The 144,179-nt window shown below is 40.5% G+C and overlaps 1 protein-coding gene and 1 pseudogene across 1 annotated transcript; both read left to right on the plus strand.

Annotated features, from left to right (window-relative positions):
- The first annotated feature begins 3,798 nt into the window (after positions 1 to 3,798).
- On the plus strand, positions 3,799 to 81,740 carry LOC124612885 (cancer-related nucleoside-triphosphatase homolog). The gene is made up of 5 exons (XM_047141334.1): positions 3,799 to 4,108; positions 26,434 to 26,596; positions 49,537 to 49,639; positions 77,557 to 77,751; positions 81,617 to 81,740. Exons 1-5 carry the CDS (start codon positions 4,054 to 4,056, stop codon positions 81,692 to 81,694), a joined length of 594 nt encoding a protein of 197 aa, XP_046997290.1. The 5' UTR covers positions 3,799 to 4,053; the 3' UTR covers positions 81,695 to 81,740.
- A 43,947-nt stretch (positions 81,741 to 125,687) lies between these two features.
- LOC124614503 lies at positions 125,688 to 125,858 on the plus strand (annotated as a pseudogene).
- Positions 125,859 to 144,179: the final 18,321 nt, after the last annotated feature.

Below are 144,179 nucleotides of genomic sequence, written 5' to 3' on the forward strand. Positions count from 1 at the left end.
GTATGCGTGTTTGGCGCCGTGCAGGTGAGCGCCACAATCAGGACTGCATACGACCGAGGCACACAGGGCCAACACCCGGCATCATGGTGTGGGAAGCGATCTCCTACACTGGCCGTACACCACTGGTGATCGTCGAGGGGACACTGAATAGTGCACGGTACATCCAAACCGTCATCAAACCCATCGTTCTACCATTCCTAGACCGGCAAGGGAACTTGCTGTTCCAACAGGACAATGCACGTCCGCATGTATCCCGTGCCACCCAACGTGCTCTAGAAGGTGTAAGTCAACTACCCTGGCCAGCAAGATCTCCAGATCTGTCCCCCATTGAGCATGTTTGGGACTGGATGAAGCGTCGTCTCACGTGGTCTGCACGTCCAGCACGAACGCTGCTCCAACTGAGGCGCCAGGTGGAAATGGCATGGCAAGCCGTTCCACAGGACTACATCCAGCATCTCTACGATCGTCTCCATGGGAGAATAGCAGCCTGCATTGCTGCGAAAGGTGGATATACACTGTACTAGTGCCGACATTGTGCATGTTCTGTTGCCTGTGTCTATGTGCCTGTGGTTCTGTCAGTGTGATCATGTGATGTATCTGACCCCAGGAATGTGTCAATAAAGTTTGCCCTTCCTGGGACAATGAATTCACGGTGTTCTTATTTCAATTTCCAGGAGTGTACTTTTCGCGTGAAACAGTAGTATATATGTCGTCAAATTGAGTTTCGTCGTTTTATTAACATGCAGCTCTGGTTTTTCCTGGAGTAGCAAGAGCAGCAATTGGTTCCTGTAGATCTCCAGTACTCTTATACTTTGTTATTTTCTTCATGAGTCTGTCAGTTTTGAAAGCTGCCGCTACTTGTTCGATGACTTCTGACGACAGTATAAGAGGACTGCCTTCTTCCTCAAAATAGCATTATACACTACATACAAGCATGTGAGATTGGTTCTTTAAGGTAGCGCCCCGGCCTACGTTCCTATATCTTAAGGAACAGACCATATCACATATGCTTTAGATCAACAGTATAACACTTTACAGTGCACTCTCAACACAAACTGAATCAGCAACTCACCATCTGCAACAAATGGTTTGCAACAACTGAGAAATTATGGTACCATGTGAGACCTTGAGTTGTAAGGGTGGCAATGTAGCATCACACTCCCTAGTCAGCTTTCAGGAATTCCAAACCTTCAACTTGGCCTCCCCACTCATTCTTCCCCAGGTGCCTACCTAAGAACACTAACCTTTTGTTACACGAAAAGACACATATAGACAAACTGAAAACAGATCCAGACCTGATCATACTCCTCACAGACAATGGTTCCACCACTATTGTGATGAGTTGCAGTGTACCTCATGGAAGGCTTCCAGAAACAATCTGCCTCCTCCACCTACAAGCTCTGCCAGAATGATCCCATCCTAGAAGTCCAACATTATGTCCAATTCCTACTGAAATTTATCACATGAGTTCATCTCTCTCTTCATCCCACGAACACCCTGCACACCCACCTTGAACATGCTCCCCAAAATCCACAAACCCAACAATTCTGGATACTCCATTGTAGCTGGCTACTGTCCTCTCACTGAAAGAAAGTCGACCAACACCTCCAACCAGTTACCTGAAACCTAGAATCCCACATCACTTCCTTCACAAACTTTCCATCATCCCCAGCCCTATACTTGCTGGATCCCTGCCCTTCACTGTTGATACCACTTCCTTATACACTAAGATCCCTCATGCCCATGACCTTGGCAGTATTGAACACTACATCTCCTAGTTTTCTCCAGACTCCAAATCAGCCACCTCATTCATTATACATCTTACCAACTATATCCTGAATTACATCTACTTGTCCATTGAAGGGAAGGTTTACAAACAAATCACTACCACAGCCATGTGCACCCTCCTGGCACCCTCCTACACCAACCAGTTTAAGGGCCATCTAGAGGAAACCTTCCTAGCCTCTCAAAACTCCAAACCCCTAGTCTAGTTCAGGTTCAGTGATGATATCTTCATGATGTGGACTCCGGGCCAAGACACCCCATCCACATTCCTTCACAACCTCAAAGCCTATTTTTCCGTCCACTTCGCCTTGTTCTCCTCTACACAATGTACTACTTTCCTGCATATTGACCTCCACCTCTCTGATGGCTCCATCACACATCTGTACTCATTAAACCTACTAACCACCAACGGTACCTGCATTTAGACAACTTTCATCCCTTCCACACCATAAAATCCCTCCCATACAGTCTAGCCACCAGTGGGTGACATAAGTTTAGTGAGAAGAACTCCCTTGCCCAGTATGCTAAAGGCCACATGAAGACCTTCACAGACAGGCAAAAATCTAGTCCACAAATAGATTTCCCAAGCCATATCCTCACACAACACCATCTTCAACCACTTTCAAGAATCATTTACAGAGCTGCCCACCTCATCACCCAATATAATGCAGGACTGGATCAGCTGAACGATATCCTTCACCAGGGTTTTAATTATCTCTCATCCTGCCCTGAAATGAGAGACATCCTACCCAAGACATTTCCCACTCCTCCTAAAATGGTGTTCCATCATCCACCCAACCTACACAACATCCTAGTCCATCCCTATGCCACTCCCATATCCAACCTCTTGCCACAGGGATCATACCTCTGCAGCAGACCAAAGTGCAAAACCTACCCAATCCATCCACACAGCACCTCCTACTCCAGTCCTGTCTCAGGCTTCTCCTACCCTGACAGAGGCTGGGCCATCTGTGAAAGCAGCCATGTCATACACCAGCTCTCCTGCAAACGCTGCATGGCCTTTTATGTTGGTGCGACTACCAACCAGCTGTCCACGAGGATGAAGGGCTATCTCCAACCTGTTGTCAAGAACAAAGTTGAACACGCAATGGCACAACTTACAGCTGAGCACAACATGCTCAGTTTCAGTGGCTGCTTCACAACCCAACCCATCTAGATCCTTTCCTCTACCGTCAACTTTTCTAAACTGTGCAGTTTCCCCTTCCTACGTTTTGTCACCCCCTCTCAGTTCATGTTCCCGTGTAGAACTCAGCAGGTGCCAATTCCCACCAGCCGCTACAATTGTGCCAGCCCATAAACCACAATCATCCATTCTTAGATGGAAAACCGGCCGCCTCCCTCCGAGCCACTAGCTACACACCCACAGTCCCTCTCCCTGCATCCCTCCTTCCTTTCCCTCCACACATCACTAGCCCCACTGCAACCCTTCCACCTGCCTCAAAGTAGCACTGGCACTGATAGTCTAGCTGGCACCGTGTAGGAGGATTGGCGTGCGTACGTGTGTGTGTGTGTGTGTGTGTGTGTGTGTGTGTGTGTGTGTGTGTGCTTTACTCTAGCTCATCAAAGGATAACTCAGAAAGATAGCAAGTTTTCTTCCTTTTGTGTGTTGCTACCGACAACACGGCATTTCTTCTTTTCGGTGAGTGGTGGCCCTTAATCCTAAAGCATTTACATTCTACAAGAACTTTCCTACAACATTCATATAGATTCATTCATAGCAATAACATAGTTTAATGTTTATGAATGAAAATAGCGTATTTATTTGGTAAAGAAGCCCATAAGAATCACCTGTCTCACTTATTTTTAGCCTTTGTCAAGCCAATAAATAGCTCAATATATAAATTGGTGGATGTTTCCAACTACTAGTTTGTTGGCACAAGTTTTTGTGGCGACCATTTGGTGCCAGTTCCAAATAAATATGGAAGTTGTATAAGACGTCGTCTGCTGAAGCAGACGATCAATACTACCGCTGCTTTGCATGATAGCTCTAACTTAGCCACCCATCTCAGAGTTTTGTAGAACATAAACTTCGTAATTCATCCCATACGGAGAAATGTTTCACTCAAATTTATAGATTAGTTGATTTCATAGACAATAAAGAAGTGGATTCTGAGGTTAACTGAAGCTGCCATGTTCAGTTTGTCCACAGACAACTAGTTGTTCTGAAAGTGCTGCGAATACTGGTAGTATTTGTTGTGAAACTGGCCTTTACAAATTATAGAAGTCGTGTTGTACGTAAATCAAAAGATGACATCGTTTGTCGGCGACGAAATAAAACACGTGTTACTAACCGGACGTCCAGGTACCGGTACCTATTTTGAAATAAAAGTTAGCGTATGTTGCAGAACGGTAACTTTAAATATTTTGTGCGATCACTTGAATTAATGGCCCATGATTCGATGTTAATTAAATTTTGTATGCATGCAGGAACAAAGAATTTCATTCTAGGTGGAGAGATCGCTGTACGTAATTGTAACAGGTAGCTTAAAATTATTATTTATGTTGGCCAAAGTTACTTACTGATATGACCCACAGTACTCTTGAGATATTGGTAAAGACCGTATTGACGAGTTCCTTATCCATTTATGCCAAACATCTTATCAAAATACAAATCGCCCTGTATTTAATAAAATAAAAAAAAGAGAGATCCCTCATTGTACGTACTATTGCGCGTAAAATAATGGCCACTTCAGGACTGTATGATTGAAACATGTCATTTATGTGCAGGTATATTTTATTTTACAGTGCCCCAGAGCATCCTATTAAGTAACTGTACCATACTAATAAAACGAAAAATTGTGCTGTAAAACGTGTGCCCAAACCACAGCAATAGCACAAGTGAGCGGGAAAAATCGTCAGTCAACTACACAACAGAAACACGTGTGGCACACAAAAACAAACCTGTTATAGCGCAGATCCATCCAAACACTACAATGATGACATGGCGTACTAATTTAGACTTGTGGCTAATTTCGGCCATAGAGCACACAATGTAAAAGAAAAGAAAAAAACCACTGGGGGTGCCAAAACTGTGGTGAAACATGTTTAGGTGTTAAAGCAAACAATAATTATTTAGCCTTCGCTCCCTGATATACATAGGCCCTAGCAAGCTGATAATTTGTCTGGAAAAAACCTGCAATGTTCAGGGAAATTGCATTTCCTTCAAAAAGTTGATTCTTGAATTTTTGAAGCAATGTCTGTAGAGGCTCTGGAAATTGTTAAAAAAACAATTGGTTGTGGAGTCATGCAGTGTGGTGCGTTGAATTGTTGTTCAGTCATAGCCACTTCCTGCACATTTACTGAACGTGAGGCTTGATTTTTATTTGTGTTTCTCGAACTGCCAGATGCTTGAGTGCAAGTGCAGCACGCAGATTAGAAATTGTCACTTTTTGATCAGCATTTGGTTTTAATGTGATAGTGTGTCCACTCACCCTCCCCTCTCAATTTTATTTGTGGTGACACACTGAGCTGTGCGATAGCCTGAGATCTAGGTAGGCTTTAATGTGGTGGTTTGATTGATTTGAGTTAGTAATTCTAACACATTTGAATGCAAAATAAAGATTTGCATGTAGCATAGCCCGAGGGCTGTGTTTACTTGATATTCAACACACTTTTAATTGCAAATTAAAGAAACTGCAAGGTAAATTCAGAAACAGCTTTAAGAGATAAAGGGAAAACCTCTCATAGGTGTTATAATGTATATGACATACATTTGCTAAATATAAACTATGAAAAATGTAGGGGGAGGGGACAATAAGTTGGTAATGGTAACTTTTTTTCTGAATTGAGTATTCAGCCATTGAACTACAACCTCATCACACTCATCCCCCTAGTAGTTCCTGAACAAACGACATTTTTCTGAAAGAGAGGAAGAGGGAAGAAAAGGGACAGGTGGGAAATTATGGCTTTCAGCCACACAGGGAACTGTAGCATTGCAATGGAAAAATTTGAGGTGCCAGGCCAGGATTTGAACCCAGATGTTCTGCTTCTCTAGAATGGTTGCCGTAACCTTCTTGGCCACCTGGACTTGAGCCTCAACTTATGCACGCTGCATGCCAGCATCTGCACGCTGGATGCCAGCATCCCTCATCCTGCACCACCTGCTCACAGATTCTCGAGTCCCATGATGATTCGAATGATATTTGTGCATCCAAACCAAAACATATGTCATAAATCTATTGTGGAGAAGTCCAACAGAACAGAAAACCCTCAGTACATTAATATAATTGAGTGTGATGGCTCTATTAAATACGTTTCAATGCAGATGCACAAATATTTGCTGATAATATTTGTTCCTTATCAGGCTCATATATTAAGAGACTCAGCAAGCTTAATATAAAGTTATTTGTTTACTATTCTGTAAAATGCTACACCAGGCGTAGATTGTTTACTGGTCTATAAAATATTTCACCAGCATAATGCAGCCACACTGTGTTTGCTATTCTTAGGCTGAGCATGAGTTGGCTGCTGTTCATAAGCAGCTGGAAATTGCCATGGTTACTGTTGAGTGATTGTAAGTTTTGCGAATGGGTGTGTTGGGAGGATACCAAGAGTTGTGTGCCAGAGGTATCAAATATACCTCAAGTACTATCCTCTCCTGTGGAAGCTGCCATCCACTTGACTGTTAGTGGCGTGTCAGTGTTGAGTCTAGGCATCTCGTACAGGGTGATAAGGACCAAGGACTCAGTGTGCTATACCAGTCCCTTTAACAAACAAGTTCAAAGTGCTGTCTTTCACTCAAACTGAAACCAAGCCACTGGGACTCATTTCATATTTTTTAGGAAACTTGCTTTGTCTCATGTCAAGAGGAGATAAATACGAAAGGGTAGTGATCTATTAATCATTGACAGTTCAGACATATGGTGAATAACGGTACCCCTTAGGAAAACGGCAGCAAAGAATGGGTAGAAACATCAGGTACACTTCATTTGTATGCCTGGAGGCTCCACTTAACATGTTGAAAAGGCTGCTCTGGCAGCCACTGAGGGAGCATAGTGCAACCAGTACAGTTGTGGTGCACAATGGAACAAATGATGCTTGTTGTCTTGGTCCCAAGATGATACTTGGATCATTCTAGTGACTGGCAGAGAGAATTGAGAATACCAGCCTTGCTAACAGAGTTTTAGCAAAGCTCACGATTTGTGACATTGCCCCAGGACACATTCTGGTCCCCGGATTCTTAATCAGGCAGAAGGCTTGGACCAGAGACTCGTAGAGTTCTGTGACAAGCTAGGCTATGACTTCCGAGAATTGCGCCATAGGGTTGACAACTCTAGATTTCCCCTAAATAAATCAGGTGTGCAGTACACATCAGAGGCAGCTACCTAAGTAGCTGACTGCGAGTCAGCTACTTAGCTACTTGCCTTTTAGGCCATGATGCACAAATTTTAATGCTAAAAAGCTTTTGTACTCAAACAAATGTCACATATAATTACAAACTGTATAGGAAAGTTCATCCAACAGCAACAGAGAGTTTTTCAAACCTCATCAAGGAAGAAGAGTGGCAGGATGTTTATAGTAGATGACAAATATAATGCTGTCATGAACACATTCCTCATGCTCTTTGAGAGTTGCTTTCCATTAGAATATTCGAAATGGGATACTACCAGCAAAAGTCAGCCCAGGTGGCTGACTAGTGGAATAAGGATCTCATGTAGAACAAAACGGGGATTATATCGAAATGTTAGAAGTAGTCACAATCAAGCTACAGTTACCCCTTTACAAACAGTACTGTAAGGTGCTCAAAAATGTTATTAGGAGGGCAAAGAGTATGTGGTATGCAAATAGAGTAGCTAATTCACAGGATAAAATTAAAACCATATGGTCAGTTGTGAATGAAGAGTCTGGTCAGCAGCACAAGGTCAATGATATAAAGTCAGTTCGTGGTAAAAATATTTCTGTTGCTGATCAATCAGATATATGTACAGTATTTAACAATTATTTTCTGAGCATTGCTGGTGAATTAAATAAAAATTTAGTTTCTACAGGGAATCAAATAACACTCTTGCAAATGCCTTTCCAAGATTGATGTCTGAAATACTCCTCTGTGATACAGACAAGGGGGAGATTGAGTCAATAATTAAATCCCTACAGACTGAGGACTCTCATGGATAGGATGGAGTGCCTAGCAGAATATTAAAGTACTGTGCTGCACATGTTTGCCCTGTCTTTAGCCACATTTGTAATTTTTCCTTCAGAAATGGTTAGATTCCTGAATGATAAAAGTATTCAGCAGTAAAGCTGCTTTATAAAAAGGGAGAAAGGGATCATATAGACAATTTTAGACCTTTTGCAGTGAACACATGGTGTGTCGTGGGGCGATCACTCTGTTTTTAAAATAATTGAAAAGCCACAATCGCTTCAATTGTTTATTAGATGACCGGTTTTAGCACTCTGAAGGTGCCATCATCAGATCTGTGAAGGTATAACATAACAGGTTTGAGGAAGGAGTTACATGCGTTAACTATATACATTACAATTATTACAGAACCACATGACTGAAACGTGGATTAACCTTTATAAATCCATACGGACATTATGGCATATGAGGCATTCATAAAATCATTGTCACAATCAATAAAAAATAATAAAAAACTGCTCTCATGGTCATTCTTTCCATAAGATATAAAACTGAAGTCACCAGATGAAACTACCACTGCTTGCTTAACACCCGTCGGCATCATCACTGCCCTATTCTGCATAGGCTTACCTGCTGTGATTCTAGCGGTTCACAACCAGCCACCAGATAGCGCTGTCCAAGCAGCACATATACAGTCCCATGGTATAACCACTCATTACTACTAAAACACAAGTTTAATATAACTGCTTGTTACATACCCATGCAAAGCCCACATTTGCGCATGCATTTCCTGTACATACTACAATCACTATAAAGTACGTCAGTTACAAAGTAAAAGCATCTGAGGCACAGACATTATCCATTAGCACCTTACAAAACTACATATTATAATTTACCTTTATTCATATAAGGACGTCAGGAATATGCACATAGAAAGCTGTTCGTAACATGACTTAGGTACAATGTGACGAGCGATAAAAACCTGTATGCTGGGTGTTACATGTCTAGGCACTATGGTCTTAGGTATTGTAAATTGTATTACAATGCCTCATGTGCCATGATGTCCATATGGTTTTATAAATGTTAATCCACGTTTCAGGTATGTGGTCCTGTAATAATTTTAATGTATATAGTTAACTCGTGCAAGCCCTCCCTCAAACCTGTTATGTTATACCTTCACAGATCTGATGATGCCACCTTAAGTGTGCTAAAACCGGTCATCTAATAAACAATTGAAGCGATTGTGGCTTTTCAATTATTTTAAATTTTAGACCTATTTCTATGCCAACAGTGTTTGCTAAAGTTATTGAAAAGGCTGTGCATGTTAGGATAGTTGATCATTTTATATCACGTGATTTGCTATCAAATGTACAGTTCGGCTTCAGAAGTTATTTAACAACTGAAAATTCTATATTCTCTCTTTTCTCTGTGCTGGATATATAACGCCCGTAAAGGATGTTGTGTGCAGCATTGGCTCAGTTTCAAATAGTGCAGTTGAAGACGTAAGTTCATGGCTTGTAGAAAGTAAACTAATGCTAAATGACAGTAAGACTCAATTTTTACTGTTTCTAACACACAATTCAACAAAACCTGACTTTTTAATTCCACAGAATGGGCATATGATTAGTGAAACTGAACAGTTCAAAGTTCTAGGTGTGCAGATAGATAGTAAGCTGTTGTGGAAAGCCCACATTCAGGATCTTGTTCAAAGACTTAATGCTGTCATTTTTACTGTTCGAACGGTATCTGAAGTGAATGATCGTTCGACATGAAAATTAGTCTACTTTGCTTATTTTCATTTGCTTATGTCGTATGGTATTATATAAGCAGTGTAAGTTCATGAACCTCTTGTCGGCCCCTGTTCATGAGCCTGGGTACTTTGACATTGGCCTCTCAAAAGAAAAAAAAAAAAATCATAGATCCATCAAACAAAAAACGTGCCCAGTAACTGGAAGAAAGCACATTTCACACATGTAGCAGAAGTGATCCACAAAACTACCATCCAACATCCTTGACATCCATTTGTTAAGCAATTCAGCACTCCTTCTATTCTGTTGAGGAGTTCCTTGAAAAATTAAGCTGATTCTTGTTGTACTTGTTGATTGCATTTACTTAAATTTATGGCTTGACTTTTTTCAGGTTCATAAACATTTCATTTTTATCTGTTATTACTTTTATGTTGTAATTTCATGTACTGACACATTCCATAACCTTGGAGATTTGCTCTTCAATTTGGTCCTACAGAACTTGACGTGTAAATAAATAAAAATAAATAGAGGAAGTAAGGCTTGAGTTTTAAAGAATAGTTGCCCATGCTCTTGATAGATATGTACCCAGCAGGAATGTTCATAATGGAAGAGATCCTCCATGATATACAGGCACTGTAAACAAATTTCTAAAGAAACAGACTACTTCACAATTGGTATAATCAAAGCACAGGGCTATAGACAGAAAGGGGCTTAATGAAACACTTTTGGCAGTCAAGAGAACAATGTGTGAAGCCTTCAATGAATACCATAGCAGAATATAGTCAAATTATTTTACAAAACCCAAAGAAATTCTGATCATATGTGAAGATTGTTAGTGGCATCAAAGTTAGTGACCAGTCACTCACGGATGAGACTGGAACTGAAGTTGATAGTTGCAAAGCAAAAGCAGAAATGTGTAACTACACTCCTGGAAATGGAAAAAAGAACACATTGACACCGGTGTGTCAGACCCACCATACTTGCTCTGGACACTGCGAGAGGGCTGTACAAGCAATGATCACACGCACGGCACAGCGGACACACCAGGAACCGCGGTGTTGGCCGTCGAATGGCGCTAGCTGTGCAGCATTTGTGCACCGCCGCCGTCAGTGTCAGCCAGTTTGCCGTGGCATACGGAGCTCCATCGTAGTCTTTAACACTGGTAGCATGCCGCGACAGCGTGGACGTGAACCGTATGTGCAGTTGACGGACTTTGAGCGAGGGCGTATAGTGGGCATGCGGGAGGCCAGGTGGACGTACCGCCAAATTGCTCAACACGTGGGGCGTGAGGTCTCCACAGTACATCGATGTTGTCTCGCCAGTGGTCGGCGGAAGGTGCACGTGCCCGTCGACCTGGGACCGGACCGCAGCGATGCACGGATGCATGCCAAGACCGTAGGATCCTACGCAGTGCCGTAGGGGACCGCACCGCCACTTCCCAGCAAATTAGGGATACTGTTGCTCCTGGGGTATCGGCGAGGACCATTCGCAACCGTCTCCATGAAGCTGGGCCACGGTCCCGCACACCGTTAGGCCGTCTTCCGCTCACGCCCCAACATCGTGCAGCCCGCCTCCAGTGGTGTCGGGACAGGCGTGAATGGAGGGACGAATGGAGACGTGTCGTCTTCAGCGATGAGAGTTGCTTCTGCCTTGGTGCCAATGATGGTCGTATGCGTGTTTGGCGCCGTGCAGGTGAGCGCCACAATCAGGACTGCATACGACCGAGGCACACAGGGCCAACACCCGGCATCATGGTGTGGGAAGCGATCTCCTACACTGGCCGTACACCACTGGTGATCGTCGAGGGGACACTGAATAGTGCACGGTACATCCAAACCGTCATCAAACCCATCGTTCTACCATTCCTAGACCGGCAAGGGAACTTGCTGTTCCAACAGGACAATGCACGTCCGCATGTATCCCGTGCCACCCAACGTGCTCTAGAAGGTGTAAGTCAACTACCCTGGCCAGCAAGGTCTCCAGATCTGTCCCCCATTGAGCATGTTTGGGACTGGATGAAGCGTCGTCTCACGTGGTCTGCACGTCCAGCACGAACGCTGCTCCAACTGAGGCGCCAGGTGGAAATGGCATGGCAAGCCGTTCCACAGGACTACATCCAGCATCTCTACGATCGTCTCCATGGGAGAATAGCAGCCTGCATTGCTGCGAAAGGTGGATATACACTGTACTAGTGCCGACATTGTGCATGCTCTGTTGCCTGTGTCTATGTGCCTGTGGTTCTGTCAGTGTGATCATGTGATGTATCTGACCCCAGGAATGTGTCAATAAAGTTTGCCCTTCCTGGGACAATGAATTCACGGTGTTCTTATTTCAATTTCCAGGAGTGTATGTTTTCAAATCTTTCTTTACAAAAGGAAACCCAAGAGTATTGCCCCAAATTAATTCTTGTACCATGGAAAAGGTGAGTGAAATTGTCACTGTCATGGGCATTGAGAAGTAGCTGAAATCATCAAAACTGAATGAAGTCCCAGAGCCCAATGGAATCCCGATCACATTTTATACCCAGTTTGCAGCTGAGCTAGCCCCTCTGTTAACTATGATCTATCATAGATCCATCAAACAAAAAACTTGCCTAGTAACTGGAAGAAAGCACATGTCACACCTGTAGGAGAAGTGATCCACAAAACTACCATCCAACATCCTTGACACCCATTTGTTAAGCAATTCAGGGTTGGGGTGCTAGATTAGTTACTGTTAGGTTCAAATAACACATAAGTGTTATAGATATGCTTCAGAAACTCAATTAGGAACCTCTGGAGAGAAGACAACATTTTTTAAAGGAATATTGTTGAAAAAATTTAGAGAACCAGCACTTGAAGCTGACTCCAGAACAATTCTACTGCCTCCAACCTTCATTGCGCATAAGGACCACAAAGATAAGATAGAAGAAATGAGGGCTCATATGGAGGCATACAGACAGTTCTTTTCCCTCATTCTATCTGTGACTGGAACAGGAAAGGAAATGACTAGTAGTGGTAAGGGGTACCATCTGCCATGTGCTATACTGTGGATTACAGAGTATCTATGTAGATGTAGATCTAGGTCTAGATCTTAGAATGTATTCTGAGCTCATATATAATGTGGTATCTTGACCAGAATGACCTTCTCCATGCCAGCCAGCATGGATTTCGAGAGCATAGATTATGTGAAACCCAACTCACTCTTATCTCACATGACATTCCGAAAGCAGTGGCTCAAGTCAGATAGATGCAGCATTTCTCAGTTTCCAAAAAGCATTTGACTCAGTACCACACCTATGCTTATTATCAAAAGTACAGTTGTTTAGAGTGTCAAACAAAATATGTGACTGCATTGAGGATTTCTTGGTAGGGAGGATGTAGCATGTTATCTTGGATGGAGAGTCATTGATAGATGTAGAAATAACTTTGTGTGTGCCCCAGGGAAGTGTGTTGGGTCGCTTGAATAGTAACCTGAGACTTTTCATGTATGATGCAGTTATCTGCAATGAAGTCCAGACTTCGTGACGCTGTACAAATATTCAGTCAGACTTTAAGATTTCGAAGTGGTGCAGTGATTGACAGCTTGCTTTAAATGTTCAAAAATGTAAAATTATGCACTTTGCGAAGTGAAAAAAAAGGTATCCTATGAATATAATACATAAATTCGTACAAATACTTGAGGTGTAACACTTAGTAGGGACATGAAGTGGAACGATTACATAGGCTCAGTCATGAGTTAAGAATATTACTACAGTGTGTGGGACCACTACCAAACGGGATTACCAGAGGATATTGAACATATACAGTGAAGGGCAGCACAAATGGTCACAGATTTGTTTGACCTGTGGGAGTGTGTCACCGAGATGTTGAAATAACTGAGCTTACAGACTCTAGAAGACAGAAGTAAACTATCCTGAGAAAGCTTGCTTACAAAGTTTCAAGAACCAGCTTTAAATGATGATTGTATGACAACCTCCTGCATATTGCTCCAATAAGGGTCTTGAAGATAAGATTAGATTAATTACAGCACACACAGAAGCATTTACACTTTCATATGTGACTAGAATGGGAGAAAGCTCCAATTACTGGTACAGTGGGACATACTCTCTGCCACGCACTTCACAGTGGTTCACAGACTATAGATGTATATATCTTTTGAAACTGTCTGGGAATCAAGAATTTGCGAGTAGTGTTGCAGTGGATGAGGAATACTACAATGCAGCATGCGGTAAGTGAAGAATTTGAGTTGGACCGAAGGTATGTCCGAGTGGCCGATGTGGTTAAAGCAACCATTCTAGGGAAGCGAACCATCTGGTTCAACTTCCGGTCCAGTGTGAATTTTCAGCTTTCACCACTGCAATACAGCTGTGCGGCTGGAAGTCATGATTTCTCACCTACACCTTCCTCTTCTTCCCCCTTTTTTAAGTGTCGTCTGATATGTCCAACAGAACAGACAACATTCAGTTATATAAATACAAGCTACTTTGTTCCCTTTGTCACATTGTCCTGCTACATGTGAACAGTGGTGATGGTGCAGCAGATGCCTATTTCAAAACATGGTGCATCATTGTTGTCTATTAATATTACATACAGCAATAGTGGACCTAAGCATGTAACTGTGAGCATTCATCCATTTGCCACTTAAATATGTGTAAGGATGCTGTGCACTGATTTATTTGCTGTAGTGTTACTGTGCTTGATACTACTAACCATTTAAAAAAAAGAAGAAGATGAAGTCACTGTGATGTTTCTTATTGTGTGATTTTCATATTCATCCAAGTAGTTCCACTGCTCTCAACTCGGATTCAGTCATTCTCTTTTGAACAGACTTTTGTAGGGTAAAATTTTTGATACATACCCGTCTTCATGTTACTATTCAATGAATGACCAAAACTATATTTCATACTTTATGTTATGTTGCTAATGAATCACAGACAGTGTGAGCTCCAACACGAACTAAGTTTGTCCACAAATAAATAAGCAAGCATAAAGCACAGAACAATTCTTTTGGGAAGTCCATATTACATTTAATGTAGTAGATTGAAGAGTAAGTATCTTATTTGAAGTAAGCTAAAGCTTCCTTGATTATGTTAATTAAATATATTTTATTCCTATGTCTAGCTTAATATAAGCGTAACATAATGATTCTAGAGAATAACTATTGTTTGCTGTGCAAGGAAATTTAAACACTCAATGGTTGGAGGGCTCTGTGACCAAGACCACAGTCTACAATAATCAGCTTCGGAGTTTATCAAAAGTGAATATTAATTACCAACAGATGAGAAAGTAGTACTAACTCAATCCCTGCCTCCAGATGTTGCTGAGAAGTTTAGGAGAGAAGCATGTTGTGTGTTGACTGGGGCATGTTAGGCCAAAAGAAAAATTACATCAGTTCAGAGTTCTGCTTTGCATTCACTTAGGATGGATCATGATTTTGCTGTCTTCTCTGGGGACAAATGCATTACTGCGTTTGTGCTGGACAAGCAGGATGATATTTAAAATATTCAGTGTTCACGTCTGACTCAGTGTGTCATATATCGGTGCCGACCCAACAAAAAGGGTTGAGAGGAAGACTAAAAAGCTACTGAAGAAGTGTTCCTTGTTGTGAGAGATTATAAACCATCATAACTCCTATTGTGCTGTCCCTCTTAGATTATATAGTCTTCTGAAGATCCAAAAGGGAGGGATTCCATTGAGGCCTATTGTCAGTAACACTGGTGCTCTGCCTGATATACTATGTAGCAAAACACCTTGCTATTCTGTTGGGCCCACTAGTAGATTGGTGTGTATATCACATTAGGAACTCAGCAGACTTCTCATGTCAATTAGAGAGATTTCATTTGAATGATTCTGATATTTTCATTTTTTTTATGTTGTCTATCTCTTCACTCATGTTCCTCTGTTTAATGCATTACAGTTGATTAAAGTTGCGATTAACTTCAATTAACTAACCTATTTCAGGATGTGTTGGCTTCAATTTATTTTCTATTTGATGACCAGTTCTGTGAATAGACAGATGAAGTTGTTATGGTGACCCTCCTGTCACCTATTGTTGCTAATCTGCTCTTGGAAGATTTCAAGGAATGTTTCCTGGAGTCTGCAGCATTGAATGCTGCACGATTTTTTTTTAATATGTCGGTGATACTTTTGTTGTTCGTCCCTACGGCAATGAAAATGTGAACACTTTTTAGAACATCTGAATTCAGTCCACCCTAGTATTTGCTTTGCTGTAGAGGTGGAGAAGGGTAGCTGCCTTTCCTTCCTCAATGTATTTGTCAGGAAGAAGACTGATGTCATCTCAGGCCCTGGATAAGATTACATAAATACTTGTTCCATAGATCATGAGTATGATATTTCATAATGGTGTAAGATGTGTCAGTTCAACAAATTTTTCTTTACATGCCATGACTCAACTGTGCTTTTTTTATACTAGTAATTTAAATCCAAAAAATCATTTGCTGAGTAGAAGGAGTTGTCATTCAGAAATTCTTTTAATTTGTTTTTAAATGCTGGTTGGCTAGCTGTCAGACATTTGTTGCTATTTGGTAAGTGACCAAAGTCTTTTGTGGCAGCATAATTCACCCCTATCTGTGCCAAAGTAGATTTAACCTAAAATAGTGAAGATCAGCCTTTCTCCTAGTGTTGTAACTATGTACATTGCTATTGCTTTTGAACTGTTCCTTATATACACATGTGCAGGATGATCTTGGGTGGGCTTCAGTTATTATTCTGATTACACACTTTTCTGCAATGAATAGTTTTTCTCTTAATGATGGCGTAAGAAAGCAGTGAATGAAAACAGGCGTAGTAAGCTAATTACTTATATGCTTATCATCCAGATTTGCAGTAACACTAATAGCATAAGTAGCCGAACTCAAACATTCCAGTAGGTCATCATCTTATAGACATCTGTTATTCCTTCATGAGGTTTGTTGTAAATAATCTACTACAGTTCAAAAGTAATACAAAAAGGGGTGCACAATGCTGCAACAAAAATGTTGGATCACTTACCCAGTGATGTAAAATGTCTGACTGGCAGCAAAGGAACATTTGATAACAAACTGAGAAAGTTTCTCCTTGACAACGCCTTCTGTTTTGTAGAAGAGTTTCTGTAGAAATGTTCAGAGTATAATCATATGTACAAAATAAGTTGCTACATGAATGTAAAATGACTTTTTCCACATCATTACAATATGTCATGCAAAATGATCCATGGAATATGTAACTAACTATCTGTGTTTTTTCCTATTCAATGTTTCATCAATGCACACACACAAAAATTTGGAATATTCTGCCTTAGCAATAGACTTCTGCTCAAACTCTATATTTATTAATGTTGCTGTGCCATTTACTCTACAGAACTGTGTATTCTGTGTTTTTATTAAATTTTATTTAGAAGTAGTCCACGATTTACACAATCAAAAGCCTTTGAAAGATCACAAAAAATCCCAATTGGTGCTTTCAGTTATTCAGAACATTTAATATTTGATCAGTGAAAGCGTTATAGCATTTTCTGTTTAAAAGCCATTCTGAAAACCAAACTAACATTTTCTTAGTAATTTATTTTTACAAATAGGTGAAGCTTCTGTTAACAACATTACCTTTCTAAGAATTATGGATAAAGCTATCAGAAGTGAGATTGGGCAATAGTTGTTGCATCAGACCTACTCCCTTTATATGCAATGGTATAACAGCAGCATATTCAGGGGAGACTTGTCAGATGAGTTGTGAAAAGTTTGGTTATTGGTGACTGCATGGATGTATTTTAAAACCTAGGAGCTTAAACATGGAAAATAGGGTAATACGCAAGACAAACATTTGGTAATCATGTATGAGTTAACAAGAGCAGGAAACTAAGTGCTTTTATTAACTCATACACAGTGTTTTGTCAGTGGTCTCTGTCTGGGGTATTACTCTATTTTCCATATATAGGCTCTCAGATTTTCAAATCTCATCCAGTGCTGTCACCAACAATGTCTTTCCTTCTCATCCCTTCTGGTAAGTCTCCCCTGACCTGGATTTGTTGTCAACGTCTCTCCATTTCCTAAACCTCGCCAGTTCTTCTCTTTCATACCTCTTCTTTCCCCTCCAACCCATCTCCCAGAAAAAGGTGCAAATAGCTCCAAAAGCTTGCACATTTCAATACCTTTATATGTGTTTTCCCCTGCTGTCATTTGGCAAGTAGATTTTTTGATCTGTCCAGTTACATTATATTTTCAAAAAATGATTATTTTGTTGATGTATAAGCTAGATATTTCCGAGACAAAGGCATATAACAGGAATTATTTGTGGTGTGGACTCAAGAATGTTCTGCAGAGGCCTTTCCAAGGAACTGGTGATACCAACTACTGCTTGTTCTTTAACAAAATGTGTCATGATTAATATAATCATTGATTTCAAACCTACAGCTCAACTCATGGAATCAGCACTAGAAATAACAACTGGAATAATTTTCATAACTACCTAAACTCATTCACTTTACCACTAAAATGTGTCCATTATTCAGGAACACACATTTTCAGTAACTTACCAGCTACCAAAAGGAAGGTTAACTACTAATAAGATCGAGTTTGAGAGCGCCTAAAGGATTTATTGCATTACAAATAACATGAATTTATGTATAATCTGACTGGTGTACAGAACAGTTGCAGGAATGTGCAGTGGTGTAATGTATACAAAATTTTAATGAGGCTTGTCTAGTCAATTCATATTATCCTACAGGGGCTCAGGAATATCCGATGTTTTTATTTATATATTCATTCATTCATTCATCCATCCTGGAATCATATTAAAACTATTTAGGATTTGTCAATGTAATACAATGAAAGTGAATAGCTCAAAAATATACATACAGAATAAAATAAGTATGCTTTTATGAGGAGAGGACAGGTGGTCGGTCATGGCCTCGTAGAAGAAATTATCCCACCATTTGACTGAAATGACGTACAAAAACCATGGAAAACCTAAATCAGGATGGTCTGACAGAGTACAGATGCCATCCTCCTAGGTATTAGGCCAGTTTCTTAACAACTATACTGTCTCATTTAGTTGGTCCCCTTTGTACACTCTTCTTTCATTTACACACAATTAGCTCCAGGTACTGCTCTTCATTGCTGCACAAAGGACAGCTGCTGGTGACTCCTTGAACATGAACATGCTGCTATACCCCCTGCACTAATTCCAGTTTGATTTGAAAACTAATGACATGCCTGTAAACATGCAACTGTGCCCCATGAATGTCTTCATGTCCACCTAAAAAACTGAGTCAACATCCCCTCATGATGAGTGAGATGTTGAACTCAGGAGAATGACAAGACATTACTGTCATGCAAAATAGATGTTGGAATATGATTTTCTTGTATAAGCATTACATTATGATTATGTGTAGTAATATGCCTGTGCATTGTTATCCCTGTTCATTATTAACTGCAATTATTGATTCCTCTTAGCAATCTTTAATTGCATAATATGTGTTACTTATGAAGAATGTTGAAACTGCCTTTTTCAACAAATGTGTTTTAGTAATCTTTACCACTCCTTGGGCAATTTATTATACAATTTTACTCCCTGATAGGAAATGCTGTTTTGAGTGTTTTGTTTGTTAATCATTGGCAAATGTTAGTACAAATTGGCTCTTGCCCCATTATTATGTATTAGTAAAATATGTAATAATATTTTCCATAATTTGCACAACAGAGTGATAGATGTACTCAATTTGTGGAATAAGGATTCCCAGTTTTGTAAACATAAGATTTTTTGCACATACAATGAGTGCAACTGCTACTTCTAGTTGTTATTTTTATGGCTGTTTTCTGCATTTTAAAAACTGTGTCCATGTGTTGTGCCTTTGATCCCCTGAACATAATTCTATATCTAAGAACTGAGTGTGTGTAGGAATAGTATGTCACCCCAAGACATTGACTGTTACAAAATTATGATAGAACCCCAAGAGCGAAACTCACTGCTGAGGTTCTTTTTACCAACAGCTTTGTATGTTCACTCCATGTTAATTAACAATCAATATTAATCTTGAAAAACTTTGTGTCTATAAATTTATCATCTGTCCGTAATGTAACAAAATTGTTTATTCTTAATGCTGAAATGCCTATTGTTTTTTTCATTGTGTTCAGTTTTAAACATACTTGTGGGTTTCATTTGGCTTCTCTAATAGGAGTTCTGGTGTTATATCAGCAACTATGACGGTGCTATCATCAGCAATCACAACTTTTTCTCTGTTTCTTATATGGTACTAAAAGTAATTAATATATATTAAGAACCAAACTGGACTGTGTTTTTCTTGTTGGAGAGTTGTTTTACCACTTGTACCCTGTTTTCCACGTAAGACTGAAACCATATATTTGTTATTCCTCCTACACCTGCTGATGTAGGTGTCTAGCATGTTTACTAGTATTTTATGGTCAGCAGTGTCAAAAGCCATGGACAAGTCTAAGAACATGTCTATAACATAGTCATCCTTGTCAAGAGCTTCAAGTACCATTCTTGTGTACTCTGTAATGGCTAATGATAGACTCCTCCCACTTCAGACACCAAATTGTGCTTTGTTAAAAAGGCTGTATTTATTCATGCAACTCATTATTCTGTCTTTCATTATTGATTTAGTTATTTCTGAGAATGCGGACAGTGGTGAAACTGGGCTGTAGTGTTCTATACTCTCCACATTACCTTTGTTTAGTAAGAGCACAGCTTGTGTGTGCTTTAGGTATTCTGGAAAAATGAGTTATGGCTCTTATGCTGTCTATGCATGCCTTCAGAACAGACTGGAGCCCCACTGTGCCTGCTGACATCTTATTCTTTAATTTCTGTATAGTCTTCCTGACTTGAAGCTCTGTTACGGGCAAACATCATTATGCTTGCTTTGTAAGTAGTCGTAGGTGTTACATGTGTTTTAGGAACATTTTGTGACAACTTCTCCACAGTATCAGAGAAATAATCATTTATAAAATTTGCTGATTCTTGTGGATTTTCTTTAATTTTACCCCAGTCTCTGATTTTTATGTTATAATGCATCCCTGTTTCAAGTTTTATGACATCCCAAACTACTTTGCCATTATTTTCTACATTATTTATTATTTTGTAATTGGATAATTTTTTTGCAACAAAGAGTGCACATTGTACATTTTTTATAACTATGACAGTAATCTAGGAACTGTGGATTAGTATAGTGCTTTTGTCTGTGAGGACCTGCTGCTGCTGTAACATTTACTTTGGAAAAGTCATCTCAAAAATTAATTCAAACATTGCACAGAAGTTGGAGAATGTAGCAGATACATTGTTTCCATATCCACTTCTTCCCACGTTTGCCAGTGCCTAGATAAAGTACGCATTTACCCTTACGTCCATCATCTCATAGGCCTGCAGTTTTGTGGGTTTTAGCAAGCCTGTCTTTAGCTTTATTATCTGACAGTAATTATCAGAAAGCGCAAGATCTCTTATAAATATTTTACAATTTTCCCTGTCTATATTTGTAAGGGCGTGGTCTAAGACTGATGCTGAACCTTCTGATGCCCTAATGGCTGTGTTGTTCCGTGCCAAAAGTGCTCCAAATGTTTAGGAAGTTACTGCTAATTTCACCCTCAGTACCGGTGTTAATATTCACGTCTCTACATATTATTGTTAGTTTTGGGGGCTAACACTCTTTCCAGCACTCCAGTTAAAGTTAATGTGTTGAAGAAAGTGTCCCAGTGGTATATACGCGTACACACACACACACACACACACACACACACACACACACACACACACACACATATATGCACAATGGACGGTGGGGTGGGGGGAATGATTAACTTTTTATTTATATCTAGCTTTGCTGGTCTACACTGTGATAGATCTTCCCAAGGTTTCATATGTGTGCCATCTCTAAAAATATATAAATACTTGATCCTCCACCCTTTCAGGTAGTTCTACAGTAGCAACTTGCACATTCATATGATGATAGCACTATACACTGTGTTTCATTCTCTCTACCACAGTTTTCTATAATGCATACTACCATTCTGTTGAAAGACTGTAATTCAACTTCAAGCTATTGCACTTCATTTTTAATAGACCACACATTTTGTTGAAAAATAGATAATTCTGGGCAAATTTCTGTGGCGTTTATGTACTCTGATATGTTACATTCTATCTTTTGTGTACACGTTGAAGAAACTGCTTCAGAGAGGGGAGCCTGTTGTCATAAAGACCTAGTCCTTGTACCCATGGCAACAGGTATTTGATATTGTGTGGACTGACACCCACCTGCTCTACTATCACTAATTAAATACACCACTTCCCTTTCCCAGTCCTGTTGATGTGCAGATCATGCCTAGTGTAGTCCCATCTCCTGCTAGTCCCCACCAGCACCAGTTGAATGTGTGTCAATGCCAGCACCAGCTTTGCATTGACTTGTTATACAGCACTACCAAGAGGAGACCAATTGTGCTACCAGAACAGCTTGATCATTCTTACATTAGTGCAGCCATTAAGGGAAGCTATCGCACTCAGGTCACCACCTACACTACACACGTTGTCCCGATCCGAACTGTTTCCTGTCCACTACTACCTAATCATCCTGACAGCAGTCTGTGTTGGTAACACCACTACTATGTTCTTAATTTGGTTTTTAAAACTGCTCACTAAGCTCTATGTTTCCACACTGGATCACAGTTGGAAAGAGTGAGCCAGCAAATGCTTTATACTCAAGCAATGAAAATTCCGTGTTGGAATATCAACAATATAAGGAAAAGCATTGATTGCTACTCACCGTAAAGATATGTTGAGTTGCTGACAGGCACAATGAAAAGACTGTTACACATTTAGCTTTTGGCCAAAGTATTCCTTAGAAAACACACACAAATTCATTCACACAAGCAAGCCTACCTCATGCACACATGGCAGTCATCTCAGGCAGCTTGGACCAGACTGCAACTGTCACGTGAATGAAAGCAGCAACCTGGAGGGGACAGGGAAGGTGAAGGGATAGCAGGGTAAGGGGGGGGGGGGCAGAGGCAGAGGGGGAGGGGGAGGAGTGCTGTCTGGTGGGCAGAGTTTGCAGGGACTAGATGGAGGTATGACAAAACTGCTACCATGTGCAGTGTCAAGAGGCTGAGGGGCAGGGAGATGTGGACAAGAAGGGGAGAAATGAGCAGTGAAAAAGGAGAGGAGCAGGGAAGGGGATAGATTGGTGGGTGAGTTGGCAGAGGATGGCACACAATGAAAGTGAGGTGATGTGAATAAGTAGAAAGTAGTGGGGTAGAGAGGGTGTAAACTGTTGGGGGGAGGGTGTGGTGACAGTAGGTTACTGTAGGGTGAGGCCAGGATAATTTCAGGAGCAGAGAATGTGTTGTAACGATAACTCCCATCTCACAGTTCAGAAAAACTTGTGGTGGAGGGGAGGATCCAGATGGCCCAGATTGTGAAGCAACCTTTGATATCAAGACTTTTATGTTTAGCTGCATTTTGTGCCAGGGGTGGTGTACTTTGCTCTTGGCCCGCAGATCGGTGGTGGCCATTCATCCTGGTGGGCAGCTGGTTGGTAGTCATATCAATATAAAAACCTGTGCAACGATTGCAGCAGAGTAGATGTGTAACGGCTGCTTTCATTGGTGGCCCGGCCTATGATGGGGCCTTTGAGAGGACTGGAATAGGAAGCACTGGGTGCATGGATTGGGCAGGTCTTGCTCCTGGATCCCTGCGGCAACCCCTCTGCTGTGGCTGCCCCATCTGAAAGTACAACACTTCCTGCAAGTGGAAAATTGGATTGGGCGTATTGCCCTCTTGGTATATGAGAGGACATATTTGCATTTCAGTACTGATTCATCATTTTAGAGTGAATGTTTTAATGTAAACACTAAAAACAGGGCCCAATATTGGAGGTTCTGTTTTATTATCTTCAGATCTTGAGATTGGGGACCAAAATGAGTTCTAAGGAGTTCATGGTCTATGACCATGTTATATACTCCCATAAAGGTGGATATGAAATGAAGACTAAGATCTACTACTCAATGTGAGTAAATGTGTAATATCTACGTTTCAGAGATGAAACCAATTACAGCTTGGACCTATCTTAGTCTTAGTGCTATTACATCTTATGTAAAGCAAGTGTTTAGAGAGTTGATTATTTACCTTATGTGTGATTCACTAGGCATAGAGACAACTTTAATTTATTTTTTAGAGGCTATAAGTTTTGTGTTCTGTTATCCAATTAACCTGATACACTTCATTCACAGCCAGTTGAGTGGACAAGTAATGTCTGCAATGTGGGCTATAAAATTATTTAACAATTTTAACTTGTGTTGAAAATATTGGAGTTATTTCAAATCCTTTGGTTTGGATGGTTTAAGTATGACTGCTAAATGTTGCACCAGCTTGATTCCATCTTTACTTCACCTATGTTGGAGGAATGGTTGTGCTGATTGGAAGAAGTACTCAACACTGCCTAAGATGAGCTGCTGATTATATTGAAATGCGCTATGTGTAAAATCTTGTAACTCGGTTACATTTGGTCATACAGAAAAGGTCAACACTTGATATAAACAGTATGTGTAAACTATTGAATTAAAAGCTGGCAGGAGTTTAAATATTATTATATAATAATACCCTTGGCCTGAACAACTGATTTGAACAAAGATTATTCTGTTTATAGAAAACACCAATTTTCAACCTCTGTTACTGATCCACAATGGTACACAAAACACATCAGAAACTGTTGCAGAAGCAGCAAAAAAAGCATGCCAAATTCAGAACAATGCAAAATCCCCAAGATTGGATAAGTTTCACGGAAGCTCAAAAATTAGTGTGTACGTCAATGCGAGATGCTTTTAATAGTTTCCGCAATGAAACATTGTCTCAAAATATGGTAGAAAACCCAAAGAGATTCTGGTCGTATCTAAAGTACATCAGTGGCAAAAAACAGCCAATACCGTAGCTGCGCAGTAGCGATGGAAATGTTACCGATGATGGTGCTATTAAAGCAGAGTTACTAAATACAGTTTTCTGTAATTCCTTCACGAAAGAAGACAAAGTAAATATTCCAGAATTCAACATAAAAGTAGATATTTTAGGTGTTGCGAAACAAGTCAAATCACTTAAGAAGGGCAAGTCTTCCAGTCCAGATGGTATACCAGTCAGGTTCCTTTCAGAGTATGCAGATGCAATAGCACCTTTCTTAGCAATCATATACAACCGCTCACTTGACAAAAGTTCTGTTCCTAAAGACTGGAAAGTAGCACAGGTCACACCAATATTCAAGAAAGGAAATAGGAGTAACCCATTGAATTACAGACCCACATCACTGACCTCAATTTGCGGTAGGATTTTGGAGCATACACTGTACTCGAACATTATGAATCACCTTGAAGAAAATGACTTATCGATACATAACCAACACAGATTCAGAAAATATCGTTCTTGTGCGACGCAGCTAGCTCGTTATTCCCATGAAGTAATGAGTGCTGTCGACAAGGGATCTCAGATCAATTCCATATTCCTAGGTTTCCAGAAGGCTTTTGATACTGTTCCTCACAAGCGACTATTAATCAAATTGCATGCGTATGGAATATCGTCTCAGTTGTGTGACTGGATTCATGATTTCCTCTCGGAGAGGTCGTTCGTAGTGATAGATGGTAAATCATCGAGTAGAACAGAAGTGATATCTGGCATTCCGCAAGGTAGTGTCATAGGCCCTCTGCTGTTCCTGATTTACATAAATGATCTAGGTGATAATCTGAGAAGCCCCCTTAGACAGTTTGCAGATGACGCTGTAATTTACCATCTAGTAAAATCATCAGACGAACAATTCTAATTACAAAATGATCTAGAGAGAATTTCTGTATGGTGTGAAAAGTGGCAATTGGTACTAAACAAAGGAAAGTGCGAGGTCATCCACATGGGTCCTAAAAGAAATCTGATAAATTGGCTATACGGTAAATCACACAAATATAAGGGGTGTCAATTTGACTAAATACCTAGGAATTACAATTACGAGCAACTTAAATTGGAAAGACCACATAGATAATATTGTGGGGAAGGTGAAGCAAAGACTGCGCTTTGTTGACAGAACACTTAGAAGATGCGGCAAACCCACTAAAGAGACACCCTACATTACACTTGTCCGTCCTCTGCTGGAATATTGCTATGCAGTGTGGTATCCTTACCAGGTAGGATTGATGGAGGACATCGAAAAAGTGCAAAGAAGGGCAGCTCGTTTCATGTTATTGTGCAATAGGGGTGAGAGTGTCACTGATATGGTACATGAGTTGGGGTGGCAGTCACTGAAACAAAGGTGGTTTTCACTGCAACGAGATCTATTTTCGAAATTTCAATCACCAACTTTCTCTTCCGAATGGGAAAATATTTTGTTGATACCCACCTACATAGGGATAAATGATCATAATAATAAAATAAGAGAAATCAGAGCTCGAACAGAAAGATTTAGGTGTTTCTTTTTCCCACTAGCCATTCGAGAGTGGAATGGTAGAGAAGTAGTATGAAAATGGTTCGATGAACCCTCTGCCAGGCACTTAAGTGTGAATTTCACAGTAAACATGTAGATGAAGATGTAGATGTACAAAATGTACAGATGAGCTGTTTATTATATTACTGTCACCTACATTTGGACAGTGTTCAGATCATTCAGTTCCATAAATTTTACATGCCAGTCCAGTAATGTGACTGTTCCTCCATACTCGCTCAGTGCTTGTTCTTCATACAGTGATAGTTTGTGTGATCTGTTCAGCACAGCATTTGTCCGCAGAGAATATTGACAGCAATGTCTGATGGACAGAAGGTTTCTAATTGTATTCATTTTTTGACTCAGGAATTGGTAAAACAACTTTAATCAAAAAGATATATGATTCACTGAAAGTCAAAGGTGTTGAAGCTAAAGGCTTCTTCACAGAGGAAGTATGTGAGAGTGGAAGGAGAATTGGATTTGACATTGTGGCTCTGGATGGAAGAAGAGGAGAGTTAGCAAGAGTACGGTAAGTCCTAGCTTCTGTTCCTTTATAAATGTAGCTTTTATTCGTAATTTCAGCTATATGTGTTAAAGGAACATACCAGACCACCTTCATTTTACTGGTGACTGTGAACTGTTTGTCTGTAGTGCAGATAAACTTAAAGCACAAACATTAAGACTCAATAGAACTATTAAAATATGAGACTAAAATAATACAATACACACTTAAAAGAATGTAGTCAAATTAACTATGAAGTCATATCACTAGTTAACCATGTTTTGTATTTTGGATAGTTTAAGACAATGTCTGGAGAGACATTTAAAGAAATAAACTGAAATGCATTTGCATGGGTGGTACATTAAATAGGGCCTTCAAAATTAAATATCAAATGTATCAGCGAAATAAAGTTTATAATCATTGTGTACCATCAGTTTTCATTTATGGAACTGAGACAATGGTTGTTAACATGAAAAGCATACAGAAACTTATGGTTGCTTGCAAAGCAATGGAGAGATGTATGTTGGAAATCATTTGGAGAGGCAAGATAATAGGTGCATTGGTGAGGGACTGGAAGACATAGTTTTGACTGCAATAAAAACAAAGTGAATGTAGAGGTTGCATTTAGTCTGGCAAATTTATGGTAAGTGAGCAAAGGATATTCCTTGCTAGATTCAAAGTAGTAAGAAAATACAAGATAATGGTGTGCTGGAATGTTGGTAGAAAGCAGGCATGAGCAGCAAAGAATGTGTATAGTGGAATATTTCCACTGTATGGTAAATTATATCATCTGTAAAATAATATTTTAATATATACATTTTTTCTTCTATCTATAGCACATTGTTCTTGTTGGACAGTGATGTGGTGCATCACTGCTTCTTCCACTGTCTGTGGTGGTGTTTGATTTTTGATATGTATGTAGGAGTTTCAGTTGTTCTTTGTTGGCATTTTTTATTTGAAGGTAGTCTTCGTCTTAACCTGTCTAGAAAACACATGACTAATTTCTGATTTTGAACATTTAAATGGGATTTAAATCAACACTGGTCTCACTTGTTCACTTCATTTCATGACAGTAGATGCTGACTGCAGTGGGTTTCTGCAGTTTTCTGGTCATGAACACATACAGTTTTTTAACCGAAATTGTGACTAGTGCCGTACGTCAGTAAATAACTCAAAACATTGTGCTCATGAAAGGGGCACGTAGAAGAACCATGGCTTTGCTTTAGAAGAATTGTTGACCATGCACTTGATAGATATGTACCTAATAGTACAGTTCATTATGGGAATGATGCTCCAAGTGTAGTCACTGTAAAGAAACCTCTAAAGAGACTGAGACTGCTGCATAATAGTTGTACAGCAAAACGTAGGGCTAGCAATATGGAGATACTGAATGAAATGTGTTTGGCTGTCAAGAGGGCACTGCACGAGGCTTTCGACAACTTCGGTAGCAAATATTATCGAAAGATCTCTCACAAAACCCAAAGAAATTCTGGTTATGTGTAAAGGCTGTTAGTGGTTCCACAGTAAATGACTAGACACTCATGCATGAGACAGGGCCTGAAACTGAAACTGAGGGTAGCAAAGAGGAAATAGAAACACTGTACTCAGTTTTCAAATCTGAGTGTACAAATGAAAATTCTCTCACCACTGCAAAGATGAGTGATATAGATGTTAATAACAGTGGTGTTGAAAAACAGCTAAAGTCACTAAAATCAAACAGAGTTTCATGGGCTGATGGGATCCCTGTCAGATTCTACATTGAACTTGCAGCTGAGTTAACCTGTCTTTGAATGCCCAGTAGATGGGAGGAAACGAAGGTCACACCCATATGCAAGAAGATTATGAGGAGTTATCTGCAAAACTATCATCCAGTATCCTTGACATCCATTTACTCTACTAATGTATCTACATACACATTCCACAAGCCACTGTACAGTGTGTGGTGGATGCTACCCTGTACCACTAGTAGTCTTTCCCCTCCCTGTTCCACTCACAATTAGAGCGAGGAAAAAATGGCTATCTATAGGCATCCATATGAGCTCTAATTTCTCGTATCTTATCTTTGTAGTCTTTACAATAGAAGTATGTTAGCCTCAGTAGAATGGTTCTGCGGTCAGCTTCAAGTGCAAGTTCTCTAAATTTTCTCAGGGAATCCCATTTGAATTCCCAAAGCTTCTCTGTAATACTTACTTGTTGTTTGAACCTACCAGTAACAAATCTAACTGTCCATCTTTGAACTGCTTTGATGTCTTTCTTTAATCCAATCTTTTGTGGCTCCCAAACATTTGAACAGTATGCAACAATGTGTAACACTAGTGTTCTGTTTGCGGTCTCCTTTACTGATGAACCACACCTTCCTCAAATTCCCTCAATAAACATAAGTTGACCATTCACCTTCCTTACCACAATCCTCATGTGCTCATTCTATTTCATTCATCCGCATTAATTTACATTTTTCTACATTTAGAGCTAGCTGCCATACATTACAACAACTAGAAATTTTGCCTAATTCATATCGTATCCTCGTAGTCATTCAACTTCAACACGTTTCCTTACTCCTCAGCATACAGCTACAGATTGCTGCTCACCCATTTGGCCAGATCATTTAATAGCAGTCCTATCATACCTCTGTGGGGGACTCCTTGTAATACATCTCTGATAAACAAGCAGAACATATTCAAAGGCCAACCATAATGATCTTCATTGAACAGAATGGCCTTGCCCATGCCAACCAGCATGGATTCTGAAAACACTGATCATTAAAACCAAACTCAGACTTTTCTCACTGGACATACTGAATGCCAGGCATCAAAGCAATCAGTTAGATTTCTATTTTGCCCTCTCATTTATTTTCCTTCTTCATCCTCTTACTCCTAGCTTTGATATTTTCTTCTGCTTCATTCAGTCGTTGCTTATGTGCTCTTCGTTTTAATCTTCTTCCTGTTGGTTTCCATTGGAAGAGCCTCTTTGTAGTTCTTGTGTCCTGCATCTTTAGGGCATGTCCCAGCCAGGCTTTTCTTTTACTTTTAATTAGCTGTACAATATCAGCTCCTTATATAAGATGATCCAAATCATAATTGGTCCTTGCTCTCCAGATACCATTATTATTTTGGATACCTCCATAAATTTTGCATAGTATTCTTCATTCTAACTCTCTGAGTTGTTGTTCATCAGTGCTGGCTAGCGCCCATGCTTCATATTCATATGTAAGCACTGGCCTAATATTAACCTTATATATAGTCATTTTGAGCAGTCATTTTATTATCCTAGATGTCATTACCTTTTTAAATGTAGGATAACACTTGATCTTGTAGTCCTACTGAACAGAATGGATAAAGTTATGGGGGAAGAATATAATATAAGAATTAATAAAGCAAAAACAAAAGTAATGGCATGTGACAAAAAAGATCAAGTGAAAGTCCAAGTTCATGTAGGCAATGAACTGCTTGAACAAGTTGATAAATTTACTTATCTGGGCAGTAATATTACCAGGGATGGAAGGAGCAAGGCAGAAGTGAGAAGTAGAATTACTCAAGCAAAGGCTGCCTTTAACAAGAAGAAAAACATCTGAACATCTAAGAGCATCAGCCTTGAAATCAGGAAAAGATTTTTGAAATCATATGTGTGGAGTGTGGCATGCTATGGGTGTGAAACATGGACTCTCGGGACAGAGGAAGACCAGAAGCTAAATTCTTTTGAAATGTGGTGCTATAGACGCATGCTCAAAATAAAATGTATCGACAAGGTCACAAATGAAGTGGTTCTGGAAAGAGCAGGTGAGAAGAGAAGCTTCTGGAGTTTCAAGAGCTCTTGATAAGAATTCAAAGTGGTGCAAACATTGAAACTTGCTTTAAATGTTCAAAAATATAAAATTGTGAACTCCACAAAATGAAAAAAATCTAGTGTTCTATGACTACAGTCTCAATAAGTCTCTTTTGGAATTAGTCAACTAATACAAATACCTGGATGAAACACTTTGTAGGATATGAAATGGAATGATCACATAGGCTGAGTTGTAGGTAAAGCAGGTGGCAGACTTAAGTTTATTGATAGACTACTACAGAAATGCTATCAGTCTGCAAGGGGGATTGCTTACAAATCATTCATGTGAACCATCCTAGAATATTGCTGATGTTTGTGGGACCTGCACCAGATAGGGCTAATAGTGATATTGAATGTATGCAGAGAAGGTCAACACGAATGGTCACCAGTTTGTTTGATTCATTGGAGATACTGAAGAAACTGTACTGGCAGACAGTTGAAGACAGATGCAAAGTATCCCACTAAAGATTACTTACAAAGTTCCAAGAACTGGCTCTGAATGATGGTTCTAGAAATATACTACAGTCCTCTATGTATCACTCCTGTCAGGATTGTGATTACAGGATTGGATTAATTACAACATGCACAGAGGCATTTGAACAGTCATTCTTCCCTCACTCCGTATGTGAATGTAATGAGAAGAAACCCTGATAACTGGTACAGTGGGAAGTGCCCTCTGCCATGCACTTCACTGCAGGTTGTGTAGTATGGATGTAGATGAAAATGTGTGGTATCACATTCACAACATTCAGCTAGGGCATACAGTCCAGTATTGAAGTTGTCTGCAGATTGTCCTTCCCGTTGTAATTGTTGGTTGAGCATTAATCACTTAGTTATGTTCCTTTTTGGTATAAAATGATTGCCAAAAAGGTTTTCGACTTCTCTGTGTTCTCTGCACTGTTATTGTGTTAGGCATGTCACAAATGCATCATCAACTTGCAGACCCATACAATAAATTAATCGACCTATATGGTGAGTGGTGGGCTTTAAATTCCATTCTGGTGTTTCTCAAATTTTTTGAAATTGTGTGAGCCAAAGATGTCATTCCTTTGTGTGACCAACATCAAATTATTTGATGTGCACACAATTCTGACATGTTGTAATCAATCAATGATAGTGGCAACATTCCAATAAGTCCAGCACTCTACCACTCCTTCTGAAGTAGTTGTTTTTGGCAAATTTCTGTCCAAAATATAAGTCTATAAGAGACAAGACGCCACACTGAGTCTCAGTGATGTAGTATCTTCTCATTAAACAGTTATTGTTTTAGTTCTCTAAAGACTTCCTCAATTTGGTTGGTTCGTGCCCAGGTATCATTTGTTTACACTGCTGCTTGAGAAGAGGATTATCAAACAAAAACCCACTCACTTATTTGTGATGTAAACCAGACTCAAACGTGTTCTTAAATGTTAATAATTTGTGGGTGCAATAAATCTGTATGTGACCATTAGCTTTTCAGGATCTGGTTTTATTCCTTGATCACTAATGACATTTCCAAGGAATTTTGTTTGTTCAACAATTCTAGTTTCAATGCTCCTTTATTCAGAGCTGCAAAAATACTGTTTATTAAATAATGATTATCTTCTCAATTTGAACTTGAAAACAAAGTATCATTCACATAGACAGTAATACCCAAAAAAGCTCTACCTAATACTCTGTGGGATTTCTGTTGGGTTTTAGCCCAAGAAAAACACACTTAATGTCGTAAGACTCGATATATTTTGTTCAAACAGCCACATTACAACACATCATACTGTGAACTGAAAAGCAAGATGGCAAGAGCCATTAGTTTACAGAGTTTAGTTTACAAAGAACTTGTGATAGCGGAGATACGTTATTTGTACTTGTAGATGCCACACAGCAACCTCCCCTCCCTCCCCCCCTCCCACACACACAAACACACATGCACATCCCCCCCCCCCCCTTCACACCCACCCACCCAGTGTGGTGCACAGTTTGAGCACAGTGGAAAGGGGGCGTGACCAGTGACAGAGGTGGTGTGATGGGGATGTCCATATCCGGAGGTTGTTGCAACAGGGACCACACTGGGAGGACGACTCCTGTAGGTGATGTGGGTGAATGAGGCGTTGGCCCTCGTGTGAGGGCAGCATTTGAACCATAACCCTCCCTAAGGGGGTTACTGTAGCTCGAGTTGTCCTGCAGCAGGATGAAGATGTGGTTGTTGTCAATGACGATGGTGACATCCTCCACACATTTGGGTGGGACATCGGTTTGCAGAACCACTGGAAGGGTAGGGGGGGAGGAGGTAGAGAGAGAGGGAGCGCAAGAACCCGAGGAACGGCATTGATGGTGATGCAGGCGCATGTTCAGATGAGGGCTGCAGCAGCAGCTCTGAGGGGTCATAGCTTGAGGGTGAGTCCTCAGTCTGGGAGGCTGCATAATGTCGTCGGGTGTGAAAGATGTGGGTCAAAGAGTGCAGGTCTCACACAATGGAGAGAAACAGTGATTAGCAAACCTTTAACCTGGATGTCCATCGTGTTAGCAGTGCGATTTATGACCTCATATGGGCCTGAGTATGGTGGGGTGAGTGGGGCCCAGATGGTGTCATCGTGGAGAAAAAAGAACTCGCATGACAGGAGATCGGAGGGCATGGAAGAGCATGGGGTAGTATGGCTAGGTGAGGGGTCAGGGAAATGTTTGCAAAATGCATTCGGATCTGGCTTACAAAGTCAGGAAGGGAGGTGGGATTGTCGGGGAGAGGGGGGGGGGGGGGAGGTAGCTTGTAACAGCTCCCCAGAGAGGACAGGGTTTTCACCACACACGAACTCACTCATGGTGCCCTTGATATCAGGTTTGTAAGATGACCATAGGCCGAGGAGTATCCACAGGAGGGCCTCAGTCCAAAGACTGTCATTACACTGCAGTGCTGTCTTGAAAGTGCGATGCCACCATTCTGCCAGTCTGTTTGCTTGCGGATGGTAGGCAGTCATGTGACATTTGATGATACCACACAGCTGGTAGAGTTGGGCAGAGAGTGCTGATTCAAACTGCCGGCCCTGGTCAGTGGTGACTGTAGCGGGGCATGCAAAGAGGGAAATCCAGGAAGAAACAAAAGCCTTAGCCACAGTTTTGATGGTTATGTTGGTGAGAGGTACGGCCTCTACCCACCGAGATAAACAATCGATGCATGAAAGAACATAACGGAAGCCCTCTGAGGAGGGAGGGGGGGGGGGGGGGGGGAAGGGGGCCAGTCAGGTCCAGATGCACATAGTGAAAGTGGCCAGATGGTATGTCGAATTTGTGAAGAGGTGGAACAGTGTGCCTGGTGACTTTGTTGCACTGGCAGGTGACGCAATTCCGGGCCAAGGTCTGACAATCGCACTTCATGTCTCACCACACAAATCATTCGGACACGAGGCATGTCGATGACATAATTCCGGGGTGTGCTAGACAATGTGGTGTGTGAAACATTGAATGGTGGAGGGGAGTGAGGATGAGGGATCGAAGGGTACCAGTGGAAGAGTCGCACCAGACTTCCTCGCAGACGCCCGGGGAATTTTGCTTTGGTGAAAGACAACGAAGTGGATGTGCTGTTGAGGAGTTGCTGTGTATCCTCATCCTGGTTCTGTAAGGACGAGAGGTCAGAAAGGTCGATGACCATTGAGATGGCACTAATGCGGAAAAGGAAATCTGCAACGATGTTGTCAGCGCCTTTGATATGGCAGACATCAGTAGAGAACTGAGAGATGAAATCAAAATGCTAAAAGTGATGGGGAGGAGGGCCGAGAGGGGGCTTGCATATGGCATCTGCTACTGGCTTATGGTCGGTCAGGATGTGGAAAGCTCGGCCCTCGACGTAGGGGCAGAAGTGTGAACTGCTAAAGGTTCACGGTTGAAGGCTGAGTATTTTTGTTGGGTGCGTGGAAGCTTCTTCTAAAAGAACTGAAGTAGCATGACCACATAGTTGTGGCATTGTTTGAAGAGTTCAGTATCCGAGATTGGATGAGCGAAGGTGATGGCTTGTGCGAGAGAGTGCTTCAGGGCCTGAAAGGCTGCGTGCATTGGTTCTGTCCACAGAACGGGGCATGTCCCTGAATTTGCTTGCTGCTGAGGGCTTTAGTGAGGGCGGCCTGGGTGTCAGCTGCTGCAGGCAAATGACGATGGTAGCAGTTTATCATTCCCAGGAACCGTTGGAGCTCTTTGTATGTTGTAGGGAGTGGAATGGATAAGATTGGTTGCACCTTCGATTCAGGGGGGTGTATACCGACGGCCAAGACTGTGTACCCCAAGAATTGGACAAGTCATTGGTGTAGTTGCAGTTTGTCAGTGTTAACCTCGACTCCGTTAGATGAGAGAGTGTCCTTTACTATCGCCATGTGGTGTTCGCGATCTTGCGTGAATTTGCTGAAGATCAAGATATTGTCGAGATATACAAAACAGAAATCAAACTGGAGCGAGAGAGAGTCAATAAAGCATTGACATGTCTCGGCGGCATTTTTTAACCCAAATGGCATGAAATGGTACTCGTACAACCCACAAGGAGTGATAATTGCCGTTTTCGGAATATCGTCAGGTGCAACTGGGATTTGGTGATAAGTGCATTTGTAATCCAGTACACTGAAAATTGTAGCACCTGCAAGAAGGTGAATGAAGCGGAAATGTTCGGTGCTGGATAATTCTAGCATTCAAGAGTCTGTAATCGCCACACATACGAAAGAAGCCATCCTGTTCACGGGTTACTATCGGAGGGCTGTAAAATTCCTGCCTCAATAAGTTCCTGTATTTGCTGGCGAGCCGAGCGTAACTTGGGTGGGTCAAGGCTGTGGGCCTTTTGGTGAATAGGTGTGCCCTCGGATGTGATGATATGATGAACAGTTCCATTTATGATGGTGGAAACCAAATGTTCGATGACTGCACGCAGGCAGGGTGTGGCGTTGGTTGATTTATTAGGGGCGCATGGCTTGGAAACAGTGTAGTTCTCTACTCGAGAGGGTAATGGCAATGAAATGTCACATGTTTGTTATGTTGGCAGTTTGTGAGTGCCGAGCGTGTGACAGGTGTGAATGGTGTGCGTAGAGGTTGTCTATTGTCTGTAGTTTGCGAGAGAGGTGCCCTTGGCAGTGGCAGTGCTGCTAGCACGCGTGGAGCTATGGAGCGAGCTGTGCAAGGAGGCACAAGAAGGGGGGGGAATGTTTACCAACACACTGGGTGGGCACACGTGTGGTGGCGGTGGTTGGGGTCGGAGCCCAGATGGCTGGGTTGTCGTGAGGCACATGAGCTTCAGTTTGTGAAACAGATGAGATGCGGAACAAACTTGATGCGGGTGGGGGAGGCGAGGGTAACACTGCAGTTCATACTGGAGTCACACGAGATAAGTGTGGTGTTGTTAACCTGTGTGCTGTTGTCGGTGAAGCTGTCAGGTGCGGCAGATGAAGGCTCGGGTGTCGGCACTGCCGAGCAGTGTGAATTGATGCGGGCGATAATCACGGCAAGCTCGTCCTTGCGTGTGCAATGCGATATTTCAAAATGGCATTTTCACAGCAGTGGGCACATGTCTTGACACTTTCTGCCCAGACACGATTCACAGTTGCACAAGTACTGCTCGCGACAGCCGTGCACTTATGCACTAAACAATTAACAGTGTTTACACTCAGAGCAGGTGGCGGAGCATGGTCACATGGGATGTGAGATTTAGAGGTGTGGTGAAACAGAGAACCTAGAATGACATTTGGAGACAGTTGGTTGTGAGATAAGATGTCAATTCCCGAGATCAGTTCTGTGATGTCCACTACATGAAAGATCCAGGGGAGAGAGCGCCATTAGAGAGGTGGAGTTTGAAGCTCAATGGAGCTGCAGGTCTGGAGTGTAGGTGAGTTCACGCTCACAGGAGAGGGCATATGTTTGTTAGGGGGCATGTGACCATCGATTTAGGAATGGTTGAAATGTCAGCAAGCGGTTCAGTACAGGTGGTTGAACATGGGGCTCCATAGCACATAACCCCTGCTGTAACCTCCCCCTCACTTATCGACCTTAATGACAGTGAAAAATTAAACCGCGTGTACCTAATAGAAATTTGGGAAAAGCAATCGTCACCGAAGTTAATCTGTTGGTAAAGAGGGAGGAAAGGGTTACATCTAAATGAAAGGAAAAATGCAAATGAAATTGGTGGAAATTAATTTTGAAAAAGGGTAAAGTTGATGAAGAAAGTAAATGTGCAGTCGTTGTGTTAACAACTAACTGGCGTTGATTAGATATTTGATATTTCGGGAAAACTACGGTCACCAGTCCTATGGACAACTACTAGAATAACTGAAAAAGAAAGGTTAATGCACATGTAATTAGCATTAAAAGCGTGGCAACTGAAGGTTGACACATGTTGTGTGAAAACTGAATGTTTGTCAGAAGTAATAAATTTTGCTACACTCTGACTTAATTTAGCAAAAGAATTAATAAAACCGGAAAATTGAAAGTTAATTTAGTGACTGAAATTAATAGTGAACTTTGTTTCGGAAGCACTACGAAATTAAATTAAATAGGGTTAGTCATGGGCTACCTCAACAATCATCTCAAAAGCAACTTGAATCTATGCAATTTAGAAATAAGAGATTTAACTTTGAACTTGAATTAAATGATTTTGAACAATTAACAGTAGTAAAATTTAGTACGTACCAAGCTGAGATGCAGTCACATGTAAGCTAAAATATGGTAACAAAACCCGCACTCTTAATTTGTGCTTGTGCAACCTAAATATAGTTCTGTTTGGGTAATGAAGCCAGCTATGAATACTTTAACTGAACTTTGAAATTAAAGCAATGAAATGGAATGATATTACTTTAATGCTGGCGTTTGAATTTCAATGACACTCGGGTTCATTTCGGAAAAGAAAGGGACCCTGCTTGGTAATGCAGTTGAGACAGTGAACAACAAAGAGTCATGCTAAGTTGCTGTATTTTAGTGATGCAAATGGAACAGTTTGAAAAGCTGAGGTCTGCCATATATTTCTAAACTTTACGTGCCTTCCGTCTTCCTTGTTGGTTGATTGAAGGTTTGAAGTAGTCAATCGAGGAGGTGGCGACAATGCCGCCCGTCGCTGTTGCAGAAGCTGGATGTTGGCGCGCCTTCTTCTCGACATGGTCACCAGGCGAAACGGGCTCTTGATGTGTGCCACCTAATGTTTCCCATCCACGAAAACCGTGCCAGAAACTATTGTAGCAAGTCGAGCGCAGTTACATGCTGCAAAACCCCAAAAGCGAGGCAACTCATGGGAGCGTCACTCAACACACCTGCTCCACCACCCTACTCCAGCCAGACTCTGCACTGCCCGCGCTCCACGCAGCAGAGCCAACACTACCAAAGATCATACACACTTTGGTTTTCCACACGACCTATCGATGTAATCGTTCGATAGCATAGTTTTTCCTAGGCAAGACCCAGCATAAAAATACAAAGTGAAACTTCCTGGCAGATTAAAACTGTGTGCCCGACCGAGACTCAAACTCGGGACCTCGGGTCCCGAGTTCGAGTCTCGGTCTGGCACACAGTTTTAATCTGCCAGGAAGTTTCATATCAGTGCACACTCCGCTGCAGAGTGAAAATCTCATTCTGAATACAAATAGTATTTACAAAACAAATATATATATATATATATATAAAATAGAGGGAAACATTCCACGTGGGAAAAATATATCTAAAAACAAAGATTATGTGACTTACCAAACAAAAGCGCTGGCAGGTCGATAGACACACAAACATACACACAAAATTCCAGCTTTCGCAACCAACGGTTGCTTCATCAGGAAAGAGGGAAGGAGAGGGAAAGACGAAAGGATGTGGGTTTTAAGGGAGAGGGTAAGGAGTCACATCCATCCGCACGTACACAGACATAAGCAGACATTTGTAAAGGCAAAGAGTTTGGGCAGAGATGTCAGTCGAGGCGGAAGTAAAGAGGCAAAGATGTTGTTGAAAGACAGGTGAGGTATGAGTGGCGGCAACTTGAAATTAGCGGAGGTTGAGGCCTGGCGGATAACGAGAAGTGAGGATATACTGAAGGGCAAGTTCCCATCTCCGGAGTTCTGATAGGTTGGTGTTAGTGGGAAGTATCCAGATTAACCAGACGGTGTAACACTGTGCCAAGATGTGCTGGCCGTGCACCAAGGCGTGTTTAGCCACAGGGTGATCCTCATTACCAACAAACACTGTCTGCCTGTGTCCGTTCATGCAAATGGACAGTTTGTTGCTGGTGCCACTTCCTTATACACAAATATTCCGGGCCTCGCTGTGATGGAGCACTTCCTTTCACACCGACCACCTGCCACCCTACCTAAAACCTCTTTCCTCATTACCTTAGCCAGCTTCATCCTGACTCACAACTTCTTCACTTTCGAAGGCCAGACATACCAACAATTAAAGAGAACAGCCATGGGTACCAGGATGGCCCCCTTGTATGCCAACCTATTTATGGGTCGCTTAGAGGAAGCCTTCTTGGTTACCCAGGCCTGCCAACCTAAAGTTTGGTACAGATTTATTGATGACATCTTCATAATCTGGACTCACAGTGAAGAAGAACTCCAGAATTTCCTCTCCAACCTCAACTCCTTTGGTTCCATCAGATTCACCTGGTCCTACTCCAAATCCCATGCCACTTTCCTTGACGTTCACCTCCATCTGTCCAATGGCCAGCTTCACACGTCCGTCCACATCAAACCCACCAACAAGCAACAGTACCTCCATTATGACAGCTGCCACCCATTCCACATCAAACGGTCCCTTTCCTACAGCCTAGGTCTTCATGGCAAACGAATCTGCTCCAGTCCTGAATCCCTGAACCATTACACCAACAACCTGAAAACAGCTTTCGCATCCCACAAGTACCCTCCTGACCTGGTACAGAAGCAATTAATCAGAGCCACTTCCTCAAACCCAGAACCTCCCGCAGAAGAACCACAAAAGTGCCCCACTTGTGACAGGATACTTTCCGGGACTGGATCAGACTCTGAATGTGGCTCTCCAGCAGGGATACGACTTCCTCAAATCCTGCCCTGAAATGAGATCCATCCTTCATGAAATTCTCCCCACTCCACCAAGATTGTCTTTCCACTGTCCACCTAACCTTAGTAATCTCTTGGTTCATCCCTATGAAATCCCCAAATGACCTTCCCTACCCTCTGACTCCTACCCTTGTAACTGCCCCCGGTGTAAAACCTGTCCCATGCACCCTCCCACCACCACCACTTACTCCAGTCCTGTAACCCAAAAGGTGTACACGATCAAAGGCAGATCCACGTGTGAAAGCACCCACGTGATTTCCCAGCTGACCTGCCTACACTGTGAAGCCTTCTATGTGGGAATGACCAGCAACAAACTGTCCATTCGCATGAATGGTCACAGGCAGACAGTGTTTGTTGGTAATGAGGATCACCCTGTGGCTAAACATGCTTTGGTGCACGGCCAGCACATCTTGGCACAGTGTTACACCGTCTGGGTTATCTGGATACTTCCCACTAACACCAACCTATCAGAACTCCGGAGATGGGAACTTGCCCTTCAATATATCCTCTATTCCCGTTACCCACCAGGCCTCAACCTCCGCTAATTTCAAGTTTCTGCTGCTCATACCTCACCTGTCATTCAACATCTTTGCCTCTGTACTTCCGCCTCGACTGATATCTCTGCCCAAACTCTTTGCCTTTACATACGTCTGCTTGTGTCTGTATATGTGCAGATGGATATATGTGCGTGTTTCCCGCTAAGGTAAGTCTTTCCGCTCCCGGGATTGGAATGACTCCTTACTCGCTCCCTTAAAACCCACTTCCTTTCGTCTTTCCCTCTCCTTCCCTCTTTTCTGATGAAGCAACTGTTGGTTGTGAAAGCTTGAATTTTGTGTGTGTGTTTGTGTTTGTTAGTGTCTCTATCAACATACCAACGCTTTCGTTTGATGTGTATATATTGTAAAACAATTAGAATATATAAAGACACAGAAATGTCATATCTTCAGGTAACAAAATGAGGAAAACATTTATAGTACAATAGATGGAAATAGGAGGATATGCATTTCCGGCATTACACTGCATGTCCCCATGTTGAGCCGACAACATTGCCAGTTACAATTGCAGTGGACAAGGGACATTGAGGAGGTGTGTGGATCAATGGAAACAGGATGCCTGATTGGATGAATCATATTTATTGATACGCCATGTCATTTGTGTCCACATATGCTATCATCCAGATGAATGACTGTCCGAAACACTTTCTGCACCATTGACACAGGCTGGTGGGGGTAGTATTGTAATATGCAGGACATTCATCTGAGCTTCCATGTGTCCTGTGGTAGCAACTAAAGACACCCTGACATCTATTGACCACAAGAACAACATTCTGGTTTACCTGCATCCCTCCTGCTCAATGTCTTCTCCAGTAACAATGATGGCATCTCATAGAAGGATAAGTATCCATGTCACAAGGCTGGAATCATGCTACAGTGGTTTGAGGGGCATTATGGTGAACTCATGTTGACATCGTGGTCTCCAAATTCGCCTGATCTGAAAGTAATTGACACAACTGGGACACCATCAGGCACCAGCTCTGTGCTCACACACCACTGAACCGTAATTTACTGAATAGTGTAACCTGTGTGTAGACTTTTAGACTTAACGTTCTGAAAACCAAGACCTTGTTGAATCCATGCCACATGGAATTGCTGGTGTATTGTGTTCCAAAGGTGGATAAGCATGCTACTAAACAAGTGTCCATAATTGTTTGGCTGGCCAGTGTATTTCCCGTGTTGTCAGACTAGTAATTTCATGAAACCACAATTTCATTCAGATGGCATACATTGATAACTATTTCCATTCTAGCATTCTCTTTCCTACTATTACTGTTCTAAGCATGTTACTATCATTCAGTGACACCCATTCTACCATTGTAACAGAAAACAAACCAGTTTGCCATGATTTCTTCTATGGCAGTTGCCCTATACATGGCAAAATTATTTCGAGCTGCCCCTGCTGCTTTCACACCTCTATTAAATCCAAAGTGATCAAGATGTCACATGTGATACATTTTCCATGAGACACTCTGTTTTCTAACACACAAACAACAATCCTCCTAACCTTCATACACACAACATCCAGTACATCACTGCAAGAATAATACTGGATCTTGAAATGAAATATGATAATTGAACATACATTTATTGCAACCTGCATGCCAGCACATCGAACAGGAACACTGTAAAGTTATGTGGCAACCTGCTACATTATTATTATTGTTGTTGTTGTTGTTGTTGTTGTTGTTGTGGTGGTGGTGGTGGTGGTGGTGGTGGTGGTCTTAAGTCTAGAGACTGGTTTGATGGAGCTCTCCATGCTACTCTATCCTGTGCAAGCCTCTTCATCTCCGAATAACTACTGCAACTTACATCCTTCTGAATCTGCTTAGTGTATTCATCTCTTGGTGTCTCCCTAAGATTTTTACCCTCCACGCTTCCCTCCAGTACTAAATTGGTGATCCCTTGATGCCTCAGAATGTGTCCTACCAACCAATCCCTTCTTCTTGTCAAGCTGTGCCACAAATTATTCTTCTCCCCAATTCTATCCAGTACCTCCTCTTTAGTTATGTGGTCTACCCATCTAATCTTGAGCATTCTTCTGTAGCACCACATTTCAAAAGCTTCTATTCTCTTCTTGTCTAAACAGTTTATTGTCCATGTTTCATTTCCATACATGGCTACATTCCATACAAATACTTTCAGAAGAGACTTCCTGACTTAATTATATACTCAATGTTCACAAATTTCTCTTCGTCAGAAACACTTTCCTTGCCGTAGCAAGTCTATGTTTTGCATCTTCTCTGCTCCGACCATCATCAGTTATTTGCTCTCCAAATAACAAACCTCATTTACTACTTTAAATGTCTCATTTGCTAATCTAATTCCCTCAGCATCTGCCGATTTAATTTGACTACATTCCATTATCCTTGTTTTGCTTTTATTGATGTCCATCTTATATCCTCCTTTCAAGAAACTGTCAATTCCGTTCAGCTCATCTTCCAGGTCTTTTGCTGTCTCTGACAGAATTACAATGTTGTCAGCAAACCTTAAAGTTTTTATTTCTTCTCCGTGGATTTTAATTCCTACTCCAAATTTTTCTTTTGTGTTTTCTTTACTTCTTGCTCAATATACAGATTGAATAACATCAGGGACAGGCTACAACACTGTCCCACTCCCTTCTCAACCACTGCTTCCTTTTCAAGCCCCTCAACTCTTATTATTGCCATCTGGTTTTTGCACAAATTGTAAATGGCCGCCGCGCAGGATTAGCTGAGCAGTCTAAGGCGCTGCAGTCATGGACTGTGCGGCTGAGCTCGGCAGAGGTTCGAGTCCTCCCTTGGGCATGAGTGTGTGTGTTTGTCCTCAGGATAATTTAGGTTAAGTAGTGTGTAAGCTTAGGGACTGATGACCTTAGCAGTTAAGTCCCATAAGATTTCACACACATTTGAACATTTTTGTAAATAGCCTTTCGCTCTCTGTATTTTACCCCTGCCACCTTCAGAATCTGATAGAGAGTATTCCAGTCAACATTGTCAAAAGCTTTCTCTAAGTCTACAAATGCTAGAAACATAGGTTTGCCTTTCCTTAACCTATCTTCGAAGATCAGTCAGGGTCAGTGTTGCCTCGTGTGTTCCAACATTTCTATGGAATCCAAACTGATCTTCCCCGAGGTCGGCGTTTACCAGTTTTTTCATTCGTCTGTAAAGAATTCATTTAGTACTTTGCAACCGTGACTTATTAAACTGATAGGTAATTTTCACAGCTGTCAACACCTGCTTTCTTTGGGATTGAAATTATTACATTCTTCTTGAAGTCTGCGGGTATTTTGCCTGTCTCATACATCTTGCTCACCAGATGGAGGAGTTTTTGTCATGACTGGCTTTCCCAAGGCTATCAGTAGCTCTAATGGAATGTTGTCTACTCCTGGGGCCTTGTTTTGACTTAGGTCTTTCAGTGCTCTGTCAAATTCTTCACACAGTATCATATCTACCATTTCATCTTCATCTACATCCTCTTCCATTTCCATAATATTGCCCTCAAGTACATCGCACTTGTATAGACCCTCTATATACTCCTCCCACCTTTCTGCTTTCCCTTCTTTGGTCATCATCATCATCATCATCATTTGCCCACAGTGTTAAATAACGTACTTCATTGTTTCCCATGTCTTACTCTGCTTCAGTGGTGGTTGTTTGTGCATGGTGCTAGCACAATTTATTAAAATAATTCACACTATAAACTGAGCTGTAACAGTAAATAATTTCGTGCTTGCCAATGCAAGTCCAGGAATGTGTGCTGTAGACCATACACGCAAGGTGTAGTGCCTTCAATCATTTGAGTGAGTGTCACCTGGCATCAGGCTGCCAGTTGTCAGTGGCAACTGTATGAAGAGGAAAATCTCAAGCAGAGACCATAACTGTAACTGTAACTAGTTTCGGGAAGTTTTGCTATTATTGATAAGTTAGAAAGTGAAGCAAATTATCTTTGAACTTCCTTCAGACAAATACTTTTAGTAGACATATATAATTCAGTTTTAAAAAAATAAAAGAAGAAATGGCCTTGGACTCTCCATTTTACATTTATACAGTGTTGTGTAAACCCTAGACCACGAGCAACTGTAGCACCTGAACAGCTAAAACAAAAGGTATACTTTCTCTAGAAATTACTGAATTCCTAAATATGTGCCAGTTCTTGCTGATGGCCCACTGTAGGATTCTGAGAGGTGGCCAGTTTTATTGTTGCCTCATGTGAATAACTTGGACTTTGTCTTTGCAGTGATGACCAGCTGGCAGGTAGCTAGGTTTTATCCCAAAGACTGTAGGTATCTATGTAGTGCTTGATCAACTAGCCTTCTAATACTGAGCCACAGGGCCACTAAATGCTACTGCCTTCAACCTGAATTAAATGTTTTGAATTCCTTCATGAGGTACAACACTACTGCCTCTTTTCCTGGTTTACTGAATATGTAAATCTTCCTACTTGTGTTAGTTACTGTTTGGTAATTATTGCCACACGTGTCTTGTGGTCACTGATAAAAGTTTTGATGTGGACATCTTCAAAGAGATTAGGTGTTTTTGTTACCAGTAGATCTAATATACTTACATCACGAGTGGAATTTGGGCTATCTGTTCAAAATTGTTTCCAGAAAAAGCATTTAATGTTGTTTCACTGGATGCCTTATCATGCACACTGCTGACAGAACTATTGCTATTGTACTGGATTGTTTGATGATTTAAGACTGCTCAGATAATTACATTATGATTATGAAGATATGTACTGGTGTGCTGAGGTCTTCTCTGTGTATGATTGCCCTTGATACTGAGTCTTCCCCAAGCAATCTCACTTACGGCTTCCATTACTATCTCTGTAGATTTGAGTCTCTTGTTTACTGTGACACACACCACACCTCAATTCACCATTAGCATAACCTTTCAATCTACATTTACATTTATCTCAAACATGTGGCTGCTATTAATTTTGGGTTGTATCCACATTTTTGCACCTAGAATTATGTGAGCTCCACCGCTCTGTAGGTGTGCTTCAGACTCTGGCACCTTGTCACAAATGGTTCGGCATTTGACCACTAGACTCGCCTACAAATCAAACAATGAATATCATGATCATGATACAAGAGGTAAATATGATATTGACAAAGAAGAAATAAAATGTCTCATCATGGTGCAGAGAGGAGTACATTATTCAACCATAAACGTATGCAGTAATCTCCCAGTTCATGTTAAATCAGTCATTGGGGATATGAGTAAATTCAAAAAACAGTTATACATTATCTTTTGAATAGTTCCTTCTGTTGTTTACAGAAATTTTATGACAGTGTGTAATAATTAGTGAAATGTGCTTAATTTTAAGCATTCTCATAATAACTGACTTGGTAGCACTGGTATATCAACTGTTTACAGAATGATTTCTATGTGAATCAGAGTGTAAGCTTTATAATTTGTTTGTGTAACTATTGTCTCTTGAACACTTGAATCTCCTGTATCTGTTCACATACAATTAGACTGTTAGCCTGATAACCATTTATGTGTCAGTTTGGTTATTACTGTAATAATCTGACATATTCTGCTTCTTAGTGATACATTCACATCAAGGATCCATGGAACTCAAAAATAAATAAGTAAATAATAAATTATGTAGGTAACATTTCTTTGGATCTTATACAGATACTTTGGGACCTCTTACAGCTTTCATTATCTGGACTGGACAGACATTTGACTAATACAACATACCTTGGCATATTGTACAGTGTTCTAGTTGGGTAGCAGCCTGTGATGTATAGTGTGTGAGCCAGTTTGAAGGTTCTTAAGGACTCTCATTCTTATCCCTTGTTGCTATTTCCTTAAAGAGCTGCACTTTTCACCATATATTTGAACTGCCAATGATTAACAGACCCCTACCATTTTACACGTAGTTCCCCAGTGCAGGACACAGCATGGTGCCCAACAGACAAACCGCATCACCCTTATTTAGTTTCAGTTTCTTGTATAAACTTCATGTGGGTTGTGTATGGATTCATTGCAGGGGTACAGACAGATAGTCTTGCAAAGATCTTTTGAACTCGTTTTCTGAAAATTGTCTTGGACATCTAGTGCCACAGACCACATGCAATGGAAATATTTTAGGCCTTGTAGCTACAAACAGGCCTGACCTAATTGACGGCATAAGTATAGAGACAAGGATTAATGACCGTGATATCATCATAGCAACTTTTGTTACTAAAGTTAGTAAAACACTCAAGAAGGCTAGAAGAGTATTTCTGCGAGGGAGAGGGAATAGACACTTGTTAGCATCACACTTAGACAATGAACTGACATCATTTAGTTCGAGCATGATAGACACGGAGGAATTATAGGAAAAGTTTAAATGGATTGTAAACCACACTCTGAAGAAGTATGTGCCGAGTAAGTGGATTAAGGACAGAAAAGACCCATTGTGGGTTAACAACTAAATTTGAAAAATCCTGAGGCAGCAAAGACTGTTACACCCTCAATTCAAGAGAGAATTCGCAAATGACTACAGGCTAAAGTTAATAGAAATTTGTGCTTCTGAAAAAGATCAACACACAAGGCTTGCGACAACTACTGCCATCATACCATAGCAATAGATCTTGCTGAGAACCTGAGAAATTCTGGTCCTACATAAAATTGCTAAGTGGGTCTAAGACTTCTATCCAGTCACTCATCGACCAGTCTGGTGTGCCAGTAGAAGACGGCAAAATTTTGCATTTATGAAAACGTTCATGCAGGAGAATCATACAAACAAACCATCATTTGACTATCACACAGACTCTTGTATGGAGGACATAGTAATAAGGATCCCCGTAATAAGGATCCCCGGTGTAGAGAAACAACTGAAAGAGTTGAAACCAAATAAGTCACCAGGTCCTGATGGAAACTCAGTTCAGTTTTACAAAGATTACTCTACAGCATTGGCCCCTTACTTAGCTTGCATTTATCGCAACTATCTTGTGCAGTGAAAAGTCCCAGGTGACTAGAAAAAAGTTCAGGTGACTCCTGTATGTTAGAAGGGTAAATGAACAGATCCACAAAATTGCAGACCAATGTCCTTAACACTCATTTATTGCACAATCTTTGAACATATTCCTAGTTTGAATATAATAAATTTCCTTGAGACATAAAAGCTTCTGTCCACAAATCATCACAGTTTTAGAAATCCTGTGAGCTATGGATGAAGGACAATAAGCAGATTCTATATTTCTAGATTTCCAGAAAGCATTTGACACAGTGTACAACTACAGACTGTTAACGCAGGTACAATCATATGGAATAGGTTCCCTGATATGTCAGTGGCTCGAAGACTTCTTAAGTAACATAACCCAGTATGTCCCCTTGATGGCAGGTATTCATTAGAGAAGGGTATATTCAGGATGCCCCAGGGAAATGTGATAGGACTGCTGTCATTCTCTATATACGTAAATGATTTGACAGACAGGATAGGCAGCAGATGCTCTATCCATCTGAGCCACCAAGGGCACAAAGTACAGTGCGACTGCAGGGACTTATCCCTTGCAGACTCCGCGTGAGACCCACATTCCCAACTTAATGTCCACACACTACATTCCTAGTGCCCCTGCCCATTACACTCATTACTCACCACAGACAATCTTACCGAGTCCCGTAAGAGTGGACATTAAGTTGGGAATGAGGGTCTCATGGGGAGCGTGCAAGGGATACGTCCCTGCAGTCACACTATACTCTGTGCCCTCAGTGGCTCAGATGGATAGAGCATCTGCTATGTAAGCAGGAGATCCCAGGTTTGAGTCCCAGTCAGGGCACATATTTTCAACTGTCCCCATTGATGTATATCAATGCCTGTCAGCAGTGTAGGGTCTTGATTTAATTACCATTTCATTCTAGAGCACTGCATGGTCACCGATGGTATCTGTTCTTTTGGACATGTCCGAAAGAACAGATACCATCTTCGTATCAATTGGGAATCACTGGAGGGAGTGTAAGTCTCTTTTTGAGGAGTGCTGTTGAGCAGATGTAGAGAACTGGCATTTGAGGCTGATTACTGAATGATTCTACAGCCGCAAACATACATTTTATGTAATGGCCACGAAGATAAGATTGGAGAGATTAGGGCTTGTATGGAGGCATGTAGATAGTTCTTTTTCCCTTCCTCTATTTGTTAGTGGAACAGAAGGGGGAAAAGACTAGTAGTGGAACAGACTGCCCTCAACCACATGCTGCACAGTGGGTTGCAGAGTATGTATGTATATATAGAAGTAGATTCAGATGTAGACATGACTGGCAGGTGAAATTTTGTCATTGTTTAGTTGGATAACACTCTTTCAGCACCCTTATTTTAACACAAATATAAAATAATTGAATAGCTTGGTAATTAACATAGTCCATATCAAGACAACTTGTAAATCCCTGTTTATGTAACACAAATGTGAGTGTTCCTCTCTTCCCATTCATTTAGTTATACATTTGCCAGAAAAAGGCAGGTTATATATGCATCTGCTTTTTTTTATTTATTTGAAGAGAACTGAAAATGAAACAGCTGCAGGGATGAATTTTCTTGAGTTAGCACCTAATTGATAGTGAAAGATACCAGACGCGAAACTTAAGATAAAAATGCTACACAAAATTAAACATAAAGGGTTATGTTGTTGAGGTTGGGGGAGGGTGATATATTACAAATTTCAGTAAGAGACTGCCTCAAACCTGTTAGATGTGTGGTTGTATGTAGTACCCTGTGTTCTACCTGATCTCTGCCTCTCTTTTACTTTGCCACTTGACCTGCCACCGGCATACCAGTCATTTAGTTGGGGGAATAGTGGCAGATCTTATACTTCAAATAGAGGTGGTATTAGTGGAAGAATAGAGATGGTATCAATGGAAGAGTATAGTTCATAAGGTATCTTTGGTGTTTCTTGTATGTGTTTCTCAGTAGCTCTCCCTACATACCCATTCACACCAGCTTCCACTCACTTGACAGCAGTCAATGTGTTAGTTGCTTATTTAGTTTCAGTTTCTCATATAAACTTCATGTGGGTTGTTTATGGATTCATTGCAGGGGTACAGACAGTCAGTCTTGCAAATATCTTTTGAACTCATTTTCTGAAAACTGTCGTGGACATCTAGTTCCACAGACCACATGCAATGGAAATATTTTAGGCCTTGTAGCTACAAACAGGCCTGACCTAATTGATGGCATAAGTATAGAGACAAGGATTAGTGACCACAGTGTCATCATAACAACTTTGGTTACCAATGTTAGTAAAACAGCTTACAAACAGCTACTAACACAATAGTAAAAAGTAACATTAAACCAAGAGTACCAATTTTCTTTTGATTTCTGGATCTGTTATGCCTCAAGGATCACAGTTTTTTTTTATATATATGATGTAAGCACAACAAGGGACTTTATGTTATAACAAGAGAAATGTTTGAGTTGAAATTTGTTTATTCCCTGAAGCTGCTAAGATATTCCACTTTCATCCATTTGGTACAAAAAAACTGAATGTTTTCATTCACATTTTGTCATTTTTTTCCAGCTTTTCTTTTTATCAACTTATCGTTTGTAATTTCTGTAACATTCTCTTTCTAGTCATCATCCACTATTTAAATAATACTTTTTTTTTTTTTTACAGAGGCAAGCAGATTGAGAGAAGCCATCCTGAATACTGTGTTGGCCAGTATATTGTTAATGTGAAGTCTTTTGAAGCTGTTGCATTGCCCGTATTTTGTGATGTGGTAAGCTAATGTAACAGTTGATCTGCAGTAATTAACATTCAAGATCAGTAGCCTGAAATGCAAACAATTTTCTTTATAGTAAAACAAAGCACCAAGTATGGATAAATAGCAGATTTATTGATCCCCTTCTCTTGCTCTCCTGCTCTTCCTCCTCCCCCTCCCCCCCCGCCCCCCTCCCCCTCCCCCTCCCCCCTCCCCCCTCACTCCTCCCCCCACCTTCACCTCTCATCTTCTCCCCTTTTCTCTCTTTGCCACTGAGAGTTAATATCTTCTTTTTTTGTTATATCTAAAATTAAAGCTTCTCAAAAAACATTTGCTTTCAAGCATTTTACCACTTGTTTAGGTTTCTTCCTGTTTGTCGTACATAGACTTTGTGAAGAATGACTGGCTGCACTAAAGCGTGTGTGTACATTGTAATTAGCCTGATAATGTCTTTGCTGTGCCTATGAGAGTAAACTCTAGGTGGCTGAAGTATATTCAGGGTGGTCCATTGATAGTGACCGGGCCAAATACCTCACAAAATAAGCATCAAACGAAAAAACTACAAAGAAGGAGACTCATTGAGCTGGAAGGAGGAAACCAGATGGCGCTATGGTTGTCCTGCTAGATGGCGCTGCCATAGGTCAAATGGATATCAACTGCGTTTTTTTAAAATAGGAACCCTCATTTTTTATTACATATTCATGTAGCACGTAAAGAAATATGAATGTTTTAGTTGGATCATTTTTTTGCTTTGTGATAGGTAGCACTGTAATAGTCAAAAACATATGGCTCACAATTTTAGATGAACAGTTGGTAACAGGTAGGTTTTTTAAATTAAAATACAGAACGTAGGTATGTTTGAACATTTTATTTCAGTTGTTCCAATGTGATACATGTACCTTTGTGAATTTATCATTTCTGAGAACACATGCTGTTACAGCATGATTACCTGTATATACCACATTAATGCAATAAATGCTCAAAATGATGTCCGTCAACCTCAATGCATTTGGCAATACGTGTAACGACAGTCCTCTCAACAGCGAATAGTTCACCTTCCGTAATGTTTGCACTTGCATTGACAATGCGCTAACGCATGTTGTCAGGCTTTGTCAGTGGATCACGACAGCAACTATCCTTCAACTTTCCCCATTGAAAGAAATCCGGGGGCATCAGATCCTGTGAGCGTGTGGGCCATAGTATGGTGCTTCGACGATCAATCCACTTGTCATGAAATATGCTATTCAATACCGCTTCAACTGCACGCGAGCTATGTGCCAGACATCTACCGTGTTGGAAGTACATCGCCATTCTGTCATGCAGTGAAACATCTTGTAGTGATATTGGTAGAACATTATGTGGGAAATCAGCATACATTGCACCATTTAGATTGCCATCGATAAAATGGGGGCCAATTATCTTTCCTCTCATAATGCCGCACCATACATTAACCCGCCAAGGTCGCTGATATTCCACTTGTCATAGCCATCGTGGATTTTCCGTTGCCTAATAGTGCATGTTATGCCGGTTTATGTTACCGCTGTTGGTGAATGACGCTTCGTCGCTAAATAGAATGCATGCAAAAAATCTGTCGTCATCCTGTAATTTCTGGGCAGAACTGTACACGACGCTCAAAGTTGTAGCCATGCAGTTCCTGGTGCATAGAAATATGGTACAGTTGCAATCGATGTTGATGTAGCATTCTCAACACCGACGTTTTTGAGATTCCTGATTCTCGCACAATTTGTCTGCTACCGATGTGCGGATGAGTCACGACAGCAGCTAAAACACCTACTTGGGCACCATCATTTGCTGCAGGTCATGGTTGACATTTCACATGTGGCTAAACACTTCCTGTTTCCTTAAATAACGTTACTATCCGGCGAACGGTCCATACACTAGGATGATGACGTCCAGGATACCAAGCAGCATACATAGCACACACCCGCTGGGCATTTTGATCACAATATCCATACATCAACACGATATCGACCTTTTCTGCAATTGGTAAACGGTCCATTTTAACACGGGTAATGTATCATGAGGCAAATACTATCCGCACTGGCGGAATGCTACGTGATACCACTTATACGTTTGTGACTATTACAGCGCCATCTATCACAAAGCAAAAAAAGTGGTCCAACTAAAACATTCATATTTATTTACGTACTACATGAATATGTAATAAAAAATGGGGGTTCCTATTTTAAAAAACGCAGTTGATATCCGTTTGACCTATCGGGCCAACCATAGTGCCATTTGGTTTCCCCCTTCAAGCATGATGAGGTTTGGGGTATGTGATAATGGATAACTCACAAGCATTGAATCTAACTGATGAAACAAGAAAGTTTAAAAATACGGCCTATGAAGTGGGCTAAAGGGAATACAGACATTTAAAAAATGAGATTGACAAGAAGTGCAAAATTGCAACCCAGGAGTGCTGGGATGAGAAATGTAAGGTTTCAAGTGCATGTATGACTAAAGGAAAGATAGATGTAGCCTGTAGGATTGGAAAGACCCTTGTAGCACCAAGGAGCACTTGTATGAATATCAAGGGCTCAGATGGTAAGACTGCTGAGCAAAGAAAGGAAGGCTGAAATGTAGAGAGAATATATAAGTCCCACTCATGTAGAAATCTGTACTGCTTTGTGTACCCAAGGTACACGCCGAGAAGAATTTCAATGACCTTGAGATTTCCCTATTCATGTCAGTTTTATTTCTCATACTGTGAAAGTGTGAGAAGCATTTTAAAGTCTTCACATATCTCCTTCCGATTAACTTTGTGAGCAAAGGGATAAAAAGGAACTTTTTCCCATTGTGCAGAAAAAGAAGTGATGTGTGACTAATTTCACTGGAATCTATCAAGAAGTGCCACTCTTTTCCACAGAGAGTCTCGGTAATGGATTCAATATTGTTTCTTGGAAGTAGATTTCTGAACTGAGGACGATGTTTGACACTCCCTTGTACACATTTTGATTATTTTTCAACAATTAAATATGTAGAATATTTAAGTTAAACCACAGAAGAATAACTAATAAACAATGTACCATATTTGATTACTTTGATAGATAGCGGGTAGCACTTGTAAAGGGAACCCAATTAATAATGTTGGCGAGTATTAGGTGATGAATGTAGGGGCTATGACATAAGGATATAGATAGTGTGACATATGGATATTTGGGCAGCGTGCATGGCTGGCTCAAGTGGTTGAGGTGACAATAAACTACCAACTACTGCTGATGTCAAAGAACTCACTGTCAGTGAATAAATTTCGAATGCTGTGTTTTGTTCAACAGAACTATGCTATGTTTTGTTCATGGAGATGATATCATGTAGCCTTTTGTGTTTAACACTCATAATTGGGGGGGAGACAAAAATCCTCATGCCACCTGAGAACAAGGCCATTATAAAAGTTCTCAATAACTTTGTGTGTGGACTGGTGTCATACACAATTGTTTGATCAACCTTAACAAGATTCCCCCTGAGCTTAAAGTCTGTATCTATACAATTAACATTCAAAAGTGCTGTCAGAATTGCTGGAGGTGGTGCCCCTTGTAATCCATCAACACAGTATTAGTGCACTGCAGTGTCTCCTGTGGCTGCTAGTAAGCTAGTTCACTCAACTATTGGGAAATAGCTAGATACATCGCATAATATCATCTGTTCTTGTTGTGACTGCTTTTTGAGACATTATTTTGTCTATATAAGTAAAGTAAAGGTAAAGTCCGTGGCACAAGCCTGTGAGTGGGCTATTGGGTGGCTGTAGGCATAGTATGGCCTTTCTTCACCACATCACTAGCAGGGGGATGGTGGTGGTCCAATTGTCCTGGTCTCCATTTACCCCCAGGAGAGAGCCCCTGTACTCATCTGATAGCAGGCCAAATGGACCTGTGGCTGTCATGGAGGGACTGGAATGATGAAAATTTCCCACTCCTACCAGGGATTGTACCTGAGGCCTCCAGGGCTGGAGTCTAGTTCTCTGCGTAATGTACCATCACAGCCACTTGATATATTTGCATGAAATGGTCAGGAATCTTTTTATGGTTAGTTTAGCTTATACACCCTTATGTATGCAGCAAAATTGTTACTTTTTCCTTATTTAAGAGAGTCTGGCAATTTCAGCTTTCATTAATGGCTAGGACTCATTATATTTGTCATATTGGCTGAATATTCTGCTACTGTGTGATGTGACTTCACCAATACATAATTATGATCACTATATAATTAATAATTCCATTGCAATTTTGGAAAAACTAATGGCCCATTTTGGTAACTTTTATGACCTATTATATCAACCAAACTTTCAGGTATTTCTTCTGTCAGGGATGTGGTTCAAACCACCATATGAATAATAACTAAACTAACTATTTTAAAAACTGGGAATCCTTACTGTGTTAAGAGAGTATATCTATCAATCTCTTACGCATATCAGGAAAAGTGTTAGTAAGTATTTCATTAATAGTTCTATACATAATCATGGAACAAAATTCAGTTTGAACTTATATTTGCCAAGGATAAAACAAACAAAATCTCAGAAAACAGTGTTTTCTAAAAAAAAAAAAAAAAAGTAGTAAAATTATATATTAAATTGTCCAAGGATATCAAAAAAGAATACCTAAATGCATGTTTGAAAAGGCAACTAGTACAAACTTCATAAGTAACTGAATTACACAATTAAAGATCACACAGAGAACTCAAAGTAGTGGTTAATACTGAAAGTGGACAGCTACAGCACCCTTTCACAATACATGATCACAGTGTAATGGTTCTACTAGAAAATCATGTGCCAAGATATATGCCAGTAATATCTTGCCATTCTCCTGAGCTCATTATCTCATTAATCATGAGGAGATGATGACTCAGTTTTCCAGACGGAGTGAGTAGAGGGACATTACAACTGTACAAGGGCTCAGTAACACTAACAACTAAGTAATTGTGAGTCAACATCAGTTTGTCACTACATAAATAGCAGAGTGCAAGTTAGATTTGAATATGGCTCATCCGATCAAAAGGTGTTTCTTCCTGCACTGTTGCTCTGGCCCCTTATAGAAGCATGGATCATTCATGAGGCACCTTACTTTAGGGATGACAAAACAGTGAAATAATTAAACAAAGCAATATATGGGTTGTGATTACTAAAGGAGGGAAGCATTAAGAATAATATCCCGTAGGGTAATAATGTGGTCTACAACCAAAGGATTAAAGTTTGATTATTTGTTTATTCAAATCTCTCTCAAATTTATTCCGATTGGCAGCCTCGTATAGGTTGTTACTAATCTTAAGATACCAGAAACCAAAATGATTAATTTTGAAGTGCAAGCAGAGCATTCATAGACCATAACAAATGTGAACTAATAGCACAGAGTCATGCATCAAGTCACTGAAAGTGCAACAAAACCTTAAAGTCCAGCTGGTGTGTACAAGTCTTAATACAGAAACAAATTCATTGCAGTTGAAATATTCGATCAGTTTTAGTCCAACCATGAGTGCGCCGTGGTCCCGTGGTTAGCTTGAGCAGCTGCAGGATGAGAGGTCCTCAGTTCAAGTCTTCCCTCGAGTGAAAAGTTTAATTTTTGTAAACTTAGAGAAAGCTTTTGACAATGTTGATTGGAATGCTCTCTTTCAAATTCTGAAGGTGGCAGGGGTAAAATACAGGGAGCGAAAGGCTATTTACAATTTGTACAGAAATCAGATGGCAGTTATAAGAGTCGAGGGGTAGCAGGGGTTGGGAAGGGAGTGAGGCAGGGTTGTAGCCTATCCCCGATGTTATTCAATCTGTATATTGAGCAAGCAATAAAGGAAACAAAAGAAAAGTTCGGAGTAGGTATTAAAATCCATGGAGAAGAAATAAAAACCTTGAGGATCGCCGATGACATTGTAATTCTGTCAGAGACAGCAAAGGACTTGGAAGAGCAGTTGAACGGAATGGACAGTGTCTGGAAAGGAGGGTATAAGATGAACATCAACAAAAGCAAAACAAGGATAATGGAATGTAGTCGAATTAAGTCGGGCGATGCTGAGGGAATTAGATTAGGAAATGAGACACTTAAAGTAGTAAAGGAGTTTTGCTATTTGGGGAGCAAAATAACTGATGATGGTTGAAGTAGAGAGGATATAAAATGTAGGCTGGCAGTGGCAAGGAAAGCGTTTCTGAAGAAGAAAAATTTGTTAACATCGAGTATAGATTTAAATGTCAGGAAGTCGTTTCTGAAAGTATTTGTATGGAGTGTAGCCATGTATGGAAGTGAAACGTGGACGATAAATAGTTTAGACAAGAAGAGAATAGAAGCTTTCGAAATGTGGTGCTACAGAAGAATGCTGAAGATTAGATGGGTAGATCACATAACTAATGAGGAGGTATTGAATAGAATTGGGGAGAAGAGGAGCTTGTGGCACAACTTGACTAGAAGAAGGGATCGGTCGGTAAGACATTTTCTGAGACATCGAGGGATCACCAATTTAGTATTGGAGGGCAGCGTGGAGGGTAAAAATTGTAGAGGGAGACCAAGAGATGAATACACTAAGCAGATTCAGAAGGATGTAGGCTGCAGTAGGTACTGGAAGATGAAGAAGCTTGCACAGGATAGAGTAGCATGGAGAGCTGCATCAAACCAGCCTCAGGACTGAAGACCACAACAACAACAACAACAACAACATGAGTCAATGTCCATAAGCATACAGAGTTTCAAAATATTTGCAGGTCCTGAACTAGTGCACATAGAAATATTTCTAAGCTCCAAATAATACTTAAGCCTCCGATAAAAGGATATATCACATCTCTTGGGCCTTTATAATGTTGAAAGATGCTCTTGAAATTTGAAGAAAGTTTATTTAATTATTAGCTAAGTTTTGGAGAAATGGTTTGTGATATGTGCAGGTGTGACAAAAGATGAGGACGCATCACATCTACAAGGCAGGACAGTGAGTTAGCATTACAGCAGTACTCATCTTGCAGACTAGGTCATCCAGCACCTTCGTGCTTTTCTCTCTTTGCACCCTTTTTTCTTGCAATGGTACAACACCTGAAACCTAGCACAGTAGCCATTCCCTTGTTGGAAGGGGGGGGGGGGGGGTGGCAACAAGTACATTGCACTGTTATAGACCCCTGACCACTCACAGATCTTACCATTGATACCTGAGCTGGAAACTCCCAGTCCAAGCCAAGGAGCACGTGTCCACCATGGCTGTGGCATGGGGACTTAGGGCAACAGTCTACTGGCCAGGTAAGCATTACTGTGGCCAGGCGGCACCAAAGGAGACAGCTCCCATTTGGAGTGGGAATTCCTTTTTGAATACAACACCTTTGTTCTTCATTGAATATCTTGAGGACAGGTTTGGGAAAGCGGTAGTGATTTCAAAAATGAAAAGTGGCTCTGTTCTGCTTAAAGCAGCCTCCTCAACTCATTTATGGGCTCTGCTCTCCTGTGACAAGCTGGGTGATATTCCTGTAACTATAATCTGCCCTAAAACTCTGACATGGTACAAGGCATCATTTTCCACTGAGATCTCCTTTTACAGACTGATGACGAGTTGCATGCTAATTTGAAGTGACGAGATGTGCATTTTGCCCATCGTGTCCAGCAAGGACCAAACGACAACATCTTGGCCTTTGAAGGTGACTCATTGCCTGAGAAGGTCAGAGTGGTTGTGTGCAGCTGTGATGTCAAGTCATATATTCCTCCTCCCATGCAGTGCTACAAATGTATGCAATTTGGACACATGTCTTTGCACTGGAGTGCCAGGCCACTCTATAGGGATTTTGGCCATCAGTTGTTCATGAACGCTTCCTGTGCCCCCTCCTCCCTCCATCTGAGTCAACTGTGGGGAGCAGTATTCACCGTGTCACCAGATTGCACTGTTTTCAAATGCAAAAAATCCAGGAATCCAAGGCCCTTGACCACCTCATATATCAAGAGGCCAAGAAGAAATATGATTGCCTGCATCCTGTGCATATGATAATGATGTACACTACTGCTATGTTGATATCGTTCACTTGAATGACTGCCATCACACCCCATATCTTCTGCGTTTGGCCCTCAGAGCTGCCTGACTACACCCACTCCCCTAGTGGTGGGGGTCCTCCTCACACTGCCTCCCTGACACCATCTTTGTGTGTGTTGACTCCCTCTCCACCCTATCCACCAGGCATGTTATTTCCCACCTCCAGCCGGAGAAGCAATGCCCTCGTCCAGCACCACTTACCAGAAAGTGTTCCCTCGAGATGCTCTCTTCCCAGGACCTTGCTGATCTGCAACTGGACACCAGATGGTGGTTGAAGCAGACACAGGTTGCAGGTCGTAAAGCTTTGAGTTCCTCTTCTGTCCCATAAATTGCAGAAATCTAAATCATCTGATTATAAGTAGTAGTCTTTAAATAGGGAAAAGATTCTGACCCCATGTGGACAGACGCAATGTGTTCTGCCTCTGTATCTGAGGCAGTGTTCCTGGTTACTCTTATGGCTCCAGACCTCCCCACTTAGCTTCATTTGGAGCAAATGGGTACTGATAAAGTATCTTCACAACCAGTAGCAGCAGGTGTCACTGAGGCATTTGGTCCAATCATGCCCCCCACAGGATACTGATAGTGTGATCCTCCAGTGAAACTGTAGCAGTTTCATCTACCACCTGGATGAGCTATGTTGTGCACTTCCCTTGTTTTCTGCATCACCAGGAAACTTGTCTCCTAGCAATGTGGACCCCTACCCTCCACAGCTGCCAGGGCCATTTTAACAACTACATGTACTATGAAAGGACATCGGCTGGTGTTTGCTTGTATGTTCTGGACTGTCTACAGCAAACACATGCCACTCAACACAACTTTCTAGGCTGTGGGTGTTCATGTGACGATATCTCTGGAATTAACCATCTGAAATGTGTATCTCCCTCCAAATGATGAAATGTCCCACAACATGTTGTATGCAGTGTTTTCTCAGCTCACTTAACCCTTTGTAATACTGGGTGATTTCAATGCCCGAAACACTTTGTGGGATGGAACTATGACCACTGGCTGTAGTAAAGCTTTTGAAAACTTCTTTGCAGAGATTGATCTTTTCCTTTTGAATGCTGGTGTTCCCACACTTTCAGTGAGGCATAATAATAATAATAATAACTGGACACAGATCACAAGTATATACAACATTTATTACCAGATACCCAGAATTAAAATTTTAACAGAACAACAACTAGCTGATCAGATCCATGTAATAATCAAAAATTACAGGATACCCCAATCAGAATTAGAAAACATCAAACAAGTACAACAAATACTGGAACAAAATAATGTGCAATCAGAAGAGGAAGAAATACAGTAATGGACTCAAACATCCCAGAGCAAACAAACAAAGAACAACACGCATCAATTAAACAATCAAAGGAAAACGAAATCTTAAGACAGCCACCAGAACAAGCACAAATAGAACACGAACTGACACACATGTTAGATATAGAAGAAAAATTTCAGCTGACATATATAGAATACAAAGACACAAATACAGACATTAGACCATTCTTGCATAGACCACCAAATAACGCACAAGTTGAAACAACAATAACAACTATCAACACAATCATACACAACAAAATAAATGAAAATACAACTATGGAAGAGTTACAACTACAGGTTTATATAGGAGCACTCACTACACTAAATATACACACTAGGCAGAGATCAGAACCAACCAACACACAGAAGAAACCCACAAAACCAGCATGGCAACACAGGCTACAGGTCATAATAGAAAAACTGAGAAAACACATCGGACAGCTAACACAATTTATAAGGAATGAAATATCAGACAAAAAACGAAAAAGGTTAGGTAAAATCTCACAACAAGAAGTGATAGAGCAATCAGATGAAAAGAAGCAGAGATTACCAACATTGGCCAAACGACTTAGATGATACCAAAAAAATGAAAATAGAAGGAAACAAAACCAAACATTCAACACAAACCAAAAGAAATTTTACCAGACAGTAGATAACACTCACATTAAAATAGACAATCCACCAAACATAACAGACATGGAACAGTTCTGGAGCAACATATGGTCAAACCCGGTACAACATAACAGGCATACTTGGTGGGTACAAGTAGAAACAGACACATACAAGATGAGACCACAAATGCCTGAAGTGATAATTTTGCAACATCAAGTCACCCGAGCAATTAATTCTACGCACAATTGGAAAGCCCGTGGAAAAGATAAAATAGCAAATTTCTGGCTAAAGAAGTTCACCTCAACACATTCACGTCTAACTAAATTATTTAACATGAATATAATAGAGGGAAACATTCCACGTGGGAAAAATATATCTAAAAACAAAGATGATGTGACTTACCAAACGAAAGTGCTGGCAGGTCGATAGACACACAAACAAACACAAACATACACACAAAATTCAAGCTTTCGCAACAAACGGGTGCTTCATCAGGAAAGAGGGAAGGAGAGGGAAAGACGAAAGGATGTGGGTTTTAAGGGAGAGGGTAAGGAGTCATTCCAATCCCGGGAGCGGAAAGACTTACCTTAGGGGGAAAAAAGGACAGGTATACACTCACGCACGCGCACACACACACACACACACACACACACACACACACACACACACACACATATATATATCCATCTGCACATACACAGACACAAGCAGACATGATGTCTTTCCCTCTCCTTCCCTCTTTGCTGATGAAGCAACCGTTTGTTGCGAAAGCTTGAATTTTGTGTGTATGTTTGTGTTTGTTTGTGTGTCTATCGACCTGCCAGCACTTTTGTTTGGTAAGTCACATCATCTTTGTTTTTAGATAAATTATTTAACAGTTACATTGCAGAGCCATACACATTCCCTGATACACTTACACATGGAATGACTTATCTGAAACCTAAAGATCAAGCAGACACAGCAAACCCACCAAAATATCTCCCCATAACATGCCTACCAACAATATACAAAATATTAACATCAGTCATTACACAGAAATTAATGACACATACAACACAGAACAAAATTATAAATGAAGAACAAAAAGGCTGTTGCAAAGGAGCACGAGGATGTAAAGAGCAACTGATAATAGATGCAGAGGTGACATATCAAGCTAAAACTAAACAAAGGTTGCTACACTACGCATACATTGATTACCAAAAAGCTTTTGATAGTGTACCCCACTCATGATTACTACAAATATTGGAAATATACAAAGTAGATCCTAAATTGATACAGTTCCTAAACACAGTAATGAAAAATTGGAAAACCACACTTAATATCCAAATAAATTCAAATAATATCACACCACAGCCAATACAGATTAAGTGTGGAATATACCAAGGAGACTCATTAAGTCCTTTCTGGCTCTGCCTTGCTCTGAAGCCACTATCTAATATGCTAAATAATACAAATTATCGATATATGGGGAGAGATGAAGGTGTGAAAAAAGTCGAAAAAGTGTTGGTTTGAGATGAGCTATGTTGATCCTGTGCTGAACTTAGGTTGGTGAACAATGATGTGTACAAAGGTTAGGTAGTTGTGTTGCCTCCAAAACACGTTAAAGGGTGGAGAAATTCAGGAAAATTTCGAAAGTATCTAGGCGATACTTCAGTGAAGGTTAGCGTGCTTGTGTTTAGCGACTGTCTACCCCAATTTTGAGAGAGTAACTCTGATGGATAATTGTATTTCCTATTTCTTTCACTGAATTAATAAAAAACTCATTGAGTGTTTGAGGTGGGATATTAATTTTGTCTCCTGTGGCAGCACTTTTAGTTGTTTTCCAAGCTGTTTTGCATTTATTGGTGGAATTATGTATGCTGTTGGCATTGTAGATTTCTTTAACTTGCAGGGTGGCTTTTTTTGTATTCATTCCTGCATTCCACATAGGCTGATTTGGCATAGTCAGACTTCATACAATTGTATATGTTGTACAGTAACAAAAGTTGTTTTTTTAGATCTGTCAGCTGTTTAGTGTACCACATATTTTGTATGTTTTGAGAGCTGAATTTATGGCTGCTGTCCATTATTTTTATTTTCTTTATGGGAATACTATGGTTAAATAGGGTCAAGAATGCATTAAAAAATCTATAAATACTATTTTGGCTGTCAGGTCATTGCCTGATGTGTAATGTCCATCAACACTACAATGGCTAAACCAGTCTCTGTCAGCAAGGGAATTAAGAAATGTGTTAATTTTATCCTGTTACAGGTCTGGTAATCACAACTGTTGGGACAGGTCTGTTTGTATTGCTCCTATTGAGGGGAATTTTACTTGCATAATTTAGAGATTCAGAGTCATGGTCTGAGAATGGGAACACTTCAGCTTCACATGTGTTTTCAGTGGTCTTGAAGTTTACACAGATGTTATCTAAATATGCTTTGTTTCTTGTGGGCCTCTTATTGACATGATGTATATTGTATTGTCTTAGTAAGTTTTCCAGTTCTGCAACACTACTCTTACATTTAGTAACATCAAAATCAGCATTCAGATCACCTCCTATTGCAATATCATAGTGTAGCCATTTAATATTACTTAATTCACTCAGTAGCATGTCCATTTTTTCTAAAAATATGTTAATGCTTCCCTTTGGTGATCTATACAATGTATAGTATACATGGATACTACTATTAGCGTATGACTATTAATGATTATACCTGTAACTTCAATGTGCTGTTCATCACTCAAGGAATTAGGGCAAGTTTGGTTATTGTGCAATTGAGTGACTGGTTGGTATAGATTGCCACACCACCTCTAATGTGCTCTTTCCTGCAGAAGCTATTTACTACACTTAAGTTGTTAAATGTGGTAACTGCAAGTTCATTCTCATTAGCCCAGTGTTCACTCAGACAAAAAATATCATACTTGTTATCAATACCAAACTCATTTATGATAAGTTCTTTATCTTTCAGTCCTTGAATCTTAAGGTAACATATTTTAAGATCTACACTCTCATTGCTTACACATTTAACATTATAGTGATTGGTTTTCATCCTTTTACAAGGCTTATCTTTTGGATTTCTGCCTCTTGTTGCATTTTACTATAAAATTGTTCACTTGGAGTGGTAGCACATCTACTGATGTATGCTTACTCTTCCCTCCTTGTGATGATATTGTAGGTGAGGCTGCTATTACAGGAATTGATGGAATTGCTGTTATGGTGTGTGGAGGCACTGTTGTGGCATCTGGTGATTGTGGAGATGTGGTTGTTGCTTCTTCTTATGCTGCTGTTGAGTCTTGCTGATGCAGTGTGGTAGGTACTGATGCTGCTGCTGCTGCTGTAGGCACTGTAATGCAACTGGTGACTGTGGAGATGTGGATGTTGCTTCATCTTCTGCTGCTGTTGAATCCTGTAGATGAAGTGTGGTAGGTGCTGCTGCTCCAGCATTTGTTATGTGTGTAGGTACAGTTGCTGCAGTTGCTGCTTCCACCTCTACTGCTGCTTTAGAAATAACCTTTTCTTCAGACTCTGGTCCTATTCAGCCACTGACCTTTCTGTTTGCAGCCCAGGTCTTTTTCCGTCCATCCATTGGTGAGTTATGACGATGTGTGTAACAGTTATCACTTACCAATTCTTTTTACTCTCCCTTGGTGTCACTCGCCAGTGTTTCCACCCAGATGGACTCTCTCCAAAGCTCATTGGGATGCTTTCACCACTGCTGTCGCCGTAGGCACCCCACCAAATGGAGGTATTGATGCAGTTGTCCAGAGCACATTGCAGCCATTCTGTCAGCATGTGGCACAGTGATCCCCTCTTTCTTCGGATCCGTCCATTGGAAGACATATCTTGGTGGACCCCTCAAATCGTCATGACTATTAAAGATCACAGGTGGGCTCTCCAACACCATAAGCGACATCCATCAATGAAGCACCTCATTGCCCTTAAACAGCTCCTTGCCCACGTCCACCATCTCATAAAAGACAGAAACGAGAATGCTGGGAGCAGTGTGTTACTGCCATTGAACCATGTATTCCTCTTTCACAGGTTTCTATGGACACTAGTACTCCACTGGTGTACCTGGTATCACTGTGACTGGTGATGTCTACCCTGAGGCAGACACTGTTGAACATTTTCATTTCATTATGGTCAAGCCTCTGGACCCGAGGATTATCAGCCTGCATTTCCTCAAACACTGCTGTTTTGACTTGCTTTAACATTTACTACACATCACCTGGAACATTATAATGTTCCTTTCAGTAAGTGGGAATTCCTCGGTGCCCTAGCCATTTGTGCTAATATAGCTCCAGGGCCACAACACATCCACAGCCAACTACTCAAACACTTATGAGTGAATTACCAACATCACACCCTTGCCATTTTCAATAGTATCTGGAATGAGAATAAGTTCCTGTCTCAGCGGCGAGAAAGCACAATTGTCCAAGTTCTGAAACCGGGTAAATTCTCCCTTGAGATGGACAGCTATTGTCCAGTTAATCTCACTTATGTTCTCTGTAAGTTGCTTGAATGTATGATGAGCAACAGCTGTATGGTACCTTGAGACTTGGAATCTTTTGGCTCCATCCCAGCACAGTTTCCACTAAGGCCATTCTCTTGCTGAAAATTTGGTCTGCCTGGAGTCTGCTATTTAGTCAGCTTTTGCCTAGCTTCAACATCTTATTGCTGTCATCTTTGACTTGCATAGAGCTTACAACACTGCATGGAATCACCATATTTTTGCTCACTATTCTTTCCAGGTTCAAGTTGGTGCTTTTCACAGTACTCATATACAAGAGAATGGTGCCCCAAGGGTTCTGTATTGAGTGTGTCCCTGTTTCTAGTGGCTATTTATGGTCTAGCTGCAGCTGTGGGCTCTACAGTGTCACCCTCCCTGCATGCTAATGACATTTTTATCTGCTATTGCTCCTCAAGTGTGGGTATTGCTGAACACTTTGCATCACAAAAGCTGCACTTCTGGGCTCTCACTTGTGGCTTCCAAGACATGTGTCACACACTTATTTCACCATGGTAGTGTCCCTCCCCAACCAGAAGTCTAACACAAGGACCAAATGCTCATTGTGGTGAAGACTTATCATTTTTTGGGATTGGTCTTCAATACTCAGTTGACAAGGCTTCTCCATCTTTGCCAACTTAAGCAAACATGCTGGTCACTCCTTAATACTCTTGACTGTCTCACTAACACCGGCTCGGGTGCAGACCACTCTACACTTTTGTGGCTCTACAAAGCTATGATCCTGTCATGTCTTGATTACTGAAGCCTGACATATGGCTCAGCATCACCTTCCGCATTGCAGATGCTGGACTCAGTATACCATTGTAGTGTCTGACTTGCAAGCAGCTCTAAGAACAGTCTACTCACAGAGGATGTCATCCCTCCCATACAAATCAGGCACCAACAGCTACTACTCATCTAAGCAATACACATTTGTTGTACCCCTGAATGTTTAAACTACTGTGTCCTTCTTCCTGGTAGAGATATATACCTCCCACAACTTAGGCTGAGGTCTGAAGTCATGATCACAGTTCACATACAGAGTCTGTGCTCTGAACTCCGTCTTTCTCCCTGTTGCCCCTTGTCAGAGAGAAATTTTGTGTGCCCCCATGGTGTGTACTCCACCCTCGGATCTGCCTCTACCTCTCCTTTGGACTGAAAGACTTAATAGCCCCTATGGCTTCTTTGCCACTTGTTCCTGGACATCCTTCACATATTTTCAGGCTCAGACGTAGTATACTCCGATGGCTCTATGGTTGACAGATGAACTGGTTTTGCCTACACACCTGCAAGATGCAGTAAACTACTCTCCATGCCAAACAGATGCAGTGTATTCACAGCAGAATTGGTGGTCATTGCTCGAGCCTTCAGCCATCTTCATTCTTGCACTGTTGAATCATTCTTAATTGAGAGTGGGTCCTTGAGTAGTCTTCAGGCTGTCGACGAGTGCTACCCTCAACACTCATTGGTTGTGACCACCCATGATCTCATAATGACCTTCATGGCCCTGGATGGTGAGTCATCTTTGTATGGACCCCTGGTCACGTTGGGATCCCAGGGAATGAACATGCTGACTGGTTGGCCAAACTGGCTACCAGGATGCTGACTTTGGAGAGAGGGGTATCGGAACCAGATCTTCAGTCAACTCTATTCCTACTTTCGTTGGAGGCTTGGACTGCAAATTGTTGTGCACTGTTTCCTCCAAATAAACTGTAAACCATAAAACAGAGTATGACTATGTGGCAGTCTTTCCTTCATGCTCCTCACAGGAAATCTGTCCTCCGTCGGCTTCCCAGAGGCCACACTTGGCTGGCCCACAGTCACATCCTCCAATGTGAGGATCCACTCTACTGTCAGTGTGATGCCCATCTTATGGTGACCCACATTCTACTGGACTACCCTGATTTGGCTACCTTACAGTGAAGCCTCAAACTTGCTAACATGCTACCTTTGGTGCCAGTGGATGATGCCAAAGTAGCTGATTTAGTTTTATGTTTTGCCCATGAAACTGGTTTTTACTCCTCTCTTTTACTTAGGAAACATTAACATCATGAGCCAATTGAGGGATTGGAGGGATGCCATGTCATTGCCTGCTCTGCCTCGAGGGGCCCATGGCTGCCCCTTCTCAGTGATCCAGCCTGGTTCCTGCCCTTCCCACCTTTTAAGTTCTTCTTAGTCTTTCACATCTATCATTGGTTGACAGACTTGTGATCATTGTTATCTTTCCTGAGATTTTATCTCGTCCATGTAGCTATTTTTCATGTGGTAATGGAGGGTGTGGAAGCACCAGTCAAATGCAAAGGCCCTGTCTCTGGTCACATAACATGCTCTGGGACCTCTAGCTGCTCTGTGGGTGGGGCAACTCTCCCTCCTTCACCCTTTTACCCCTTTCTCATTTCTACTTGCTTCTTTCTCTTTGTTTTCTTGATTCTTGGATACATTTGAATCCACAGGATTTGTCTTTCCTCTCTGGGGACTATTCCTGGCATGGCACACAAAGGGTTAAGGGACCAATGAGCTCACAGTTTGGTCCCTTTAACCCCATCACTCCATCCACCCATCATCAGTGCACCTGATGATGGCAAGTTGGTTGCTTGCCAAAATATTGTGCACATTCGACACTGGCATTGGCCTGTTCATCTGTAAACTATTTCATTATGAATTGTGCCAGGAGCAGTCAAAGAATGACATTTACCAGTCAGTCTCACACATCAAAAATAACATTGATCATTACTGCACAAACAGGTCTGTTCATGACCATGAAACAAGATATAGACTGAACTCATTTGCTGAGAAAGAATAGACATAAAACTCAAAACAGCATTTTGTATCAAGAAATAAAACTGTACAAAAATTTCCAAGGATGTTAAAGTTTACTAAAACAAATTTATTTAAAAGGCAGCTAAAAAGTTTCTGTTATGCAATATATTCTATACAGTGATAACAAAGAGTAGGAGTTTGGTAAAAAAAATTAAAATAATGATGATAATAATAACAATAATAATAATAATAATAATATAATGAAACATCTATCATTTCACATAACAGTTTCACACTATGTCCCCCCTCTTTTTTCCCCTAAAAACCTTATGCCCTAAGCTATGCAATGTATATTACTACTCGTAACACCTTAGCCTCTTTCTGATCCCAACGTCTTACTCATTACAGAGGGATGATGACTCAGTTTTTCAGGCTAGCAAATGGGAAGTTGCAGCACACAAAATGGAAACCAAACATTGTCACTATGGTCCTGAAGTCAGCTGATAGTATGTAGTGACCGAGAGTGAGAAATGGATGAACAGCGGAGCACTGCCATTTTATGTTATTAAATAAATTCTTTGCTAAACAGTACTGCACAGTAGGGATAAATCAAATGAGGTAGCACTGTTTTAAACAGACTGTCTTTGTATTAAGGATGGTGGAGGCTCCGGTCTTCATCAGCCATCTTGATTTAGGTTTTCTGTGGTTTCCCTAAATTACTTCAGGCAGGTGCCAAGATGGTTCCTACTTTAAACTCACAGATGATCACCTGTCTCATCCTTGTCAAACAAGATCTGTAATTACTACCACCACCGCCACTTGTAACATCTTCCCCCTCACCTTCTCATAAATATGCCGTATCTACTGTGGAGTTTATCAGGTATGCTGTAATGCCTATCCCTAATAATGATTCTGTTGACCATCAAGATGATAAAATAAAATATAATTCCATACTGATTACTGTCTTTGTATTCCTTACTTGCAATTTCTGCTCTCAGGCTTCAGTTATGATACTGATCTTGCTATAACATACCTGACACAATGTACCATGTTATGCTCTTAATTCAGATACCGTAAAGCTTTGTCACTCTCACATTTAATCTGAAGCTTCCTAGAGCATCTGTAGTTAGATTTGCAATTAATTTCTAAAATTTGTTACTCTTTGTTTCAGCAGCACACTGTCTTACTGCTTCTGCCTTCCACACTGCAGATATAACCATGTAATAAATGTTTACAATTTGTCCTGATCACAAACTCCATGAAATTCAGTATAGAAATAACATTCCAAGGTGGTTCTTATAAGGTCACAGTCTTTTTATATATTACTGGTGTTCCATGATAAGGCCCCTCATACACTCCTGGAAATGGAAAAAAGAACACATTGACACCGGTGTGTCAGACCCACCATACTTGCTCCGGACACTGCGAGAGGGCTGTACAAGCAATGATCACACGCACGGCACAGCGGACACACCAGGAACCGCGGTGTTGGCCGTCGAATGGCGCTAGCTGCGCAGCATTTGTGCACCGCCGCCGTCGGTGTCAGCCAGTTTGCCGTGGCATACGGAGCTCCATCGCAGTCTTTAACACTGGTAGCATGCCGCGACAGCGTAGACGTGAACCGTATGTGCAGTTGACGGACTTTGAGCGAGGGCGTATAGTGGGCATGCGGGAGGCCGGGTGGACGTACCGCCGAATTGCTCATCACGTGGGGCGTGAGGTCTCCACAGTACATCGATGTTGTCGCCAGTGGTCGGCGGAAGGTGCACGTGCCCGTCGACCTGGGACCGGACTGCAGCGACGCACGGATGCACGCCAAGACCGTAGGATCCTACGCAGTGCCGTAGGGGACCGCACCGCCACTTCCCAGCAAATTAGGGACACTGTTGCTCCTGGGGTATCGGCGAGGACCATTCGCAACCGTCTCCATGAAGCTGGGCTACGGTCCCGCACACCGTTAGGCCGTCTTCCGCTCACGCCCCAACATCGTGCAGCCCGCCTCCAGTGGTGTCGCGACAGGCGTGAATGGAGGGACGAATGGAGACGTGTCGTCTTCAGCGATGAGAGTCGCTTCTGCCTTGGTGCCAATGATGGTCGTATGCGTGTTTGGCGCCGTGCAGGTGAGCGCCACAATCAAGACTGCATACGACCGCGGCACACAGGGCCAACACCCGGCATCGTGGTGTGGGGAGCGATCTCCTACACTGGCCGTACACCACTGGTGATCGTCGAGGGGACACTGAATAGTGCACGGTACATCCAAACCGTCATCGAACCCATCGTTCTACCATTCCTAGACCGGCAAGGGAACTTGCTGTTCCAACAGGACAATGCACGTCCGCATGTATCCCGTGCCACCCAACATGCTCTAGAAGGTGTAAGTCAACTACCCTGGCCAGCAAGATCTCCGGATCTGTCCCCCATTGAGCATGTTTGGGACTGGATGAAGCGTCGTCTCACGCGGTCTGCACGTCCAGCACGAACGCTGGTCCAACTGAGGCGCCAGGTGGAAATGGCATGGCAAGCCGTTCCACAGGACTACATCCAGCATCTCTACGATCGTCTCCATGGGAGAATAGCAGCCTGCATTGCTGCAAAAGGTGGATATACACTGTACTAGTGCCGACATTGTGCATGCTCTGTTGCCTGTGTCTATGTGCCTGTGGTTCTGTCAGTGTGATCATGTGATGTATCTGACCCCAGGAATGCGTCAATAAAGTTTCCCCTTCCTGGGACAATGAATTCACGGTGTTCTTATTTCAATTTCCAGGAGTGTATAATGGAAATAATTTACCCGTATTTACTCGAATCTAAGCCGCACCTAAAAAATGAGACTCGAAATAAAGGAAAAAAAAAAAAAATTCACGAATCTAAGCCGCACCTGAAATTTGAGACTCGAAATTCAAGGAGATAGAAAAGTTTTAGGCCGCACCTCCAAATCGAAACAAAGTTGGTCCATTGTAATATGAGACACAATTTAGGTCGAATGAATGACGATACACCTACAGTAGTTTGGTTCGTCATAAGCTTAGCAGTTAAGCTTTACCAGGTAATCCTTGCTATGCGTCAGGTGCTCCGTCCGTATTTACACGGGTACCCTTCCTTTTTCACGTGCTTCGTCTGGTTTGAATCGATTGCTTATTTTGCTTTGATCTGATAAGTGCCGTTTTCTTTGTTATAGGAGTTTACGTCACTCTAAGCTGAAAATGCATTACTGTACTGTGTCATGCATTGTTTGTCGCATTCTTATAGTGTGTGTTTACGGCCTGTCGCCGCTTGTGGCATGGCTTGCTTTTCTGCGCGCTACTGCCGCTTACAATTAAAAAAAAAAAACGAGAGAGGAATCATCTCATTAGCGAAACAATGGCAAGAGACTGCTATTTGTTGTTACTTACACTGCTGCTTTCTTTGATAATGATCAACAAGAACCAAATAATAGACTGCGTATGATAGAACATGTTCTGAACGAGAGTTAGGCGAAAAATTTTCTCCGTTTGAAAATCTTTGCGGCCGCTTCTTTAGTACATCAAATTCTGCACAGAAATTAGAGTCATCTTAGATTTAAAAATCTTGTCAGTTGCCGTGCTTCATTTCTGACCGTATCACTAAATATTTCGAATTTAAACATGACACGATACGTATATTCTTCCGCGTTTGCTGTTGTCTCACTCTAGTTTCGTAGTTTATTAGGCAGACAGGATTTAAATGAGATAGCAGCAAACACGAAAGAATACATGGCAAAATGTTTATGTTCGTATTATTCTTATGGCAAAGAGAATACTGTATGTGATTCACATTTCATCAGGTTACTATTAGCAACCGTCTCTTCTCACAGGTAGGAAAAAATTCAGAACGTAGAGTTGGCCATATTGACAAGCATCCCAAACAGTCTTGCCAGTCGGATTTTCGTAGTACATTGAAATTCTGCTACTTTCGAAGATGAACAATATGGAATTTGTATTTACGTCGTTGTATAATCTATGAAAATGTAGTGGTTGAAACTCGGGGCGGAGAAAAAAAAGCTCGTCTTCCACCTTTTTTTAAATTTATTTACTGACCCAGAGGTTTTGGCCCCAGTAGTTATCTTAGTTCCTACAAAGCATGCCTGTGTATAATAGCCCTACATAATACATATATTCGACGGCAGAAGTTAGTTGTGGCGGCACCTACCAACATTTTGCAGAACTTCCGCTTGCTTTGCACTCGATTCTAAGCCGCAGGTGGTTTTTTGGATTACAAAAACCGGAAAAAAGTGCGGCTTAGATTCGAGTAAATACGGTAACTTCTTTTCTTACAGGTTCTAACTAAAATCAAATTATCACTTCAAAATTAGATTCTGGTACCTGCTCTCATCTGATTTCTGTTCTCTGCTTCAGGTTTTTTTTTTAACTATTGGTCCAAAACTCTCTCATCATTTAATTCTTCCCCAGTGACCTATAAAAACCATATTAGTCTCCATACAACCAAAAAGAATTATGGAAATCACTTCATATTCTCTAACAAAAATATTTATGTTGTAGTTAGCACAGATGTAATATTTTAAAGTAGTATTATCTTTACTCATATCCACTGACCATAAAAAGTTACATTACACACCAGTGAACACCTATGCTTTTAGCATTTCTCATTGCTGTCTGATACACATTTATCTCATGATATTAGTTCCATGCCCTTTCAAAATTCATCATTTCTAAACCACATACAAAGGACGTGGGTTTTAAGGGAGAGGATAAGGAGCGGAAAGACTTACCTTAAGGGGAAAAAAGGACAGGTACACACACACACACACACACACACACACACACACACTCGTACCTCACCTGTCATTCAACAACATCTTTGACTCTGTACTTCTGCCTCGACTGACATCTCTGCCCAGCCTCTTTGCATTTACATATATCTGCCTGTGTGTATATACAGCGTGTTTCAAAAATGACCGGTATATTTGAAACGGCAATAAAAACTAAACGAGCAGCGATAGAAATACACCGTTTGTTGCAATATGCTTGGGACAACAGTACATTTTCAGGCGGACAAACTTTCGAAATTACAGTAGTTACAATTTTCAACAACAGATGGCGCTGCAAGTGATGTGAAAGATATAGAAGACAACACAGTCTGTGGGTGTGCCATTCTGTACGTCGTCTTTCTGCTGTAAGCGTGTGCTGTTCACAACGTGCAAGTGTGCTGTAGACAACATGGTTTATTCCTTAGAACAGAGGATTTTTCTGGTGTTGGAATTCCACCGCCTAGAACACAGTGTTGTTGCAACAAGACGAAGTTTTCAACGGAGGTTTAATGTAACCAAAGGACCGAAAAGCGATGCAATAAAGGATCTGTTTGAAAAATTTCAACGGACTGGGAATGTGACGGATGAACGTGCTGGAAAGGTAGGGCGACCGCGTAGGGCAACCACAGAGGGCAACGCGCAGCTAGTGCAGCAGGTGATCCAACAGCGGCCTCGGGTTTCCGTTCGCCGTGTTGCAGATGCGGTCCAAATGATGCCAACGTCCACGTATCGTCTCATGCGCCAGAGTTTACACCTCTATCCATACAAAATTCAAACGCGGCAACCCCTCAGTGCCGCTACCATTGCTGCACGAGAGACATTCGCTAACGATATAGTGCACAGGATTGATGACGGCGATATGCATGTGGGCAGCATTTGGTTTACTGACGAAGCTTATTTTTACCTGGACGGCTTCGTCAATAAACAGAACTGGCGCATATGGGGAACCGAAAAGCCCCATGTTGCAGTCCCATCGTCCCTGCATCCTCCAAAAATACTGGTCTGGGCCGCCATTTCTTCCAAAGGAATCATTGGCCCATTTTTCAGATCCGAAACGATTACTGCATCACGCTATCTGGACATTCTTCGTGAATTTGTGGCGGTACAAACTGCCTTAGACGACACTGCGAACACCTCATGGTTTATGCAAGATGGTGCCCGGCCACATCGCACGGCCGACGTCGTTAATTTCCTGAATGAATATTTCGATGATCGTGTGACTGCTTTGGGCTATCCGAAACATACAGGAGGCGGCATGGATTGGCCTCCCTATTCGCCAGACATGAACCCCTGTGACTTCTTTCTGTGGGGACACTTGAAAGACCAGGTGTACCGCCAGAATCCAGAAACAATTGAACAGCTGAAGCAGTACATCTCATCTGCATGTGAAGCCATTCCGCCAGACACGTTGTCAAAGGTTTCGGGTAATTTCATTCAGAGACTACGCCATATTATTGCTACGCATGGTGGTTATGTGGAAAATATCGTACTATAGAGTTTCCCAGACCGCAGCGCCATCTGTTGTTGAAAATTGTAACTACTGTAATTTCGAAAGTTTGTCTGCCTGAAAATGTACTGTTGTCCCAAGCATATTGCAACAAACGGTGTATTTCCATCACTGCTCGTTTAGTTTTTATTGCCGTTTCAAATATACCGGTCATTTTTGAAACACCCTGTATATATATATATCTAAAAACAAAGATGATGTGACTTACCAAATGAAAGTGCTGGCAGGTCGACAGACACACAAACAAACACAAACATACACACAATATTCAAGCTTTCGCAACAAACTGTTGCCTCATCAGGAAAGAGGGAAGGAGAGGGAAAGACGAAAGGATGTGGGTTTTAAGGGAGAGGGTAAGGAGTCATTCCAATCCCAGGAGCGGAAAGACTTACCGTAGGGGGAAAAAAGGACGGGTATACACTCGCACACACACACATATACAGACACAAGCAGACATATTTAAAGACAAAGAGTTTGGGCAGAGATGTCAGTCGAGGCAGAAGTGCAGAGGCAAAGATGTTGTTGAATGACAAGTGAGGTATAAGTGGCGGCAACTTGAAATTAGCGGAGATTGAGGCTTGGTGGATAACGGGAAGAGAGGATGTATTGAAGAGCAAGTTCCCATCTTCAGAGTTCGGATAGGTTGGTGTTAGTGGGAAGTATCCAGATAAACCGGACGGTGTAACACTGCGCCAAGATGTGCTGGCTGTGCACCAAGGCATATTTAGCCACAGGGTGATCCTCATTACCAACAAACACTGTCTGCCTGTGTCCATTCATGCGAATGGACAGTTTGTTGCTGGTCATTCCCACATAGAATGCATCACAGTGTAGGCAGGTCAGTTGGTAGATCACGTGGGTGCTTTCACACGTGGCTCTGCCTTTGATCGTGTACACCTTCTGGGTTACAGGACTGGAGTAGGTGGTGGTGGGAGGGTGCATGGGACAGGTTTTACACTGGGGGCGGTTACAAGGGTAGGAACCAGAGGGTAGGGAAGGTGGTTTGGGGATTTCGTAGGGATGAACCAAGAGGTTACGAAGGTTAGGTGGATGGCGGAAAGACACTCTTGGTGGAGTGGGGAGGATTTCATGAAGGATGGATCTCATTTCAGGGCAGGATTTGAGGAAGTCGTATCCCTGCTGGAGAGCCACATTCAGAATCTGATCCAGTCCCGGAAAGTATCCTGTCACAAGTGGGGCACTTTTGTGGTTCTTCTGTGGGAGGTTCTGGGTTTGAGAGGATGAGGAAGTGGCTCTGGTTATTTGCTTCTGTACCAGGTCGGGAGGGTAGTTGGATGTGAAAGCTGTTGTCAGGTTGTTGGTGTAATGCTTCAGGGATTCCGGACTGGAGCAGATTCGTTTGCCACGAAGACCTAGGCTGTAGGGAAGGGACCGTTTGATGTGGAATGGGTGGCAGCTGTCGTAATGGAGGTACTGTTGCTTGTTGGTGGGTTTGATGTGGACGGACGTGTGAAGCTGGCCATTGGACAGATGGAGGTCAACATCAAGGAAAGTGGCATGGGATTTGGAGTAGGACCAGGTGAATCTGATGGAACACAAAGGAGTTGAGGTTGGAGAGGAAATTCTGGAGTTCTTCTTCACTGTGAGTCCAGATCATGAAGATGTCATCAACAAATCTGTACCAAACTTTGGGTTGGCAGGCCTGGGTAACCAAGAAGGCTTCCTGTAAGCGACCCATGAATAGGTTGGCGTTCCGCTCCCGGGATTGGAATGACTCCTTACCCTCTCCCTTAAAACCCACATCCTTTCGTCTTTCCCTCTCCTTCCCTCTTTCCTGATGAGGCAACAGTTTGTTGCGAAAGCTTGAATTTTGTGTGTATGTTTGTGTTCGTTTGTGTGTCTGTCGACCTGCCAGCACTTTCATTTGGTAAGTCACATCATCTTTGTTTTTAGATATATTTTTCCTACGTGGAATGTTTCCCTCTATTATATATATATATATATATATATATAAACAAAGATGATGTGACTTACCAAATGAAAGTGCTGGCAGGTCGACAGACACACAAACAAACACAAACATACACACAAAATTCAAGCTTTCGCAACAAACTGTTGCCTCATCAGGAAAGAGGGAAGGAGAGGGGAAGACGAAAGGAAGTGGGTTTTAAAGGAGAGGGTAAGGAGTCATTCCAATCCCGGGAGCGGAAAGACTTACCTTAGGGGGAAAAAAGGACAGGTATTTATCTGGTATGAAAAAATGCGAAAAAGTGTTGGTTAAGTTGATCCTGTGGTGAACTTGGGTTGGTAGACAGCGATGTGCATGAAGGTTAGGTGGTTGTGTTGCCGCTAAAACACGTTAAAGGACGGAGAAATTCGGGAAAATTTCGAAAAAACGTGTAAATGTATTAAAAGGCGTGGTGTTGTGGTGAAAGATTACGAAAATGGGGCTAACAATTGTAAATAATGACGTTAAAACCTGTGGAGAGCGGCTAAAAATGATCAGTGATGTACGAAAAACGGAAGTGGAAATAAAGTAAAAGTTATTAGAACTAGCCGAAATGGTTATTTAATACGTGAAGGCAGCTGTTATTGAACTAGAAACGGTTAGCGGTATTGTTGAAAGCGCAAAATAAAAATTTTTTGGTTATGGTTTGGAAGTGGGTTACGTATTATAGAGTATATATAGGCGGGATAAATTTGTATTACGGTAAAAAGGGAAGGTGAATAGAAAGTGAGACTACTGGTAAACGCAGAAAGAGAAAATAAGACGACAGGAAAGATTTCGAGATGCAACAGCGACAATAACAAACGTAATTGTTGGGTTCAAATTAATGATATGGTTATAATAGAGGGAAACATTCCACGTAGGAAATATATATCTAAAAACAAAGATGATGTGACTTACCAAATGAAAGTGCTGGCAGGTCGACAGACACACAAACAAACACAAACATACACACAAAATTCAAGCTTTCGCAACAAACTGTTGCCTCATCAGGAAAGAGGGAAGGAGAGGGGAAGACGAAAGGAAGTGGGTTTTAAAGGAGAGGGTAAGGAGTCATTCCAATCCCGGGAGCGGAAAGACTTACCTTAGGGGGAAAAAAGGATATATATATATATATATATATATATATATATATATATATATATATATATATATGGTTATAATAGAGGGAAACATTCCACGTAGGAAATATATATCTAAAAACAAAGATGATGTGACTTACCAAATGAAAGTGCTGGCAGGTCGACAGACACACAAACAAACACAAACATACACACAAAATTCAAGCTTTCGCAACAAACTGTTGCCTCATCAGGAAAGAGGGAAGGAGAGGGGAAGACGAAAGGAAGTGGGTTTTAAAGGAGAGGGTAAGGAGTCATTCCAATCCCGGGAGCGGAAAGACTTACCTTAGGGGGAAAAAAGGACATATATATATATATATATATATATATATATATATATATATATATATATATATATGGTTATAATAGAGGGAAACATTCCACGTAGGAATGTCGACCTGCCAACACTTTCATTTATATATATATATATATATATATATATATATATATATATGCATGCTTGTGTCTATATATGTGTGGATGGATATGTGTGTGTGTGTGTGTGTGTGTGTGTGTGTGTGTGTGTGTGTGTGTGTGTGTGTATACCCGTCCTTTTTCCCCCCTAAGGTAAGTCTTTCCGCTCCCGGGATTGGAATGACTCCTTACCCTCTCCCTTAAAACCCAAATCCTTTCGTCTTTCCCTCTCCTTCCCTCTTTCCTGACGAGGCAACCATTGATATTCATATTGTGTGTGTGTGTGTGTGTGTGTGTGTGTGTGTGTGTGTATGTGTGTGTGTGTGTGTGTGTGTGTGTGTGTGTGTGTCCCCTTTCGAATTTCCCTCTCCTTCCCTCTTTCCTGATGAAGCAACCTTGGGTTGCGAAAGCTTGAAATTTGTGTGTGTGTGTGTTTTTTATTGTCTCTATCAACACAACGCTTTCGTTTGGTAAGTTACAGCATCTTTGTTTTTATATATAATTGTTGTTATTATTATTATTATTAATTATTATTATTAAGCAGATGGTCATAATGTTTAGGATGTATACTACCTGATGTTTTCTGCATGGTGATAACTGCACCACTAAGTGGACGACAGCTGTCAGTATAGACGAACTGTTTTGTATCCATACATCCACACTTAACAACTGACCTGCTGCCCAAGGGAAAATAAGCATTAAGGTCTTCTCTGTGTACTTGGATGTACTAACAAGCTTAGAAACATATGACTCATAATAGCTATGATTATTAGTCAGCAAAAGATGTAAATACTGATGTAATGTTGTTCAATACACCATCCTCACTTGCCATTAGAAATATCTGTGTTTATCCCCATCACACCATGTATACAGAAGTAATACAAGATTTTTAACGTGAACTTTTGCCTGTTTTAGTGAGTGTCATGTATGGATTTTTATGATTGATTCTAGGGACGGCCTGGTCATGTTTTGGTAGTTGATGAAATTGGGAAAATGGAGCTATTTTCAAAAAAGTTTAAAGACTGTGTTTCTGCTGCATTTAGTTCACCAAAAGCCACAATTTTGGGAACAATTCCAATTGCTAAACAGCGGCCTATTCAGTTTGTTGAAGAGTTGCGCACACGTCCAGATGTTAAAGTAATAACAGTAAGTAAGGTGACAGCACTGTTGTTTTGTGTAGGATAATGATACCTGGAACAAAAGAGAAATACTTCTTTGATGTTCTGAAACACATGTTTACTTGCTACCAAGAACTGACAGAATTCATTTCTTGTTTCTATGACATTAATGTTTTTCCTAGGATTTAACATTAATTTCGTCTCCCAGTTACCCTTAAGCATTCTTTTAGTTTCATTTCGGCTGTCTAATTTTTCATTATAATATAAGTTTATCTCCTCAAGTTTAGATGTACTGATGAAGTTATTAACAGCAAGAATATATCTCTGTGAAGTTGCCCCAGTTGTTAAAATTTTTGATATTTTCATTATAAGGGATCATAGTAGATTTTCTTTCCATAAATGGATTATGATGATAAATGATCAAGTGCTTGGAAACATTGTGTCTTTTTTAAGTTATATTCGATTATGAGATGTTGGAAGCATTTACTATCATTACATATACATTTAAAGGACACATCAAACAATGGAAATCCAGGATGGAATGTAACAATATTATGAGAAGGAAAGTTTCTACTAACCATATAACGGAGATGCTGAGTCGCATATAGGCTCAACAAAAAAAAGACTGCAGTCTCAGTGTGGTTTCAATTGTGTGAGACTGCAGTCGTGTGGGTGAGTTGCGTTTTGTGTGTGTCCGCGTGTGCGTGCATGCATGCATGCATGCGCGCGTTCACTTATGCATGTGTTTGTGTGCGTGTGTGTGTATCTGTTGTTGACAAAGGCCATTGACCGAAAGCTTAAAGTGTGAAACTCTTTTTGTGCGTGCGTGCGCTTATGCATGTGTTTGTGTGTGTGTGTGTGTATCTGTTGTTGACAAAGGCCATTGACCGAAAGCTTAAAGTGTGAAACTCTTTTTGTGCGTGCGTGCGTGCGTGCGTGCATGCATGCGCGCGTGCGCTTATGCATGTGTTTGTGTGCATGTGTGTGTATCTGTTGTTGACAAAGGCCATTGACCGAAAGCTTTAAGTGTGAAACTCTTTTTGTTGTACCTATCTGCAACTTAGCATCTTCACTATATGGTGAGTAGCAACTTTCCGTCTCATAATTTAGAGGAAACATATTACTCAAAAATGTACACGAATCTGGAATTTTAACACTGTGGCACTGCTAGTGAATTAATTCTGTACTAAGTAAAATACTGACTAAAGCCTATAAAGCATTTTATGTAGCAAGGCCAATTCGACAAGATCTGGTTAAAACTGCTACTATAAAATTTCATCTTAATATGACATTCCCTGCTAAATGATAGTCGTGGATATTACTGTAAAATTAAAAAGACATGGGTGAATCCTTAATGTAACACAGTGAAAACGATTCAGAGGACGCATCTGTAAGCAACATGGTACACAGCCTCATCTGCTGTGATAAAAAAGTTGCATTGCTGTAGACATTCTACATCCTAAAAGCCCTCCTTCAGAATGGGATTTATGAAACATGATGTGTCAATGACTGAATGAATACATGAATGCAAGACAGTGAAATAATTGAAGATCGCATCTTAGATTACTGACAGATGATATCACAGTCAAGAAAGTCTAGGTATACCAGGCAGGTTTTCACACTTTTTGCCAGTTTTTATTTTCGTCTAGAGTACAAAGAAGGCAAAAAGTTTCACATGAAACGCAGCACATTATGTTTGTGTTCTTAGGCATGACCATGGAAATAGGTTCTGTCGGAACCTATGCAGTATGTTCAAGCTTCTTTTTGCTGTCTTCTGTAACAGGTCTAATTTAGTTTCAGGAAGTAGGTCCCCTAAGTGGAATGTCTGTGTCAGAAACATTCTGTAGAAGTTCAATATTTTAAAGTGCAGTGGTAACAAGAGTTAAATGAAAGGTGCAGTAAACATACACAAAGAGGGAGAATTTTTGTTGTATATTCAGCATGAAAAAATGAATTGATCATATGGCATCATTGACCAGGATGTATCATGCAGGTTCGGCTGCCAAATGCAAGTCTTATTTCAGTCAGTGCCACACTGGATGACTTGCAGTAGATGATGAGGATGAAATTATGCGATCATGATGACAATCCAACACCCAGTCCACGAGTGGAGAAAATATCCGATCCGGCCGGTAATCGAACCCCGGCCCAGTATATGGGAGGCAAGCATTTTACCACCCAGCTAAGCAGGCAGACATATTCAAAATAAATAACACATGCAACACCAGTGTGTTTACTTAACAGGTTATTATCACCATCATGTTTCCCAAAAAAATTTTGTCTTTTATGAATGTTTGAGTCAGGTCTGGAGACGATACACCCAGATAACCTAATGATTGTGGTGGTTGCTTGTGATAAGCAAGAAATAAGGTTTCAAGTCCCAGTCACTATACATTCTTTTCTCATTTTATTTGCTGTAGTCTCTTATTTTATATTAAATGTTCATTTAATCAACATTGTGAGCTGTCTGTAAAACAACTAATTCTTGGTGAATAAAAAACATAACTATACGGAAGAAATCTGCATAGATTCAACAGTTATTGAGGCTGCAGGCACTGAACAGTGACAAAATCGCATTGTATATTACTGGAGGAAAGTTTTAAATAGTTAATATAAGGTGAAAGCAAATGTTCAGCAAAACTTTTGATTGCAACACACTATTCGATATTTCTAGAAAGATGATGTCCGTGTTCATCTATTAAAGATAATCACCCTTTAATGCTTTAGTGGAATCTATCAGTTTGGTAAGAAATTAAAACACTAATTTGGGATTAAACATGTTTTATAAAGTGTGTGTGTGTGTGTGTGTGTGTGTGTGTGTGTGTGTGTGTTTGTGTAAACTCGTACTTTGTTCCAGATTTTGTTTTTGTTTACTATCCATCACTCAATATTGCCACTATACAGTAAGTGAATATCTTTTCTGATTCTGTAGTAAATATTGCACTCAAGATTTTCCAGTACTGTATGTTTTTAACATTTCATAGTCTTGTACTTATGAGATGTAATAGTAGAGATGTGTAATCCCAAGTCACTATCCAGTATGTATAAACAGTGTATTTTTGTTAAAAACAAGATTCAATGCCTTTACAGTCTGCTTTTGGTTTTCTCTTTCATTTGTCTGTTTTATGAAATTCACTATATTAATTTAAGAATATCTTCCATCATATGTAATCAGTTTCTCAAATGTGAAGCTTCATAAGTATCTCCTTTTACTTTTTATCCATGAATTAAATACTGTACCCAACATTCTCTACATCCCGTTTTAATGCTGTTTTCCATTTCTTTTATGTTCAGCCTAAAGGTTATATGAAATCATTGAACTTTAAGATTGTTGTTGCTTTCCCTTTCACTTTTACTTTTACTGCAAATTCCATTGATGTTAAAAATTACCTGTTAAACTTGCAGGGTAGAGAGTGACATTTACTTGTTTTTAAGTAATTATTTTTCTAGATTTCTCATTTTTCTGTTTTTATTTCTGTTTCTTGATTTTAATAAATACTGTGCATTGCTTCGGTATATCAACTGAATGAAAGTGAATGGAATGAAATTAATGGAGTCAACACATAAAATAAGATCAGTGAATACGGAATGTTATGAAGTGATATCAGCGAATACCAGTCAGGAATGCTGAGCTTTCGACATAATGAATTCTTCATTACAAATGAAAATGGATTCCACCCTGGGATTTGAACCAATATATCCTGCTTTTCACAAGTTGTTGTTTTAACCATTAAGCTATCTGATTCTGTGTCCTAAGCGGTGAGAACTAATTTCTATGTCCCTAATTGCCACTTAGCACTTTGTTAAGATATGTGGTGAACTGTTTTCTTAGTATTCTTAATAGTTGAATAGTGGTGCATAAATATTACATTTTGCATATATTTATGTTTCAGGTTGATTACAACAATAGAAATGGTCTTGAAAATGAAATATCTGAGATGCTGATATCTGCATTGAAAACAGTACACTGAAATATAAATGTGTGTTGGATGTTTGTAATAAATAATTTACATTATACAAAAATTTGTGTCTCTTATTTCAGGATTAAAATTTTCAGTGTCTGTACAATAAAGAAGTTCTTGTACAATTAACCTCTTTAATTTCATTGTTTTAGTTGTTACCTTTTGTTGGCAACAGTATTCTAAATAATAGCTAATATAATTCAACACCTAGAACTACAGATAACGCTGAACCACGAACATTATCTGCAGAACACTTAGAGGGGCTACCATCATTATTCAAATGCTAGAAAGCAGTGAAACACCAACTTCGTAATCAGAAGTGAATGTTTCCATGGAATTCCAGGTAAATGAACACTAAATAAATTGTCACAATAAATAAAATGTTGGTGCACTTTTTTTCTTATTTTTTAATAGCAAAGCTTTCTATTTCAAGGCTTAAAGAGAAAAGTGAAGATATCGGAACAGCTTCCTTTGAAATTTTTGACACTCTGATGGTTATTTGTACAGTAAATTGTCAATTATATTTTATGTGAAATAAATGTTAGTTGCAGTTTATTTTAATGTAGTGTAATTTCGCTGTGCACATTGTGTTAAGAAAATAATATTTTCACTTTACATTTAGCAATCCTGAATTCTCAAGTCAACTGCCATAACAACTGCATTGCACACCCGCACATTAGAACTGTGTGCTGCAATGTTAAAACACACTTTGTGTACTGCAATGGTAAAACACATTTTATGTAAGTTTTTGTGTCAACCACAAACTGCTTACGATGATCTCATCTTGTAATCAATGCCTACCACAACACGTACAGAATCCTGCAGAGACTAACCTACCAGTATCATATGTGATCCTTAGTCCAGTTACAGTAAAATGTCCACATTTCTGGTTGGACCATCCAGTTCTACAGTTCACCCAACCTGAGACCAAATTTATGTTGACCTACATAATCTCGGTCAAGACGGAATATAGGGTGTCCTAGGAGGAATGTTCAATATTTAGGGTTATGACAGGAATGCTCATTTGAAACAAAAAGCTTCATATGGACATTTTCCCTATTCCAAATTTTTTCCAATATAGGAGACACTTAATGTACATTAGTTTTCGGGCTAGTGGCAAGCACATATGTGCCTTACTCTTTGACATTTAATTCTAGCCCAACTTATCTCATTGCTATCAATGTCTTTCTTCAGGATGTCTTTCTGCTATTAAACTAGCATGTTGAGCATGCTGTTATCCATGATGAGTTGTGAGTAAAGTACTGAGGGGGACTGAGAATGTATCAGAGAAAAGCATCAGTTAACTGAGTTTGTACACACACTGGCTAAAATGCCACCCATCTACGCTAATGAGGAATATACAGATATGACACACATGTACAGCTTCTGCAGTGGTAGTTCTCCTACTGCTTTCAAAGACTACCATCAGCACTTTCTTACACATTGAATTCCTGATCAAAGAGTGTTTACCAAAGTTTCCAGTACATTCCATGAATCAGGTATTCTTCCCAAGTTTCTATTTTTCTTCAGAATGCGTCATTCTAGAACCTGTGCAGGAATAACAACACATTGTTGAAATAGTGCAGCATAGTCTAGCACACAGCAACTATCTGCACATATCAATGTCCCACAAATATGTGTATGGCAAACATTACACGTGGAAAACTTGTACCCATTTCACATACAGTATCTATATAATCTTCACATTGGTGACAGTGCCACACACCTTGAATTTTGTCGCTTGTTGTATGACAATTGTTAATTGCTTCCATTAATACTATTTACTGATGAAGCCACAGTTACAAGGAATGGAATCAATAACACACACAATAATCACCAGTGGTCACAGGACGACCAACACGCTACAGTGGAAACCTGTTTCCAAGTTCGTTTTTCGACCAGTGTGTGTGGTGTCATATGGTAGGTAATATGTTGATAGGTCCAGTCATTTTAGAATAGAGAAATAGGGAAATATCCACATGGACTGCAATGTGCTTCAAGCAAGACGCAGTCCTTCCACATTTTACCAGAAACATGAGGGGATATCTCAGCTGCACTTACCTTAGTCACTGGATTGTTCATAGTAGTACAATCAACTGCCCACAAAGATAGCCAGACCTTAAGCCATTAAATTTTTGTTTATGAAGTTGGATGAAGTCTGAGGTTTAAAAAATAAAAGGTGAATACTTGAGAGGAACTAGTTGCATCATAGACACTGCTGCGTAGTAACTGTTGTAAGTTTGTAAACCTAGCAATGTATCAAATAATACAGACAATGAACAATAATTTACAAAAAAGGTGTTCTGCCTCAGAAATCATTTGGAATGGATCTTATGTGCATGTGAATATTTTTGTTTCAGATGATTGTTCGTGTCATATCCCTGAATATTGACCATTCCTCTTGGGACCCACTGTATAGGTATTTCATGCCTCCATGTAATAAACAAATGACTATGGAGGAGCATGGCATCTTAGCTTTGAAACAGAAGCTGAGAAATGTACCCCCGTCAAACACACGCTTATAACTTTCTTGTAGCAATCAGAAGCCAAGTGAATTGAAAAACTGGCTAACGCCTAAGATCTCATCAACTGCACTCCATCCCATCAACTTTTCCAATTTTGTGTGGTCCCATGCAATCTAGTGAATGATCGTAGAATAGAACATCCATGGTTGCCTGTGAATGTGCTGACAATACAATAATCTGTAAAAACGGTAAATGCCAAATCCAAATTTATTGTTTTTATAAAACCATAATACAATCATGTTCATTTACTCCCCTTTATAGAACAAACCATAATCGTGGATCCACTGGACTTTTGATCCACATTAGAACCAAGTAGATGAACGCCCTAATACAGCTTCATTTACAGAAGTTTGCAGCACACCTCAACCATTGCCACGTCCAGTAATTCAGCAGTCCAGAATGTGTATATGGTGTGTTTCCCTTTTACATAAGCAACATTACATGGAATTCATTGGCACAGACTGTGCCCTCATGTACTCTTAGACGTTGGTTTGATTAACCTGAAACAGGCATAAGTTATGCACTGGAAACAACAACAAATCATCAGCTTAATAAATAATACACAAGCACCCATAATGAGGTCAGCAGTGTCAGACTGCTACAAAAACTAGCAGTTTATTATTCCGGTGCCTTATAAGTATAGCTTTTAGTGTTCCTTTTTAAAGTACCACTGTCTTGTCACTGAACCACAAATAGTACTTGTTATTTTACAAGAGATAGAACATGACAAACAGTGGTGAACACTTCCAAGAGGCTTATTCAATAAACTCTCAGAGGTGCAGTACAATGATACCTTAACACAAATGTTGACTTTGTACATTTGCTTACATCTCCACAAAATACATTTATCACATTTTCTGATCAAGACCTGATACTAACACAGTAACACTGCTTGAGCAGGGCACCGACCACACCACTTCTTCCTGGCCCTCTCGGTCCTCCAGCCATGTATCACCTGCCGCCATTCCAGCTAGCTCCACTGCCAGTCAACAACCTGGTTATTCCCAGGCCAGTCACCACTTCAGAGAACCTCTGGAACTTTGCACACTGAAGAGAGGTGATTACCCCTCCATGCGATTACGGATAAGTGCCGATATGGCATGTTGTGTACCATTGTGAGTGCTTGGGGCAATTCAGTCTGTTGAGTTCATGCTGAGCTGTTGTGGCTCTTCCATGTCCCTGGCTAGCGAACACTGAGTGTTGTGGGAGGCAACTGCAGTTCCCTAGAGTTGCTGCAGGATTCTATGTAACCTGTCACCCAAACATAACCTGTTCTCAGTAGTATCAAGTTATCTCATGATTAACGGAAACTGAATGAGCGATGGAAGTTTAAGCGTTCAGATTGCCCACAGCATGCTGTCCGGGATAGAATAATGTGAGAGGGATTCTTGTAGCAGTCTCCAAAATTGTGAGTGCCTGTTGTTACCAATTATTTCTTCAAATGTGACTTGCCGAAGTTGTTGTTCTGGCATATTTGTCAGACACCGACCAAGCGAGGTGGCGCAGTGGTTAGCACACTGGACTTGCATTTGGGAGGATGACGGTTCAATCCTGTGTCCAGCCGTCCTGATTTAGGTTTTCCATGATTTCCCTAAATCGCTCCAGGCAAATGCCGGGATGGTTCCTTTGAAAGGGCATGGCAGACTTCCTTCCCCATGCTTCCCTAATCCGATGAGACCAATGACCTCGCTGTCTGGTCTCCCCCCCCCCCCCCCCACAACAACTCAACCCCAACCCTTATCACTGAAATCAAACACCCCAGTGTGAGAAGCCAGGGGACTCACCGAAATCAATGTTAAGACGCAATGGGACTTACTGACATCAAGCATCCAGGTGGGAAAAGAAACCAATTACATCTATCTCATTGTTCCTGGATCACGCTAAACATAATTTCTCACCAGACATTGAAATGGCTAATCATATTGCACTGTACAATCAAATTTTCAAAACTAAAGCAAATTTTAAACCTAAATATCAAGTGTTACAACACAACAGTTTTTCATTTAAAATGGAAATAAAATGTAGAATTAAATGTGTCGGTTCTTAATTGCAAAAACAGGCATGCTTGATATTTGTTGGTTACAGTGCCACCTACCATGAATGGATAAGAGGGGTTTGAGTAAAACTTACTGGTTTTTTGGAGTAGAGTTCTAATATGCAATAAAAATGATAGGTCCCATTTGAAAATACATAGTTGACTCCACCCAATCAAGAGAGGTGGTTAGGAGGTGGCCAGTTGTAGCGAAGACAGATGTCCGTTTCCTCTATTAACTTTTCACCTAGAGCTTTTTTTTCATACGGTACATCATTTTCGAGATATTTAGTTGTCTCGGGTTAAAATAATCTGTAATCGTCTATGTCGATACTGTTTCGTCGTTCTGTCGCATCCCACTTACTGCGGTTAATGTACCTTTACAACTTTGATTGTTCTATAATAGTATGAATCTTAGCAAGTGCATTCTTTCATTTCAAATACTTTTGGAACATGTTCTGTCACTTTGGATGATGCTGTGTTACTTTATTACAAGTACGAATTGGTTTCAAGGAATTCCTGGAGGCTAGAATGAGAGTCATATCACCAGGTTTTAGAAAAATTTGCCACTTCACAAAATATTTATTTAGTTTGTTGAAGACAAAGCCCAATTTTTTGCCATGGTGCTAACTATTCATGTTCGCAAATCATTCAAGCACTGACTGTTGAACAAACAGAAGCAGAATGAGAGCAGATTCACACAGCAGCAAGTATTGAAGCTCTTGGATGGTGATAGTTGCTTGTTATGTAAGATCGCAATAATCCCTTCCATAGTCACATGGCATAATTAAGACACATTGTGTTTCCGTGTAAGACCTCCATCAATTGATTCCTTTCACACATGCACACAGCATGCAATAAGTCGTGCTATGACAAGCCAGACTGTGGCTAGAGGCTGAGAGCAAATATCAGGCTACAAATACAAAAGCTGAGCATTCAATTCTCAGTTGGCTGTAGGATTTTTTTCTATAATTTACAAATTCCTTCTACTGTGGCAATGATTTATAACTGTGTTCCATGGTTTGGAGTTCTCAATAAACTGTTGGTCCCCCTTTAAATGGCTATATAAGTGTGTTCAAATGATTAATTAAATCAAGGAAACTTGATATTTTTTGATTACAGGGCCATCTACCATAAATGGAAATCCACGTCAGATAGTACCATGCTTCATAAAGCAGTATTGAGTTCGAATTAGCCTTCAGGTTGTAATATCACTTTCTAAAAATTTACTTTTTGTACAAAGAATGGTGAACGAAGGGTCGATATGTTAATATTTGCCTTATCTGTACAAATAAACGAAGGCGCCGCCTTCAGTGTTTTTGATGGCACCTAGGAGATGCCTGGTTGTTCGCTTTCTTCTTTTACTACATCGGTTTCATCATGTAAGCGTCCTGCTCTGTAATTACGTATTATTTGTAAAATATTAAGCTGAATCTCAATCAAAATGCCTTCGAATACTTTCTTGCCATATTTCATATATTTGTGCTAACTACCAATGTATTATGAATTTTATTTTTCAGCCCATTGTGGAGAGGCTCAACATATCGAAGTGGTACCAGTCCGTCGTTGGCGTAACTTTATAACAGATTTTCAATGTTTATTTTTCGCTTATTGTACGACTTGAACCTGCAGCCATTTGGAAAAGAAATCCGACAGTTTTAGCTAATGATACTGCATAAAGCGATTATCAGGTCGCGATAAGCAATTTAGATTTCAAAATTCCAACTGTCTGCATCTTAAATTGTGCTGCCCCCAATACAAATCTAGAATAAATACGTCGTGCATTCATCAACAGCTTCGGCGATTTTTTATTTGCGGAGGTGGTAGCTAGTTCACACTGGCGACCGCGCCTCTACAATTATTAAAGAAAATGTAATTGTTTCTGTTATTCTAATCGTTTTCCTTGCTTTCATGGTCGAGTGCTCGCTCAAAACATAAGTATAACGATACACAAATCAGTCGAAGGCAAATCCACTGAAATGAATCACGAAAATAAAAGGCAAAGAAATCTGTAAAAAAAGAAAATGAACAAACCAAAGTAGAATGAAAACATTTAAGGTAAGAGAGAATTCATAACTGCGCTTTCCTGCTTGAAGTAGTGAGTACTATGTCAGCAAGTACACATCTTTTCTATTTTAATTAGTCACATACTTTCATACATTTCAATACAGTGGACAGTAACAAACATAGTAATAAGTAGTTTTGGTGATCCAAAATGTAAGATTTTGTTGCAGCCCACCCGTATTGACGTATTCGACCGTACAGGTGAAAGCAATCAGTATTGTGGTCATTCAGTTGCGTTGTTGATATATTCCATAGCAGCTAATGTTTTTGTTGCAAAAAAACGCTTCAGTGCGACTTTTTTAATCTTTCAGTGTTATGGTAAAAATTGATAATATACAAAAATGGCAACATCTGGTAACATCTTTTCTGACGAAAATCTAACGAAGTAGAAATTAATCCAGAGATGGAGTATATTAATGCTTCTGTGTGTGAAACAAATACGCAATCTATAGTCCGTGCGACGAGTGATTGGTACTGACTAGAGGTGGCAAAAAATAACGTAACTGATAGAAATAACCGGTTACTGAGAAGTAACGGTTACTGCGATAACCGTTCCTCTGATTCTGGCAGTTATTTCAATAACAGTTTAGTGTCAACAGTGCCTCGCGCCATCTGTTGACCGAAGATCGTACTGCGCATTTGGAAGGCGTTCTATAGACCATGGGAATAACTGTGAGACTGCGCGCCATCTGTTGATAAGAACTGTGTACTATTTCGTGGGCCTTCGTTACTTTTAGCATAAACAATTAAATAAAGTTAATGTCCAAGCCGTGGCTGATAGGAGCTGCAGTACAGGCATTAACAAGTACGGTCGTTCCCTTAAGCCACCGCCTTACGTGTTAATTTAGCTTGGACGGGTAGTACAAGGAAAGTTACTTAGGAATTCGAGCGACTATGGAAATAACTGTCAGAGACCTGTATTCTCCTCTGGCAGTTATCGTTATTGGCTCGTAGTTCTAGTTCTCTGGTAGTTATCGGGCTACCACCACAGATAACCTGGAAGCTGGTAACGGAATAACTGTGTGTGTAGACGTTCCTGACTCGGTGACTCCAGTTAAAGGTCGTAGTTCCAGGTGATATTTCCAGAGAGGATAGTAACTGGAGCGAACAAATATTTTCGTACTGCTACGGAAATAGCCGCTGGCCATCGCGAATGACAAATAACATGTCAGAAAGTATAACATAATACAGTGGAATATAATAATTATTATCCTCATCATTTGTCAGGAGATTGTCAAAATATGTGAATATATCACAGTAACTGCTAATATTTACAGAATTGGTACACTGACAGAATAAAACACAGTTACGTACTTTTAATAAATTTATCGTACACAGAATAACCGATCTTGACTGTTGCAACCAAGTGCTGTCAAAACTGAAATATAGCAGAATTTTTACCTAAGCTGGTCTATCAGTCTCTCTTGCGATATTCATCTGCAGAGTAGAAGGAGGGGTCAGTGGAAGCGTCTGATTCCACCCGTCTGCTTCGACGTAAAGGTGTTGTGGTGTGTGAATGTCATTACGGCACGGTGTTTATGAGTTGGTTTTTGTGTGTCTGTGTGTGGGGGTGGGGGGGGGGGGGCTGTCGATCTAGGTTGCAGTGCCGGAATTTGCTGGTGGTAATTAATATATTATTTTTTTTCTAGTTGTGATGTTTTGTGTATTTATGAAGTATTGAATGTGATTTAATTTATGTAGGGATGATTGATTTGTGGACTTTTGGGATTGTGGTTTTATTTTTCGCAGTTGTAGGTGTTGGTATTTGGCATCAGTAGCTGTGGTGGACCTATATAGGTCACCGGAAATGACCGATTTCCATTTTCATAGTTGTGTGTGTTGATGTTTTAGTATCGTTATCTGAGGTTGACCTATGTAGGTCAAGGGAAATGTCTGATTCCAATTTTCGTACTTTTAGTTGTGGGTATTGGTGTTTTGGTATGGTCACCTATAGTTGACCTATATTGTTCAAGGGAAGTGTCCGATTCCTGCAGATTTTTGTTGGTGTAGCAGAATGCTGTATTTTTTTTTTCTTTTTGTTCTTCATTTTGTGTTTTGGGATCATGGTGTGTTTTTTTTACTAGCTTGTCCTCACCCTAAAACCCCCAACTTCCCGCAGTTGTCACATTGGTTTGATTGTATTTTTGGTGGGAAATGTTATTGTATTATTTATATGTAACTTCGTGTTTGTTGCCATGTGTATGTAGTGACGTCATAGACACTTAAAATAGCCATTTCCGGCATATTGATGACGGGTGGAATCAGACACTTCTGTATCAAATAGTCTTTCAAACACACTGTAAACCGTGCCTTATCTGAAACCAAGTTTTTAATGGTTGCTGACTTGCTGGCAGTTTATTGAAAATGCATGTTCCTGAATATTAGACCCCTTTTGGACCAAGGTAACTAATTTTAGGTCTTTATGTAGATTGCTGTTTCCATTTCTAGTACTGATATTATGTATTAAGCTATTGGTTGGAAATACTTGAAACAAATTTCATAAAGGAATAAATATACTAGGAAGCAGTGGTTAGAATACAAAGTTCCTTGAACAGGTTCCTACATGATGTTCTTGAATTGATACCACAAACGATTTTTATTACACGCTTTTACATGCGAAAAACTTTTGCTACGTTTGATAAGTTACCACAGAATATGCTCCCTTATGAAATAATAGAATGAAAAAATGTGTTATGCCCTTCCCAACTGAATTTATTATCGAGTTGTAGTCCCAGAAATGTAACACTGTCAACCTTTTCGATCTGCATGTCTTCATATGTTATAAACATGCTGTCGCTGGAGAAATCGAGCAGTTTGCAAATCTGACATAAAACTTGGATTAGCGTACTCACACTTTCCCCAATAGGACTAGCTTTTACAGCACAGGAGTAAACGAATCTGTCACATTACGTATATTTTTTGTTGTATTATAAGGCTGTACACTTTATTCTATTATGCGAGCAGCACAAGAAATTAAGCTTCGAATTTAACCTACAGTACTCAGTTTACATATTACTTCATACTTAAAAACGCACGTTGTTAACATTTTACTTAAACAGTGCTTTGGCGAAGTTCCGCGTACTTTCTGTCGCAGCTGCGAAGATAAAATTTCTAATAGCGACCGATAACCTACAAACATATAATATGAAACACTAATAATCGTTCTAACATCAACTAAAATGTACCCGGAGTTAATAAGCTGAGGTTATGACACGATTCATACGACATTCCTGCTATTTCACACTACTCGCAGTTCTGCTGATAACTAAACTGATGGATTCCAACTATGTCGTTATTTAACTGTCGGAGTTATCGGTATTCGCTAGCGAAAAATAACTTGGCAGTTATTAATAACCGTTAACGATAACGGTTATCAAAGAATAACTGGAACTGTGATAACAGTTACTCCAGAATAACCGTTTGGCCCACCTCTAGTACTGACAGTTCCGGCGCGCAGACGACGCTGTTGCCGAACGTGGCTCACAGCACGCGGCGCCGTCTGCTACACGCATTCTCTAGCAGCAGAAATAAAAGCGAGACAAAATACAAGTCGTATTGGTACGCGTGAATTTATTTAAAGTTGATGCTTGAAATATATTAACTCGAAAACTGATAAGAGCTATTTAGTACAAGTATCTAAGATGCTGAAACATAATAAAGTTATTTGTTAAACTTCACAACTGAAATGAAAACTATTTTCGCAAGTTGTTGAACATTAGCAGTTTTGGTTTCCATTGTTAAGTATTAGCATTATTAATTTGTTCTACTAAAAGCTACAGAATAATTGGTCAGTGTATTAAGAGTTATAATCTGAAGAAAGTACTCACAATATGATGATCTGGTTGTAGATCGATAGCAAACTCCCTCCTTACATTCCTTAATACGTTGTAGTTACTGTAATAGAAAAACACCACTCACATCACTGTCAGAATCTGATTTGACATTGTCTTCCTCAGCACTACTCGAACTATCACTGCTCCCTCCCAGATCTATAATTAAATTTTCGATGCATTCTTCCACAACCCCTTCGGTTTTGGCCGCCTCTCTGATGGCACTTGCAGTGCTGTTTACAATTTTAGCCCACGTCTCGCTTGTCACTTTATTGATAGCTGCTGGAAGGAGAGTTTCCACTTCAGAGATCGTGAATTTTTTTATTGTTTGCAGCAATGTAATTTTTTATGTACGCCCACACTCCTTCAATTGCATTGAAGTGACAGTGGTATGGAGGAAGCCGAACGATTTCATGCCCGTGCCTTTTAGCAATCTCGTCAATTACATATGTTGGAAATTGGGGTTTCTTTTGTGCCACAATTTCAAGCAGTTCCGCCTTCCTTAAATCTTCTCTGAAATCTACTTTTCGCCGTTTCAACCACTGAATGATATCGTCTTTTTTTGTTGCCAAGGTTGGTGCCTTATCGTGAACAACGGAATGATAAGGCGCATTGTCCATAACAATCACTGATGGACTTGTCAGATTCGTCATAAGCGATGTCTCGAACCATTCTTGAAATACTACACTGTTCATTTCTTCATGGTAATCTCCCGTCTTTTTTGACCGAAACATTTTCAAGCAGTTTGGCACAAAACCTTTCGATGTTCCTGCATGTAAGACAATAATACGCCCTCCTTTGCCAACAGGCACTGCCATTGTCCCCTCGGGCGTTCCATCATTCCAGCCTCTACGTTAAGAATGGCTGGCATTGACCCAAGTTTCATCTAACCACACTATACTTTCGAATTCCACACCCATGATCCTGTGCAGAAATCTGCACCGCCATGCAACTACACTCCTGGAAATTGAAATAAGAACACCGTGAATTCATTGTCCCAGGAAGGGGAAACTTTATTGACACATTCCTGGGGTCAGATACATCACATGATCACACTGACAGAACCACAGGCACATAGACACAGGCAACAGAGCATGCACAATGTCGGCACTAGTACAGTGTATATCCACCTTTCGCAGCAATGCAGGCTGCTATTCTCCCATGGAGACAATCGTAGAGATGCTGGATGTAGTCCTGTGGAACGGCTTGCCATGCCATTTCCACCTGGCGCCTCAGTTGGACCAGCGTTCGTGCTGGACGTGCAGACCGCGTGAGACGACGCTTCATCCAGTCCCAAACATGCTCAATGGGGGACAGATCCAGAGATCTTGCTGGCCAGGGTAGTTGACTTTCACCTTCTAGAGCATGTTGGGTGGCACAGGATACATGCGGACGTGCATTGTCCTGTTGGAACAGCAAGTTCCCTTGCCGGTCTAGTAATGGTAGAACGATGGGTTCAATGACGGTTTGGATGTACCGTGCACTATTCAGTGTCCCCTCGACAATCACCAGTGGTGTACGGCCAGTGTAGGAGATCGCTCCCCACACCATGATGCCGGGTGTTGGCCCTGTGTGCCTCGGTCGTATGCAGTCCTGATTGTGGCGCTCACCTGCACGGCGCCAAACACGCATACGACCATCATTGGCACCAAGGCAGAAGCGACTCTCATCGCTGAAGACGATACGTCTCCATTCGTCCCTCCATTCACGCCTGTCGCGACACCACTGGAGGCGGGCTGCACGATGTTGGGGCGTGAGCGGAAGACGGCCTAACGGTGTGCGGGACCGTAGCCCAGCTTCATGGAGACGGTTGCGAATGGTCCTCGCCGATACCCCAGGAGCAACAGTGTCCCTAATTTGCTGGGAAGTGGCGGTGTGGTCCCCTACGGCACTGCGTAGGATCCTACGGTCTTGGCGTGCATCCGTGCGTCGCTGCGGTCTGGTCCCAGGTCGCCGGGCACGTGCACCTTCCGCCGACCACTGGCGACAACATCGATGTACTGTGGAGACCTCACGCCCCACGTGTTGAGCAATTCGGCGGTACGTCCACCCGGCCTCCCGCATGCCCACTATACGCCCTCGCTCAAAGTCCGTCAACTGCACATACGGTTCACGTCCACGCTGTCGCGGCATGCTACCAGTGTTAAAGACTGCGATGGAGCTCCGTATGCCACGGCAAACTGGCTGACACTGACGGCGGCGGTGCACAAATGCTGCACAGCTAGCGCCATTCGACGGCCAACACCGCGGTTCCTGGTGTGTCCGCTGTGCCGTGCGTGTGATCATTGCTTGTACAGCCCTCTCGCAGTGTCCGGAGCAAGTATGGTGGGTCTGACACACCGGTGTCAATGTGTTCTTTTTTCCATTTCCAGGAGTGTACATCTGTCCTTTCCATTAATATTTTGCGTCCGTTAAACAGTGAATAGCTGAAGCCTATGTCTTTCAATACTGTACGCAGTAAAAATTTGCTCCATTTAAAAAGATCGTCTTTCTGAAGCGACACCTGTAATTTAGATAGAGTGGGATGTTCCCTTCTCTTACAATAGCTGTATATATGACGACGAATAGCGTCTTTCTGAAAATCGTCCAAAGCTGTCACCTGCTTATTTCTCGGTCGCTTCTTTGTTGTGCCACTCTCGTCACAAACCTGCACTATACTGTTCTTTCCCTATCTTTACAACAGTGTTCTTACTTATTTTCAATGCTGCTGCAGTTCTCTTCACAACCTGAACAACAGGAATTAAGGGCCCACCTTTGTCCTTTTCTTTCTCAAAGTAATCCCTCACAGAGCACACGAATTCAAGGGCCTGGGTGTGTAGCACACTTTTCTTCCTCCGCTTCACTTCTTGTGTTGGGCTGGTACTACCTGCCGCACTAGACATTGTTTACAACGAAACATAAACAAAGAAACACTAAAAACAACAAAAACGAAATAAACTGCGAATTCAACTTCAGACAAACGACGAACGACCGCACCGCCTGCACGCCAGACACTGGTAAGTTTCATAAGCGCGCGCGACCGGGTTTCAGAGCGGCAACGTGGCCCTTGCTACCCGCTCAAAGTCAGGCCGTCATTGGCTGCCTGCCTGCGGTCGCTAGGCAACGGAAAGACGCTACCGAGCTGTCAGTACCAAAGACTCGTCTCCCAGACTATAAAGTGACACATTTCAGTCAGAGGTGATGTCAACTAGCAGTAATGAACAGATTGCAAACGCAATGGTTCGATCTTTAGCCGACGTTACGTTTCCGGCCATACAAGCTTCTAGTGAGCTTGATTTTCGATAAATGTTGCAAAGAATATTAGGTAATATGACCATACTGAAAAATGAAATTAGTACAATGGTATCAGATGAAATAACTACATTTAAGAGTGAAATTGCTACATTGATATCATATGAAATGACCTCAAAGCCTAGCTGAGTGGTCTGTGGCGCTGCAGTCATGGACTGTGCGGCTGGTTCCGACGGAGGTTCGAGTCCTCCCTCGGGCATGGGTGTGTGTTTTTGTCCTTAGGGTATTTTAGGTTGGGTAGTGTGTAAGCTTACGGACTGATGACCTTAGCAGTGAAGTCCCATAAGATTTCACACACATTTGAACATATTTTTTCATGTCAAAGTTTGACGAAGAATGGTGGTTGTGAGCGCTATGGGACTTAACTTCTGAGGTCATCAGTCCCCTAGAACTTAGAACTACTTAAACCTAACTAACCTAAGGACATCACACACAACCATGCCCGAGGCAGGATTCGAACCTGCGACCGTAGCGGTCGCGCAGTTCCAGACTGTAGCGCCTAGAACCACTCGGCCACCCTGGCCGGCTCGACGAAGAAACAAAATATATCACAACATATATTTCAAAAGTATGCAAAAAGTTAGAAAACTCTATACATTATTTCCCTTTATTACCTTTTGCAAATGTTGAGCAATAGGATGAACCTAATAGAAAAGAACAGAAATGCCTTCTCTATCCTGGCATTTGCCAGAGCAGGATTAACAGATGACTGCAATAATATAGAAAAATTGAAAGACTGCTTTTTCCATCTTGTGATTTGCAGATGGAGATTTGTTTAGTGAAAGTGGAAATGTTGACTTTGTATCCATAGTCATATAGAATGCAGGTGAGGGGCTGTCACAAATAAGATTTGTCAGGGATGTTAAGTGTGTTACTTGGGGGCTACCGCAAATTAAATTTGTCAGGGATGTGAATTTCGCTACTTTTGTTAAGAAATTTAAAACAGTTTCTATAAAATAAGCACCGATATGGCCACACAATATCACATCACTATACAAGCCAATGGAAAGTGAGTTGAATTTTCATGCATTTAAGCGGAAGTCTTCACCTATGTCGATTCGACAACACTTATATAAATTTCGATATTGTTTTAGAAAACCCTAAAAGACTATTTTGAAACCAAGTGCCAAAGTCATATGCTATGCAGAAATATATCTTTTCATAATCTGCCCCACGATGAGCGGGCAGTGCTTGCTTTTCAGTAATTTAATGCTCTGATAACGTTGTACATGATATCAACCAGAATAGTAACATGCATGACAAAAGGCAAGTGGGGACATAGTTCCACTGGCTCTACCCATCAATTATATCGCTGTCCTGCCGCAGCAAGAACAACTATAACTTTGACAGATCTGTTCTGCGTAGTATGTGCTCTATGCTAAACCCAATTTATATACGCTGCGACAGTAAAAGTATTCATCGTAAGTGACGGGAGTGCGAGTGATTATTTATCATCGTAATTACTTCGTCGGCTCCCTACTGCCTACATGGTGATCCCGTTATTTTCTTTTCAACCGCACCGCGAAGTACCGAGTTATACTCGCGCCGTCACGCCGCCGCTCACCATGGGATAAAAACTTCACACCACGAAGAGTGCGCCTCACGACGGTGCTTCATGGCCAAGCATCACTACACATGATTTATTTGTGCCTCTATTCCCAGACAATATAACCAGTGCAACTGTGGTTCTCGAACGGTCAAGTTTGTTCCCATTGTTTCAACAACCGCCAAACCAGCGCATCTTTACCTCTCGCCAAACGGACGAACAAACTAAATCGCAAATCAAATATGATGTTGTTAATGAAGTTGGTGAGACGAAGCCTGCCACTTCCTTAATTAACTGTACTACATTAACAGTGACCATACACGGTGAACAATGGCTGCCTGCCACCGTCTCCGCCTCCCACCTAACCGGTGCTCCTATGATACCGATAAGTGACTATTAATGAACTACACCGCACTCATTTTCATTCCAATGACTCGGAGCATATCGACGTTCCATGTGCAATGTACCAAATTATGGACACCCTCCAGAATACCGCAATTGTTGATAAACAATCGCCACCATATATGACCGCCTTCCACTGCAGAGAACCGATATTTACGGGTTATTGCACACAAATCCATCCTATAAGTGACCTTCCTGTGCCAGACCATGTTTTTCCACAGCCTACGCCTGAACTTTAGGTTCTGCGCGGTACCGTACGTTACCCGAGCAGCCTCGTAGCGCTCCGTGCCACACTTGCCACGTGAAGGCACTCAACAAGCAGGCACACTGTATCTTCCTGTAACGGGGCATGGTTTTCACACCTCACAACCAAAGCATATCAATATGGCGAGCCTGACGGCAACTGCAACCCATGCACCATTGGAACAAGAGGAGTACCTACAACAGCCGCTGCATTGGATGACCTACACTGATTCACCATCCGCCACGATTGCTACCAACCAGGACCTGTCCACCGCGCCGCGTTCCTCGGTTCCCCACCATAACGCTGTGCTCCACGACACCAACACACCAGCCACATCACCCGCTCCGCGTCCCTTGATAATCGGGCGCGAATGTCGTGCGGCAACACCAGCTGACGCCTCTACCAGTGCCACCTGACAGAGTTGGCTAACTCGCACCATGTACTTCGTACGATTACAAAAACCTGATACAGGACCCGACCCCTCAACACCAGAAAGATTACCACTGGCTGCATGCTGAGTTACGTCTGTCACTGCTACAAGTTAATTCTCTACAAGTATGGTTTGCACTCTGAGAGTGCATGATGGTGTCAGCTGGGATCACTGACAACCATGGCAAGTTTTTGGTGCTTGTGAACCACCTCCACACCAACACCTATCTTGTCAGCGACCTCCTATTACAGGCGCCATTTCCTGACAGATACAAGACAGCAAAGATGATCATACTACAGTTCCTGTCATGTTAACCTGAACAACTCCATGTAGCCGTCGCCGAGATGTTGCTTGGCTATGATACCCTGTAATGCTAACACCGACCACCTTAAATGGCAATCGGTGATAACGTTATACCTCTGCGAGGAATTTTTGAGAAAGATGGTCTTGAGATAACCTAATGGAAGCAGAACAATCAAACTAGGATTCATTTCCAAAACACTCCAGCACAGAGTAACTAACAGTAAACCAGTGGGTCAGGTAACAGACGTTCTCCCAGCACAAAAGCAAGTTGTAACATTACATATGCAAATCGGTCGCCAGCCTAATTAAGCATTCTTGTGTCAAGCAAAACGATAAAGCAGAAGGCAGTGCTTAGGCTAACCTAACTTTCCTTGACACATACACACTAAACTCTTTCCTTATAACTGTTATTAATACAACACAGTTACCTAACCTTGCAGATAAATGTGCTACTAACAAACAAATGACCAACGAAATAGTAAACAGTAACATATGCCCCTCAGCAACACATACCTTAAATGAACTACGTGCAACAGTTTATATAACCAATTACTGAAACACGTGAAATTTGTTGCAATACTGAACAGGGAAAAAGCTTCAAATGATTCTTAATTTAAATCAGGAGGTCCACTAATGATCATAATCTATAACTTCATTGGTTAGTACAGGGTCTCTATGTCTGTGCATTAATGAAGCTAAATTAGAGTAGATAACACAGTAAATAGTTCTTTATTAAACTCGGTTTGAAGCAACTAAACAGAATGAAAATCTAACTACTCTGGCTATGAAGGAGCCTTTGAAATGCTTCATTAACTAACTTTGCTAGTACGTGAGGCCCAATAAACTTTCATGGTTTGAAGAGCCATGCTCATTAACAAAGCTAACCAGTATGTATGAGAACTGGTAAGTATTCTTATCATTAATTATTAATTAAATATAGCACAACAAACTATAACTCTAAATAAGAAATGTGCTTTCATAAGCAGTCTGTTGACCTAATCAACAAATATAGTTGGCTGTGCAACTGACAACATAACAATAAATTCAAGTTCAGCCACTTTCTCTCAATAAATTAGGAGACTCGGAATTAAATTCACTAGGATAGGAATTCTGTCCAGGTTTGTGATTTGGGATAATCACGGGTATAAAACAGAGTTTTTAGCAACATCTCAATTATTGTTAAAATCAGACAAATTTCACAAATACCTGGTCCATTTAAAGAGTGCTAAATATAAACAATTTAGTGGAAGGCTAGTGGCACTGGTGGCGCAATTTTCAGTGGCTATTAACCCAGTAGCGATACAGTCATAGCAATACTGTTGGTCTCGCCCTGTTACACATCATCTTGGCGTCGAAATTATATTTTTATAGGGCCAAAAACCATGCCATGATAATGGTATCACCAAATGCAGCACCCGAGGTCCATAAATACGGGCCTTTAGCTCTTCTGGCCTCAAAACTCTAGGAATATGAGCCGCAATTATCCACTACTGCTAACGAGATGTTAACCCCAGCACTGCTCAGCCCAGACTCCTTATCTGTCACAAAGGACTAGTTGCCACATGTGCAGCAACCACACCTTTTCCACTCTGCAAGGCTACTTCCATAGCTGCGGGGCTTCCCCACATCTTTTACATTCAACCCTATGTTCCATTACTATGGACCAAGTCATTTGCAGTAAATTACATAACAATCATTCCATTAGTTATTTAAATCCACAAGCATAATTTAAACAATATTGTTCAAAAGTTTCACATAACTGAAACATGTATACATAGTCAAAGAATTTCCATAACAGATACAACATTATACATAAGCAATATTAAATTGTCATAGAAATATCGATGTTGTTGTTGTTGTGGTCTTCAACAACAACATCAATATTTATATGTCAATTGTAATATTGCTTATGTACAATGTTGTATCTGTTACAACTATTGTATCTGTTACAACATTATACATAAGCAATATTACAAATGACATAGAAATATCGATACGGGTACAAAATAGGTCAAAAATAGGTGTTACATCCCCTTCAGTACTCTGCCACAGGTTATGCTTCCGAATCTACACAAACGTCCTACCAGATCGTGCTCTCTGGTCACTATGGCTTCTCAAGCTGCCTGGAAACTCACAGACAGCCATGCAAATGCATGAGGACAAAGTGCTGGAAACCCAGTCATGCCTTGCCGACCGAAACCTTGCCTTCACGCAACATCACCTCTTGATAAACACTCGCATTGGCTCCGGCACTGACGTAAACAGTGGTCCCATCTACAGCCAGCCTGGGCCAACCTGTACACTGGCTGCACCCACAAAGACCACAACGCAGTTCTCAGTACACAGTGCCTGGCCAACACACAGTCACCAAGCTGTTCCAACCACAGCGAGTCCTTCCATGCCACATTTGCAGTAGCCTTGCAAGACACCGCTGCAGTGAGGCCCCAACAATCGGATATCACGACAGACCCAGGCACTGCATTTGTAGTGGAATGTAAAGAACTACCTGCCACATTCACACCTGGCTGTCAACCCGCACCTAACCATCACAACTCACCCTGCCAGGATACTGCACCTACTCAGCCGCATTGCCCCTGCTGGTTCCACGCATACTTTCGTGTTGACGCATGCTACTACCATCCACCCTGCAGCTACCCAAACTAGTACAGCAGTCTGACACAGGTGCATCACGTCACTTCCCTGCTTACTACGAAACATGACAACACCCATCACATCCTGTGTCTACATTCTAATGGCACATGGCTCTTCATCTATGACAACCATCTTAGAGCGTACTGTTGTATTTTCTTTAACTGCTTTTATGTTGCCTCATTGCCTCTGTGGAGCTTTACCATGGGAAGCAAGGAGAGGATGTTGGTTGGTGGCCGGTATCCTCTTTCTATAACACATACTGCATTCAGTTAATAACTGGTTCTTTATTCATAAACAAAGAGATATTTAACTTAAGTTTCCATGCACTGTGGTACAAGCTCTCTTCTGTAGAGTCCACGCAGTCTCAATGCTGTTGAAGTAGAAGTCCGCTATGTTCACTATAAGGTTGCTAAATGCTGCCTTCTCTGTGCTAGAGGCAAAGTCTGCGGCTCTGTCTCGGTGATACGCTGGATCTCACATGGCATGCAGACTCGAACTAACTGAACTAACTGACTAAACTGGCCCTCCAGTCCGCAGCCGCGATCCTAAACGCTGGCAGCTGAGATGGAGTTGGCGGCGTGTTTCCAGCGAGTCTTGTCGTTGGCCTCTATCGATACTCTCGTAACCTCTATGCCATATGGTGTGCTGATGCCAGTGTATGTGAGCACATTCCTCCCCCCTGAAATGCCGCACGACAACAAGGAGACAGACAGGACGCTGGATTTTGTGATGGGCCAGGAGCAGTGACTGTGGAGGACAGGAGACTCCCGGCCGTGCCCCGCCATCTGGCTTGCGAGGCAACAGAAACATCCTTTGGAAAACTGCTCCAGAGCACACGTCCAAGCCTGAGGATGTTTGTTGGGGTAATGACGGCGATAGCAGATCCAGGTCCATGGGGTCAGCGAGCGGAGATGGCAGGGGCGATGGCGTATCGTCCATCCGCTCCTCCTGAGGTACCCTGGTGGCACCAGCAGGCTGCTGAGAAGGCCGTATGGTCCTTTGAAGCTGTTAATCTGGGGGAAGAAAAGCAGCATAATCATGGGGCAAGTGACATGCGCGAATTTGGTTCTGGTGGTGGCGCTGCAAACCATCGGGACCTACAGTTAAGTATTTGAGCCAATGCACTCCTGGATTACGCCTCTTTCCCAGTGCCCACAGTTGCCATAAACCCTGAAAAGAACAAGATCGCGCAGCGCAAAACGATACTTGCAGACCGTTGGCGGCGCTGGATGCTGCAGAGGATGTAACAAGTGTAGCAACGTCCGATGGCAGCGGTCATGTAGAAGTTCTGCAGGTGATGGTCCGTCTCGTGGGTGGGAGGGATAGGAAGCGAGAAAGAGTTGCAGTGCCTGTTTCCATGTGTGGGTGGGGTGAAGCTGGGTCATCTGTTGTTTGAAAGTACGTACAAAGTGTTCTGCTTCTCTATTGGACTGTGGGTGAAATGGAGCACTTGTTAGATGACGAATGCCATTGTGTTCACAAAACTGTTCAAAGTCACGTGAAGTGAACTGTGGTCCGTTGTCCAACACAAGTACTTCTGGCAAACCTTCAATGCAAAATATTGAGGACATCGCTTTAATGGTGCTATGTGATGTGGTGGAAGCCATACGCACCACAAATAGGAACTTGTTAAAAGAGTCTACCGCTATGAGCCAACGAGTGTTCCAAAATGGTCCTGCAAAGGCGAAGCTGCAAATGTCTGTGGCAGAGTGGATTGGTTCTCCGCGCATGCGCGACACTGTGACGTCATGTGTTCAATCCGGGCGTCCATGCCCTGCAAAGCAGAGTGCCGGCGGCTAACCGTTTTAGTGGGAACTATTCCCCAAGGTCCTTCGTGGAGCAATCCCAACACATCCTTTTCCAATGCTTTGGGAATAAGCACACGCGATTGTACACGGCCATTTTGAACTAGAATCACACCTTGTTAAACGGAAAGTCTATGCCGACGTGCAAAACATTGGCGCACAACTGAGTTCTGGATACTGTTCAATGAACGAGGCCAAGACGTGCGAATGTAATGCAGCAACATCTTGAGGTCTGGGTCTGTTCTCGTGGCCTGAGCTATTTTTCTGTGGTTCAAGGGAAAAGATTTCAGCAATTCATTTTTTAGTTTTGCGCATCGATATGGCAACAAAATGTGGCAGAGGCATCAAAATCAGAGTCGGGGCCAATCGGAAGGTGAGATAGGGTGTCTGCATAGCCATGCTTTGCTGTAGGTCTCTAACAATTTCATACTGATTCTGCGAAAGCAACAAAGCCCATCGTTGCGATTTTTTAGCAATACGCGTAGAAACCGGTTTTGAGGGATGAAACAAGGACTGCAAAGGCTTGTGATCTGTCGCTAAATAGAACTTGCAACCATACAACTAGTGATGGAATTTTATCACACCATACACATTAGCGAGAGCTTCTTTTTCAATTTGAGAGTAATTTCACTGAATTCAGTTAACAATTTTGAAGCCAAAGCAACAGGTCTGTCCTGTGCACCAATTCTGTGTGAAAGCACAGAGCCGATTCTGTAGTAGAAGCGTCGACTTGCAAAACTACTGGCTTGGCAGGGTCAAAATGCACTAAACATCTGTCACTAAGCAAAGCATTTTTGAGTTTCTGAAACGCATCTTTACGATCTTTACACCACACAAAAGGCACAGTTTTGTGACGCAAGCAATATAATGGAACCGCGATCTTAGCGGCATTTGATATGAACCGAATGTAGTACGTCATCTTGCCTACTACTGACTGCAGTTGTGACACATTACGAGGAACAGGCAGGTCACGGATTGCAAGCAAATGAGATTGGAGGGGATGCACACCCTGACTGTTTATCACATGGCCTAAGTTTGAAAAAAGTCACACTTTTCGAGACGACACTTGAGTCCTGCTTCTGACAACACTCGAGATAGAGCACGCAAATTGGCAATGTGTTCCTCTGGTGTACGACCTGAGCCAGCAATATCATCAAGGTAGTTTGAGCAAAATGGCACTTTTGTAGTCAGCTGTTGCAAGTAACATTGAAAAATGGCGGGTATTAGAAGCACTGCCGAAGGGCAAATGCAAATATTTGAACAATCATAAGCGTGTATTTACAACAAACACTTTCTATGATTCTTCATCCATTGGAATTTGCAAATAGGCATCACGCAAACCTACCTTACAAAAGTAACGTCCTGCACCAGACGTGTCCATGAGTTCCTCACCGACGGTGGGTTGACTGCAGACTTGAAGTCAACACAAAGACGAATGCGACCAGAAGGTTTAGGCAACAAAACTGGTGGACTTGCCCACTGACTAGCTTGAATGGGAGCTATTACACCATTACCTTGTAATTATTTCAGTTTACTGACTACTTTACCTCGTAAAGCAATTGGAACGGGGTGGACTTGAAAAAACTTAGGCTGTGCATTGTCTTTCAGTGTAACATGCGCTACAAAGTTATTAGCTTTTCCCATTCCTTCGGTAAATAGTTTAGGAAATTCTTTAAGCAAACTATCTACTCTGTCTTGTGGTACTAATGTAGAGACCGACAGTACATTGTCATGGATGCTAAGTCAAAAAAATCAAAGGCATCTAAACCGAAAATGTTCTCACTGTCTCTTGACTTCAACACAGTAAAATTCACTGTCCTAGTGTGAGATTCATATATGGCAGGAAAACTGCACTGTCCAATCACTGGAATTTCCTGTCCGTTGTAAGCCGTGAAGTGCTTGCTGTATTTATAAAGCGTGGTGAGCCTAACTGTTCGTACTTGGCACGATTAAGCAATGTTAGTGAGCCACCTGTGTCTAACTGAAAGTTCACAGGACGGCCAGCAATGCGTAATGAGCAAATAGTTTGGCAGAAAGTTGTTGCACAGCACTAGGGTGAGAATGAGGCACAACCTTAATCTTTCGTTTGTGGCAACCTGTTGTAGGTTTGGAAAACACTATATTCACTGCATGTGTACGAGCATGTTTTCTCTGAGAGCGGGTAAAATTGGCGTTTTTGTGCCTTTGCAAACAAACTGCTTGGACATGGCCTTTTTTCCATACATGTAACCTGTTAAGTTACGTGAGGGGCAGTCCTCTCTCTTATGGTGAGCAAAACATCTAGGGCAAGACTTCACTAAGTTCAATGGCTTGTTTAAATGTTAACGTGGCTATCGGTGCGTCTGTGTACGCCCTTGCAGTTGTGGCTGCTTGGGGCGGTCGCGAGCAAGGGGCGACTCGATCCGACAAATCGGAGCCCAGTCAAACTTATCACCCGGTATTATGGAAATGGAAGAGGATGTAGATGAAGATGAAATGGGAGATATGATACTGCGTGAAGAGTTTGACAGAGCACTGAAGGACCTGAGTCGGAACAAGGCCCCCAGAGTAGACAACATTCCATTAGAACTACTGACAGCCTTGGGAGAGCCAGTCCTGACAAAACTCTACCATCTGGTGAGCAAAATGTATGAAACAGGCGAAATACCCTCAAACTTCAAGAAGAATATAATAATTCCAATCCCAAAGAAAGCAGGTGTTGACAGATGTGAAAATTACCAAACTATCAGTTTAATAAGTCACAGCTGCAAAATACTAACACGAATTCTTTACAGATGAATGGAAAAACTAGTAGAAGCCGACCTCAGGGAAGATCAGTTTGGATTCCGTAGAAATGTTGGAACACGTGAGGCAATACTGACCCTACGACTTATCTTAAAAGGGAGATTAAGGAAGGGAAAACCTACGTTTCTAGCATTTGTAGACTCAGAGAAAGCTTTTGACAATGTTGACTGGAATACTCTCTTTCTAATTCTGAAGGTGGCAGGGGTAAAATACAGGGAACGAAAGGCTATTTACAATTTGTACAGAAACCAGATGGCAGTTATAAGAGTCGAGGGACATGAAAGGGGAGCAGTGGTTGGGAAGGGAGTGAGACAGGGTTATAGTCTCTCCCCAATCTTGTTCAATCTGTATATTGAGCAAGCAGTGAAGGAATCAAAAGAATAATTCGGAGTAGGTATTAAAATCCATGGAGAAAAAGTAAAAACTTTTAGGTTCGCCGATGACATTGTAATTCTGTCAGCGACAGCAAAGGACTTGGAAGAGCAGTTGAATGGAATGGATAGTGTCTTGAAAGAAGGATATAAAAAGGATATAAGGAGGATATAAAAAGCAAAATGAGGATAATGGAATGCAGTCAAATTAAGTCGGGTGATGCTGAGGGAATTAGATTAGGAAATGAGACACTTAAAGTAGTAAAGGAGTTTTGTTATTTGGGGAGCAAAATAACTGATGATGGTCGAAGTAGAGAGGATATAAAATGTAGACTGGCAATGGCAAGGAAAGCGTTTCTGAAGAAAAAAAATTTGTTAACATCGAGTATAGATTTAAGTGTCAGGAAGTCATTTTTGAAAGTATTTGTATGGAGTGTAGCCATGTATGGAAGTGAAACATGGACGATAAATAGTTTGGACAAGAAGAGAGTAGAAGCTTTTGAAATGTGGTGCTACAGAAGAATGCTGAAGATCAGATGGGTAGATCACATAACTAATGAGGAAGAACTGAATAGGATTGGGGAGAAGAGAAGTTTGTGGCACAACTTGACTAGGAAGAAGGGATCGGTTGGTAGGACATGTTATGAGGCATCAAGGTATCACCAATTTAGTATTGGAGGGCAGTGTGGAGGGTAGAAATCATAGAGGGAGACCAAGGGATGAATACACTAAGCAGATTCAGAAGGATGTAGGTTGCAGTGTTTACTCAGAGATGAAGAATCTTGCACAGGATAGAGTAGCATGTAGAACTGCATCAAGTCAGTCTCTGGACTGAAGACCACAACAACAACAGCAACAACATATCGTCTCGTTGTCTCTGTAGAGCTGCACCATGGGTAGCAAGGAGAGGATGTTGGTTGGTGACTGGTATCCTCATTCTACAACACAAACTGCACACAATTAATAATTGGATTATTTATTCATAAACAAAGAGGTACTTAAGTTTCCATGTGCTATGGTACAGGCTCTTTTCTGTATAGTCCATGTAGCCTCAAAGCTGTTGAAGTAGAAGTCCATTATGTACACTATAAGGTTGCTACGTGCTGCCTGTCTCTGTGCTAAAGGCTAAGTCTGCGGCTCCATCTCAGTCATATGCTGGAACTCACATGGCGCTAACTGAACTGACTGAACTGGCCCTGCAGTCTGCAATGGCGATCCTAAATACTGACAGCTGAGAGGGCGTTGGTGGCGTGTTTCCAGTGAGCCTTGTCGTTGGCCTCTATCAGTACTCTCATAACCTCTATGCCGCACCAGCACGACTACATGTAATGCCTAGTCGACACGGGCGCTGACATTAGCACACTGCCATCTCATCTGGCACTTGGAAAGCATGCACCATCCACTAGACAACTACGTGCTGTGAACGATTCATTGATACCTGTGATAGGTACATCCTCTGGACAAACGCAGCCCTCGCCCATGGACATTTTTCATGGCTGACACTGTAGAGCCAGTGTTGGGTGCAGATTTTTTTTGAGACATTATAATCGTCTGCTGGACCTGGGTAAGGCCTTACTACTACCTATCGACGGCTGCACACTGATCAGTGGTGTAAACAGTGACCATCTATCGACAGACAGGACTCCGCTACCTACTCCTGCTATGAAACAGTATTGGACCTCACACTAAAGTGCCAGGCATTGTTTGTGGAGTTTAACCCTTTCAGGGGCAAAATAAAAAAAATTAATTTTTAATTTTTCCTTGGTTTTATTGTATTAATTTTCACACAGTGAGACAGAAAAATGTAAAATTAAATGAAATATACATAAACTGAATACATACAAGGTGGTTTCAAATGGAGCCACTGCCTGCTAAATGTCATCACTTTTGATGATACAGTAAAAAGCAATTCCTTTCTGCAGATAAGCATAAGGCTACCTGGCAGTGACTACATGTCCATCTGCTTCTGTGGGGTTCTTTCTTTATGCTGCAGTGCACACAGCGCCTTGAAGTTCCATGTTATGGCAGATGTTTTACTTCCGATATACGTTTCTCATGGGGAACAACGGTTTTCAATTTTTTTTGCAGATGATCCTGATGGTGTACTGGGATGGCCAGGACTATCTTTGAAGACACTACTGCCTACCAGGCCTGTGGCAACACGTCTTCGAAAATCCTTTAGCAGTTGCTTCACTGTTGGATTACATAATCGAAACAGAATAAATGCATTTCCAATAGAAATATCAACTATACACCAAAATAATCTTGGCCCACACCTTCGTGATTTCCTGTCTATAGCATAAAAACTGTTCATCATATCTGCCTTATCGACACATCCCATATTTGCATTAAATGATATCACTATTTTTGGGCAAGGTATCTTTGTGATTTTTCCATCCTTTTCTTTACGGCTGACTTCTTCAACACATACAGGCAAATCAGTTGTAGACAGCAACATGGCTACACGTTTGTCTTTCCATTTGATGCAGGCAATGCCAACAGAATGAACTGACCAGTCAAACTCTCCTCTTTGCAACTCTTTGTTTTTAGTGTATGAACTCCTTTTCTGTGTAATCTAATTGTTCCACAGGCAAAAAGTCTGTCATCTTATAGGTTCTGTAAAAGTGAGACACTGGTAAAAAAATGGTCAAAGTATATGTGATATCCCTTTCCTTCCAAGCCTTTACACATATCTCTCACAATTCTCTTTCCTAAGGATTTTTCCACTATGCCTTCAACTTTTCCAGTATATATCTGAAAATCACAAATATATCCAAGCTTATCAGCTCTGACCCAGATTTTGTATCCCCTCTTGATTAGCTTTTGGAGCATATATTGATATGAATGCGATTCGTCCTTTGAACTTCACCATGCATTCATCTATAGCTTGCTCCTTAGTAGGTGCATAGAATTCTTTGAAGTTTATCAGTATCTGATTGATTAGTGAACGGATTTTATATAATTTGTCATAATTTCTGCTCTCCCCTGAAGGCATTACAGCATTGTCATTGATGTGAATATGTGTCAAAATCCAGCTGAACCTTTTTACCGACATTAGTGAGGAAATGTACTCATCTCGAAGTTCCTTATGGGATGACCAGCAATCACAATAATAACAAGGTTTCTTGATTCCCTTTAGAATGTTTATGGCCAAAAATACTTTTAGTTCCACTTTAGAAAAAGGCCTGAAATTGTCATCTTTCTGTGTTGCGTACAGGTTAGACTGTAAAACTATGTGTTCTAACATAGTGTCACAAAACAGACACAAAAAAAAATCTACTGGTTGCATACCTTCACTGTCATTTTTAAGTTTTCCTCGTACACCAGCTTCCTCTGAAAAATTGGCGGCAAAGTTCATTGCACCGACATCCTTTCTCCATGAAAAATTCGCAATGAAAGACAGTGGCAAATCGTCATTAGTGCTGAAACTATCGTCACTGTCATTGTCAACATGGTCGTCACTCTCACTTTCCGAAATAATTTGAGATAAAACAGGTGTTTTCATTCGCAAATCCAGATCACTGTCTTCAGCTAGCACATCACTTTCACTTTCACTGTCACTGTTAGTGTCAATCTGTGAGTCGGGATCTGAAGGAATATCTGCGAAAAGGCACTCCAGAATTTCCTCATCCTGTAGTCTGTGAAAATACATCATGTGAAACTGGAAAAAAAATTCGTCACACCTACTAATGCTGCCGTTACGGGAGCAGTGGTTTCAAATGGAACCACCACAACATTCACAGAAATAAATGCATTATTTTGTTTATTACTGCAGTGTAACCTCCCCACAAAAAATTCTGTATGTATAATAACATCCCAACAGTAAAAAAATATAATTATAACATTGACATTAAGTGTAACCTCCCCACAAAAAAATTGCGTAACCTATCAATAATAAAAATGTGTGACTAATCTCTCAATAAAAAATTGTGGCTCACTTATAACCTTTCAATAATTGACTGTGAATTTAAACTGGTATATTTTGGACGTCAGCAGTGCTGCATCATGGCCTTGAAAGATCATTCTGAATAAATAGAAAATTCTTCCCTCAGTAAGGTCGCCGGATAACGCGTGTATATCTGCTCCTATAAGAAATTTTTCTGGCACAGCGCTGTGCAATGCTGGCCGATAGATTTGTCATCTATAAAAAGAAACAACTGATATTTCTTTACAATAATCGGGATGACCAAGGACTCGAGAAATTAGTATGTTCTTCAAATTGAGATGAATGATTATCAAATGTTAATTTTTTTATAAGAAAGATTATTATTAAGAGATTTTTTTAAAAACATTTACATGGGGCTTGATGTAACAATAGTACATAGGCGCGAGGGTGCTTTTACCTTATACTAAAATGCTCAGGCTCCGCCATCGCTCCTCATGACCGGCCCAGCCAACACGATGCACCAGACTACTCGCTAGCAACTACTTACGCCTACTGCTACACAGTTCCTACTGCAGTCAACACTGCGCTTTGGTCTCAGATTCTCTTATAGCTTACATATCGCAGGTAGCGCGTGAGCAATCCATCGAAGTTACATCTGCTTGAGTGCACTAGCAACAAATTCCTTAGTCATGGACCTCTTACATAACCCTCCACTGGGGGGGGGGGGGGGGGGCAAAAATTTGGCAGTGATGGTGAGTCAATTGGACTTGCCATGAGCAACAAATTTTTCTATAATCTATTTAGTTACTAAGGCTACAGTCACAGAGTATATACATTATTGATAAGTGCAGAACATATTAAGAAATTAAATAGAGTGCACATGCACTGAGTACAGAACATATTAGGAAATGACAAAATGTATATGCAATAAGTACAGACCATATTAAGAAATGAAATAGTGCATTCGAATGAGTACAAAATGTATTAACAAATGACATAAAGTGCACATGCACTGTAGAGGTCTTTAGCATATTTACATGAACTGAATACATTAACAAATGAAATAAAGTGCCCACACACTGTATAAGTCTTTAGCATATTTAAGACAACTGATCATATTAACAAATGAAATGAAGTGCACACACACTGTGTAAGTCTTCAGCATTTTTTACAAAAACTGAATGCATTAACAAATGAAATAAAGTGCACACGCACTGTAAAAGTCTTTAGCATTTTACAAGTACTGAATACATTAAGAAAAGAAATAAAGTGCACACGCACTACAAAAATCTTTAGCATATTTAGGACATCTGATCATATTAACAAATGAAATGAAGTGCACTCGCACTTTATAAGTCTTCATCATTTTATTTAGAACTAGGAAAGGAATGGGAAGGATAGCATCATGGTTGTAGCACAGTGGGTTGCACATAGCTGTGCTGAAAGTCCATATCTTTCTACAGAACCACAACACCAAGTGAGACAATCTGAAGTTCTCTTCCCTGAAGTATTCATCAGTGTAGCCAAGACACTGAAATCTTGAATTAATATTGTATGTTATCATTTTGGTAGTACATTAGGTACACCAAACAGTAAGTCCATAGTAGCATCTCCATCATTCAAGGTGGTGGACAGCTTGATATGTCAACACCACATTCTTGTAGAATCCATTCTCTTACATCAACATAGAATTAGTGCAAAAACCAAATATAGTGCTCCATGTTCATGAGGACGGACAGGACATATGGATATTGCAGTAATTGCTGGTAATTAGGTCAGAAGGTTAAGGACATTAAATCTTATGCTAGTCATCATTCAGAATTACACTAGTGTATCAAAAACTCTGAATAATTATTGGCATTCATTGGCTATTTACACAACATTTAAGTAGTATGTATGGAGTATTACAGAACATTAATCATAAGTCATCTTATTACAGTAATTATTGGCATAGCATTTATGCATAAATCATCTAGTTACAGTAATCATTGGAATAGCATTTCTGCATAAGTCATCTCATTAGAGTAATTATTACAGAACATTATTCATAAGTCATCTAATTACAGTAATTAGTGGCATCATAAGTCTTTTCATTACAGTAATTATTCGCATTATGTCATCTCATTACACTAATCATTGACATTGCATTTATGCATAAGTCATCTTATAACAGTAATCATTGGTATAGCATTTATGCAGTGTTACAAAACATCTTTCATAATACATCTCATTACAGTAATCATTGGCATAGCATTTATGCATTATTACAAAACATCATTCAGTATTACTCAGAACTCATCATTCAAGTGACATAGGACATATTTAAAATGTAACACACTGTAACTATCACTCAAGGTCTGTAGTCCAATAATACAAAGATATAATGGATTCAATACATCAGAGAAATTTGCATTGTATTTAGGACTAGAAATATATCTTAACCTGGTAGCATTATTTAGTTGTATACCGGTAATAGTTGTGACTGTTAATAATTTTTTGTGTGCTAGCAATGCATTGCATTGGGATCGATAATTAATTGCTGGGGCATGAAAATATTTGCTTTTGACTTATTGCTGGAAATAAGGATTAATAACGTCATTCGTCATGAGTCAGCTGTAGCAAGGTTATGAAACAAGTACAGTATATGTGATCACATGCATAAATGATAGAGACAACTGGGTAAAAAAATGCAAGTACCAGAACAGGTTTAATAACTAACTGCTTATAGCACATTAATATCACGAAAAGCTTCTCCTGGAAAAAAATACAAAATGGATTATTGAGCTGAAAGAAGAAATGTATTCATATTATGCTGAAAAGTAGTAAACTTCGAATTAACAGGCAATGAAACGTGTACTCAATATCTGTGTACTGTAGCCGTCTTTCCCAAAACATTCAGTCATTATACTATGCGACATAAGACATGCTGTCAAAAGGAGGCCAGCTCTACCTTCTTCCCAGAGTGGCCCCCATTGATATTAATAGCTCCCCATGTCGTTACCATTCGTTTGCCAAGTCCTATCTTAGAAGTCCCTGTTTTGTCAATTAGAGGTGGGACTCCGTCACCTCTAAAGGTCTGAGGCATCTTGCTCTGATTGTTGCCAGCATCATATTTAAAGTACCAGGGAAGCAGGTTGCTAGCCTTATTTGCCCCAGGTCCCATTGAGTTTTACCCCTAACGGTTGATTTGGTATCTTTGCTCTCTGAGCACAAAGGTGACCACGACTCAGAATATGTCCGAGATGCCCAGCCTTATTGCAAAGTAACTGGTATCCCGACTGTCAGGACCACTTATTTGGCCACTCATATGTTGCTCGTGGTTCATGAACTAGGGCATGACAACAGGAACCCACACCATGAACCACATATCCTGTTTATAAAAATTCAAAAAGAGTAACAAAATATAAAAATGTGGTCTTGATCTTGATAAGAAACTTGAAAATATTGAAATCCCTATTGTGATTGGTCATATTCCAAAAACTGAGAATAGAATTAATGTATCTGTTAATGTTTATTCATTTGATGAATAATATCAAGTGTATTCATTAAAAGTTATGAAATGTAAGAAAAAGAAACGTGTAAATTTCTTGTATTTTAAAGATGATGAAAATTCACACTATTGTTGGATAAAAGACTTATCTAGACTTGTTACAAGTCAAGCTGCAAAACACAGAAGCAAAATTTATTTGTGATACGTATTTACTAAATTTAGATGATCATGCAAAGAACTGTTTAATTAACAAATCATTAAAAGTAGAAATGCCATGCCAGAAAAAGGTTCATATGTTCATTTTAAAAGTTATCAACATACACAGGAAGTTCCATTTGTTATTTATGCTGATTTTGAAAGTTTACTATTGAAAATGGACAACTGTCAACTGAATCCACAAAATTCATATACAATGAAATATCAAAAGCATGAACCGAGTGGATTCTGTAATTATAAAAAATATATAAATGACCACTATAAAGGTCCTGTTATTTATAGAGGACCAAATTGTCTTAAAAATTCATTGAATCTATAAAACAAGAGGTAGACGAAATTGGAAGAATTTATTCTGAAGTTGAAGAAATGAGCCCTCTAACTACTGAAGAACAATCAAGACATATTAAAGCTAAAGTTTGTACACTGGGTGGATGTCATTATACAAGAAAAGGTTTGTCACCATGAGCATTTGATTGAAAAATTTATAATTGTACTTTATAGTTAAAACATCCTAGGTTTGTACCAGTTTATTTTCGTAACTTATCTGGATACAATTCTCATTTGTTTGTGAAATAACTTGATTGTGATAATAAAGACATTGATTTAATACCAAAGAGTGAAGACAGACATATTAGTTTTGAAAAGAAGACAGAATCATTAAAGATGAGATTTATTGACACATTTAAATTTATGGCTTCTTCACTTAACAAACTTCCATCAAATCTGAAAAAGTATCAAATGAAATACATTAGAAAATTTTACCCAGAAGAGTTATTTGCTCTAGTGATAAGAAAAGATGTATATCCATATGATTACATGGATTCTTGGAAGAAATTTGAAGAAACACAATTACCAGCAAAAGAAGAATTTTACATTGAATGACTGCAAAATAAGTGATGAAGATTTTAAACATTCAAAAAGAGTTTGGGAAAAATATAATACGAAAAACTCAGTGAATATCATGATCTATATCTTAAAACTGAGGTATTATTATTAGCAGATGTACTTGAAAATTTTAGAAAAACTTGTAAAAAAGCATATGAATTAGATCCACTTGGTATTTTGCAGCACCAGCATTATCTTGGGAAGCAATGTTAAAAATGACTAAACAACCACTTGATTTATTACATGATTATGATATGATTCTTTTAGTAGAAAAAGCAACAAGAGGAGTAATATCACAGTGTTGTAAAAAATATGTAAAAGCAAATAATAAATATATAAAAGATTATGATGAAAGATGAAATTATCGAATTATTTAGAATATTTAGATGCAAACAATTTATATGGTTATGCTACATTCAATATTTACTTTATGGTGAATTTAAATGGGATGACCCAAACAATTCTGATTCTACAGAAATAAGTGAGATGTCAGATACTGCTAAAATTTGATATGTTTTTGAAGCAGATTTAGAATATCCGAAAGAATTGCATGCTTTGATAAAGATTTACCATTAGCTACTGAAAATAAAATGGTGTCAGGAATGAAAGAAAGCAAGTTGCTGACAACTCTGAATGGTAAATATAAATATGTACTTCATTATAGAAATCTTAAACAGTATTTACCTCTAGGAATAAAACTGACAAAAATACACAGATTTTTGAAAGTTAATCACTCAGACTGGTTGAAGAAATATATAGATTTGAATTCTCAAATGAGAACTAAAGACAAAAATGATAATGAGAGAGATTTCTTTAAGCTGATGAATAACTCGGTCTTTGGCAAGACAATGGAAAATATTAGAAATAGAGCTGATATAAAATTAGTGTCAGGTGAAGGAGAATGTGATAAATTAATAGCAAAGCAAAACTTTAAAGGAAGAACTATATTTAATGAAAACCTTGCTGCTATTCATATGAATAAGACAAAAATCACTTTTAATAAGTCTATCTATGTTGTAATGAGCATACTCGATTTATCTAAAGAACTGATGTATGATTTTCACTATAGAATAATGAAACCGAAATATGGGGAAAATATTGAGTTGTGTTTCCAAGATACAGACAGTTACATTTACAATACCGAAACGAAGATTTTTATGAGGACATGAAAGCAATGATTAATTACTTTGATACAAGTGATTATCCAGCAGATAATATTTATGGTATTCCATGAGTAAACAAGAGAATTGTAGATAAAATGAAAGATGAATGTAATGGAAAAGCAATGGAAGAATATTGTGGTTGACAAGCAAACATGTATGCTTATGGAATTGGTGACAAAATATAGAAATCTTCTAAAGGAGTTAAGAAATGTATTGTTAAAAATAGACTAAGTTTAAAAGATTACAAAGATTGTTTGTTTAACAATAGAGAACAGTACAGAAGAATTAATATGATTTGAAGTGAAAATCACGAAATATACACAGTTGAAATACAAGTACACAAGAAAGCATTGAGCCCTCATGATAATAAAAGATATATTTTGGAAAATAAAATAGATACATTACCATATGGATATTACTCATTGTCATCTTCATGATAACCAGGATAATCTTCATATTCGTAATCATCTACCTCTTCTTTTTTTAAAAAAATAAGGAAACTAATTCAGGTGTAATATATATCGTTTCTGCTATCTCCACAACAGTAGAAACCTTTGTAGGAGGGTTGTTATTGTTTCCTGAATCCATTTATAGTGTATAAAATTAAATAGCAAAAAATAAAAATAATTCTTTCTCTATTAATTTTTTTTCTAAATAAATAGACTCTAATCAAGAAGCTCAACAACGCAAATGTCTCGTAAGAGATTTTAAAAAATATGTGAATTAAGCCCGGTCCACACGCAACGATCTGTCTGCGCAGACATCGGCGCAGATGTCTGTACATGCAAAAGATCGCTGCAAATGTGGCGTGTTCACACGACACAAACCCCAATTTACTACTCGCCCGCCATCTGTCGGTGTAGAAAAGAAATATCAGTGGCAAGCGACTACGCTCCCCATAAACGTCAAAAATTTAATTCAGTTATTTTGAAATACAGAAATGGAGGAAGTTCTTTTGTGGTCTGTGTTCGCAACTTGTGTTGCAAAAAACATTCAGACCAACCGCAGGAAACAGAGAAAGCGGTAAAAATGGTGTAGACAGTGGCTGCTAAAGCGAAAGCAGTTTTCTCACGTAAATTTACTGCGAGAGCTGCAGGGCGAACCTAACGACTGGCGAAATTATTTGCGGATGGATGTCGAAACTTATAATTATCTCTTAAAGCTTGTAATGCCTCATATTATGAGAAAAAATACTTGTATGAGAAGGGCAATTTCTCTTCATGAACGGCTGGCGGTAACATTAAGATTCCTAGCAACAGGAAGGAGCTACAAGGATTTGGAATTTTCAACTGCAATATCGAAACAAGCGTTGAGTGAAATAATACCCAACACATATGAAGCTATTTACGCTGTCCTGAAGGATGGGTTCATGAAGGCAAGTCAAGTAAATTAAGTCTGCCAAGTTACAGATAATATTTTTGGTGTTGTAGACGTGTTTGAAACACAGTAGGCTTATATTATTAGAGATTATATACCTACATGGCCAATGAACTATGGTTTACTTTGTTTCTGAGTAGGCATTTTCAGTTCGCTACTGTGTAGAAGCAACGTGTTACAAACTTTTGTTACAGGATACAAAACTCCACTCTGAATTCTAGACAGAGTTCGCAACGAATTTTTTTTTTTATTATTGTTACTGTTTCTCTGTTTGCCGAGGCGTCAACTGCCCGCAATTTTTCAATTAGAGCATTGTATGCTGCTGTCTTTTTGTGTCGGTCACTATATTCTTTACTTTTAATCTCACACAAACATGGGTGGTTTCTATATATTTCAATGAATTCGCTTACAAACTCTCGAGAACACTGACGAGTATCAGCCATTTTAATGCCCTGTGCGTACAAATACTGAGCAAACAGCTGTTTCGCGCCAGATTTGCGGCGATCTCCTGTCCACACGCTCCAACTTGTCTGCGCAGATGTGGTTTGAACCCACAGATTTGAGAGGTTTCGCTCAAACCTCCAACTCCAACTTCCAGGTTTGCACACACCTCAGGTTGGTGCAAATCTTCTGTACACACGCAACGATCTGTCTGCGCAGATGTGATGTGCGCAGACATTTGCGCAGACAGATCGTTGTGTGTGGACGGGCCTTTAGAGGTAAATGTTTTATATAATGTTACTGGATATCAATATTCAAATACTATATATGGAGAAAAATTTTATATGGAGCTTAATAACGAGTTTAAGATTGTTTTGCCTTATAGATTTTCTAGATTAATTGGTAATTCGGATTATGAATTAATTGAAAATGGGCAGATGTAATTGAGATGTAAAGACATGAAGAAATATAAAAATAAAAATAATAAATTTCATGATATAGAGTTATTGATTATGTGAATTTTTTAAATTTTTATTTTATTTATAATCTTTTAATAGATGATACCATACAGCTAAAGCAATGTAGTCATTGTATGGATGAAAAAAATATTACTGATTTTCATAAAGATATACATGGAAAAGTTGGATACTGAATTATATGTAGAGAATGCGTATACTATTACCAGACAAATAAAGTTACATGTGAATGTGGTAAAACCGTAAACAGACTTTATTTAAAATGATATTTACAAACTGCTCTTCATAAAAATCTCATGACTGCTAGTGAATAATTTTCATTAACCAATTCATTTTATTTATTTTCTTACATTCACCTTTTACAAAAAAATTTAAAATTTATTTTCTTACATTCACCTTTTATAAAATAGAGTGGATTTGATCTGAAAGTATATATTACAGTAGAAGTATTTTATATATTCTGACTAACTTTTGGTGAACTAGCGAACGAACTCGTGAGTGAGCTAGTGATCCAAAGTGAGCCCGAACATACAAGATACTTCTACTTATGGAAAGCGTCTCAGTTATGTGACTAGATTCATGATTTTCTGTCAGAGAAGTCACAGTTCGTAGTAACTGATGGGAAGTCGTCAAGTACCACAGAAGTGATTTCTGGTGTACCACAAGATAGTATTATAAGGTTTCTGCTGTTCATTATCTAGACAAACGATATAAGAGACAATATGAGCAATTGTCTTAGGTTTTCTGCAGATGATGCTGTCTTTTAGCGTCTAGTAAAGTCATTATTAGATCAAAACCAGTTGCAAAATGATTTAATTATCTTTATGGTGAGAAAATTGGCAATTGACCCTAATGAAAAGTATGAGGTAATGCACCTGATTTCTAAAAGGAATCCGTTAAACTTCGGTTACCAATAAATCAATCAAATCTAAAGTTCACAAACTCAAGCAAAAAACTAGGAGTTACAATTACAAGCAACTAAACTTGGAAAGAATAAATAAAAAATTTTGTGAGGAAGATGAACCAAAGACTGTATTTTATTGGCAGAACACTTAGAACATACAACAGATCTGATAAAGGGACACACTAAACTTGCCCATTAGTAGTAGTGTAAAGTCGTTTCTACTCCACCCTGCATTGTTGTCAAATTTATTCCAGATGATGAGCCCTTCCCCCATGTATCCCTCTCCCCTTAACGTATTGTTCTGTTAATTAATTTATGACACCATGCAATTGATTTATGGCTCTCCTGGGGATAATCCATCCTTCTGAGAAACCCCTCACTCCCCTCCTCTTCCACCTAACCCACGCCTCAGGAATATACCCAACCTCTTCCCCCCTCCCTCACGTCGATACAAACACACTTTTGATATCAAATTTATGTTGTTGTTGTTGTTGTTGTTGTGGTCTTCAGTCCTGAGATTGGTTTGATGCAGCTCTCCATGCTACTCTATCCTGTGCAAGCTTCTTCATCTCCCAGTGCCTACTGCAACCTACATCATTCTGAATCTGCTTAGAGTATTCATCTTTTGGTTTCCCTCTACGATTTTTACCCTCCACACTGCCCTCCAATAGTATATTGGTGATCCCTTGATGCCTCAGAACATGTCCTACCAACCGATCCCTTCTTCTAGTCAAGTTGTTTCACAAACTCCTCTTCTCTCCAATTCTATTCAGTACCTCCTCATTAGTTATGTGATCTACCCATCTAATCTTCAGCGTTCTTCTGCAGCACCACATTTTGAAAGCTTCTATTCTCTTCTTGTCCAAACTATTTATCATCCATGTTTCACTTCCATACATGTCTATACTCCATACAAATACTTTCAGAAACGACTTCCTGACACTTAAATCTATACTCGATGTTAACAACTTTCTCTTCTTCAGAAACGCTTTCCTTGCCATTGCCAGTCTACATTTTATATCCTCTCTACTTCGGCCATCATTAGTTATTTTGCTCCCCAAATAGCAAATCTCATTTACTACTTTAAGTGTCTCATTTCCTAATCTAATTCCCTCAGCATCACCTGACTTAATTCGACTACATTCCATTATCCTCGTTTTGTTCATCTTATATCCTCTTTTCAAGACACTGTCCATTCCATTCAACTGCTCTTCCAAGTCCTTTGCTGTCTCTGACAGAATTACAATGTCATCGGCAAACATCAAAGTTTTTATTTTTTCTCCATGGATTATAATACCTTCTCCGAATTTTTCTTTTGCTTCCTTTACTGTTTGCTCAATATACAGATTGAATAACATTGGGAGAGGGTACAACCCTGTCTCCCTTGCTTCCCAACCGCTGCTTCCCTTTCATGTCCTTCGACTCTTATAACTGCAGTCTGGTTTCTGTACAAATTGTAAATATCCTTTCGCTCCCTGTATTTTACCCCTGCCACCTTTAGAATTTGAAAGAGAGTATTCCAGTCAACATTGTCAAAACCTTTCTCTAAGTCTACAAATGCTAGAAAAGTAGGTTTGCCTTTCCTTAATCTTTCTTCTAAGATAAGTCGTAAGGTCAGTATTGCCTCACATGTTCCAATATTTCTAATGGATTCCAAACTGATATTCCCCAAGGTTGGCTTCTACTAGTTTTTCCAGTCATCTGTAAAGAATTCGCGTTAGTATTTTGCGGCTGTGGCTTATTAAACTGATTGTTCAGTAATTTTCACATCTGTCAAAATCTGCTTTCTTTGGGATTGGAATTATTATATTCTTCTTGAAGTCTGAGGCTATTTCGCCTGTCTCATACATCTTGCTCACCAGATGGTAGAGTTTTGTCAGGACTGGCTCTCCCACGGCCGTCAGTAATTCTAATGGAATGTTGTCTACTCCCTGGACCTTGTTTCGACTCAGGTCTTTCAGTGCTCTGTCAAACTCTTCACGCAGTATTCTATCTCCAATTTCGTCTTCATCTACATTCTCTTCCATTTCCAGAATATTGTCCTCAAGTACGTCGCCCTTGTATAGACCCTCTATATACTCCTTCCACCTTTCTGCTTTCCCTTCTTTGCTTAGAACTGGGTTTCCATCTGAGCTCTTGATATTCATACAAGTGGTTCTCTTTTCTCCAAAGGTCTCTTTGATTTTCCTGTAGGCAGTATCTATCTTACCCCTAGTGAGATCGGCCTCTACATCCTTACATTTGTCCTCTAGCCATCCCTGCTTAGCCATTTTGCACTTCCTGTCGACCTGATTTTTGAGACGTTTCTATTGCTTTTTGCCTGCTTCATTTACTGCATTTTTATATTTTTTCCTTTCATCAATTAAATTCAATATTTCTTCTGTTACCCAAGGATTTCTACTAGCCCTCGTCTTTTTACCTACTAGATCCTCTGCTGCCTTCACTACTTCATCCCTCAGGGCTACCCATTCTTCTTCTACTGTATTTCTTTCCCCCATTTGTGACAATTGTTCCCTTATGCTCTCCCTGAAACTCTGTACAACCTCTGATTTAATCAGTTTGTCCAGATCCCATCTCCTTAAATTCCCACATTTTTGCAGTTTCTTTAGTTTTTATCTACAGCTTATAACCAATAGATTGTGGCCAGAGTCCACATCTGCCCCTGGAAATGTCTTACAATTTAATACCTGGTTCCTAAATCTCTGTCTGACCATTATATAATCTATCTGATACCTTCTAGTATTTCCAGGATTCTTCCATGTGTACAACCTTCTTTTATGATTCTTGAACCAAGTGTTAGCTATGATTAAGTTATGCTCTGTGCAAAATTCTACCAGACGGCTTCCTCTTTCATTTCTTTCCCCCAATACATATTCACCTACCGTGTTTCCTCCTCTCCCTTTTCCTACTCTCGAATACCAGTCACCCATGACTATTATATTTTCGTCTCCCTTCACTACCTGAATAATTTCTTTTATCTCATCATACATTTCATCAATTTCTTCATCATCTGCAGAGCTAGTTGGCATATAAACTTGTAGAATTGTAGTAGGTGTGGGCTTCGTGTCTATCTTGGCCACAATAATGCGTTCACTATGCTGTTTGTAGTAGCTTACCCGCACTCCTATTTTTTTATTCATTATTAAACATACCTTTGCATTACCCCTATTTGATTTTGTATTTATAACCCTGTATTCACCTGACCAAAAGTCTTGTTCCTCCTGCCACCAAACTTCGCTAATTCCCACTATATCTAACTTTAACCTATCCATTTCCCTTTTTAAGTTTTCTAACCTACCTGCCTGATTAAGGGATCTGACATTCCACGCTTCGATCCGCAGAATGCCAGTTTCCTTTCTCCTGATAACGACGTCCACTTGAGTAGTTTCCACCCGTAGATCCGAATGGGGGACTATTTTACCTCCGGAATATTTTACCCAATAAGACGCCATCATCATTTAACCATACAGTAAAGCTGCATGCCCTTGGGAAAAATTACGGCTGTAGTTTCCCCTTGCTTTCAGCCATTCACAGTACCAGCAAAGTAAGGCCGTTTTGGTTAGTGTTACAAGGCCAGATCAATCAATCATCCAGATTGTTGCCCCTGCAACTACTGAAAATGCTGCTACCCCTCTTCAGGAACCACATGTTTGTCTGGCCTCTCAACAGATACCCCTCCGTTGTGGTTGCACCTACGGTACGGCCATCTGTATCGCTGAGGCACACAAGCCTCCCCACCAACGGCAAGGTCCATGGTTCATCGGGGGATCAAATTTATAGACTAAGTAAATAAATCGGTATATTAACTAACCACTCCCCTCAGCATCTCATTCCCTCCCCCACTTTCCCCCTCTCCACACCTACTAGGAAACTGGCGGGAAAAAGACTCAGTCTGTGCTGGAGAGGCAGGATCTCATGACACGTAATTGAAATCAGTGTCAATTATATAGCAAAGAATAATGTGTTTATGAAATTCAGTTTGCAGGGGTTGGATCTCTTTTTTATTTGGCAGGAGAAGCTCATCATTCTTTGCTGTTTATTTAATTTTAGAAGATGCAGATCTTGTAAAACACGTCGAAAAGATGTAATTAAATATTTAAATAGATTGCTGTTTTTCCTATCGCACAAGGAAAACGACATGAATTCGCCTCAACATTACTCACCACACATAATTACACTGTTAAAAACCACACCCTCGCACCATCACACACGCCGTCAACTGTGCTGCCCCGTGTCACACGCTGGTGTCCACTGCAGCTCTCCAAGTTGCCCAAGAGGCATGCACACGACGTCCACCTGAAGCCAGGGAGCGCCCTGGCGCACAACTGCACATTGCATCGCAAGTGACCACAAGCCGTCTACCAGTCTACCATTAAGCACACGTCTCCTGCTATTAGCATGTTAACCATACAGAGACTGTTGATCAATACTGAAATTACATTATGCATAATGAGCGCCCAAAGAGCTTTGCTGCCTGCAACAGCGAATGCAAGCTACATTTTTATGACCATGTGGCAGCCAGGTCACCCCACAGTCATGGTACCCTTTGTTCGCGGTGGCAGCATCAACTCAAGTGGCTACTTCTGGTTGCAGCAACTGCACAATTTGCTCTCAAACACACACCTTCCACATCAGGTCAGTGGAAGCAGCTGTTCTATGGATCCACCCTGCTATGCAGATACTGACTGAGCTAGTTCACAATACCACCAACAGCGGATGCTGGAGGAAGCGACATCCCCACCATTCCTCCCCTCTCCCCTCGCCCCTGAGGTACTTCCTCTCATATAAAGCATCAGGTGGGGGCAATTCTTTGGCATCCATTTGGGAAAATTCCTGTCGAAACACATGCTCTCTCTCTCTCTCTCTCTCTCTCTCTCTCGCTCCCCTCCCCCCCCCCCTCTCTCTCTCTCACTGCAGAGTTCCTTTCTGACCAGTGAACATCTGTCGAATGCCACTAGGAACTATATTAACCCCTCTTTTGTTCTGCACAAGATATTGGATACCTGGTAAATCCCCAGTTGTGGGTGTCTCGGAAATACTCCCCCCACTCTATCAAATTGATTGACTGATTAATTAAGTCAATACCTCCGTGCAAGGCAGTTTTTCCTTGCTTCCTATTGCGGGATATTAGGACTGGTATATCTGGCAAAAATTCTGGGATTCGATCCCGTTCTTCCCAGGTTCCAAAACCTACTCTTCCTTCCGGATTTTTAACCTACCTCCTCTTGGTGGATCTGATACAGTTAGGTCGTTTGGCAGGAAGTCCATTACATTGGAGGTAGCTGAGAATTTCAAATTTCAGCTCAATTGTGCCATGTCCATAAACAATTTGTGGGAGGGGTTTCACAGATGTGTGCTCGCAGTACCACAACTGGAAACAATGAACTGATCAATCAGGAATTTGATGTTGCGATTAGGTTTTTTAAAGCAGCATATAATTCCTAAGTGGTTCCCTCAGCTACATTTGGAAGGGGGAGAAAGGGTCTACTGCATGATAGGATAGAGACAACATCAAATACCACTGCAAGACAGAGTCACTGCGATGTATTAAGAAGCAGTACACGCAATACACTTAAACAATGATCCATTCGATAGTAATAGTTGTCATGGCTAGATGTTAGAGATCGTGGAAACTTCCATAGGTCACCTCCACACATTGCCCACGCCAGAAGCCGCATGCTCATCTCGCAGCAGCCACTCGTTGTCCTACTGAACTATCAGAGGTCAGAGAGACTGTCACCAACCTGTCAACTGTTCAGTTTACATGGGTAGAATAAACATACAGTGCTAACACCCTTCATATTGATTATTCTCGCGCAACACATATCTGCTTCTGCCGCCTCTCACCTGGCATGCTAGTTACTTCGCTAGTCAGTCACCCAAGGAGCGCTGCTGCCAGGACTTGTCCCCGTAACTGTGGGCAAGAGCCAAAAGGTCGGAGCATTCTTTGTAACTAACCGCCCGTCACAGACTAAAATAAGCCACGACTTCCAGTCGACCAAAGCCACAGGTCCACTCATGCCACCGTCAGCTGCGCACTGTGGGACAAGTGGGTGCCGCTTGGATGTATAGTTCTAATTCCAATTCCACCCTGACATAGACTCTTCCCAGTTTAAAAAATCCACTTTACCCAATCCAAGACATGGATGTTGTTGACTATAGACCGAATTTCTCACGCGAAATGTAGATTTCTACATTTTATAGAAGGTATTTCCAAAGACAGGAGAAATTGGGGCTCACACGCGTTTTCACATCGCCTAAGGACAGTAACCTGTAGTGAAAATCCTCTAACAGTGTGGCATAGGCTATACAGGGTTATCATAACTAATGGCATTAACGCATACAGTTGAAAGTACACGATACTAGAAGCAAAAAGGTGTCAGTAAACAAAGGTTCGAAAATGCATACCTTAAGACCTACGAGCAATTTTTTATCTTCGATACTGTGAAACAAATCTCTTCTATTTGCAAGCTCTTTGCTTTCCATATTTTGGGAAGTGGCAGTATGGACCAAAACAAAAAAAAATGTCTAGTAAACATGTGCTCTAAAATGCATACGTTAAGAGCTATGAGCACTTTTTCATCTTCGCTACTTTGAATCATAACTCTTCTAACGAACAAATGCTCATAACTTTTAAGGTATGCATTTTAGAGCACTTATTTACTGGACTTTTTTTCTTGTTTTGGTCCATACTGCCACTTCCCAAACTATGGAAAGCAAGGAGCTTGCAGTAGAAGAGATTTGTTTCACAGTATCGAAGATGAAAAATTGCTCATAGCTCTTAAGGTATGCATTTTCGACCCTACGTTTCTGAGACTTTTTTCCTTCTGGTATCGTGTGCTTCCAACTGTATGCGTTTACGCCATTAATTATGATACACCCTGTATTTCCTCTAAGTATTCTATCACCAGGTAAAAAAATCCGTTCTAATCAGCTTAATATCTGTTACGTCCTGCATCACAGGACTAGAATGTTAAACTCATTGATGACTCATGATGGAATCTTAAGAGCATGCTCTACCTCTGTTACAGGATGTGTACTCACTTTCGAACTCAAAGTAAACAAATATTTTGCCACATACGAAGTCTCTTAAGATAACAGCAAAGAGAAGATGTAAATATCAGATTTATACGACATATCACTTTATAAATTCAGTTACATAGCTGATTTTATTATGATGGTCATCTCTTCCAGTGTAGGTGGGAGGTTAAAATTTCGTTAAAGTATTCGCCGCAACGAGAAAACATCTGATTACTGCTCCAACTCCCAAATCATATCCGTGGTACTCTAGCCCTCTCTTCCAGCCACCCATGAGCATGTTATTAATAGGCTGATTAATTAAACTGATCATGAGAGTTACTTTGCAGGTGAGTGATTTTCTTCCAGCAGTCGGATTACACTCACCAGGTATCTCAAATGGAAATCCCTGGAGGGAAGATGATGTTCTTTTCGAGGAACGCTATTCAGAGACCCGACCACAGAAGGATTCTACCACTGCCGAGATACATTTCACTTAAGGACCATGAAGATAAGATACGAAAAATTAGAGCTCATAAGGAGGCGTACAGGGAGTTTTTTCCCTCTATCTATTTGCGAGTGGAACAGGAAAGGGAATGACTAGCAGTGGTGCAGAGTACCCTCTGCCAAACAACGTACAATGGCTTGTGAAGAAAGCATGTAGATGTAAATGTAAATTTAGTCTAGCTATTGAGATGTCACTCCATCCATTTATATGCACACAAAATTCACGAAGGATGTTGCCTCTTATTTATCAAGAAAACAAAACTCGGAACTGATTGTCTCTCCATAAAAATCTTCATATTAGCTCCTAATTTTCTCATCACAGTCACATCGCGAGGTGAATGTGAAAGGTTGTAATATGTTTGTCCACAACACTTAGAAGAAGCGATTTAGAGCGCACCTCTGTACTCCCCTTTCGTCAGAGTATCGCTAACCGCTTATTCTTACGAATCTTCCAGTCTTCGATATATAGTGATTGAATCTACATTATTTCCACGAGTAAGAGATGTGCCCCGCCAAGTCCCAGACTCCTGCTGGTTCTCTGGAAATCTCATCACGTTGTGACACCACTGTTCCATTAGTTAGGAGGTTGTCTAGTCCTCCACCCATCACTGACTAGGTAGAGGGCTATCACAACGAGAAAAATAGCACACTGACGTACAGGAGGAAATTCACAACTATGCAACAGAAGGAAATTCACAATTATATAGAGTATACGCGGACTGCACAAAGATATTCAGAAGCACGACACCTACAATTCATCGATACTGAATGACAGTCTATAAATATCGCCCTCTACACATCCTGATCTCCTTTTCCTTTGATTACTACGTTAGAAAAACGACAGTCTAATGGTGCCAGAGACTTCGTTAACAGCACAATCGCTCTCTCTCTCTTCGCTATTATTATAACATCAAGTGGAATAAAACAACGAACTATAAAAGCTTCGCTAACTTCACCTGGTAGAGAACCAGAGCTTGTAACTCCAAAAACGCAGATAAAATACCTTGTGCACCGTCCCAAAGTTTTCGCCATTTAATATCCGTTGATAACTTGCGCTGAACTGCCAATTCTAAAATTGTAAACTTTATTACAGAAAGTATGTTTAATACCTAACGGATGTAACAGTGTATTAATTCCTGAATGCATATAATCGATTGTAATTATAATGTAAATATTGTAAATCGCTGGGCAAGAGCCAAGCCAACTTTATTTGAATGTATCAAGAGCAACAACGAAATGGCAGTAGCTGTGCCTTTGTTTATACATGGAAAGTCTCCATTACACTGTGAGCAGAGAGGAAGAAGAGCAGCTGAGTCTTGAAAAGTGCAAAAGATTTTATTGGACGCTACTGCAGAGAATGGTTTGCAGCTATGATTGCACCAGTGTAGGTGCATCCCTTTGTTAACCCATGAGTACTGAGAGCGCAATCGGAGCGGACAGGTGGAGGAAGCTACAATTGTAACTATTGCCTGTCTCATAACTTTCAGTGGCTCTGAAAATGGCTCATGGTTCACAACTAGCAGCAGTTCAGCTCTGCCGTCGGCTATATTCTCTATCGTCTGCACAGCTACAACATCGTGAGACTATTAACTGACAAAGTGTAACCGATATTGTACATGCATTACCCAGTGGCATTTATTTCACAAACTTGAATGACTAAATTTCTTAAATAATAACGTGCGATGGTTAAAACTGGTAGGGTGCCTGTGCTGTTATTGTCCTCAGACATTATTACCAAGTGAGGTCCCTTTCCTTTCCAATCTAGGAGTCTCGTAAAAATACGAAAATTGATTAACTATTTAGTGCCAGTTCTGTTTCTCTGCGAATGACCAGTTTCAGTCTAAGTTTTGGTGCCTCAGTGACTATTCGTTCTTGTATTCCATAACAGAGGCTTAACTAATTCGCAATTCTGAGTATCAACTTCCCTCCCTTAGGGGGAGCCGGAGGTGCCTATGCTGCCCATGTTAAAATCACTAAGTTTGAGGAACATTTATGAATAAACTACCAAATAGAAAAATTTGAATTTTTTTTACATATAGAGTGGTTTAGTATTGCAGTTATGACAGAGGGATTTTGGAGTATCTTTTCTAGTTTCCTTCCAATTATTTTTTTATTAATGACCCAAATTTTTTTTACAAATAATTGCTTTATAATTAAACTGAAATGAAACTACTGAACATATTGCCAAATGGCTGTGTTACAATGTAAGTTTGACCACTAGGAGTGCTGTATAAAAATTTCATCTCTCTAGCTTGAGTGGATTTTGAGAAAATGTTCCTTATACTCGAAAAATTCTAATTTACTGGAAATGGCTATCAAAGTTTCTCAATACATTCCTGCACTATAGGATGGATTATCAGGGTCTTCTTCTTCATCCTCCAAAAGCTTCCTCTTCTGTCTTCTTTTCTGGCCTGTTGTTCCATCATACTTCATATGCCTTTCTCTTCTTTCTGCTCCTCTTATCCTTTCTCTGTCAATATTTCTTAGTGCTCGTACAGTGTTCACCCCATCTGTAAATCCTAATGCCTTCAGAACTTCACACTTCACACTGTTCCCTTGGTTGTAGGTTGCTATTGCATCACAAATGCCAAAGTGCAGTGTTTTTATGCTTACAGACACCCTTTTAGGAATCACTTTCCAAATCAAATTGTTTACGCTCTCATTAGGATTCTGCGTCTTTCTGTGTAGACATTTGTGTAACAATTCTGGCTGTGCTAAGTCATTTATTGCATTTATCACAGCTGCTGGCAAACCATGTTTGTGATCATAGTCCTTTTTTGCATTATATTTGCACCAGGAATCTTTTAGGCACAGGCTGTGTTGAGGGTATTCATTGGAAGAGGCAGTATGAAGGAACAATACCCACACTGCTTTTCGCATGTCACTAACATTACTAGTATTTTGCCTTATAGCATACCCATATTATCTCTGTAGACGTTCAATCACCTCATCAGTAAGCCTGCCTCTACCTCCTACTGTCTTTCCATCACTGAGCTTACTTGAACCCAAAGTTTGTTTGAGCCTTTGAAGCCGTGCACCCATACGCATTTGCACATGCCCAATACATTCCAACTTTTCAACTACAAATTCATTTCCATATGGTTTCAGTTCCTCTATAGTCTTGAAACCTTTGGAGTCACCATCCCAAAGGTAGTATCTGTACCTAACGTTGTATCTGGGAACTGAATGTTCAAAAATTTGTTTCACTCCATCCACTTCCATTGCTCCACTTGATCCACTAAAATTTGCCTCACAGGTTCCACTGTGCTCTCCTTTGATTTTATTTTTGCACCTACAATGTTTTGATAATATTGCAACATCTATCACTTTTGCAAGTAGCAATTACAACCCCATTCAGGGATTTATGACCCCTCTTTTGCCAGGAACCATCTAATGCCACTACCAAATCCCTAGAACCACCGTTCATTTCTACAGATTCCTCCACTGCTTCCTTCATGGTTTTCAAAGCCACATCTACAACAGAGAATCCTACCAGTTCACAGTAGTACCCAAATTTGCTTGGTGGCGATGGCAAGTTCGTAATACCACAAAACAGTTTACCAGTAGCAGACCCTTTTCCAATGGATTGAAGACCATACACAAGTCGAACACTCACATGAAACACTCTAGATCGTCCATTTTCACCAAAGAGACTGGCTTGTGAATTGTAGAAAGTCACTTGATACTTGCAACATGCACAGATTATCTTCATCTCACAAGCTAAACCAAAGTGCTTTGTTATCTCTAGACCCACTCCTACACTTGAACACATTTTGCACAGAACACTTTCTTTCAGCACAGAAGATAATAATCCAATATTCAGTACTTCGTTAATATCATCACTGTCACTAACATATTCACGAAATCTGTCACGTCCACCAGTCAGCTTCTTGCTAGAAGATGTCACAGGACTATGGCCGGCCATGTGTTGCTTAGCAGAATAACGCACTGTTTCAGTAATTGCAGTATTGCAACTTGGTATTAGTGTTAATTTTCTTTTCCCTACATTCTTCCTCTTCTTATATACACGGTTACTAAAACGTGGCATCGTAACCAGAACAATGCTTTACACAAGAAGTATAATACTACCAATAACAGGCACAACGCTGAACTAATTCGAAACGGTAAACAGCAAAGAGACGATGTTCCGCGCTCCTAGCGCTTCATTTGTCACAGAAAACAATGTAGCCAACCCTTGCACACTCGCTGTATGCATAACATAAGGTGCTGTATGCGTAACGGGCCGAGAAAATCCCAAGCAGCTCGCCAGGAAGTCACGAGAGGGTGTTAGATGCATTCAGCGGCCGCCCATTTCCTCTGCAGGCGTGGAGGAAAATGGTAATAACTCCATATCTAGGGCGAGTAGAACAATAATTCAAAGTTTACATTAAAGAGGAATGTTCCAATTAATTTTTGGTAGCAAAAAGAAAATCGTAATTTTTTGGATTTGACCACCTCCGGCTCTCCTTAAAGTAACTTGAAATCGCGTTGGCAAAACTAATAACTAAAGATACAGCACAAATTAAAAGGGTAGAATTTCATTTATTCAGTATTTAGCTCAGAGAGCAACTTCTGCTGCCTTGGTCACGATTTTATTATTCTTACGTTAAAAGTAAGTCAGTTACTCATTTGCTTAAAGTAAATTCAGTCTCTCTCTTCTGATATATTGGCAACAAGTAGCGCCTGTGTGTTGACATCGAGCATCTGTGGTGATGCTATTAAATATACGCGTATTGGTCCATTGAAGCAGGCAGCCAGTGATCAAAGTCGCTGGCACAGACCTCTTGTAATGTTTTCTCGCCAGTACTGTAGGAGAACCATATCCAATAGATCATCAATCACAAGAGAGGGCTCCTCTGTTGTTCTTTCAAAGGCAGTTTGATGCATTGTTTTTCTGCTGTAACACACCCAAGCAATGCATTACTACAGTTTGTACACCGCCATACGTTTTGTTTTTCTACCATGACTTTGAGATCTGTGTCAAGTGCTAAAGCGGCATTAACATGTTCCGATCTATCGGTTCTCACAGAAAGATGGACATCACATGGTAAAAGTTAAGTTACTACAACACACAGGATGGTTGAGATAAAAGTCAGAGTTGGTGTTTCTTATTGACAACAATGTGGGAGACATCGCAACATACTGAAATTGGAAGAGTTTGCAGCATTGTGGAGCACCTCCAAACAGCTCTCCAAAGGTGATGACGTACATTTAAACTCATGTTCCACAGTCAATGGGTAGCAGACGTCTCGGTGTTCTGTGTTCGAAGAGACCAAGAGTATTGATTTGCCGCACAGAGTGGCCGCGTGGTTTGAGGCGTCACCCCAGATCACGTAAGAAACAGACTGCCCAATCGCTTGGTCTAGCAGGCAACCCTTGTCAGGGAACGGCCACCAGGCGGCAACAGCGTCACACCCTTACTTCTGGAATCAACCACTAGATGGCACTCCGTTCTGTGGAATATGTGGCAACATCGGCCGAACGCGTGCAGCTTTCCACTATTTGGCGTCTGTGAAGTACAGCTGTTTCTGACATACCGGTGGTAGTGGATCGAGTCGATATACTCGTAGGTCCTCGGTATGACAACTGCGGAAGGAGTAGACGAACAAATCCTGAACTAAAAATGTTCAGATTTCCCGTCAAAGATAAAGAAAGGTTACGCGAGTGGATTTTAAATTCAGGTAAATCAATAAATTACTTACGAGTAAGAATTAATAAAGCGCTATAAGCATTCGATCCTATTTAAATGTTGTCGATGTTATATTCGATATGACGTGGCAGCCCTTCCTGTACAAGAATCATATCATATAATTTTTAAATGAAATCTTTACTGTGATTTGTTTTTAAATTGTTTATTCACTTCACTATCGTAATTTTGGGTGTAGAGGCATTTTTGTGTGCAATGTAAAAACTGAAACCAATATAACATATGGATAACAAAATGCAAAGCATAGTGTGGTAACATTTGGTAAACAATTTAAGAAGCATTACCTTACAAGACCTTTCCCTTGGTACTTGAAAATGGCTCTAGAGCTGAAATCGCAACAGTGAAATAAATGAATAATTGCTAGATCATCGGTCCCTCTAAATCCTAGTATATACTAGAGCGAACGAAGTGAACGAGTGTAAAACCTCGTTTACACTGCTGCAAACGAGTATTCATAAATAATTCGCTAATGTTCACTGCCATTCGTTTATACTTGTGAACAAGCGTTTATACTGGAATGAAGGGAGGAGAATGGAAGAGAACGAGCATAACATGCAAACTATAGACGCTGCCTATTTTAATTTTTTTTATCTGTGCGCTAATAATCCTCACACAGATTTCACTCGAAAGCAACACTACTTATAGTAACAGGTCTGCGCGAGTGTGGATATCCCCAGTAATAACTGTGTTGCAGGTAAAGGCGTACGTCTGTTGCGAATATTTGTGGGTTATCTTTAAACTGTACAAAGTAAATTTTTAACATAATTATGGTTTGCCGTCTGTGGCTCTTCAAAGTTGACACCGCCAAAATATGCTCGAAAAACACACTTTTACTTGTATATTACCGCGTTTGCAGCCCCCTTTCAACAACAAACCAAAATTCATCGTTTTGTGCCACTCTTATATCATTTACGATAAGTTGCATGAAAAGTAAAAGAATTTAAATTTGAAATGACTGTCACTGAAATATGTCCAGCCTTAATTCTCATCTTAACCGAGTGCGGATTTTGAAAACTTTCTAGTGTTAACCTGCACGTGGAGATCTTTTTTACCACCATAATCCACATCAGAAGAGCTGTATAGCAAAGAGGAAACAGACGGCATGGAAGGCGAGTGTAAAACCCTTGCGACTGCAATACAGTCTGCATTTAAACAGTAACTCGCGAGAAATGTTTGTGTGTTACTTTTCATTTATTTCATTTCGCATATGATTGCGAGAAATAAACTTGGTTTGTAGAATTACAGGAGCTAATCTACATTCTTAGATTGAAAACTCGGGAAAAACCACAGCCGATCATGAGCTACAGTCAGCGGTGTGACGAATGCACTTCGCGCCCAGCGCTCTAGCCGAACGCAAATCAGCGTCATTCACGTCACCGAAGATACAGCGTTGCCAATTCCGCGACGTGGACAGGTCAGTTAGCGTTGTTGCGTCGCTTGTGACACCTGTTGACCGACGGGAAAACTATTTTTACGGTTGCCTTTTCTGCCATAAGGACGGTCAATCTGTTTCTTACGTGATCTGGGGCGTCACGTCGCGGACTGCGCTGCCCCTCCGGCCGGAGGTTCGAGTCCTGCCTCGAGCATGCGTGTGTGTGTGTTGTTCTTAGCATAGGTTAGCTTAAGTTAGTTTAAGTAGTGTGTAAGTCTAGGGACCGATGACCTAAGCAATTTGATCCCTTAGGAATTTAGATACATTTGAATATTTGAGTACTGATTTCTCATATGCAGATATTGGCGGGGCACATCACAGCCAGGTATATGATCATTGTTTACATGTCCTAGGTGGCGGTCATGATGACCACCAAATCTTTGGAGACTGCATCTTTCATTTTATGGCTTACAATGCATAATGCATGTGGAACAAGGTCGTATTCTGCAGGACTTAACCATCGAGCACAGACAGTATGGATCATCAGTTGTCAATCACATCAGTGGAGGAATGGAATGTTTCCATACATCCAGGCAAGGATTTAAGAACCCTCATTCATCCCCTTTTTTCGTATTTACCTCAGTTTTAAGTATTTGCTATCAATTTTCGTAATTTTACCCCGTTTCCGTAATTTAAACACATTTTAAACAATTACTCGAGTTGCAAACCATCACTTTCAACCATTTGGCACGTCACCAAAACATCTCATCCCATCGATCTCGTCATGCTATCAGCCAATGACATTGCAGCATGATTTTCAATTTCTGTATCATCGCTAAACTACCCCCCCCCCCCCCAATTACTCTGCGAGGGCTGTATCATCACATTATATAAATACTGTTTCTTAGAGAAGAAAATAGCCTAGAAAATAGCCATCATCAGAGAGGATATGGAAAAACTACGTTCCTTAGCCGAAACACTTTATAAATTCGGTAAGATTTTATTACGACTGTCCATCTCTCCCTATGTGAATGGGAGTCACAAAGTATTTTCCCATTCGTGGATCCTGAGCAAAACTCTAGATGGTCTCCCTATGCATCTGTCTTCAACCAATCCTCCCTGCGACATTCTCTGCAATTTAATTAGGAACTGATCAGAAACAGAAGAGCACTACACTCCCTACATCTGGAGTCTCATTAAGGAACAGAACGATCTGAGTTCCATGTAATCAACACACTTCGATATTTTGCTTTCGGAAAGAGCATAACACATGTTCCAGACTTGCACAACTGACTGATGCCTGTGATGTAGACCAGTAATCTCATTCCAATACCGTAACTACTGTCCTGCGAGGACTGTGCTGTACCAATATTACTCACGTCACCCATCCAATTACACATGATCTCTCGGGATGCATACATGCTGAGGAGGCTAGCAATCCTCATTGGTGTACAGCAGATACAAACCTGATACATTTGGGAGTGTTGTGGTGATATAACGGACGATTAAGAAGAAGAAGAAACGGATGGTTTATACATTATGGAGCTACATACAGGAGCAGTTTGAAACATTTTACAGAAATCACTTGTGCTATCAATTCTGTAGTCATTCACACGTTTATTTCCGTGTCCGGTAAGCGTTTCCAAAAGCAGCTGCAATTGCTTTTTCATTTCCTTTGTAAACATCTTGCATTGTACACGAGTTGTCCAGGAGGGGACATACAAGTAGGTGGCTTGGATCTAATTCAGCCCCACAGTCGCAAGAGGTGTCTGTGCTGGCTGGAAGGATTCCCCATTTCTTCAGGTTGGTCTTGCATTGGGGACACCCACTCTTGGGTGGTTGAGGGACCTCCATACAGGGTATTGTAGGTTTGCGCCAAGAGCTAGTTCTTCTTTTGGTGATACGTCTAAGGGGAGTGAGCTCTTCCATGTTGCAAGATGAATTGCTTCTGGTGCTCCCTCCAGTGGCGCAGTCCTAGCAAGGAAATTCTTGAGGGATTTAAAGTGGGATCTGGCTGCCTGATGACCATACAGAGGATGTCGGCGGTTATTCACCTGCTTTGTTCTCTCATTGTCTGCAGCAGTGGCCCTCCAGATATTGTGTAACCTCCCCTTAGAAAAATTTATGAATTGCTGTGCTGGTAAACCCCTTATGTTATTTGATTTTCAAACAGCTGAGCAAAACTGAACGTACTCAGACATTTCTCTCTTTACTTATTCTGATTATCACTAAACTGACACACAATATTTTTAGCGCAACGCAATCTGACTTTCAATAATCCCTACAAAAGAATTGCTGTGACTAACAATAACCTACACCTTTCATAAATCACTTGCCTCACAAAAATCTTCGTTACTCGGAGTACTGCAATACAGCGAGCGCCAATACTGCCAGCTAAATAAAGGATTCTAACTACTGAAAGCACTAACTACTGATAGGCATAGTTAGCAAATGAAAGATTTTGATAGAGAACAAACAATCTATTAACCTTAATAGTGTTCAAAAGTCATTATATATATATATATATATATATATATATATATATATATATATATATATATATATATATATATATATATCAGTTCATGACATCCAGTCTTACAAATTTCGTTTTTCTGATGGACACACGTCCAGATCGTCCGCTCTCAAAACTCTGCCATCTCTCTTCCCACATCCACTACAGCTGGCGGCTCACCTCCAACTGCCCATCGCTACGTGCTGTTCACATCCAACTGCCCAACACTAAAATAGCAAAAATTCCAACAATGCCAACCAGCCACAGACTGCACACAGCACAGCCAGTGATTTTCATACAGTGCACTACGTGACGTTACCAACATAAAAACCTAAACAGCCTACTTACAATTGGATGAGGATATTCCAGCAATTGGATATAATTTCTGCACTGGTGTTAGCTTCAAGCATCCTGAAATGATTCTTGCGGTGTCATTGACCACAATATCGACTTGCTTAGCATGAGCTGAAGCACTCCACACAGGAGCAGCATACTCAGTGGCTGATACACAAAGTGCAAGCGCAGAAGCCCTTAGGAGGTGCAGGTTGGCTCCCCAGCTGCTACTAATCAGCTCTTAAGTATCCCTTTACGAGCAATGACTTTCTGTTTCACGCTTAACATTGCTGCCTATACGTTAGAGCCCTGTCCAGTGTGACGCCTAGTTAGACTGGTGTTGGGCAATGTATCAGTTGCTCTCCTTACCATGTGATATCCAACTTTTGCTGCACTTCCCTTTTTCGTAAGTGGAAGGCACTCACTTGAGTTTCACTTGGATTGGGCTGCAGGTGGTTGGCATCATAGTACTTGGAGAGTTCATCCGTTGTTAGAGACAGTTTTCCCTCTACTTCTTTAAAGGAGGACCCCTGAACAGCTGCTGCTGTGTCATCGGCATAGATGAAGAGCCTAGTACTTGCTGGTATTGGCTGGTCATTTGTGTAGATATGGTACAGTGCTGGAGCAAGCACACTGCCTTAGGGGAGACCGTTCTTCTGCATTCGCCATCTACTCCTCTTACCCTGTAATGAAACTTGGAATCTTCTGTTTTGAAGGAAGGTGCTAATAAGGGATACTACTTGGTAGTCCTTAGTAAGATCATACACTTTCTTTAACAGTTTCCTATGATTCACAGTGTCGTATGCAGGTGTTAGATCAACAATTCTGCAGTGTTGAGATTCCATACCAAGAAGGTATTGGAAAGAGAGAAAAGATTATACAACATAAAACACACCCTCCTAAAACTACGTGGTTATGCACTTAAACATCTATAATGTTAAAGCAGTGTCGTTTCTGATGCAACACTATAATACTCCAATGCAAGAAATACATTTCCAGCACCCGACATACATTTACCCTGCGAGTTTTCTGTTTCACTCTCTAGGGTGAGACTGTTTAAGATGATAAAACTACTACCTTTTACAACAAAGAGAAAAAAACATAGATTATTTGTGATACATGCGCTATATAGCATTCTGGAGCTGTATAGCGCTCACTGTTCACATCCAATTCCAGTTCGGAAATTACACTATGCTTGCATCAATCCTATAAAATCATCATCAGCAACGGATTCGGAAATTACACTATGCTTGCATCAATCCTATAAAATCATCATCAGCAACGGAAACTGCATGAATCAACGACATCTTATGAGGAAATAGACAAATGCATAGCGGTGATGTTTGACATGTTAAGTTACACGTCATGCTGCACTAACTCCATGAACCAGAACACAGTCTCTTCCACACACAACATCTGCTCAAGTAGTTGTATTCACAGGGATTGCACTTCCTCTCAAACTCCTGTCACCAACTTATAATCACTACAGTTATGAAAATGAAGACTCGATTTATGTCCAAGATGTGGCAGGGAAATGGAGTATTTTGCATATATATTCTTTCATCTACAGGAGGGTGCCAAAATAGGTCTTCCATCGGTTTGATGGACATGATTCATCACACATGCGTTGAAAGTCCTTAGTTGTTTGTGGTATGGAGAGGTTTGCTGTTAACGATTGTATGTAGATAGCGCCCTAACTCACACACAGAACATAGTATTGGATATGAGTCGAACCTAGGTTATACCACACAACTGATACATCTCAAGACAACAAAAGAAAAAATGGTTAAATATGTGATAAATGGCCTGTCACAACATCTCCCTCTCCCTAGAATGCATCATCAGTCTGCCATTAACTCGTACATCATTACATTCCCTCTCTACTTTTTGTCACCCTTTAATGCAGATCCATTCCAATTTAGAGGCAGATGGTTCTCCTTTTTCATGAAACCGTCAAAGACAACTGTCAGCTTGTATATATCCTATTATGTCAATAGAAATACAGCAGAATGTTGTTAAAAACCATGCAGCAACTGCTCTGTAAGGTATTTGTCAGCTGACACTGTGTGGTTGTGATTGGCAGTGAGTACAGAGAAGTACATTGCATATACTTTTTGTTAGAGTTTAAAACACATAAACAGTATTCCACAGGGTCAAACACGTGATCCATTCCGTAGTCGTATATCACAGTCCCCAGGGGCCCTGTTCTGTATCTTTCCGCCTTTTTGCCGATCGGTACGGTACGCGAGCGCACCGAACGGTCTTGTTTTCGAAGGACAGCCACAATATTATTCTATAAGCATTTCGGAAGCGATGCCGAGTGGTCTAGTGAACAGAAACTCTGATGTCAGTTCTCCTCGCGCCAACCAATCAAAAGCAATCTGCCTCAGATCCGCGCTTGCGCACTGAAACGCCACAGTGGCACGGACTCATAGCGGCTAGCATCCGACACAGGCACGCTATTCTTCACAGTACTGAAAAGTGTGGTTACAGTGCGTAATACTGTTCAAATTTCGTTGACCATGGGCTTCCATGAATGCATGATAACGATAGAATATTGACTGTGTTCTGGAAACTGTCATAAATGTCACATTTTGTCATTTTATTCTCATTCAGATCGACGTCTTGTTTTGGATTTTACGTTTAGGAATATGAGTTAGGAATGGAGTGTAGTACCACATTGTACAAATACATCTATAGAAACACCCGAGAAATTCGTAATTTTTTCTGTTTTCCGTCGTTCCTTAGTTGCTTCAAAATTCGTGGAGATACTTTCCGTCTATGCAACTAATTGAAGGCAGTTTGTTTATTTTCATAAGCGTTCCACTTCTTTTGTTCGTGAAGATGCTTCACAAATAAAAAAAGCGAAACGCATATGGCCATAAACAAACTGCCTTCAATTAGTTACAAAGACAGAACACATCTCCACAAACCCATAAAAATTGTTTAAGAGAGTATTAAACATTAAAAAGATGCATAGAATGTGGTTGTACTCGCTCCTAGAAATCCAATTGATGACATAGCCTTCTTTCCTATATGATACATCAACAGTTTGGTTCATAAAACCAAAATTTAAAAAAAAGCCTTTTCGAGAGTGTGTGGCGAGTGCAGCTATAGAAGTTCATTGTAGTTTATAACATGCATCTGATGAATGAAAATGTTTCATATATGGTGGTATAGTCTGAAATTATTGTGGCGGAAATCTTTCATTTCTGTCTACTGTTGTTAAGGGTTCTGTCACAGATAAATACTTGTGACAAGCTAGAAGGAGTATAAAGACGAGTTCTGCTAGTTTCATTCACAGTAACTAAAGTTGTGCTCTTAGATTTCTGTCTGACTGCACTCATGGAAATCGCTCTGCATTCAGAAAAAATATGAATTATTTGTGATAAGAAAAAGTATAAATGTCACTGTCAGTTGTTTCACACACAGCAACTTCATCTTTCATTTCTTAAAGATATGGAAGTCACGAAATCGAAGATACTCATTACTGATAAAGCACGCTCTTACGTGTAAATAACAACGAATATTTCAGAAAAATGCTTAACTTTGATGATTAACGAAGTCTCACAATGTGTTACAAACACGAACAGGAAAAAAAAAAAAAATTTTCGTACCTAGCGGCATGCGAACTTACGACCTTCGCCACTGCAGTTTGTTGCCTAACCAACTTTTTTTCCCACAAACCTGGCTACTATAACTTATATGCCAATAACTATTAGTTCCTCATAATTCCAATCAAGAGAGACACAGGCTGACTTCATTGCCGAATGATGTGGCATAAGCCGTAAATGCATGGAATTTTGGAAGGTTTCCTCTATCAGGCTTCATAAATTCCTTTGCACTGTTACTTTAAAGTTTTAAACGCATTCCGATAATTAATAAATGAACCATTTGCAGAAAAAGTACGCGAAGTCACTAGTAATTTCAGCTAACACTCATGTGATATACATAAGCAGAGCCAACCTTTTGAAATTTAATGATTTTTAAACTCTTAATTAAGTAACAATAACAAGTATTTTGTGAGAATATTGACCGAAACTGTTTTTTGTGTTATTATCATTCACAGTAACAACACTACAAATCACATTTCTAACAAAGAAAAACAGTCTATTACGAACTCACTTTCCACTCAGAGATGTCCTGGTGATTCTTCAGTAACACAATCACTAAATTCGAAGCTAAAACCGCTCAGTAAGTTTAAAATAACAAATTCTAGTCGTTAATAAACCACACCAAACCGAATGAGAGAGCCATAACGAAATACAAAACCTCTCGGGACAGTTTTCGAAAAATCGGCAGGAGGACCGATCGGTCACAGGTCTCAGAAGCTTACTGAATAGGAACTTCGGATAAAAACCAAAAATGACGTCACTACTGGGGCTAACCTACTCTACCAATCGGTATGAACGATATCAGAATAGGGCCCCAGGCTGGGAATACAATGCTCTTTAACTAAGGACACTTTATAACAGTCAATAAGGTGATTGCTGATAACTTTGGGGTAACATCTGAGCCTGTGATATGCAATATATAAATTTATCACTCTACATTTGATGGCCACCCACGTTAAACATTCTGTTTCAGCTGTCTTATCACTGTACACGAAAAATGACTGTTACCTGGTTCTAAGTGCTTCCATTTCAACTTTTTCTCGTATTTCTCTCACTGTCACATACTCGTTACCATGTACAAGAATTCTTCTGTATCAAGCAGATATATAAGTACTGCTTCATTATCCCTAAATTTCCCTGCATTTGGCATATTTTTCCTCAATTTATGCATAGTTTCCGTCAATTTCTATAATTTTACCGATTTAAAAGTCACTTCTGCTCATATAATCATGACATCACTTCTAGCCATGTATTCTAAGATTGCTTGCATGTGTAGTACAGTTGTCAACATCTAGTGCAATTGTGCTATATTTCTGTATCTGTATGCGCCTCTGAAGCTTTCACATGAGGGTGCCCTCAAGGCACATGGTAGGTTTGGGATAGATTCAGGATAGAGCTCATAGGTGGACCCATCACACGGTACATCAGGGGTAGGTTCAAAAGTGAATCCACCAAACAATATGGTCAGGACAGGGTCAAGAGGTGGATATATCATGCATTATGGATGGGATAAGTTCAGAGGTGGATCCACCACGAGTTTGTTATAAGATGCACGAATTTCTACTAATTTTTACTTCTCGTTCTTTTCCGTGTTCTTTTCTTTTACCCAAGAGGTCATCAATCTGTGCTGCCTATGCATTTTCTGAACCTTTTTTTATTAATCCTAGATGGAGCTTTTCCTTCCTTAATCAACTTACGCAGCACATAATTCTCTAGATCGCGATTTACAGTGTGTGTTAAAGTTTGGTCATAATTACTCCTCGTCCATCATAGTGGAATTACATAATGCTTCTTCACTGGCTAACAAGGAACCCCTTCACTGTGATGCTGCAAAAGGCCAATGATGTTTGCGACATTCAAAGCCGCACATACTGTCTACCATGCATCCACAATATTGAGTGCTAATGACAAGAGTGTGCGGGACTGGAGGTACCAAGTGGTGAGCACAGCATCAGGCTACAGAGCATAGTTGAACTGCTTAGTCAACGAGTAAATCACAACAGTGCTACAGTGCAAAGCAGAGCAATAGCAAATAAACAAAGCAAACATTGCATTATATCTACAACAGTTGCTGAAGTCCACATTTCATCAGAAAGGAACACAATGAATTTCACAGAGTGAGAAAGAAGTGGCAGGAGAAATATTAGCGTTTCTGCAAGATGAGTCAGTGGATTTTGCGGTGTCATATCCGTTCGACTGTGTGGACAATGTACATGAAGGATACAACGATGATGATACGCACTTAATAAGAGAAAGTGATATTGAAACAGATGTAGTTCATCATCCTTGTTGGACAGGGAGTTACAAATCGTATCTACAGCGAAACATAGTACAGGACAATCATTGTTCAAGGAGCAGACACTAAACATAATTACATACACAGAAGATCATACGCAGCATACTAAAAAAAGCAATTATGAACCGATTTCGAATAAGTCTGCAGCAATATGAATGTGCAGTGCATAAGGAAAATTATGGATATTCGAGGGAGGACAAAGCGCACTTCTTACAAAAACTGATGTTTGCGCATTTTAAGGCTGGTCAATACGATTTACAGAATGTGCATGACAGTGACCTACGTTATGCATATCAAACTATGCATCTCATAGATTACAGAGTTTTCAAGGAAAGGAGTGGATGGTTGCTTAATTTCAAAGAGTGCTGCAGAACTGGAAGACGTAAAATAACGAAATTTCAAACAAGCATCAACTCTTTCTGAATCTGCTTAGTATATTCACCTCTTGATCTCCCTCTACGATTTTTACCTCCCACGCTTCCCTCCCATACTAAATCGGTGATTCCTTGATGTCTCAGAATGTGTCCTATGAACCGATCTCTTCTTATGGTCAAGTTGCGCCACAAATTCCATGTCTCCCCAACTCTGTTCAGTACTTCCTCATTAGTTACGAGATGTATCCATCTAATCTTCAGCATTTTTCTGTAGCACCACATTTTGAAAGCTTCTATTCTCTTCTCGTCTAAACTATTTATCGTCCATGTTTCACTTCCATACATGGCTACACTTCTGACAAATATCTTAAGAAAAGACTCCCTAACACTAAGATCCATATTCTATGTTTTACTCCTACTACCTTCATAATTTGAAATGAAGTAGTCCAGTCAACATACTCAAAAACTTTCTCTAAGTCTACAAATACTACAAATGTAGGTTTGCCTTTTCTTAACCTATCTTCTAAGATAAATCGTAGGGTCAGTATTGCCTTGTGTGTTCCTAAATTGCTCTGGAATCCAAACTGATCTTCCCCAAGGTCACCTTCTATCATCTTTCCCATTTTTCTGTAAAGAATTCATGTTAGTATTTTAATTTATTGGCTTTTCCTGTCTGGTTCGAGAATATCAGACGACTGACAAATAATAATAGATAATGATAATAGTGTGAGATCAGAGTATAAATTTCTAATGGCGCTTAATACAGACTTTGGGCGCTTGACAATGGTTTTTGCGTAAAGTCTGTTCAGTGTAAGTTTGACTGTGAGTCACACTTCTGATAATATTTCTTTATTGGACTTCATAAATTGAATAATTCCAAAGCAGTGACTCATACTGGACCATTCATAAGATTTGTAACATGGAGTCTTTAGCCACGCCAAGACGCTGTTTAATTAGAACAATAGCTTGCAACATAAATGAACACAAGATTAAATAATATCATTGTATTCACAAAACATTACACTAAATTAAATTACATTAACAGTTATGTTAATTCTGTTGCTGTGTGTAACTGTGAGTACGCCTTGTGAGACTGCATCTCAATAAAACAGAAACAGTAATAATGGCGGTGTGCCAAATAATTATCTGCAGCAATGGTAGATATGTGTCTGATCTGGACTACTACAAGAACAAAAAAGGTGCCGTCTTCTCAGCAAGACAATTGAAATGCGTAATTATTCTAATGTTTCAGCAGTTGCATGCCACAATCGATACAACCACTTATACTAATTAATACCTTAAGTAATTCTTTATTTATATTCTCAACTTATATATACATTCTTGCAATATGTCAGGCCCATCCTGAAGTATTTTGCAACCATCACTTATGAAACTTATAGTTCGGTAATTTTCACACCTGCCAGCAAGTGCTTTCTTTGGAATTGGAATCACTACATTCTTTGTGAAGTCAGAGATTATTTCGCCTGTCTCATACATCTTACACACCAGATAGAAGAGATTTATCATGGCTGGCTCTCCCAAGACTATCAGTAGTTCTGTCGGAATATCGTCTACTCCTGTGGCCTTGTTTCTACTTAGATCTACATCTATACTCTGCAAACCACCGTAAGGTGCATGGCAG

Source organism: Schistocerca americana, chromosome 4 (genome assembly GCF_021461395.2).
Source record: "Schistocerca americana isolate TAMUIC-IGC-003095 chromosome 4, iqSchAmer2.1, whole genome shotgun sequence".
Classification (NCBI taxonomy): Eukaryota; Metazoa; Arthropoda; class Insecta; order Orthoptera; family Acrididae; genus Schistocerca; species Schistocerca americana.

Excerpts from the sequence above, each read along its gene's own strand:
- LOC124612885 (XM_047141334.1), top strand. The coding sequence starts at position 4,054 with ATGACATCGTTTGTCGGCGACGAAATAAAACACGTGTTACTAACCGGA. Across the intron at positions 4,109-26,433 it reads GTTACTAACCGGACGTCCAG|GAATTGGTAAAACAACTTTA; the intron begins GTACCGGTACCT and ends TTTTTGACTCAG. Across the intron at positions 77,752-81,616 it reads CAGATGTTAAAGTAATAACA|GTTGATTACAACAATAGAAA; the intron begins GTAAGTAAGGTG and ends TTTATGTTTCAG.